The sequence below is a fragment of the Pleurodeles waltl genome, chromosome 2_1 (assembly GCF_031143425.1).
Source record: "Pleurodeles waltl isolate 20211129_DDA chromosome 2_1, aPleWal1.hap1.20221129, whole genome shotgun sequence".
Lineage (NCBI taxonomy): Eukaryota > Metazoa > Chordata > Amphibia > Caudata > Salamandridae > Pleurodeles > Pleurodeles waltl.
Window position 1 is genome coordinate 9,983,166 of NC_090438.1, and position 144,179 is coordinate 10,127,344.

General features: G+C 49.0%; 1 protein-coding gene across 1 annotated transcript; it reads left to right on the forward strand.

Moving 5' to 3' along the window:
- The first annotated feature begins 24,219 nt into the window (after nucleotides 1-24,219).
- On the forward strand, nucleotides 24,220-101,116 carry LOC138270102 (uncharacterized). The gene is made up of 9 exons (XM_069218845.1): nucleotides 24,220-24,640; nucleotides 57,372-57,467; nucleotides 81,595-81,904; nucleotides 89,030-89,052; nucleotides 92,022-93,047; nucleotides 94,767-94,872; nucleotides 96,812-97,050; nucleotides 99,026-99,200; nucleotides 101,100-101,116. Exons 1-9 carry the CDS (start codon nucleotides 24,236-24,238, stop codon nucleotides 101,114-101,116), a joined length of 2,397 nt encoding a protein of 798 aa, XP_069074946.1. The 5' UTR covers nucleotides 24,220-24,235.
- Nucleotides 101,117-144,179: the final 43,063 nt, after the last annotated feature.

Here is a 144,179-nt window from a genome sequence, read left to right on the forward strand (position 1 = left end):
ACTTAGACAATGAAGACTCATCAGGTCATGGCTAGTCTTATTGTCCTTCGTTTGGGGGGGGGTTGTGTAGGAAAGTACTATCTTGCCTGGCATGTTACCCCCATTTTTCACTGTATATATGTTGTTTTAGTTGTATGTGTCACTGGGACCCTGTTCACCAGGGCCCCAGTGCTCATAAGTGTGCCTGAATGTGTTACCTGTGTAGTGACTAACTGTCTCACTGAGGCTCTGCTAATCAGAACCTCAGTGGTTATGCTCTCTCATTTCTTTCTAAATTGTCACTAACAGGCTAGTGACCAATTTTACCAATTCACATTGGCTTACTGGAACACCCTTATAATTCCCTAGTATTTGGTACTGAGGTACCCAGGGTATTGGGGTTCCAGGAGATCCATATGGGCTGCAGCATTTCTTTTGCCACCCATAGGGAGCTCTGACAATTCTTACACAGGCCTGCCACTGCAGCCTGAGTGAAATAACGTCCACGTTATTTCACAGCCATTTTACACTGCACTTAAGTAACTTATAAGTCACCTATATGTCTAACCTTTACCTGGTAAAGGTTAGGTGCAAAGTTACTTAGTGTGAGGGCACCCTGGCACTAGCCAAGGTGCCCCCACATTGTTCAGAGCCAATTCCCTGAACTTTGTGAGTGCGGGGACACCATTACACGCGTGCACTACATATAGGTCAATACCTATATGTAGCTTCACAATGGTAACTCCGAATATGGCCATGTAACATGTCTAAGATCATGGAATTGCCCCCTCTATGCCATCCTGGCATTGTTGGCACAATTCGATGATCCCAGTGGTCTGTAGCACAGACCCTGGTACTGCCAAACTGCCATTCCTGGGGTTTCACTGCAGCTGCTGCTGCTGCCAACCCCTCAGACAGGTTTCTGCCCCCCTGGGGTCAAGCCAGGCTTGTCCCAGGATGGCAGAACAAAGGACTTCCTCTGAGAGAGGGTGTTACACCCTCTCCCTTTGGAAAATGGTGTGAAGGCAGGGGAGGAGTAGCCTCCCCCAGCCTCTGGAAATGCTTTCTTGGGCACATCTGTGCCCAATTCTGCATAAGCCAGTCTACACCGGTTCAGGGACCCCTTAGCCCCTGCTCTGGCGCGAAACTGGACAAAGGAAAGGGAAGTGACCACTCCCCTGACCTGCATCTCCCCTGGGAGGTGTCCAGAGCTCCTCCAGTGTGCTCCAGACCTCTGCCATCTTGGAAACAGAGGTGCTGCTGGCACACTGGACTGCTCTGAGTGGCCAGTGCCACCAGGTGACGTCAGAAACTCCTTGTGATAGGCTCCTTCAGGTGTTGCTAGCCTATCCTCTCTCCTAGGTAGCCAAACCCTCTTTTCTGGCTATTTAGGGTCTCTGTCTCTGGGGAAACTTTAGATAACGAATGCAAGAGCTCATCCGAGTTCCTCTGCATCTCTCTCTTCACCTTCTGATAAGGAATCGACTGCTGACCGCGCTGGAAGCCTGCAAACCTGCAACATAGTAGCAAAGATGACTACTGCAACTCTGTAACGCTGATCCTGCCGCCTTCTCGACTGTTTTCCTGCTTGTGCATGCTGTGGGGGTAGTCTGCCTCCTCTCTGCACTAGAAGCTCCGAAGAAATCTCCCGTGGGTCGACGGAATCTTCCCCCTGCAACCGCAGGCACCAAAAAGCTGTATTACCGGTCTCTTGGGTCTCCTCTCAGTACGACGAGCGAGGTCCCTCGAATCCAGCAACTGTGTCCAAGTGGCCCCCACAGTCCAGTGACTCTTCAGTCCAAGTTTGGTGGAGGTCAGTCCTTGCCTCACCTCGCTAGACTGCATTGCTGGGAACCGCGACTTTTGCAGCTACTCCGGCCCCTGTGCACTTCTGGCGGAAATCCTTTGTGCACAGCTGTAGGAAAGTACCATCTTGCCTGGCATGTTACCCCCATTTTTCACTGTATATATGTTGTTTTAGTTGTATGTGTCACTGGGACCCTGGTAACCCAGGGCCCCAGTGCTCATAAGTGTGCCTGAATGTGTTACCTGTGTAGTGACTAACTGTCTCACTGAGGCTCTGCTAATCAGAACCTCAGTGGTTATGCTCTCTCATTTCTTTCCAAATTGTCACTGACAGGCTAGTGACCATTTTTACCAATTTACATTGGCTTACTGGAACACCCTTATAATTCCCTAGTATATGGTACTGAGGTACCCAGGGTATTGGGGTTCCAGGAGATCCCTATGGGCTGCAGCATTTCTTTTGCCACCCATAGGGAGCTCTGACAATTCTTACACAGGCCTGCCACTGCAGCCTGAGTGAAATAACGTCCACGTTATTTCACAGCCATTTTACACTGCACTTAAGTAACTTATAAGTCACCTATATGTCTAACCTTTACCTGGTAAAGGTTAGGTGCAAAGTTACTTAGTGTGAGGGCACCCTGGCACTAGCCAAGGTGCCCCCACATTGTTCAGAGCCAATTCCCTGAACTTTGTGAGTGCGGGGACACCATTACACGCGTGCACTACATATAGGTCAATACCTATATGTAGCTTCACAATGGTAACTCCGAATATGGCCATGTAACATGTCTAAGATCATGGAATTGCCCCCTCTATGCCATCCTGGCATTGTTGGCACAATTCGATGATCCCAGTGGTCTGTAGCACAGACCCTGGTACTGCCAAACTGCCATTCCTGGGGTTTCACTGCAGCTGCTGCTGCTGCCAACCCCTCAGACAGGTTTCTGCCCCCCTGGGGTCAAGCCAGGCTTGTCCCAGGATGGCAGAACAAAGGACTTCCTCTGAGAGAGGGTGTTACACCCTCTCCTTTTGGAAAATGGTGTGAAGGCAGGGGAGGAGTAGCCTCCCCCAGCCTCTGGAAATGCTTTGTTGGGCACAGATGTGCCCAATTCTGCATAAGCCAGTCTACACCGGTTCAGGGGACCCCTTAGCCCTGCTCTGGCGCGAAACTGGACAAAGGAAAGGGGAGTGACCACTCCCCTGACCTGCACCTCCCCTGGGAGGTGTCCAGAGCTCCTCCAGTGTGCTCCAGACCTCTGCCATCTTGGAAACAGAGGTGCTGCTGGCACACTGGACTGCTCTGAGTGGCCAGTGCCACCAGGTGACGTCAGAGACTCCTTGTGATAGGCTCCTTCAGGTGTTGCTAGCCTATCCTCTCTCCTAGGTAGCCAAACCCTCTTTTCTGGCTAATTAGGGTCTCTGTCTCTGGGGAAACATTAGATAACGAATGCAAGAGCTCATCTGAGTTCCTTTGCATCTCTCTCTTCACCTTCTGATAAGGAATCGACTGCTGACCGCGCTGGAAGCCTGCAAACCTGCAACATAGTAGCAAAGACGACTACTGCAACTCTGTAACGCTGATCCTGCCGCCTTCTCGACTGTTTTTCTGCTTGTGCATGCTGTGGGGGTAGTCTGCCTCCTCTCTGCACCAGAAGCTCCGAAGAAATCTCCCGTGGGTCGACGGAATCTTCCCCCTGCAACCGCAGGCACCAAAAAGCTGCATTACCGGTCCCTTGGGTCTCCTCTCAGCACGACGAGCGAGGTCCCTCGAATCCAGCGACTCTGTCCAAGTGACCCGCACAGTCCAGTGACTCTTCAGTCCAAGTTTGGTGGAGGTAAGTCCTTGCCTCACCTCGCTGGGCTGCATTGCTGGGAACCGCGACTTTGCAGCTACTCCGGCCCCTGTGCACTTCCGGTGGAAATCCTTTGTGCACAGCGAAGCCTGGGTCCACGGCACTCTAACCTGCATTGCACGACTTTCTAAGTTGGTCTCCGGCGACGTGGGACTCCTTTGTGCAACTTCGGCGAGCACCATTTCACGCATCCTTGTAGTGCCTGTTTGTGGCACTTCTCTGGGAGCTACCGGCTTCAGAGAGAGCTCCTTGTCTTGCTCGACATCCCCTCTCTCTGCTGGTCCAATTTGCGACCTCCTGGTCCCTCCTGGGCCTCAGCAGCATCCAAAAACGCTAACCGCATGATTTGCAGCTAGCAAGGCTTGTTGGCGTTCTTTCGGCGGGAAATTACTTTTGCACGACTCTCCACGGCAAGAGGGATCCGTCCACCAAAGGGGAAGTCTCTAGCCCTTTTCGTTCTTGCAGAAACCTCAGCTTCTTCTGACCAGTAGAAGCTTCTTTGCACCCGCAGCTGGCATTTCCTGGGCATTTGCCCATCTCCGACTTGCTTGTGACTTTTGGACTTTGTCCCCTTGTTCCACAGGTACCCTAGATTGGAAATCCACAGTTGTTGCATTGTTGGTTTGTGTCTTTCCTGCATTATTCCTCTAACACGACTTCTTTGTCCTTAGGGGAACTTTAGTGCACTTTGCACTCACTTTTCAGGGTCTTGGGGAGGGCTAATTTTCTAACTCTCACTATTTTCTAATAGTCCCAGCGACCCTCTACAAGGTCACATAGGTTTGGGGTCCATTCGTGGTTCGCATTCCACTTTTGGAGTATATGGTTTGTGTTGCCCCTATCCCTATGTGTCCCCATTGCACCCTATTGTAACTATACATTGTTTGCACTGTTTTCTAAGACTATACTGCATATTTTTAGTACTGTGTACATATAACTTGTGTATATTTGCTATCCTCACTCTGAGGGTACACTCTGAGATACTTTGGCATATTGTCATAAAAATAAAGTACCTTTATTTTTAGTATAACTGTGTATTGTGTTTTCTTATGATATTGTGCAAGTGACACTTGTGGTACTGTAGTAGCTTCACACGTCTCCTAGTTCAGCCTAAGCTGCTCTGCTAAGCTACCATTATCTATCAGCCTAAGCTGCTAGACACCCTATACACTAATAAGGGATACCTGGGCCTGGTGCAAGGTGTAAGTACCCCTTGGTACTCACTACAAGCCAGTCCAGCCTCCTACAGGGGTTGTGTAGAAAAGTACCATCTTGCCTGGCATATTACCCCCATTTTTCACTGTATATATGTTGTTTTAGTTGTATGTGTCACTGGGACCCTGCCAGCCAGGGCCCCAGTGCTCATAAGTGTGCCTGAATGTGTTACCTGTGTTATGACTAACTGTCTCACTGAGGCTCTGCTATCCAGAACCTCAGTGGTTATTGAAGGAGGCTGGACTGGCTTGTAGTGAGTACCAAGGGGTACTTACACCTTGCACCAGGCCCAGGTATCCCTTATTAGTGTATAGGGTGTCTAGCAGCTTATGCTGATAGATAATGGTAGCTTAGCCGAGCAGCTTAGGCTGAACTAGGAGACGAGTGAAGCTCCTACAGTACCACTAGTGTCACTTGCACAATATCATAAGAAAACACAATACACAGATATACTAAAAATAAAGGTACTTTATTTTTATGACAATATGCCAAAGTATCTCAGTGAGTACCCTCAGTATGAGGATAGCAAATATACACAAGATATATGTACACAATACCAAAAATATGCAGTATAGTCTTAGAAAACAGTGCAAACAATGTATAGTTACAATAGGATGCAAAGGGGACACATAGGAATAGGGGCAACACAAACCATATACTCCAAAAGTGGAATGCGAACCACGAATAGACCCCAAACCTATGTGACCTTGTAGAGGGTCACTGGGACTGGAAGAAAACAGTGAGGGTTAGAAAAATAGCCCACCCCAAGACCCTGAAAAGTGAGTGCAAAGTGCACTAAAGTTCCCCAAAGGACATAGAAGTCGTGATAGGGGAATTCTGCAGGAAAGACACAAACTAACAATGCAACAACGATGGATTTCCAGTCGAGGGTAGCTGTGGAACAAGGGGACCAAGTCCAAAAGTCACAAGCAAGTCGGAGATGGGCAGATGCCCAGGAAATGCCAGCTGTGGGTGCAAAGAAGCTGCTACTGGACAGTAGAAGCTGAGGATTCTGCCGGAACGACAAGGGCTAGAGACTTCCCCTTCAGAGGATGGATCCCACACGCCGTGGAGAGTCATGCAAAAGTATTTTCCCGCCGAAAGACTGCCAACAAGCCTTGCTAGCTGCAAATCGTGCGGTTAGGGTTTTTGGATGCTGCTGTGGCCCAGGAGAGACCAGGATGTCGCCAATTGCGTCTGGGGACAGTGGGGGCGTCGATCAAGACAAGGAGCCCTCTCAGAAGCAGGCAGCACCCGCAGAAGTGCCGGAACAGGCACTACGAAGAGGAGTGAAACGGTGCTCACCCGAAGTGGCACAAAGGAGTCCCACTCCGCCAGAGGACAACTTAGGAGGTCGTGCACTGCAGGTTAGAGTGCCGGGGACCCAGGCTTGGCTGTGCACAAAGGAAATCCTGGAAGAGTGCACAGGAGCCGGAGCAGCTGCAAATCACGTGGTGCCCAGCAATGCAGTCTAGCGTGGGGAGGCAAGGAAAACAGTCGAGAAGGCGGCAGGATCAGCGTTACAGAGTTGCAGTAGTCGTCTTTGCTACTTTGTTGCAGTTTTGCAGGCTTCCAGCGCGGTCAGCAGTTGATTCCTTGGCAGAAGGCGAAGAGAGAGATGCAGAAGAACTCTGATGAGCTCTTGCATTCGTTATCTAAGGAAATTCCCAAAGCAGAGACCCTAAATAGCCAGAAAAGAGGGTTTGGCTACTTAGGAGAGAGGATAGGCTAGCAACACCTGAAGGAGCCTATCAGAAGGAGTCTCTGACGTCACCTGCTGGCCCTGGCCACTCAGAGCAGTCCAGTGTGCCAGCGGTACCTCTGTTTCCAAGATGGCAGAGGTCTGGAGCACACTGGAGGAGCTCTGGGCACCTCCCAGGGGAGGTGCAGGTCAGGGGAGTGGTCACTCCCCTTCCCTTTGTCCAGTTTCGCGCCAGAGCAGGGGTGAGGGGTCCCTGAACCGGTGTAGACTGGCTTATGCAGAAATGGGCACCATCTGTGCCCATGAAAGCATTTCCAGAGGCTGGGGGAGGCTACTCCTCCCCTGCCTTAACACCTTTTTCCAAAGGGAGAGGGTGTAACACCCTCTCTCTGAGGAAGTCCTTTGTTCTGCCATCCTGGGCCAAGCCTGGCTGGACCCCAGGAGGGCAGAAACCTGTCTGAGGGGTTGGCAGCAGCAGCAGCTGCAGTGAAACCCCTGAAAAGGCAGTTTGGCAGTACCCGGGTCTGAGCTACAGACCCGTGGGATCATGGGATTGTGCCAACTATGCCAGGATGGCCTAGAGGGGGCAATTCCATTATCATAGACATGTTACATGGCCATATTCGGAGTTATCATTGTGAAGTTACACATAGGTAGTGACCTATGTGTAGTGCACGCGTGTAACGGTGTCCCCGCACTCACAAAGTCCAGGGAATTTGCCCTGAACAATGTGGGGGCACCTTGGCTAGTGCCAGGGTGCCCACACACTAAGTAACTTAGCACCCAACCTTTACCAGGTAAAGGTTAGACATATAGGTGACTTATAAGTTACTTAAGTGCAGTGGTAAATGGCTGTGAAATACCGTGGACGTTATTTCACTCAGGCTGCAGTGGCAGGCCTGTGTAATAATTGTCAGAGCTCCCTATGGGTGGCAAAAGAAATGCTGCAGCCCATAGGGATCTCCTGGAACCCCAATACCCTGGGTACCTCAGTACCATATACTAGGGAATTATAAGGGCGTTCCAGTATGCCAATATGAATTGGTGGAATTGGTCACTAGCCTGTTAGTGACAATTTGTACAGAGAGAGCATAACCACTGAGGTTCTGGTTAGCAGAGCCTCGGTGAGACAGATAGGCATCACACAGGGAACACATACATATAGGTCACAAACTTATGAGCACTGGGGTCCTGGCTAGCAGGGTCCCAGTGACACATAACACACATACTGAAAACATTGGGTTTTCACTATGAGCACCGGGTCCTGGCTAGCAGAATCCCAGTGAGACAGTGAAAACACCCTGACATACACTCACAAACAGGCCAAAAGTGGGGGTAACAAGGCTAGAAAGAGGCTACTTTCTCACAAGGACCAATGAATCAAACACAGAGATCACACAATCACTACTGGTAGCAAATGAAGGACCAGTGATGTAGTCTCAGATCACATAATTGTTACTGGCTGGGGATGTAGGAACAGTGATGAGATCTCAGACATCACAGAATCACTATCAGTGGTCGATGAAGGACCAATGATGCATGTTAGAAATGGGGTTTTTGGTTGGCAGTCAGATTACCCTCTGTCCAAGCAAGAACCCTCACTCTAGTCAGGGTAAGTCACACGCAATCCAAATCATCCTGCGCCCACCCTCTGGTAGCTTGGCACGAGTATTCAGGCTTAACTTAGAAGGCAATGTGTAGAGTATTTGTGCAATAAATCATACAATAACACCATATAGCACCACAAAAATACACCAAACAGTGTTTAGAAAAATATAGAATATTTATCTGGATATTTGTAGATCAACACAATCAAAGATGCAATAAGAATTTGTAGAAATATCACTGAAAAGTGATATAAAGTGTCTTAAGTCTTTAAAAAGCAAACAAAGTCTCTTTCAAGCACAAAGTATCTGGTTTGGAGTGGAAAATCTCCGCAGAGGGTCGCAGAGGAGGAGATGCGTGGAAAAATTGTGTGTGCGTCGGTTTCGCCCCTTCACACACGGACTTGTGTCATTATTTTTCACACGGGGAGACGTGCGTCGTTCTGCGGGAAGAAAAATGGTGTGGGCTTCGGTTTCGCCCCTTCACACGCGGACTTGCGTTGTTATTTTTCACTAGGGGAAGACGTGTGTCTTTTTCCGGCATGCGGGCCGACTCCTTCTATGATTTGCAGGATTACCAGATGTCCCAGGGTCTGTGCGTGGATTCCTCGGCTTGTTTTCCGGCTGCGCGTCATTTCGGGAGTCTGTGCGTGGAATTTTCTTTCTCACGGCAGGCGTCGCGTCGATTTCCTCTCTGGAAGTCAGGCGGCGTTGTCCATGTGAGGCCTTGCGTCGAAGTTCTGGTCACCCCGTAGGCATCGCGTCGAGCAGCATTGTGGTGCAGTGATTTTATCACCGCGGAGCAAGCTGTGCGTCAAATTTTTCAGCGCACGAGGAGTCCAAATGAAAAGGAGAAGTCTTTTTGGTCCTGAGACTTCAGAGAACAGGAGGCAAGCTCTATCTAAGCCCTTGGAGAGCAGTTTTGCGGCCAGACAAAAGTTCAGCAAGGCAGCAGTCCTTTGTAAAAAGCAGACAGGTGAGTCCTTTGAGCAGCCAGGCAGTTCTTCTTGGCAGGGTGCAGGTTCTGGTTCAGGTTTCTTCTCCAGCAAGTGTCTGATGAGGTAGGGCAGAGGCCCTGTTTTATACTAAATGGTGCCTTTGAAGTGGGGGTGACTTCAAAGAGTGGCAAAGAAATGCACCAGGTCCTCTTTCAGTTCAATCCTGTCTGCCAGGGTCCCAGTAGGGGTTGTGGCAGTCCTTTGTGTGAAGGCAGGCCCTCCACCCTCCCAGCCCAGGAAGACCCATTCAAAATGCAGATGTATGCAAGTGAGGCTGAGTACCCTGTGTTTGGGGTGTGTCTGAGTGAATGCACAAGGACGGGTCAACTAAACCTAGCCAGACGTGGATTGTAAGGCACAGAAAGATTTAAGTGCAAAGAAATGCTCACTTTCTAAAAGTGGCATTTCTAGAATAGTAATATTAAATCCGACTTCACCAATCAGCAGGATTTTGTATTACCATTCTGGCCATACTAAATATGAGCTTCCTGCTCCTTTCAGATCAGCAGCTGCCACTTCAACAATGTATGAGGGCAGCCCCAATGTTAGCCTATGAAGGAAGCAGGCCTCACAGTAGTGTAAAAACGAATTTAGGAGCTTTACTCTACCAGGACATATAAACTACACAGGTACATGTCCTGCCTTTTACCCACACAGCACCCATCTCTAGGGGTTACCTGGGTCACACATTAGGGGGGACTTATATGTAGAAAAAGGGGAGTTTTAGGCTTGGCAAGTACTTTTAAATGCCAAGTCGAAGTGGCAGTGAAACTGCGCACACAGGCCTTGGAATGGCAAGCCTGAGACAAGGTTAAGGGGCTACTGAAGTGGGTGGCACAACCAGTTCCCCAGGCCCACTAGTAGCATTTAATCTACAGGCCCTAGGCACATATAGGGCACTCTACTAGGGTCTTACAAGTAAATCAAATAGCCAATCATGGATAAACCAATCAACAGTACAATTTACACAGAGAGCATATGCACTTTAGCACTGGTTAGCAGTGGTAAAGTGCCCAGAGTTCAAAAGCCAAAAACAACAGGTCAGAAAAAATAGGAGGAAGGAGGCAAAACGTTTTTTGGATGACCCTGTCAAAAAAGCCAGGTCCAACAATGCAGATTCAGAGATCACAGAATCACTAACACTACCATTGGGCAGTGAAGGAACAATGCTGGAGACTCAAGATCACAGTATCGCTGCCAGTGGGTGATGAAGGACCAGAGATGCAGACTCAGAGATCACAGGATCACCACCAGTGGTAATGAAAGACCAATGATGCAGACTGAGAGATCAAAGGAACACCACTAGCGGTGATGAAAGACCAATGATGCAGACTGAGAGATCAAAGGAACACCAACAGTGGTGATGAAAAACCAATGATGCAGGCTCATAGATCACAGGATCACTATCTGTGGTCGATGAGGGACCAATGATGCAGATTCAGAGATCACAGAATCACTAACACTACCATTGAAGGAACAATGCTGGAGACTCAAGATCACAGTATCGTTGCCGGTGGGTGATGAAGGACCAGAGATGCAACCTCAGAGATCACAGGATCACCACCAGTGGTAATAAAAGACCAATGATGCAGACTCAGAGATCACAGGAACATCACCAGTTATGATGAAAGACCAATGATGCAGACTCAGAGATCACAGGATCACCAACAGTGGTGGAAGAAGGACCAATGATGCAGACTCAGAAATCCCAGGATCACTATCAGCAGATGATGACGGACCAGTGATGCAAACTCAAAGATCGCAGGATCACTATCAGTAGATGATGACGGACCAATGATGCAGACTCAGAGATCACAGGATCACTACAGCGCCAGAGATCTTTTTTATTGAGTGGCGTGATTCGATATAGAAGTAGATTCAGACCTACGGGTAAAAAGTGAAAAGCTGGAGAGGGTGTATTAAAATTGGCTCTAGACATTACCATCAGCAAGGTTATTTTGAGCGAGGGGGCTAGGTCAAGATCAAAAACAGGGGGAGTGATCCAGGAAATAATGTTCTTCCGCTCTACCAAAAAAGAGAAAAGAAGTGGGGAAAATGAAAATTCATCCTTCAACCCTAATTAATGGTCGACATGTTTCACGCCTATTTTGTCTCAACAGATCGGGCGGCGTTTCTTCAGGACCAAAAAAAAATCAAAAAAACCTCCTAAGCTTCACTAAGGAACTGAAGTGAGTATGTGGTGCTGAAAGAGAATTTCCAGCTTACACAAGCTGAAAAAAAAGAACCTAGATAGGTTTAGACCTGGGGAAAAAAAGTGAAGAGAAGAAAACAGACATATAGGCCCTCATTACAACATTGGGGGTAAGTGCCGCTTACCGCAGTGCTGACTGCCGTCAACATACCCCGACCGCGGTGGTATACCGCTACCTGTATTATGACCCACACATAGAAATCCGCCACTATACACACACACATACAAGTCCGCCAGACCAAAGGTCAGTGATAAACTGGGGGTACCAAAACCCACACAGTTAAGCCAACAGAAATAAACCAAAGCATCAGGGCCCACGAATCACTGCAGCAGTCATTCAACCGCGGTAAACCATTGGCGGTACACACCGCTGCGCTCCAAATACACACACACTAACAGAACAACACCACATTGGACAATTCAAACTACACACACCTGACACACATACACACACCACACCCACACCAATATTAAACACACACACGCACTACCCACAACCCTTTACGACCCAAAGATTTTGGCAAGTGAGAGAGAAACAAGCCACGAGCACCCACTGAATCTGAGCCACAAAACACCATCACCCATATACCATCCACGCACCTCACAGCACACACCCCAACACATCACCCCACACACCCTCATACATACCACTCACACTACACCCATGGCACCATAAAAAGACCCCAGGTTTTCAGAGGAGGAGCTAAGGGTCATGGTGGAGGAAATCATCCGGGTAGAGTCACAGCTATTCGGATCACAGGTGCAGCAGACATCTATTGCAAGGAAGATGGAGCTATAGTGGAGAGTCGTGGACAGGGTCAATGCCGTGGGACAGCACCCAAGAACAAGGGATGGCATCAGGAAGAGGTGGAACGACCTACGGGGGATGGTGCGTTCCATGGTTGCAAGAAACCAGATAGCTGTACAGGGGACTGGCGGTAGACCCCCACCTCCTCCCACACAACTAACAACATGGGAGGAGCAAGTCTTGGCGATCATGCATCCTGAGGGCCTGGCAGGAGTAGCAGGAGGACTGAACTCTGGTAAGTCAACTCTTTACTAATTTATCCCCCACCCGACCTGCATGCCATCACAAACAACAACCTCTACCCACACCCCCATCACTCCAACACCTCACATATACCCCACCATCACAACCCACCCATCCCAATACCAAGCCCTGCATGCAACAACAATGCATGGACACCACTCACAGACCTGCATGGACACCCATCACCACAGCATGCACACTAGTGACAATCACTTAGCCAAACCAATCACAACGCACACAAACCAAAGCTGCCTTGCTAATAACAACCATAGAGGGAAACATACCCATGCACAAGATGGCACATGCAGAAACAATAACACTGCATTTACATCCCCACAGGACCCCCACTCAACGTCACCAACGTCACCAGAGAGGAGGTGCCAGCCACATCCAGTCCCCCCCCAGAAGAGGCCCAGACTGATGACAGCAACTCTGGACGCCTGGATCACGATGACCAATCTGACCCATCAGGGACCTGTGGACAGTTGGTTACCCAGGCACAGTCCCTACACACCACAGAGACTCCACCCTCAGGAAACACCACCACAGCACCCACCCAGCGGGCCCATCCTTCTGTCCCCAGGACACGTCAATCAGCAGTGTGTCCACCACTACAGGGACCCCAGGCAACTCCACAAACACAGGACGATCAGGGACCTTATGTCAGTGGCAGTGGGTACACGGTTCAGGGGATAGAGGCACAGGACAACAGGGAAGCTGGGAGGACTACTGTGCGACAGGGGGAGGGCAGGCCCAGGGAACCCACTCTCTACGAGGTACTCACCAACATCCTGGGAGCATACCACCATTCCCAGGAGACGATGGGACAGGTTCTGGCCAAGTTGTAGGAGACCCAGCGGCTGCAGGAGGGACAGTACCTGGGGATCAGGGAGGACATGAGGGACATCCACACCACCCTGGTCACCATTGTAGGGTGCTGGCAGACATGGCCAACACCATGAGGGAGGCAGTGGCACACCAACGGGCCCCTGACACTGGCCACACCAAAGAACAGCCCTCCACCTCTACCGACGCTAGTGGACAGGAGGCCCCACCACAGGAAAAACAGGCCACTAGCACCCCACCCCCTGCAGAAGGAGAACCACCACGCAAACGGTCCCTGCGATCCAGGCAGAAGCCAGAGAACATTGCCAATACTCCTGCCAGGAAATAAGTCTCTCCTGATTGTCACTCTCTCACCCTGTCCACCTTGAACTGCCATTGCTCCCCTTCCTATGCACCTGTGATGCAAATAGACTGGACTTTACCCTGGACTTTCCTCCATCAGCAACCCAGCCTATTGCAATACCCCCTCCATTTATTAGCACCTAAATAAACACCCTTGGAACAAAATCAAATATGGAGTCTGTCAATTGTTTGACACATGTATTAGTTTGACCAAGGGTAGGTCGCTCCCCCTGCCGCTGCAGCTCCTCCAGGTTCCTGAGTTCCTGAGACCCACCCCACAGTAAGTACCCCCCACCTCCCAGCCCCTCGTTCTGCCCCGCGCTACTCACCCTCTCTCCTGCTCCTGCTTCTTTTCCTCTTTCCTTCTTCTCTGTTCTTCCTCCTCGCTCCTCGTCTGTATTCTTCTTCTGTACTCCTCTTCTCCCCGTCTTCTCTCCTCTTCTCTTCTTCCTCATCTTCTGCTGTGGTATTCTGCACCCTGTTTCTTCGTTTTTTGTATCTCCCTCCGTGTTCTTCTGTGTTCTTCTGTGTTCCTCTGTGTTCTTCTGTCTTCCTCTGTGTTCTTCTGTCTTCCTCTGTCTTCTTCTGTCTTCCTCGGTGTTCTTCTGTCTCCCTCTGTGTTCTTCTGTATTCTTCTCTGTTCTTTTGTCTTCCTCTGTCTTCTTCTGTCTTCCTCTGTGTTCTTCTGTATTCTTCTCTGTTCTTCTGTACTCCTCTCTGTTCTTCTGTGTTCTTCTGTGTGTCTTCTGCTCTTCCGGTCTTCTGCTCTTCCGGTCTTCAGTCCTTCCGGTCTTCTGCTCTTCTGTTCTTCTTTTCTTCTGTTCTTCTTTTCTTCTGTTCTTCTTTTCTTCTTGTCTTCTTGTCTTCTGCCTTCGGCTCTTCTGCCTCCTCCGTCCTCTTCTCCCCGCGCCTGCCCTCCTGCTCCTGCCTCATCCCCCTCCCCCACTCGCATCCCCCCCTCTATCTCCCCTATCTAACCCGTTCACTTTCTACCTCCCTCACTCCTCCTATCTACCTATCTCTCCATCTCTCTATCCCACTATCCAACTCCCTCACTCTCCACCTCCTCCTATCTTCCTATCTTCCTATCTCTCTATCTTTTTCCCTATCTATCGATTTCTCTATCTACCTTTTCTCTCTACCTATTTCTCTATCTCTCCCCCCTCCCGCCACCCCCTCTATTACCTATCTTCCTATCCCCTCACTCTACCTCTCACCCTCACCCACCTCTACAACCCCCCCTCCCCTATCTTCACAACCCTACACCTATCTTTCTCCCTAATCTCCTAAACCTCCTAACACTCTCCCCCCTCCACCCTTAAACCCCCCTCCCCCAGCTCTTCTCACTCTACCTGTCCCCCCCCTCCCTCGCGCTTCCCCGCCGCGACCTCCTGCACGCCCCCGCCCCCCAGCTCCCATTCGCCCCCAGCTGACCCCTCCCGCCCCCCTACCTCATAGGCCGCGCGCAGTGGGTGCGCCGCTGGCGCGCCGGAGGCGCGCCAGAGGCAAGCCCGTCTGCGCCCGTCCGTGCCTGGCCCGCGCCCAGCGCCATGACCCCTGGTCCCCAGCACTCCCAAGCCCCGATGATCCGCTGTGACCCCACCACCCTCCATGCCCTCAACCCAGGACGCTCCAACACCTGCTTCCAAGCTCACCCCAAACGCACCCATGTACCCTTCGCCTGCAACTCCTGCAAACGCATCTTCCACCACGCAACAACTACGACCACAAGCCCACGCACCATCAACCACCTCAAGTGCATCCTAGTCAACGCTCGCTCCGTTCACAAACACGCCGTTGAACTCTGAGACCTCCTAGACTCCACAGCACCGGACGTCGCCTTCATCACGGAGACCTGGATGAACGCCTCCTCTGCTTCAGACATCGCCACTGCCATCCCCGAAGGCTACAAGATCTCCAGGAAAGACCGCACCAACCAAGTAGGAGGAGGCATCGCCATCGTCTTCAAAGACTCCATCAGCGTCACCACCTCCACTGAAGACTCCCCTCTTGCCGCTGAACACCTGCATTTTCAGATTCACACCGACCCGAGGACCACCCTCAGAGGATCCCTCGTCTACCGTCCTCCCGGACCTCGCGCCCCTTTCAGCGACACCATCGCCGACTTCATCTCCCCGCACGCCCTCGCCTCACCGGACTACATCCTCCTAGGCGACCTCAACTTCCATCTGGAACAAAACAACGACCCCAACACCACCACCCTGCTCGACAACCTCGCCAACCTCGGCCTCAAACAACTGGTGAACACTGCCACCCACATCGCCGGACACACACTCGACCCTATCTTCTCCGCCAGCAAACACGTCTTCTTCAGCCACGCCTCCGCCCTTCATTGGACCGACCACAGCTGCGTCCACTTCACATTCCGACGCGAGACCCGCCACCTCCGCACTCAACCCATCCCTCGCCGACAGTGGAACAAGATCCCTGAAGAGCAACTCTTCACCGCACTCGCCGCCAACCAACCCACCCTCACCACCGACCCCAACGTCGCAGCCCTCAACCTCACAAACTGGATCTCCAACTGCGCAGACAACCTTGCTCCCCTCAAATGCTCGCAGCGACAGAACAACACCAAGAAACCCCTCTGGTTCTCTTACACCCTCAAAGAATCAAAGAAAACTTGTCGCGCACTTGAGAAAGCCTGGCGCAAGGACCGCACCGCTGACAACATGACCGCCCTCAAGAACGCTACCCGCAAACACCACCACCTGATCCGCACTGCCAAAAGGAATTTTTTCACCGACAGACTGGACAAAAACAGCCACAACAGCAGAGAACTCTTCAGCATCGTCAAGGAGTTCTCCAACCCCAGCGCCAACGCCAACGCCGTCACGCCCTCACAGGATCTATGCGAATCCCTCGCCACTTTCTTCCATCGCAAGATCAGCGACCTCCACGACAGCTTCGGACACCAGACCCAACCTAACACCACCGAACCCACATCCCCGACCATCACCCTCAACAACTGGACCCACATCAGCACGGAAGAAACCAAATCCATCATGAACTCTATCCACTCCGGCGCCCCTTCGGACCCCTGCCCGCACTTCATCTTTAACAAAGCCGACAACATCATCGCCCCGCACCTCCAGACCGTCATCAACTCTTCTTTTTCTTCTGCTACCTTCCCCGAATGCTGGAAACACGCTGAAGTCAACGCCGTACTAAAGAAACCTACGGCTGACCCGAGCGACCTGAAAAACTTCCGCCCCATCTCCCTTCTGCCTTTCCCAGCCAAAGTAATAGAGAAGACCGTCAACAAACAGCTGACCACCTTCCTGGAAGACAACAACCTGCTCGACCCCTCACAGACCGGATTCCGAACCAACCACAGCACTGAAACCACCCTCATCTCAGTCACAGACGACATCAGAACCCTGATGGACAACGGTGAAACAGTCGCCCTCATTCTTCTCGACCTCTCGGCTGCCTTTGACACCGTCTGTCACCGCACCCTAATCACCTGCCTCTGGTCCACCGGGATCCAAGACCAGGCCCTGGACTGGATCGCCTCGTTTCAGAACCCACTGAGATCATCTGCGGCGTACCTCAAGGCTCATCACTCAGCCCGACACTCTTCAATGTCTACATGAGCCCCCTCGCTAACATCGTACGCAAGCACGACATCATCATCACCTCCTACGCCGACGACACCCAACTTATACTCTCCCTCACCAAGGACCCCGCCAGCGCCAAGACCAACCTACAAGAGGGTATGAAGGACGTCGCAGATTGGATGAGGCTCAGCCGCCTAAAGCTGAACTCTAAAAAAACTGAAGTCCTCATCCTCGGCAACACCCCGTCCGCCTGGGACGACTCCTGGTGGCCCACGGCCCTCGGCACCGCACCGACCCCCGCAGACCATGCCCGCAACCTCGGCTTCATCTTGGACCCCCTTCTCACCATGACCAAGCAAGTCAACGCCGTGTCCTCCGCCTGCTTCCTCACCCTCCGCATGCTCCGCAAGACCTTCCGCTGGATCCCCGCCGACACCAGAAAAACCGTGACCCACGCCCTCATCACGAGCCGCCTGGACTACGGCAACACCCTCTACGCTGGGACCACCGCCAAACTCCAAAATCGCCTGCAAAGCATTCAAAACGCCTCAGCCCGCCTCATCCTCGACGTACCCCGCAACAGCCACATCTCCGCACACCTGAGACACCTGCATTGGCTCCCAGTCAGCAAAAGGATCACCTTCCGACTTCTCACCCACGCACACAAAGCCCTCCACGACAAGGGACCGGAATACCTCAACAGACGACTCAACTTCTACGTCCCCACCCGCCCCCTCCGCTCCTCTGGCCTCGCACTCGCTGCCGTCCCTCGCATCCGACGCTCCACGGCGGGTGGGAGATCTTTCTCCTTCCTGGCGGCCAAGACCTGGAACTCCCTCCCCACCAGCCTCAGGACCACCCAGGACCACTCCGCTTTCCGGAGACTCCTAAAGACCTGGCTGTTCGAGCAGCGATAACCACCCCCTTTGTCCCTAGCGCCTTGAGACCCGCACGGGTGAGTAGCGCGCTTTATAAATGCTAATGATTTGATTTGATTTGAGTTTCACAAACTGTAAACATTGCAATTCAAATGTACTGTAATATTTACATAGGTATGACCTGTAGTGGGCAGCAGTAAACACACCAGGAGCCAGAGTGGGGCACAGAGATCTAAAAATAGAGATGCCAAAGGGTACAGTAAGTGGCCATAGAAATCAGGCTGCCATGTTCAATGTCCAACACAAAACTGCAATGGAAGGTGAAGTTACAGTGTCTTACCTGTGTGTCTCTGGAAGTACTGTTGAATTAGTGTAGTTCTGTTGTCGACCTCCTCTTCCTCTGCCTCCTCTTCATCACTGTCCAGAGGCTCACACGCTGCCACACAACCATCCCCAGGCTCATCCTCCTGCAGAAAAGGCACCTGGCGTCTCAAGGCCAGGTTGTGCAACATGCAACATGCAACGATGATCTGGCACACCTTCTTGGGTGAGTAGTACAGGGATCCACCTGCGCATGTGTTTCAGCAGGGCAGACAACACTCTGGTCTGCACGTTCGAGAACATAGGCTGTGACATCCCTGATGCCATGGCCACTGTCGCTTTGATGGAACCATTTGCCAGGAAATGGAGTACTGCCAGGACCTGCACTAGAAAGGGGATACCTGTGGGGCGCCGGACAGCTGAGATCAGGTCTGGCTCCAATTGAGCACACATTTCTTGGATTCTGGATCTGTAGGTTAGGATAATGTGCCTGTCATTCATTGTCGCCAGGTCCACCAGGGGTCAGTACACGGGGGATGTCTCCATCTCCTATTCATCCTCAGAGGTTGAACTCTAGGATGAAAAACGGTGAGCAGAAGGTCATATTCACACATATTTCAAAATTAATATGCAATTTTTGCTTTACAGAAACAGTATGTCAACTCGTAAGTCATTTGATGTGCCAATGTCTGCTGTGACGCAGTTAGGTGCCATGGCCTGTGCCCCCCAGAAGTGGTGGCTGCCTGTCCTGTGAGGAGGGACAAGTGGAAATGAGGTAATTCCGCTGGTGTTGTGTGCTGTAGCTGTCGGCGGTCGATGACCGCCACGCAACACCACATTGGTTATCATTGTGCCCTATGGGTTCCAGGAGCCAACGGTGATGTACGCCGGTGGTGACGGTAAGCACCGCCGCGGACGTGACCACCATTTTCTATCTGTGCATTCACTTGCTACCTGACCTTCAACAGGAGAGGACCTACACTGCAAGTGCTGCTGTGACCTGTGACTCGAAGCGACAATGGCTCCAGTGTCTGGGGAAAGGGTCCCTGCCTTCACTTCGGAGGAGTTGGGAAGACTGGTGGATGGGGTCCTACCCCATTACCATTTACTCTATGGTCCTCCAGACAAACAGGTGAGTACAGTATGAGCATGATGCGTGGGCCATGAATGTATGGATTACTGTGTGTGTAAGCCTCGTGTAGGGGGGGGTCTGAGGGGTCCTGGGCAGAGTGCTGCATTTATGGTAGTCAATGTATGTGCGTAAGTGGATGGGGGATATGTTGGGCCATGAGTATAACTGTCCGGACGGTATGACTAATACCTTTTCTGCAGGTTTTTTTTCTGCAGGTCAGCGACCATCAGAAAAAGGGTATTTGGCGTGCCATTGCCAAGGAGGTGCGGACCCTAGGGATCTTTGACAGGCGGAGCACCCACTGCGCAAATGGTGGGAGGACCGGCACCGCTGGGCAAGGAAGACGGCGGAGGCCCAGCTGGGGTTGGCCTCCCAACGAGGAAGGGGTGCCCGTCGTACCCTGACCACCCTGATGTTCCGCATCCTGGTGGTGGCCTATCAGGAGTTGGATGGGCGCTTGAAGGCATCACAGCAGCCACAAGGGGGTAAGTACAGATCCAGAATCACGACTTTGCGCGCGTTAAGGGCAAACATGGCAGGGTATGTTCAATGATCGGCAAGCTCAGGTGCACTCCAACCCCACTAATGTCAGTGGGCATCTACTACTGGGAAGGGTCCTGTGGGTTTCAGGTGTGCAACTAATGGTGTTAGGCATTGTACCCCATGGGCTGGTGACTATCATTGTAACTGGAAGTGCATGGCCTAGTGCATAGGGCTCTTCCCTGTGAGTTGTGTACGCCAACTGTAGCGTTGTTGCTGGCACTGACCAAGTGTATCCTCTGTCTCTCCCCCCCTTTTTGTTTTGTCACCCTGTCCTTATGGCATCATCTGGCGGAGGAGCAGAGGCACCGGTGATGGAGGGAGCTGCATCTCACATGGACCTGGAGGCTAAATCCACTGACGGTGAGGGCACCAGTGGGACGGAGGGCGAGGGGAGCACCACGACGGAGACATCTCCTCTGATGGCAGCTCCCTGGCGGTGGCAGACACCTCTGTGCCCACCCCAACTACAGGTACAGCCGCCAGCCCCATCCCAGCACCACCCTCCCAGCAGCCCCTCAGCATGTTTCCCGTACCCACTCACCCAAGAAGGTGGGCATCTTCTTCGCCCCAGGCACCTCAGGCCCTGCCCCAGTTAGCCCTGCTGCTCTCAGTGAGGAGGCTATTGACCTCCTGAGATCACTCTCTGTTAGGCAGTCAACCATACTGAATGCCATCCAGGGTGTAGCAGGGCATTTGCAACAAACAAATGCATACCTGTAGGGCATTCACTCTGGTGTGGCGGCCCAACAGAGAGCATTCCAGGCTCTGGCCAACTCACTGATGGCAGCCATTGTCCCTGTCTCCAGCCTCTCCCCTCCAACTATCCAGTCCCAATCCCCTCAACCCCAGCCTATCCCAAGAACACCTTCAGACGAGCAATCACCCAAATCAACACACAGAAGTGGCTCAGGCAAACACAAGCACCACACTTCATCTCACAGGCACTCACACAAGCACCATCCACATGCAGACACACCAACATCCACTGCCTCTACTGTGTCCCCCTCCTCCTCATCGTCCACCTCCCTCCCAGTAGCCTCTCCACTCACACCTGCATGCACTACATCCTCATCCACTACCTCCATCACCAGCACTCTTATCACTATACGCCCCTCACTGGCAGTCGCCCCCCCCATCCATGCACATGTCCCCTGTGTCCTCTCCCACTGTGTCTGTGACCCCTCCTCCCAAAGTACACAAATGCAAGCACTCAGACACCCAACAGCCATCCACCTCACAACAGCATCCAGCCCATGCACCTGCACCCAAACACGGCAGACTGACACATCCTACAACCACTCCCTCTTACTCCGCACCCAAACCTTCACCCTCTTCCCACCCCAGTGTCCCTAAGAATTTTTTCCTCGCCAACATTGACCTATTCCCTCCCCCTCCCCCGTCCTTGACCTAGGGCCAGGGTGGCCAGAACCCAGCCCAGCACCCCAACCACTTGTCCACGGCCACTGTGGTTTCTGCAGCAACTGCAGGTGTGAGATGCTCCAAGGAGTTACCCGTCAGCCCAGCCAGTGTGCCAGCACCACCTGCCAAGGCCAAGAATGGTCCGCGACCTAGCAAGGGCAAGAAGGGGACACCAGCCAGCAAGGGAAAGGAGGCTCCACCAGCCAGAAAGGGCAAGAAAAAGACACCAGCTGGCAGAAGCAAAGAGGCACCACCATCTGCCAAGGGCAGGAAGAGGCACATAACTCCAGCCATGGCACTTCAGCTGTCCGAGGCTGCAGGTGAAGGCCTGGAGGCTACCACCACCACTGCCAGCACCACCACATGCACTGTGGCCAGAACCACCACCTGCACCACAGCAAGCACCACCACGTGCACCGCCGGCAGCAGCACCACTGCCAGCAGCAGCAGACCCAGTGGGCAGCTGTCCGAGGCTGCAGGTGAAGGCCTGGAGGCTACCACCACCACTGCCAGCACAGCCACCTGCAGCGCAACTGGCATCCACTGAGCAGCCGTCACTGCCGGCGAGCAGTGTGTAGTGGTGACTACATGGGTTGCAGTGCGTCCTGGCCCCTGCAACACCTGTTGGTGTGACACACAGTTGAGAAACTGTGTCCTTGCTCCATCCAGGATGGAGCACACTGGGCACAAGGCCCCCTCCACAACCAGGGGAAGAAGCCATCCACTCAGCCCCTCCTTGCCAGGATGAAGCACACTGGGCACAAGGCCCCTCCAAAACCAATGGAAAAAGCCATCCACTCAGCCCCTCCTTGCCAGGATGAAGCACACTGGGTACAAGGCCCCCTCCAGAACCAGTGGAAAAAGGCATCCACTCAGCCCCTCCTTGCCAAGATGAAGCACACTGGGCACAAGGCCCCCTCCAGAACCAGTAGAAGAAGGCATCCACTAGAGAGACTGTGGCTTTGCACTCCCCAGGACCAAGCAGTAGGCAAACCACCCACTTGAGAGACTGTGGCTTTGTACTCCTCAGGACCAAGCAGTGGGCAAACCACCCACTTGAGAGACTGTGGCTTTGTACTCCGCAGGACCAAGCAGTGGGCAAACCACCCACTTGAGAGACTGTGGCTCTGCACTCCACAGGACCAAGCAGTGGGCATGGAGCCCCCTCCAGGCCAGTGGCCTTGTACCATCTTGCGGCTGAGGTGCCCCCCCATTTCCCGTCCCCCTGAGGTGCCTGTGTGTTTTCGACCTGATGCCCCTGCAGTGTTCTCTCCGTATTGAGGCAGGAGTCAAGTGTGACTTTGGCCTATGTGTTATGGCCAAGTGGGCCACGGACATTTTGGAGTGGGCCTTTTGTATATATTGTATATATTGTACATACTGTTTATTGTTTAAAGACGTATTTATCTAAAATTGTACTATTACACTCATTTTAATCCATTCCTTTTTTCCTTTGGTTATTCCTGAGGGTTACGGGGTGTATATGTAATGTTGTTGCATCTGTTTGTGTGTATGGAGTTGGAGGTGGGGGTGGGGTGTTGCGTGTTGCATGTGTGTGTCACTCTCTCTTTCCTCCCCCCCTTCCTTGTGTGCTAGGTGCAGTACTTACTGTGGTCGTCTTCGCCGGCGTTCGTGTTCCTGTTGTATGAGAAGGTACACCAGCATTAGGAAAAAGTGCAGCTCGGGCTCCATGGCATTGTGGTTCTTCCTTGAGTGTCGAGAGGTGAGTCGTTTCCCTTCAGTGTTCTGTTTCCGCCGTGCTTTTGATGGCGGTGGTACCGCCCTGGAAAAGCTACCAGATAGGCATGTTGTAATGCTGTAGGCAGTACATTGTCTTCTGCCTGGCTGTTGGCGGTTACCGCTGTGGTGTTCGTTTCTACCGCAGTGGTGGTCGGTGTTTTAAACTGGCTGTTTGTGTTGGCAGTTTCTGCCGTGGTCATGATTAACTTCTTTTACCGCCGGCCTGTTGGCACAAGTAACTATGGCCCTCATTACTGTGGTAATGAGGGCCATAGTCATTGTAATGAGGGCCATAGTTACTTGTTTAAACAATATCGACATCCAAGTGATGCAATGATACTCCGTGATAGCACGCACAGATGCTGTGAGCCAAAAATGTTGTTTGGGCTCATGAAAATCGCCAACTCCTTGTGTGAAACAAGCATGAGCAACTATAAGTGATAATCCTGGTATCTTACCCGCCTGTATGCCAGTGCACCTTAACTATTTGATATTTAAGCTTGGGAGGATGTGCACTGAGCCATTTTGAAATCTCCCTGTCCCTCCATTAGACTTTATAAGCCAATGTTGCCATGTTTTAAGGAGTGAACACATGCACTTTAGCACTAGTTAGAGAGATAAAGAGCAGAGAGTCCTCTGACCAGCAAAAACAAGATCAGCAAAAAATGGAGATGGAAGGCAAAATGTCTGGAGAAGGCTGGAAGGTGGTGCAGTTTTCTTAATATAATCGATATTTTGTGTGCCAATGTGTTCTTGTAAGCGTTTGTGTTTTGCAAATGGCTGCTGCTTTATTCCATAGCTAATCATTTTTAAGCCAAGGTGTTCTGATTGTAGCTGTTTTTACACAGGATGTGAGTGAGCAGAGGAGAGAGAGAGGGAGACTTAGCAAGGGAGCAAGGCAGTGACAACAAGGAAGTAGAGCCGAGGACACTCCCTTCCCTGAAGCAGTGCACAAGTAAACACACACCTCAGGTAGAGCGCACTGAGGCGGTGAGGCTGCCAGGAGCACCATGGCTACACGCTTCTCTGCTCTGCAGAACGAGGTTACCTGCTGCATCTGCTGGGAGTACTTCACTGACCCGGTGACCATAGAGTGTGGACACAACTTCTGCAGTGTCTGCATCTCCACCTTCTGGAAGAATGCTGCTGGGGGGGCTCCGACATGCCCCCAGTGCAGAAAAGAGTGCACAAGAACAGACCTCTGCAGGAATCTGCAGCTCACCAACCTGGTGGGCATTGCCAAGCAGCTGTCTGTGAATCCAGGGGCCCCAGGGGAGGTGTGTGCGTGGCACGAAGAGAAGCTGAAGCTGTTCTGTGAGGACGACCAGCAGGCGGTGTGCACAGTCTGTGACCGGTCCCGTGAGCACCGGGGCCACATTGTGATCCCCATTGAGGAGGCACTGCAGCAGTACAAGGTATCTCTTCAATGCCCCCTGTGTGTAGTTCCTGACCCCACTACCCCATCACCACCACCCCATAGAGGAAACTGTGCAAGGCCGCAGCCAGGGGAGCGCCTGTGAGCTGCAGCTGAGGCAGGGCAGGCTGCACCCCCGCCCCACACCACTGAGAGCGACACCCCTATATGCATCCTGTTTACACATATACATGCTTCTTGTAAACATTGTTCCATTTATACTCTGCAAGAGGTGGAGCTGTGGACCCTCAGCTCTGTCAGGTTAAGTGAAGGTCGACTCTGCACCTGAAGTCCATGTAATCTGATTCATTCTATATTCGCTTCCTATCTACAGATACAAACTCATAACAAGCATTGGCAATGCCAATATGTCTGGCTTAAAGGAAGGTTGTGTGGTAAAGTGAAGCATTATAAGTAAATTGTTTATGTAATTTTGACCAAGCAAAGAGCAGTGTTGGTTGTGGTTTAAGGGCTGTGTGAAGTTTGCACTGCTGAACCAGACCAACACCTCTATGTAGGTTAATGACTGCCCTCCTCCCATCTGTGCGGCTGCCAGAGAAAGACAAATACAATACATTATCTAGTTACCTAAGACACTTTTACAGCATTACAATGTCATGTGCGCCCCTGAAAGTTCAAGCTCAGGCAGCTGGATCAATAAAAAGCTTCTCTCCCCTGGTGGAGGGACGCAGCACTTTGTGGAGGCAGAACACGCAGAACAACTTCTGTCCAATCAAAACATGTGCTCCTGGCTCCTTAGGTGTGGGCGGATCCAAAACCCCTCTCCAGTGATTCTCGCATAATTGTCTGGCGACCGCGGCGCTGTCCGACCGACCACAGAAACGCTCTAAGGGGGCAGTAGAAGTATGGGGCTGGTGGGGGCGGACAATGGCTGCTAGGTGACCCAAGTTCAGTGAGGGACAAAGGAGTGATGACAACGTCTGAAAGGGACAGGGGGTGTCAGGTAGGATGTATAGGGAAGAAGAACGTAAGAAAGAATGATGGTGGACAGACACTGGAAAAGGAAGAGAGACTGGAATTAAACGCAGGTTGGAGGACATCTTCCCCTGGGCATGGCCAATGGGGTGGTGGGCATGGCTCCTGTCTTTACTAAGACAGGAGCCATGTCCATGGGGGTTGTGCGCCAGAAAATTGTGCTACACTGCTTAGATGCGATTTTTTTGCCTCTAAACAGTGTAGCGCCATATTATGGCGCACAAGCCCCGCTTTCCCCTACGCCTCCCTGGCCCTGTTAGCATCCTTTACAAGGACACTAACAGGGCCTTAGAGCTGGCTAGCGCCATTCCATACATATGGTGCACGTCCGGTGTCTTGGAATGCCGCTAGCTGGCGCTGTACTTTTTGATGCAAAACTGTGCGAATGCGGATTTGTGTCAAAAAGTATAAATATGGGCCCATGTGACATTGTGACATTAGAAGTTTGGTTCAAGGATGGACATTCTACTAGGCGACACTACTTACAGCTCTCTTGCACAGTTCCCTTATCATGTTGCACAGTCCTTACACCTCTCTTGCACAGCTCCCCTTGCTCTGTTACACACTCCTTATAGCTCTCTTGCACAGATCCCCTTGCCCTGCAACACATTCCTTACAGCTCTCTTGCACAGCTCCCTTATCATGTTGCACAGTCCTTACAGCTCTCTTGCACAGCTCCCCTTGCTGTGTTTTACATTCCTTACAGCTCTCTTGTACAGCTCCCCTTGCAATGTGGCACACCCATACAGCTCTTTTTCACAACTGCCCTTGCAATGATTTCCACTCCTTACAGCTCTCTTGCACAGCTCCCCTTGCCATGTTGCATATTCCTTACAGCTCTCTTTATTATGCGTCTCCTCTCTCCATCTCCACCACAGCTCTCTGTGGCCTGCTTGAGCCCATCTGCCCTCTCCTTTTAATGTCTGCTTTTCAGTGTTGTTCATTTTTGGCGCTAAACCCTGTGTACTACTGTTGGTGGATAGGGTTTAGTGTCAAAAAGGCATGGGTGGTTGCATGAGAACGCCCATGTACCACCCATATAACGCCTTCTTGGCGCTAAGGAACACAAAGCAGTGCTTTGCAACATGCAGTGTTTTGCAGCGCTTTGTAATGTGCAACATTTTTTACATCAGTTTTGCGCTTTGCAGGATTAGCTTCAAAATGTTTTACTCTAATCCTGCAAAGCGCATTGAGACCCATTATAGACAATGACATGCATCCGTTTAATGCCTGCTCTGAGCAGGCGTTAAAAGTGCGGAAAAAACATCATGCAAAGAAATCTTTTAGCTTCCTTTGCAACGTTTTTTCGGCCCCCCCCTTAATGGGGGAGCGCCTCCTTTGCATACATTATGCTTGGTGCAGGCATAAGGAAGCGCAGAGGGTTAGAAAGTGTCACAATGCGTTCATTGCGCCACTTTGTCAAACTGGCGCTGTGATTCTGACCTTGTTGGACCACATTAGCATAAAGAAAATGACACTAATGTGACTCAAAGGTGCGCCAGGAGCTTTTAAATCATATACCCCCGAGTTCAACATTTATATCACGGATCAGCGAACCTAGATTGGCAGCTGAGTCTGACCTTCCTGCGGTGTTTGCGCACCGAAGTCACTCCTCATGCTGCAAGGAGCTACATATCTCCCTCCCTCCCTCAGGGTAGCGGGTGAGCCGGACCAGTGAAGGGCTGTTGCGCTGTTGTAACCGGATTGAATGTTTTACCAGTTTGCATCGCGCGTTGGTCTCATTTTATTGATGCTCTGCTTTTGTGGCGTTGTCGTCTTTTATGGCTTTGCTGCCGAATGAAGTTTATTGACTGACTGAGCACAACAGCACCAGGCCAAATGTCATCGAAGTCTGGCAGACGACTGTCTAGTGGGGAAAGGAACCACTGGAAGACCCCCTCACAGACCCAAGTCTGAGGGGGCAGCACCGCTGCAGCACTGCCCCACTGCACCACTGAACCACTGCAGCACTGTCCCACTGCCCCTGTACCGCTGCAGCACTGCCCCACTGCCCCACTGCACCGCTGCAGCGCTCTCCCACTGCCCCTGTACCGCTGCAGCACTGTCCCACTGCCCCGTGTACCGCTGCAGCGCTGTCCCACTGCCCCTGTACCGCTGCAGCACTGTCCCACTGCCCCGTGTACCGCTGCAGCACTGTCCCACTGCCCCTGTACCGCTGCAGCACTGTCCCACTGCCCCGTGTACCGCTGCAGCACTGTCCCACTGCCCCACAGCACCACTGCAGCACTGTCCCACTGCCCCTGTACCGCTGCAGCACTGTCCCACTGCCCCGTGTACCGCTGCAGCACTGTCCCACTGCCCCTGTACCGCTGCAGCACTGTCCCACTGCCCAACAGCACCACTGCAGCGCTGTCCCACTGCCCCATACCGCTGCCCCACTGCACCACTGAACCACTGCAGCACTGTCCCACTGCCCCGTGTACCGCTGCAGCACTGTCCCACTGCCCAACAGCACCACTGCAGCACTGTCCCACTGCCCCTGTACCGCTGCAGCACTGTCCCACTGCCCCCTGTACCGCTGCAGCACTGCACGACCTCACCACTGCATTACTGCCCCACAGCACCACTGCCCAACAGCACCACTGCTGCCCTCTCCCACTGCCCCCTGTACCACTGCAGCACTCTCCCACTGCCCCGTGTACCGCTGCAGCACTTTCCCACTGCCCCTGTACCGCTGCAGCACTGTCCCACTGCCCCTCTACCACTGCAGCACTCTCCCACTGAACCCTGTACTGCTGCAACACTGTCCAACTGCCCCCTGTACCGCTGCAGCACTGTCCCACTGCCCCTGTACTGCTGCAGCACTGTCCAACTGCCCCTCTACCGCTGCAGCACTGTCCTACTGCACCACTGAACCGCTGCAGCACTGTCCCACTGCCCCTGTACCGCTGCAGCACTGTCCCACTGCCCCTCTACCACTGCAGCACTGTCCCACTGCCCCCATACCGTTGCAGCACTGTCCCACTGCCCCCTGTACCACTGCAGCACTCTCCCACTGCCCCTGTACCGCAGCAGCACTGTCCTACTGCCCCCATACCGCTGCCCCACTGCACCACCTCACCACTGCAGCACTGTCCCACTGCCCCCTGTACCGCTGCAGACTGTCCCACTGCCCCTCTACCACTGCAGCACTGTCCCACTGCCCCTGTACCGCTGCAGCACTGTCCCACTGCCCCTGTACCGCTGCAGCACTGTCCCACTGCCCCACAGCACCACTGCAGCGCTGTCCCACTGCCCCTGTACCGCTGCAGCACTGTCCCACTGCCGCTGTACCGCTGCAGCACTGTCCCACTGCCCCACAGCACCACTGCAGCGCTGTCCCACTGCCCCTGTACCGCTGCAGCACTGTCCCACTGCCCCTGTACCGCTGCAGCACTGTCCCACTGCCCCACAGCACCACTGCAGCGCTGTCCCACTGCCCCTGTACCGCTGCAGCACTGTCCCACTGCCCCTGTACCGCTGCAGCACTGCCCCACTGCCCCACAGCACCACTGCAGCGCTGTCCCACTGCCCCTGTACCGCTGCAGCACTGTCCCACTGCCCCCTGTACCGCTGCAGCACTGTCCCACTGCCCCACAGCACCACTGCAGCGCTGTCCCACTGCCCCTGTACCGCTGCAGCACTGTCCCACTGCCCCCTGTACCGCTGCAGCACTGCACGACCTCACCACTGCATTACTGCCCCACAGCACCACTGCCCAACAGCACCACTGCCCCCCTCCCCACTGCATCAACGCACAACTGCTGCCCTCTCCCACTGCCCCCTGTACCACTGCAGCACTCTCCCACTGCCCCGTGTACCGCTACAGCACTGTCCCACTGTCCCCTGTACCGCTGCAGCACTGTCCCATTGCCCCTGTACCGCTACAGCACTGTCCCACTGCCCCCTGTACCGCTGCAGCACTGCCCCACTGCCCCACTGCACCGCTGCAGCACTGCACGACCTCACCACTGCATTACTGCCCCACAGCACCACTGCCCAACAGCACCACTGCCCCCCTCCCCACTGCATCAACGCACAACTGCTGCCCTCTCCCACTGCCCCCTGTACCACTGCAGCACTCTCCCACTGCCCCGTGTACCTCTGCAGCACTGTCCCACTGCCCCCTGTACCGCTGCAGCACTGCCCCATTGCCCCCTGTACTGCTGCACCACTGCCCCACTGCGCCCTGTACCGCTGCAGCACTCTCTCACTGCACCTGTACTGCTGCAGAACTATCCCACTGCCCCTATACCGCTGCAGCACTGTCCCACTGTCCCCTGTACTGTTGCAGCACTATCCCACTGCCCCCGTACCACTGCAGCACTGTCCCACTGCCCCTCTACCACTGCAGCACTCTCCCACTGTCCCTCTACCACTGCAGCACTCTCCCACTGCCCCTGTACCGCAGCAGCACTGTCCCACTGCCCCCATACCGCTGCCCCACTGCACCACCTCACCACTGCAGCACTGTCCCACTGCCCCCTGTACCGCTGCAGACTGTCCCACTGCCCCTCTACCACTGCAGCACTGTCCCACTGCCCCTGTACCGCTGCAGCACTGTCCCACTGCCCCTGTACCGCTGCAGCACTGTCCCACTGCCCCACAGCATCACTGCAGCGCTGTCCCACTGCCCCTGTACCGCTGCAGCACTGTCCCACTGCCCCTGTACCGCTGCAGCACTGTCCCACTGCCCCACAGCACCACTGCAGCGCTGTCCCACTGCCCCTGTACCGCTGCAGCACTGTCCCACTGCCCCTGTACCGCTGCAGCACTGTCCCACTGCCCCACAGCACCACTGCAGCGCTGTCCCACTGCCCCTGTACCGCTGCAGCGCTGTCCCACTGCCCCCTGTACCGCTGCAGCACTGTCCCACTGCCCCACAGCACCACTGCAGCGCTGTCCCACTGCCCCTGTACCGCTGCAGCACTGTCCCACTGCCCCATGTACCGCTGCAGCACTGCACGACCTCACCACTGCATTACTGCCCCACAGCACCACTGCCCAACAGCACCACTGCCCCCCTCCCCACTGCATCAACGCACAACTGCTGCCCTCTCCCACTGCCCCCTGTACCACTGCAGCACTCTCCCACTGCCCCGTGTACCGCTACAGCACTGTCCCACTGTCCCCTGTACCGCTGCAGCACTGTCCCATTGCCCCTGTACCGCTACAGCACTGTCCCACTGCCCCCTGTACCGCTGCAGCACTGCCCCACTGCCCCACTGCACCGCTGCAGCACTGCACGACCTCACCACTGCATTACTGCCCCACAGCACCACTGCCCAACAGCACCACTGCCCCCCTCCCCCCTCCCCACTGCATCAACGCACAACTGCTGCCCTCTCCCACTGCCCCCTGTACCACTGCAGCACTCTCCCACTGCCCCGTGTACCGCTGCAGCACTGTCCCACTGCCCCCTGTACCGCTGCAGCACTGCCCCATTGCCCCCTGTACTGCTGCAGCACTGCCCCACTGCGCCCTGTACCGCTGCAGCACTCTCTCACTGCACCTGTACTGCTGCAGAACTATCCCACTGCCCCTATACCGCTGCAGCACTGTCCCACTGTCCCCTGTACTGTTGCAGCACTATCCCACTGCCCCCGTACCGCTGCAGCACTGTCCCACTGCCCCTCTACCACTGCAGCACTCTCCCACTGCCCCTCTACCACTGCAACACTCTCCCACTGCCCCCTATACCACTGCAGCACTGCCCCACTGCCCCCTGTACCGCTGCAGCACTCTCCCACTGCCCTGTACCGCTGCAGCACTGTCCCACTGCCCCTGTACCGCTGCAGCACTGTCCAACTGCCCCCTGTACCGCTGCAGCACTGTCCCACTGCCCCTGTACCGCTGCAGCACGGTCCAACTGCCCCTCTACCGCTGCAGCACTGTCCTACTGCACCACTGAACCACTGCAGCACTCTCCCACTGTCCCCGTACCACTGCAGCACTGTCCCACTGCCCCCGTACCGTTGAGGCACTGTCCCACTGCCCCTGTACCGCTGCAACACTGTCCCACTGCCCCTGTACGGCTGCAGCACTGTCCAACTGCCCCCTGTACCGCTGCAGCACTGTCCCACTGCCCCTATACCGCTGCAGCACTGTCCAACTGCCCCTCTACCGCTGCAGCACTGTCCTACTGCACCACTGAACCACTGCAGCACTCTCCCACTGTCCCTGTACCACTGCAGCACTGTCCCACTGCCCCGTACCATTGCAGCACTGTCCCACTGACCCCTGTACCGCTGCAGCACTGTCCCACTGCCCCTGTACCACTGCAACACTGTCCAACTGCCCCTGTACCGCTGCGGCACTGTCCAACTGCCCCCTGTACCGCTGCGGCACTGTCCCACTGCCCCTGTACTGCTGCAGCACTGTCCAACTGCCCCTCTACCGCTGCAGCACTGTCCTACTGCACCACTGAACCGCTGCAGCACTGTCCCACTGTCCCTGTACCGCTGCAGCACTGTCCCACTGCCCCTCTACCACTGCAGCACTGTCCCACTGCCCCCGTACCGTTGCAGCACTGTCCCACTGCCCCTGTACCGCTGCAGCACTGTCCCACTGCCCCCTATACCGCTGCCCCACTGCACCACCTCACCACTGCAGCACTGTCCCACTGCCCCCTGTACCGCTGCAGCACTGTCCCACTGCCCCTGTACCGCTGCAGCACTGTCCCACTGCCCCTGTACCACTGCAGCACTGTCCAACTGCCCCCTGTACCGCTGCAGCACTGTCCCACTGCCCCTGTACCGCTGCAGCACTGTCCCACTGCCCCCTGTACCACTGCAGCACTCTCCCACTGCCCCTGTACCGCTGCAGCACTGTCCCACTGCCCCCTATACCGCTGCCCCACTGCACCACCTCACCACTGCAGCACTGTCCCACTGCCCCCTGTACCGCTGCAGCACTGTCCCACTGCCCCTCTACCACTTCAGCACTGTCCCACTGCCCCTGTACCATTGCAGCACTGCCCCACTGCCCCCTGTACCTTTGCAGCACTTTCCCACTGCCCCTGTACCGCTGCAGCACTGTCCCACTGCCCCTCTACCACTGCAGCACTCTCCCACTGCCCCCTGTACTGCTGCAGCACTGTCCAACTGCCCCCTGTACCGCTGCAGCACTGTCCCACTGCCCCTGTACTGCTGCAGCACTGTCCAACTGCCCCTCTACCGCTGCAGCACTGTCCTACTGCACCACTGAACTGCTGCAGCACTGTCCCACTGCCCCTCTACCGCAGCAGCACTGTCCCACTGCCCCCTATACCGCTGCCCCACTGCACCACCTCACCACTGCAGCACTGTCCCACTGCCCCCTGTACCGCTGCAGACTGTCCCACTGCCCCTCTACCACTGCAGCACTGTCCCACTGCCCCTGTACCGTTGCAGCACTGCCCCACTGCCCCCTGTACATTTGCAGCACTTTCCCACTGCCCCTGTACCGCTGCAGCACTGACCCACTGCCCCTCTACCGCTGCAGCACTCTCCCACTGCCCCCTGTACTGCTGCAGCACTGTCCCACTGCCCCTGTACCGCTGCAGCACTGTCCCACTGCCCCCTGTACCGCTGCAGCACTGCCCCACTGCCCCCTGTACCGCTGCCTGTACGAGGATGGCCTGGCTTATAGTGGGTACCTTGTGGTACTTACACCCTGTGCCAGGTCCAGTTATCCCTTATTAGTAGATTAGTAGTGTTCTAGCAGCTTAGGCTGATAGAGGTAGCTATAGCAGAGCAGCTGAGGCTGAACTAGGAGACATGCAAAGCTCCTACTATATCACTTACATCATATAGCACTATATCATAAGAAAACACAATACTCGGAGTCACTTTATTTTAGTAACAATGTGCCAAAAGTATTTCAGAGGATATACTCCCTTAGGAGGTAAGTAATATTCACAAAATATACACACAAACCAAAATCAGGTAAGTAAACAGTTAGAAAAGTAGTGCAAACACTGTAGAACACAATAGGATGCAATAGGCCTAGGGGCAACACAAACCATATTCTCCTAAGGTGAAATGCGAACCACGAATGGGCCCGAGGCCTAGTGTAGTGTGTAGAAGGTCGCTGGGAGTGAAAGAAAACACTAAGGGTGTCCAAGATACCCCACCCCAAGACCCTGAAAAGTAGGAGTAAAGTTACCCTACTACCCCAGAAAGACAGTAAAGTCGTGATAGGGGATTCTGCACGGACAACAACTGACTGCAAAGCACTGAAGACGGATTCCTGGACCTGAGGACCTGTAAAGGAAGGGGACCAAGTCCAAGAGTCACGCAAGTGTCCAGGGAGCGCAGGAGCCCACTAAAGCCCAGATGAAGGTGCAAAAGGGCTGCCTCCGGGTGGAAGAAGCTGAAGATTCTGCAACAACGGAAGGTGCCAGGAACTTCTCCTTTACACAGAAGATGTACCATGGCGTGCTGGAGGATGTTTTCACGCAGAAAGATCACAAACAAGCCTTGCTAGCTGCAAGAGTCATGGTTGAACAAAATGGGTGCTGCCCGGGCCCAGGAAGGACCAGGAGGTCACCCATTGGAGGAGGAGACAGATGTGGCGCTCAGCAGTACAGAGAGCCCACGCAGAAGCAGGCAGAACCTTGCAGAAGCACTTGAACAGGCATTCAAAACATCAGAGCATGGCGGTCATCTCAACACTACAAAGGAGGTTCCCACGGAGTCGGTGGTCAACTCAGCAAGTTGAGCAATGCAGGACGGAGTGCTGGGGACCTGGGCTATGCTGTGCACGTAGGATTCCTTGCAAGAGTGCACAGAAGACCTAGCAGCTACAGTTCATGCAGTACAAAGGATTACTGTCTGGCGTGGGGAGGCAAGGACTTACCTCCACCATATTTGGACAGGAGGACCACTGGACTGTCGGGGTCACTTGGATCCAGCTCCTGTGTTCCAGGGACCACACTTGTCAATATGAGAGGGCACCCAGAGGAACGGTGGAGCCGAAGTTTGGTGCCTACGTTAGCAGGGTGAAGATTCCGTTGACCCACGGGAGATTTCTTCTTGGCTTCCAGTGCAGGGTGGAGGCAGACAGCCCTCAGAGCATGCACCATCAGGAAACAGTCAAGAAAGCCAGCAGTATTAGGCACTACAATGTTGCTGGTAGTCGTCTTGCTACTTTATTGCAGTTTGTCAGGCGTCCTGGAGCAGTCAGCGGTCGATCCTTGGCAGAAGTCAAAGAGGGAGATGCAGAGGAACTCTGGTGAGCTCTTGCATTCGTTATCTGGAGAGAAATCCACAGGAGAGACCCTAAAGAGCTCTCAGAGGAGGATTGGCCACCTAACCAGGTATGCACCTATCAGGAGGGGTCTCTGACGTCACCTGCCGGGCACTGGCCACTCAGAGGCCTCCATTGTGCCCTCACACCTCTGCATTCAAAATGGCAGAGGTCTGGGACAGACTGGAGGATCTCTGGGCACCACCCCTGGGGTGGTGATGGACAAGGGAGTGGTCACTCCCTTTTCCTTTGTCCAGTTTCATGCCACAGCAGGAACTGGGGGTTCCCTGAACCGGAGTAGACTGGCTTCTGCAAGGAGAGCACCATCTGTGCCCTTCAAAGCATTTCCAGAGCAAAGAAAAAGGGAATTTGTTCCAAAAAATACACACCTTTTCACAGGAAATACATTTTGGACTGGGAACTAGCAACGTGCATCCTTTTTTGTGACGTTGTGTTACTTTACAACAGTGCACAGCTCAAGTAAATTAGGGCCATAGTCTGTGGTTAGCAGAGTGGGAGGCTTGCCTCAAAATGGGAGTCAAAGATGGTACCCAGTAGAACTGAGATCAGCTCTCAGTGAGATATGTACTTGACCCAAGGGTAGGTCGCTCCCCCTGCCGCTGCAGCCCCTCCAGGTTCCTGAGTTCCTGAGACCCACCTCACAGTAAGTACCCCCCCCTCCCAGCCCCTCGCTCTGCCCCGCGCTACTCACCCTCTCTCCTGCTTCTTTTCTTCTTTTCTTCTTCTCTGTTCTTCTGTTCTTCCTCCTCGCCCCTCGTCTGTAATCTTCTTCTGTACTCTTCTTTCCCCCGTCTTCACTCTTCTTCTCTTCTTCCTCATCTTCTTCTGTGGTCTTCTGCCCTCTGTTCTTCGTTTTCTGTATCTTCTTCTGTGTTCTTCTGTGTTCTTCTGTGTTCTTCTGTGTTCTTCCGGTCTTCCTTTCTTCTCTCCTTCCGGTCTTCTGATCTTCCTTTCTTCTCTCCTTCCGGTCTTCTGTTCTTCTGTTCTTCTGTTCTTCTGTTCTTCTGTTCTTCTTGTCTTCTGTTCTTCTTGTCTTCTGCCTTCGGCTCTTCTGCCTCCTCCGTCCTCTTCTCCCCGCGCCTGCCCTCCTGCTCCTGCCTCATCCCATTTGCATCCCCCTCTCTATCTCCCCTATCTAACCCGTTCACTATCTCCCTCCCTCACTCCTCCTATCTACCTATCTCTCTATCTCTCTATCCCACTATCTAACTCCCTCACTCTCCACCTCCTCCTATCTTCCTATCTCTCTATCTATTTCCCTATCTATCTATTTTCTCTATCTATTTCTCTATCTCTCCCCCCCTCCCTCACCCCCTCTATTACCTATCTTCCTATCCTCTCACTCTACCTCTCACCCTCACCCACCTCTACAACCCCCCTCCCCTATCTTCTCAACCCTACTCCTATCTTTCTCCCTTATCTCCTAAGCCTCCTAACACTCACCCCCCTCCACCCTTAAACGCCCCTCCCCCAGCTCTTCTCACTCTACCTGTCCCCCCCCCTCCCTCGCGGTTTCCCGCCGCGACCTCCTGCACGCCCCGCCCCCCAGCTCCCATTCGCCCCCACCTGACCCCTCCCCCCCCACCTCATATGGCGGTCGCTGCGCGACAGTGGTAGCGACCCTTGACCCTCGACCCTTGCCGCTGCAGCTCCTCCAGGTTCCTGAGTTCCTGAGACCCACCTCACAGTAAGTACCCCCCCCTCCCAGCCCCTCGCTCTGCCCCGCGCTACTCACCCTCTCTCCTGCTCCTGCTTCTTTTCTTCTTTTCTTCTTCTCTGTTCTTCTGTTCTTCCTCCTCGCTCCTCGTCTGTAATCTTCTTCTGTACTCTTCTTTCCCCCGTCTTCAGTCTTCTTCTCTTCTTCCTCATCTTCTTCTGTGGTCTTCTGCCCTCTGTTCTTCATTTTCTGTATCTTCTTCTGTGTTCTTCTGTGTTCTTCTGTGTTCTTCCGGTCTTCCTTTCTTCTCTCCTTCCGGTCTTCTGATCTTCCTTTCTTCTCTCCTTCCGGTCTTCTGTTCTTCTGTTCTTCTGTTCTTCTGTTCTTCTTGTCTTCTGTTCTTCTTGTCTTCTGCCTTCGGCTCTTCTGCCTCCTCCGTCCTCTTCTCCCTGCGCCTGCCCTCCTGCTCCTGCCTCATCCCCCTCCCCCACTCGCATCCCCCTCTCTATCTCCCCTATCTAACCCGTTCACTATCTACCTCCCTCACTCCTCCTATCTACCTATCTCTCTATCTCTCTATCCCACTATCTAACTCCCTCACTCTCCACCTCCTCCTATCTTCCTATCTCTCTATCTATTTCCCTATCTATCTATTTTCTCTATCTATTTCTCTATCTCTCCCCCCCTCCCTCACCCCCTCTATTACCTAACTTCCTATCCTCTCACTCTCACTCTACCTCTCACCCTCACCCACCTCTACAACCCCCCCTCCCCTATCTTCTCAACCCTACTCCTATCTTTCTCCCTTATCTCCTAAACCTCCTAACACTCACCCCCCTCCACCCTTAAACCCCCCTCCCCCAGCTCTTCTCACTCTACCTGTCCCCCCCCTCCCTCGCGGTTTCCCGCCGCGACCTCTTGCACTCCACCGCCCCCCAGCTCCCATTCGCCCCCACCTGACCCCTCCCCCCCCCCACCTCATATGGCGGTCGCTGCGCGACAGTGGTAGCGACCCTTGACCCTCGACCCTTGCCGCTGCAGCTCCTCCAGGTTCCTGAGTTCCTGAGATCCACCTCACAGTAAGTACCCACCCCTCCCAGCACCTTGCTCTGCCCCGCGCTACTCACCCTCTCTCCTGCTCCTGCTTCTTTTCTTCTTTTCTTCTTCTCTGTTCTTCTGTTCTTCCTCCTCGCTCCTCGTCTGTAATCTTCTTCTGTACTCTTCTTTCCCCCGTCTTCACTCTTCGTCTCTTCTTCCTCATCTTCTTCTGTGGTCTTCTGCCCTCTGTTCTTCGTTTTCTGTATGTTCTTCTGTGTTCTTCTGTGTTCTTCTGTGTTCTTCCGGTCTTCCTTTCTTCTCTCCTTCCGGTCTTCTGATCTTCCTTTCCTCTCTCCTTCCGGTCTTCTGTTCTTCTGTTCTTCTGTTCTTCTTGTCTTCTGTTCTTCTTGTCTTCTGCCTTCGGCTCTTCTGCCTCCTCCGTCCTCTTCTCCCCGCACCTGCCCTCCTGCTCCTGCCTCAACCCCTCCCCCACTCGCATCCCCCTCTCTATCTCCCCTATCTAACCCGTTCACTATCTACCTCCCTCACTCCTCCTACCTACCTATCTCTCTATCTCTCTGTCCCACTATCTAACTCCCTCACTCTCCACCTCCTCCTATCTTCCTATCTCTCTATCTATTTCCCTATCTATCGATTTCCCTATCTATCTATTTTCTCTATCTATTTCTCTATCTCTCCCCCCCTCCCTCACCCCCTCTATTACCTATCTTCCTATCCTCTCACTCTACCTCTCACCCTCACCCACCTCTACAACCCCCCCTCCCCTATCTTCTCAACCCTACTCCTATCTTTCTCCCTTATCTCCTACACCTCCTAACACTCACCCCCTCCACCCTTAAACCCCCCTCCCCCAGCTCTTCTCACTCTACCTGTCCCCCCTCCCTTGCGCTTTCCCGCCGTGACCTCCTGCACGCCCCCGCCCCCCAGCTCCCATTCGCCCCCACCTGACCCCTCCCCCCCTCCTCCCTCATATGGCGGCCGCTGTGCGACCGTGCAGCGGGCGCGCCACTGTCGCGCCGGAGGCGCACCAGAGGCAAGCCCGTCTGCGCCCGTCCGCGCCTGTCCCGCGCCCAGCGCCACGACCCCTGGTCCCCAGCTCTCCCAAGCCCAGCTGACCCGCTACGACCCCACCACCCTCCACGCCCTCAACCCAGGACGCTCCAACACTTGCTTCCAAGCTCACCCCAAACGCACCCATGGACCCTTCGCCTGCAACTCCTGCAAACGCACCTTCCACCACGCAACAACCACGACCACAAGCCCACGCGCCATCAACCACCTTAAGTGCATCCTAGTCAACGCTCGCTCCGTCCACAAACACGCCGTTGAACTCTGGGACCTCCTGGACTCCATAGCACCGGACGTCGCCTTCATCACGGAGACCTGGATGAACGCCTCCTCGGCTCCTGACATCGCCACTGCCATCCCCGAAGGCTACAAGATCTCCAGAAAAGACCGCACCAACCAGGTAGGAGGAGGTATCGCCATCGTCTTCAAAGACTCCATCAGCGTCACCACCTCCACCGAAGACACCCCTCTCGCCGCTGAACACCTGCATTTTCAGATTCGCACCGATCCGAGGACCACCCTCAGAGGATCCCTCGTCTACCGTCCTCCCGGGCCACGCGCCCCTTTCAGCGACGCCATCGCCGACTTCATCTCCCCGCACGCCCTCGCCTCGCCGGACTACATCCTCCTAGGTGACCTCAACTTCCATCTGGAACAAAACAACGACCCCAACACCACCACCCTGCTCGACAACCTCGCCAACCTCGGCCTCAAACAACTGGTGAACACCGCCACCCACATCGTCGAACACTCGCTTGACCCCATCTTCTCCGCCAGCAAACACGTCTTCTTCAGCCACGCCTCCGCCCTACACTGGACCGACCACAGCTGCGTCCACTTCACATTCCGACGCGAGACCCGCCACCTCCGCACCCAACCCATCCCTCGTCGACAGTGGAACAAGATCCCCGAAGAGCAACTCTTCTCCGCACTCGCCGCCAACCAACCCACCCTCACCACCGACCCCAACAACGCAGCCCTCAACCTCACAAACTGGATCTCCAACTGCGCAGACATCCTTGCTCCCCTCAAACGCTCGCATCGACAGACCAACACCAAAAAACCTCTCTGGTTCTCTGACACCCTCAAAGAATCAAAGAAAACTTGTTGCGCCCTTGAGAAAGCCTGGCGCAAGGACCACACCGCTGACAACATGACCGCCCTCAAGAACGCTACCCGCGAACACCACCACCTGATTCGCGCTGCCAAAAGGAACCTTTTCACCGACAGACTGGACAAAAACAGACACAACAGCAGAGAACTCTTCAGCATCGTCAAGGAGTTCTCCAATCCCAGCGCCAATGCCAGCGCCGTCACGCCCTCACAGGATCTGTGCGAATCCCTCGCAACTTTCTTCCATCGCAAGATTAGCGACCTCCACGACAGCTTCGGACACCAGACCCAACCAAACACCACCGAACCGGCATCCACGGCCATCACCCTCAACAACTGGTCCCACATCAACACGGAAGAAACCAAATCCATCATGAACTCTATCCACTCCGGCGCCCCTTCGGACCCCTGCCCGCACTTCATCTTTAACAAAGCCGACGACATCATTGCCCCGCACCTCCAGACCGTCATCAACTCTTCTTTTTCTTCTGCTACCTTCCCCAAATGCTGGAAACACGCCGAAGTCAACGCCCTACTAAAGAAACCTACGGCTGACCCGAGCGACCTAAAAAACTTCCGCCCCATCTATCTCTCTTCTGCCTTTCCCAGCCAAAGTAATAGAGAAGACCGTCAACAAACAGCTGACCACCTTCCTGGAAGACAACAACCTGCTCGACCCCTCACAAACCGGATTCCGAACCAACCACAGCACTGAAACCGCCCTCATCTCAGTCACTGACGACATCAGAACCCTGATGGACAACGGTGAAACAGTCGCCCTCATTCTGCTCGACCTCTCGGCTGCCTTTGACACCGTCTGTCACCGCACCCTAATCACCTGCCTCCGCTCCACCGGAATCCAAGGCCAGGCCCTGGACTGGATCGCCTCCTTTCTCTCAAACCGTTCCCAAAGAGTTTACCTCCCTCCGTTTCGCTCAGAACCCACCGAGATCATCTGCGGCGTTCCCCAAGGCTCATCACTCAGCCCGACACTCTTCAATGTCTACATGAGCCCCCTCGCCAATATCGTACGCAAGCACGACATCATCATCACCTCCTACGCCGACGACACCCAACTTATACTCTCCCTCACCAAGGACCCCGCCAGCGCCAAGACCAACCTACAAGAGGGTATGAAGGACGTCGCAGATTGGATGAGGCTCAGCCGCCTAAAGCTGAACTCTGAAAAAACGGAAGTCCTCATCCTCGGCAACACCCCGTCCGCCTGGGACGACTCCTGGTGGCCCACGGCCCTCGGCACCGCACAGACCTCCACAGACCACGCCCGCAACCTCTGCTTCATCTTGGACCCTCTTCTCACCATGACCAAGCAAGTCAACGCCGTGTCTTCCGCCTGCTTCCTCACCCTCCGCATGCTCCGCAAGATCTTCCGCTGGATCCCCGCCGACACCAGAAAAAACGGGACCCACGCCCTCGTCACGAGCCGCCTGGACCACGGCAACACCCTCTACGCCGGGACCACAGCCAAACTCCAAAATCGCCTGCAACGCATTCAGAACGCCTCGGCCCGCCTCATCCTCGACATACCCCGCAGCAGCCACATCTCCGCACACCTGAGACACCTGCATTGGCTCCCAGTCAGCAAAAGGATCACCTTCCGACTTCTCACCCACTCACACAAAGCCCTCCACGACAAGGGTCCGGAATACCTCAACAGACGCCTCAGCTTCTACGTCCCCACCCGCCTCCTCCGCTCCTCTGGCCTCGCACTCGCTGCTGTCCCTCGCATCCGCCGCTCCACGGCGGGTGGGAGATCGTTCTCCTTCCTGGCGGCCAAGACCTGGAACTCCCTCCCCACCAGCCTCAGGACCACCCAGGACCACTCCGCTTTCCGGAGACTCCTAAAGACCTGGCTGTTCGAGCAGCGATAACCCCCCTTTTTCCCCTAGCGCTTTGAGACCTGCACGGGTGAGTAGCGCGCTTTATAAATGTTAATGATTTGATTTTGATTTGATTTGAGGCCAGTGGATGGGAGCCATGCTGGTCACACAAAACCCATCAACAAAATAATTTTTTCTCGTGTTCAGAATTAGGGCCTAATTTAGAGATGGAGGATGGACACTCGTCTCGCCCAGCATCCCATTATGTCCCAATGCATTAGCAATGAGATATTTACAATTGTTTTACAAGTCATTATATTCGAATGCATTAGTAATAAGGCGTTTACAATTGTATTACAAGTCATTATATTGTAATGCATTAGTAATAAGGTGTTTACAATTGTATTGCAAGTCATATATCCCAATGCATTAGTTTTAAGGCATTTACAAATTAAAACTAATTATGCTTTAATACAGTAGTAATAAGGCGTTTACAGTTGTGTTACAACTCATTATATCCTAACGCATTAGGCGGAAGGTAGACAGGAGTATGTGTCACGTTTGTGAAGGAGTACCCATCCGCCAATCTCTGAGTCAGACCTGAGTCTGTTCCACTGAACACATGGAGCACTGTCACTGCGAGACCTGTCCCACCCGGCTATGAGAGCGGTGGTCTCAGAAAGAAGCAGTGAGAACCTGCTCGAGAAGTGCCCAACAAGGGTGTCACTACCTTCAGCCTTGACTTTCTTAGACTGTGTAACTTTTGAATCCTTGGAGACTACTTGGAAAGAGCAGGCAGTGAACATCAACAGAAGAGAAATGTAGATGTTTAGAATGAATATCCATAATATTTAAATCGTCTGCACAAGCTATTATTTTTAGGGGTTCTTGAGGAAAGTCTACCATAAAATGTACAGAATAATCAAATGTCTTGGCGCTCCTACCATGCCCCAGGGGTGAAGCACGCTCTAAGAAGCGCCCCCATGGCATAAGCAGGCACCTACTTGGGTGCCTGCCGTCGGTGTGCAACTTGAAGTCGGGCAGGGAGGGACGCCTTATCCGAGGCTCCCTGCCCCTCCAAAACCCTTGTGTGGGCCGCGCCCAGATCACTGGCCTCAGGAGGGGCCCGGTCAACCTCATTAGCAGAGCGGGTGGAAGCCTCATAGGAGGCTCTCCGCACCACCGGGCCTAGTGTTTGGTGCTCTGGGCTTTTGTGGTGCCCCCCCTGCGTGGAAGGGTCAGTGGAGGCCCGGGGGGGGCCCTAGCAACTGCAGGCCCAAGGAGGGGTCCGCCCTGAAAACGGAGGGGGTGCGTGGCGCCCCCCTCCTTCACTGAAAAACATTTCCCTGATTTTGTCCCCCCTCGTGAGGGCCGGTTGAGGCCCGGTTGAGGCCCGGGGGAGCCCCTAGTGGTCACAGGTCCCCGGAGGGGCCTGTCCACAAAAGAGAGGAGGTGCGTACTGCCCTCCTCTGGCCAAGGGATAAGAGAGGCCCCCGTTTTGCGCAGAGGAGCGCCAGAGGCCCCATTTTTCTTCATCTTCTAGGCGCTGGAGGTGCCTTCATCTTTCACAGGTATACCCTAAAGGACCAATATATATATAATCTAAGTTCTTTCTAAAGACTTTGCTAATTTATATGTTGCCTACCTGTTTATGATGCCTTCATATGTGTATGCAAATGTTTGTTTTATGGGCATGACATGCTAATATGTTTTTCTAACTTGCCATATGTTTTCTAATGTTCCTACTATGGGCGTTTATGATATTCTTATGACAAGTGTTTTGGTGTAATAACATGTTTCCTGACTACTGCTTATGTTGCAGAATACTGAGTAACCTGTGTGCTATATGTGACTACTGCTAGTTTGCAGAGTAAGTAATGTGTAACGTTCTGACAACTGCTAAGGTAGCAGGATAGTACTGATATGTGATGTGTGGTCTAATAATGGTTTTGTGTACAATACAGTATATTTTCATATAATCTGGTATTGTGTTTCCTTTGTGGTGAGGATAGTGCGTCACGTATGTTGTGTGTGTTGTGCAAACGCTTTGCACATTGCCTCTGGGATAGGCCTGACTGCTCGTGCCAAGCTACCAAGGGGGTGAGCAGGGGTTATCTTGGACGTGTAACTCCCTTGCCCTGACTAGAGGGGGTAAGTTCTGCCTGGCTGAGGTGCATACCCTAGCCAACCTGAAATCCCACTTCTAACACTGGTTTGTTTTTTTTAGTCCAGAAGAGAGAACGTATACAGCACATGCAAGGACAGTCAAACCTTAATGTACCTTACAACAGGTTCTCAAGGTACCTTATAGTATAAGCACACACACAGCAAGCGGCCTTATTCTTTATGCACACACATAGCAAGGGACCTTATTCTATATGCACACACACAGCAAGGGACCTTATTCTATATGCACATACACAACACGGGGCCTTATTGTATATGCACACACATAGCAAGGGACCTTATTCTATATGCACACACAGCAAGGGGCCCTATTGTATATGCACACACATATCAAGGGACCTTATTCTATGTGCACACAGAACAAGGGGCCTTATTCTATATACAAAAAAGCAACACAGGGCCTTATTGTATATGCACACACACATGACATGGGGCCTTATTGTATATGCACACACATAGCAAGGGACCTTATTCTATATACACACACACAGCAAGGGGCCTTATTGTATATGCACACACACAGCAAAGGACCTTATTCTATATGCACACACATAGCAAGGGACATCATTCTAGGTGCACACACACACATAGCAAGGGACCTTATTCTATATGCACACACATAGCAAGGGACCTTATTCTATATGCACACACATAGGGAAGGAACCTTATTGTATTTGCACACATATAGCAAGGGATCTTAAAATATATGCACACACACAGCAAGGGACCTTATTGTAGATGCACACACAGCAAGGGACCTTATTGTATATGCAAACACATAGCACAAGTATCTGCACACCCACAGCAAGGTACCTTATTGTATAAGCACACAGAGAGCAAGGGACCTTATTGTATATGCACACACACAACATGGCGCCTTATTGTATATGCACACACACAGCAAGGGACCTTATTCTATATGCACACACATAGAAAGAGACCTTATTTTATATTCACACAGACAGTAGGGGACCTAATTGTATATTCTCACAAAGAAAGGGGACCTTATGGTATCTGAACACACATAGCAAGGGACCTTATTATGCATGAACACACAAAGCACACATATATGCACACACACAGCAAGGGACCTCATTGTATATTGTATAGACACACACACAGAAAGAGACCTTTTGTATATGCACACACACATAGCAAAGCTATGTGTGTGCATGTAGAATAAGGTCCCTTGCTATGTGTGTGAGCACATACTTCAAGGTCCTTTCTATGAGTGTGTCTATACAATAAGGTCTCTTGCTATGTATGTGGATATAGAATAAGGCCCCTTGCTATGTGTGTTTTCATTTACAACAAGACTGTGTGCCCTGTGTGTACAAGGGACCTTATTGTATATGCACGCAGACAGCATGGGACCTTATTGCATATGCACACACACAGCAAGGGTCCTTATTGTATATGCACACCCAGAAAGGGGACGTTATTGTATCTGAACACACATAGCAAGGGACCTTATTATATATGCACACACAAAGCACACATATATGCACACACGCAGCAAGGGACATTATTGTATTTTGTATAGACACTCACAAAGCAAGGTACCTTATTGTATATGCACACACGCACACATACCAAGGCTTTGTGTGTGTGCATATAGAATAAGGTCCCTTCCCATGTGTGAGCACATACATTAAGGTCCTTTCTGTGTGTGTGTCTATACAATAAGGTCTCATGCTACCTGTGCGCATATACAATACAGACCCTTGCTGTGTGTGTTTGCATATTCAATAAAACTGTGTGCCCTGTGTGTGCAAGGGACCTTATTGTATTTGCACACACTCATAGCAAGGGACCTTATTGTATATGCACACTCACAGCAAGTTCCCTTATTGTATATATACACACACACAGCAAGGGACCTTATTGTATTTGCACACACACAACATGGGGCCTCATTGTATATATACACACAGCAAAGGACCTTATTGTATATGCACACACACACAGCAAGGGACCTTATTGTATATGTACACACACAGCAAGGGACCTTAGTCTATGTGCACACACACACAGCAAGGGACCTTATTATATATGCACACACACAACATGGGGCCGTATTGTATATGTATACACACAGCAAGGGACCTTACTGTATATGCACACACATAGCAAGGGACCTTATTGTATAAACATACACATAGCACAAGTATATGCACACACACACAGCAAGAAACCATATTGTATATGCACATACATAGCACACAGTATAGGCACACACAGGGCAAAGGAACTTATTGTATTGCACACACAGGAAGGGGTCTTATTGTATATGCACACACACACAGCAAGACACCTTATTGTATATGCACACACAGCAAGGGACCTCATTGTATATGCACACACACAACATGGGACATTATTCTATATTCAAACACATAGCAAGGGACCTTATTGTATAAGCATACACATAGCAAGGTACCTTATTGTATATTCATACAGACAGCCTGGGACCTTATTGTATATGCACATAGATAGCAAGGGACCTTTTTGTATATGCACACACACAGCAAAGGACCTTATTGTATATGCACACACAGAAAGGGGACCTTATTGTATCTGAACACATATGGCAAGGGACCTTATTATATATGCACACACAAAGCACACGTATATGCACACACACAGCAAGGGACCTTATTGTACATTGTATAGACACACACACCTCAAGGGACCTTATTGTATATGCACACACACACATAGGAAGGCTTTGTGTGTGTGCATATAGAATAAGGTCCCTTGTTATGTGTGTGATCACATGCATTAAGGTCCTTTCTGTGTGTGTGTTTATACAATAACGTCTCATGCTACGTGTGTGCATATACAATAAGGCCCCTTGCTTTGTGTGTTTGCATATACGATAAGACTGCGTGCCCTGTGTGTGCAAGGGACCTTATTGTATATGCACACACTCATAGCAGGGAACCGTATTCTATATGCACACACAGCAAGGGACATTATTCTATATGCACACACATAGGAAAGGAACCTTATTGTATATGCACACTCACAGCAAGGGACCTTATTGTATATGTACACACATATCAAGGGACCTTATTGTATATGCACACAGAGAGCAAGGGACCTTATTGTATATGCAGACACACAGCAAGGGACCTTATTGTATATGCACAGACAGAAAGGGGACCTTATTGTATCTGAACACACATAGCAAGCGACCTTATTATATATGCACACACAAAGCACACGTATATGCACACATACAGCAAGTGACCTTAAAGTATATTGTATAGACACACACACATAAAGGGACCTTATTGTATGTGCACACACATAGCAAGGCTATGTGTGTGCATATAGAATAAGGTCCCTTGCTATGTGTGTAAGCACATACTTCAAGGTCCTTTCTGTGTGTGTGTCTCTACAATAAGGTTTCAAGCTATGTGTGTGCATATACAATAAGGCCCCTTGCTGTGTGTGTTTGCAAATACAATAAGACTGTGTGCCCTGTGTGTGCAAGAGACCTTATTGTATAAGCACACACTCATAGCAAGGGACCGTATTGTATATGCACAAACAGCAAGGGACCTTAATCTACATGCACACACACAACATGGGAGCTTATTCTATATGCACACACATAGCATTGGACCTTATTGTATAACCAAACACAAAGCAAGGTGCCTTATTGTATATACACACAGAGGGCAAGGGACCTTATTTTATATGCACACACACATAGCAAGGGACCTTCTTGTATATGCACACACCCAGCAAGGGACCTTATTGTATATGCACACACAGAAAGGGGACCTTATTTTATCTGAACACACGTAGCAAGGGACCTTATTATATAAGAACATGTATATGCAAACACACAGCAAGGGACCTTATTGTACATGCACACACACACACATAGCAAGGCACACATAAGCACACGTATATGCACACACTCAGAAAGGGACCTTCTTGTATATTGTATAGACACAAACACATAAAGGGACCTTATTGTATATGCACACACACACATAGCAAGGCTATGTGTGTGCATATAGAAGAAGGACCCTTGCTATGTGTGTGAGCACATACTTCAAGGACCTTTCTGTGTGTGTGTTTATACAATAAGGTCTCATGCTATGTGTATGCATATACAATAAGGCCCCTTGCTGTGTGTGTTTGCAGATACAATAAAACTGCGTGCCCTGTGTGTGCAAAAGACCTTATTGTATATGCACACACTCATAGCAAGGGACCTTATTGTATATGCACACACAGCAAGGAACCTTATTCTATAGGCACACACATAGGAAAGGATCCTTATTGTATAAGCACACACATAGCAAGGGACCTTATTGTATATGCACACACATAACAAGGGACCTTATTGTATATGCATGCACATAGCACAAGTATATGCACACACATAGCAAGGTACCTTATTGTATATGCACACAAACAGCACGGGACCTTATTGTATATGCACACACATAGCAAAGTACCTTATTGTATATGCACACACACAGCAAGGGACCTTACTGTATATGCACACACATAGCAAGGGACCTTATTGTATATGCACACCCACAGCAAGTAACCTTATTGTATATGTACACACACAGCAAGGGACTTTAGTCTATATGCACACACACAGCAAGGGACCTTATTTTATATGTGCACACACAACATGGGGCCTTATTGTATATACACACACAGCAAGGGGCCTTATTGTATATGCACACACATAGCAAGGGACCGTATTGTATATACACACACATAGCACAAGTAAATGGACACACACACAGCAAGAGACCATATTGTATGTGCACACACACAGCAAGGGACCTTATTGTATATGCACACACATAGCAAGGTACCTTATTGTATATGCACACACACAGCAAGGGACCTTACTGTATATGCACACACATAGCAAGGGACCTTATTGTATATGCACACACACAGCAAGGGACCTTATTGTATATGTACACACACAGCAAGGGACCTTAGTCTATATACGCACACACAGCAAGGGACCTTATTTTATATGCGAACGCACAACATGGGGCCTTATTGTGTATATACACACACAGCAAGGGGCCTTATTGTATATGAACACAGATAGCAAGGGGCTGTATTGTATATACACACACATAGTACAAGTAAATGGACACACACACAGCAAGAGACCATATTGTATGTGCACACACGTAGCACACCTAGATGCACACATTTAGCACAAGTATATAAACAGACAAAGCACAAGTGCAGAGTACGCAATTACATGGAAAGCTTACACACACAAAGGCAGTACACACACGCAGGCAGCACACACACACATGCACTCACAAACACACTCACACGCATACACATGTAGCACAAACATCAGTGAAAGCTTCCATCGCACAATTTCACAGTCTATTCTGTAATTTCACTCAGCACTGTAACTTTGCAGGACAGGATGTGGGTGTTCACTTTAACCCCCAGTGAGTGTGAGCCTCTGAGAAAGCCATTGTGGCCACACATACCTGTCGATTGTGGAAATCATTGTTGTGTCCTTTATGGATGGCTATGCAGGCCCTGCATGCCCTCTTCAGAAAGTGTTGATGTAGATATGTCAGACCATGTTCAGGGGCCCAGGGCGCGTAGGGCTACTCCTATGGTGATAGTTTGCCTCTGGTTCCCTGTAGCCTATCCTTCTGTGTCTCTTCCGAGTGAGCCAGGGTCATCTTTTCTGAATTTGACTTCCAGGGTAAAAAGGAAAATCAGTCAAAGGCTTCTCAGGGAGGCAATGTTGGGGAGGAGGGGGCAAGAGCTCAGAATGTGTCAACCACCAGACATAATAATGCAATGTCCAGCCCAATGGTTATCCCTAGTTATAAACAAGTACTTGCAGGGTGTATTCTCTTCTGCGCTCCCAGTAAGACGCAACATGCCCTCTGATGCCTAAGTCCTCCTCTAGAAGCTGTACTGTCCAGCCAGGTGTTGTTCGCTCTGGATTATCAGCTAGTTAATGTGTAGAGCATTTTATTGGCATTTGTCACAAAGAGTTCACATGTGTAAAAAGCCCATTGTTCACAGGGCAGATTCCTCTGCAGTGTGGCTCTGGTTACAGTCCAGCTGCACCTTTCCTGCCCGCTGGACCTGCAGCTCTGGTGGTGCTAAGTGGATCTGCTCCTGTAGCACTGACTTCAATAGCATGGACTAGTGGCTGTAGCCTCACTTGGGTCACAGACTACAGGCCAGCGGTCAGTGAGGGTAGTCAGGGGTCACTGTGGCAGACCAGGGGTCAGTGTTTGTGACCAGTGGTCAGTGTGTCAGGCTAGGAGTCAGAGTGGGTGGCCAGTAGTCAGTGTGGCAGGCCAGGCATCAGCACAGCAGGCCTGGGGTCAGTGTGGGTGGCAAGAGGTCAGTGTGGCAGGGAAGGGGTCAGTGTGGCAGTCCAGGAGTAAGTGAAGCAGGCCAGGGGTCAGTGTGGCAGGCCGGGGGTCAGTGATGGTGGTCAGGGTTCAGCGCAAAAGGCCAGGGGTCAGTGTTGGCAGCTGGGGGGTCATTGTGTGTAGCCAGGGATCATTGTGGGTGGCCAGGGGTAAGTGTGGGAGGTCAGTGTGGCAGGCCAGGGGTCAGTGTGGCAAGTGAGGTGTCAGTGTGTCAGGACAGAGGTCAGTGTGGCAGACCAGGGGTCAGTGTGGCAGGCCAGAGGTCAATGTGGGTGGCCAGGGGTCAATATTAGTTGTCAGGGATAAAGGGCATAACCTGGAGCCTGCACCTCAGGTATTGCCAAATCGCAACAAATGGTTGCTGTTGTAAAGGGATTATCAAATTGCATGTACCTTGTGGCACTGAGCATCTTCTTGGGAGATAACAGCCCAGACACATAGATTTGGCTTCAATGTGCCAAGAGATGCAGATGGAATTCCTCCACGCCTGTGTTTACAACTTCTTCAATACTAAAGTCAGATGTACTGGGATTACAAATGCTTATTTTAAAATGTTCTCACTCTGGGAACACTTGTGCTTCATCTCCTGGGAAATCTGGGCCTCATACCGTTATCAGTTTATGCAGAAAAGGTGCCCCCAGCCTGGAGGCTTACAGCTGCCTGTGTAGTCGATGGGGAGCAGCCCTCAGCTGCCTGTGTTGCCCACCGCCACCAGGCTGGATGGCAGACTTGCCCTTATAATGGTGCCTTTTTATGTAATGGGGTATGGCCACATCTGTACTGGGGCACATCCTAAGAGGGTGCGCCCAGAGCAGACTGAGGCTGCGGCTTAAGTTACACAAATAATGCAAACTCACCTGTGCTGGGGCGAGTGCTGCAGTGAAAGGTGAACAGTGGTTTAAAAGCCCCTTCTCCATCTTCTAATGAAGGTTGAGGGCTGTCCTGATTTGGAGAGGGGGCGGAGAGTGCAGTGTCCCCTGTGAGTGGTACTTGGGGGTTCTTCGGGATCACTCTCAGGAGGAGCACTGACTGTGCACCACTTCCCACGTGGCGGTGTAAGAGCCTGTGTGCCCCATCCACCACAACACATGTGCAGGACAAAGGTATCCCTTATTAACAGGGGGCACATGTTGTAACGTGAATCACAGTCACGTTGTTCACGAGCCAGCACGTCTCTTGGATTCCACAGCGCATGAGGAAACATAGACTGTTGTGGGTTGAGGATTCGGGGATTTGACAGTTGAGGAAAAGATGTGGAGTGGATCCAGAGGTATTACGTGTCTGGGGCTGTTAATAAAGAACCTAATTTAAGCTGTCCTGACTCGATTACTACAGAAATTGGCGACGAGGATGGGATAGCCCTGGACATGCAGGGCTGTCAGTGGAGATTCATTCACCAGTTGTGAGGAAATGACGGAGATTCGTTCACCAGTTGTGAGGAAACGACAGAGGGTTATGTAAGAATTGTCATGTCATGATTAATTGTTCAAAAGTCATGTGCGTTGACCTGCGTTGATACCGCATTACGGTTTGAAATACAAGGTGCGCACATTCCTATGATCAAGGAATCAGTGTGGAGACGGGCTGTTATTGACAGACTTATTCACTAATGCGCACAGCTGCTGATATTATACATTTATGCAGATCAATTAATTGGAACCATTAATTTTGTGAGCGCAGAACGACTAATTGTTTCATGGTGCTGTGATCATTCAAGGAACACTGCTACATTGTTAATACGCGTGTGCCATCTACTGGCACAAATCATTATGTGCTCACACATGCTTTGAATAAATTACAGGCCAACGATCCTACAGTGAATGCTTCTGTATATTTCACATCCATTTTGTACTTTTGAAGACGTCAAACACAATTTTGGGATTAAGTAAATTGCAGGAAGTACATTATATTTAACCTTTTGTTCTCAAGCTTCTCAACAAACATGTGTGCATTAAATACATTAAATGTAACTCATCCACAACAATTTTTACCTGCAAATGGTGAACCCACTATGCCTTGGAAGGAATGGAAAGAATACTTTTGCAATTATATTGACACTTTTGAAGAAGAAGATTTCTCTCTTGAGAAAAAGAAGAAGGTATTACTATATTGCTTAGGTCCAGGAGGGCTTAAGACGTACAACCAAGTAGAAAAGAAACCACGAGAGGGTGGAGATGTATTTATGCATGCATTAGAAGACCTTGATTCACATTTTTCACCTATCGTGTGTGTTGCTGTGGATAGGTACACGTTTTTCCGGAGAAAGCAGGGTAAATCTGAAAGCGTTGATGACTATGTGGCAGCACTTCGTAATCTAGCATTAACATGTTGTTTTGGATCTCTGCATGAAGAACTCATTTGTGACCAAATCATTATGCATTCAAGCAATCCAAATATTCAGGATAAATTGTGGGTCAACGGCGAAGCACCCTTAAAGGAGGTAATAGCTCTGGTAAAGAAAGCGGAACTCACAGGAAGATTTGCCAAAGCAGTTATGGATGACAAACAGGAAGTAAAAGAAGTTAGCAAAATTTCAAGTACAAAATACTGGAAAGGGGATGAAGATAAGAAAGGTCTACAAGAAGACACGAACACCAGACGTAAAGTTGTTGGAGATTTTAAAACTATGAATGTGGGTCAAAAAAGGTATTACAGGTATGGGAGCACTGACCATTTAGCATTCTTTAAGGAATGTCCTGCAAGAAATCAAAAGTGTTCCCATTGTCATGTGGTAGGTCACTATGCAAAGGTTTGCAGAAGGAAAAACAGAAACAACAAAATGAACGTTAAATGTATCAGGGAGGACAGTGACTCCGATTCTGATGATTATGAGAACACCAATGTACACCATGTTTTTTGCATTGAATATGACATCTTAGATGTAGAGCAAGTTAAGAGGAGGAAACCTATGTGTGAATTGAATATTGGGGGGGTGATGATTAATGTAATTGTGGATTCTGGATCACCCTTTACCATACGAGGATGTGTGGAAAAACAAAATTGCGGGAGAATTAGGCACACATCTTAACAAATCTGATGTAGTAGCCAAGAGTTATACAGGAAACAGAATTGAATTTTTGGGTTTACGTGAACTAGAATTTCAATTCAAGGATAGAAAGGCCTAGTGCAAATTGTACGTATCTAAAAAGGGACCGTCAGTCTTAGGTTGGGCTGACCAGGGTGATCTAGGAATAATATTAGATACTAACAACCCTGAACCAGTGTTGTCGGTTCAGAGTAATATCAATATAAAGAAAGAAGAATGGTTTGAGGCATATCCGGAAGTATTTTCTGGGAAGATAGGGAGGCTTAATGATTTTGTACACAAAATAAAATTAAAGTCTTCAGTGATTCCTTGTGTTCATAAAGTCAGGCACATACCTTTGTCCATTAAAGAGGAGGTCCGCCAAGAATTGGCGAAACTGGAGGAGGATGGCATTATTGAGCAAGTTGAATCAGCTGAATGGGTGTCTCCGTTAGAGGTAGTTAGGCGAGCCAATGGGAAGGTAAGATTGCGTGTGTACCTTAGAGAATTAAATAAAAACATTCTTTCTAGTTGATCAGTATCCATTACCCCGTATTAATGAAATGTTTGCTGCAACAAAAGATGTGGGCTGGTTTTCAACTATTGATTTAAAATCGGCTTATCATCAGGTGCCCTTACACCAGGGTAGTAAAAAATACACAACTTTCATAACACCTTTTGGATGTTATCGATTTACCAGGGTACCTTTTGGTTTGGCATCAGCTGCTGCGATGTTCCAGAGGATTGTGAGTAACCTCTTTGGTGGAATCGATGAAGTGATGTTTTTTCAAGATGATATCCTGATTATGGGGAAAAATAAGGAGGAGCATGACAACTAGTTGAAATTAGTTTTGGAAACTATTAAGGAAAAGGGGTTAACAATAGAATATAATAAGTGCAAATTTGCTCAAAATGAAGTGGAATACTTGGGCCATAGTATCAGCAAACATAGCATTAAACCAAACAAGCTCTAGTGGAAGCCATCAAACATTCTCCATGTCCAACTGGGAAAGATGATGTAAGAGCTTTTCTGGGTTTAATCGAATTTTATTCTAAGTTCATTATGGACTTAAAAAAAAAAAACGTACCATATACGACAACTACTTAAAAACAAAACAAAATTTCTTTGGTCAAAAGATTGTCAAAATGCATTTCAAAATTTGAAAGAGGATATTTGTAATGCACCGGTTCTAAAACGGTTTGACCCAAAATGCAAGACCATTGTTACAACTGATGCAAGCAATAAAGGGTTGGGTGCGGTATTGACCCAGTGTGACGATGTGAACAAAGAATGGGTTGTTGCCTTTGCATCACTCTCGTTGATTCCAGCTGAAGAAAAATATTCGGTTATAGAACGGGAAACACTGGCTTGTGTTTGGGCATTGAATCATTTTGAACAATTTGTGTGGGGACTCCATGTATTGTTAAGATCGGATCATAAACCTTTGACAAAAGTGTTAACAACTGCAGGCTTGCTAAATGCCGCCACAAGATTGAGCAGAATGTCAGTAAAATTGTTAGACTTTACTTATGATGTTCAGTATTGGCCGGGGGTCAGTAGCAGATTTTTTAAGTAGAATGTCATTACCTGTAAGTGATACAGATGAAGTGTTGGATGATGAAAGCTGCATGGCTGGATTATTTGATGATGGAATGGAAGGCATTGACATTACAGAATGGAAAAAGGGCTGGAATAAGGATGAGAAATTAAAAGAAATAGCATGTTACATAAACAAGGGTTGGTCTAACAAAAAAGAACTAGGGACAGATGAAAAAACATTCTGGGAAATAAGAAATGAACTTATTTTAGAGAATGACATAATGTTCAGATGTGGGAGAGCAGTACCTCAAGTATCTCTTAGGAGGAAAATATTAGATTTATGTCATGAAGGGCATCTTGGAATATCAAAAACTAAACAAAGAGTTAAAAACAAGTCTTGGTGGCCGTGTATTGATACACAAATTGAAAGGAAAATATGAGACTGTATGGAGTGTAATAAGTCTGATAAATGCCAGAAAACATTTAAATCACCTCTATCACCCATTATATGCCCTGAGATGTCCTGGGAGAAAATTGGTTTGGATGTAGTATGTCTGGTGGAATTTAATGAATGTGAATGTAAATACATTCTGGTTGCAGTAGACCATTTTTCAAAATGGCCAGAGATTGAAATTGTGCATAAGGCAGAATGTGTAAGGATCATTTCATTTTTAGATGGAATTTTTATGAGAGAAGGTCTACCTATGATATTAATTACTGACAATGGACCTCAATTTATTGCTGAGAAATTCAAGACATTTTTAAAAAGAAATGGTATCATTCAAAAAACAACCTCTTTGTACCATCCATAGGGAAATGGTTTAGTGGAACGCTTCAACAGGGTCATCAAAGGTAGCATCCAACTGGCTAAAAGCAATGGTTTGAACTGGGAAAGTGAATTGTATAAGTTAATTTGGGCTTATAGAATTACTCCTAGTAGTGTCACTGAAGAAAGCCCATTCTCTTTGATGAGGGGTTGTGAAGCTATTGGCAAAGATCTTGGTTAGTTATCTTCAGTAAAAAAAGGCTGAGTGGTCACCAGAGATAGTGAGAAAGAACATTAATTTGGCCCATCAAGCATATAAGGAATGGTATGACAGGAAAATAGGAACCAGAGAATCTAATGTGAAATGGGGAGATTGGGTTAGAGTTAGGAAAGAAAGGAAAGTTTGGAAGGGAGAAAGTAGATTTTCTGAGCCTCTCAGAGTGTGGGAAGTGTTCCGTAACTCAGTTAAGTTAAGCGATGGGAAAGTGTTGCATTTGGGCAGAATCGCAAAGTGTAGGAATGACATACATGCTGAGAGAGAGACAGTCAAGAATTATGATTGGTTAGAAACTGATGTTGAAGTAGATAAGGAAGTGCCTAATTCAGATGCACAAACTGATAAGAGGGATCAGACTTCATTTCAGGACGATGCAACTTCTGGTGCTCAAAACTTGCAGAATAATACAAACAAGAACAGCCAAACCAATACTGGAAGATTTGGTAGAATCATTTCCAAACCAAAAAGGTTTGATGATTTTGTATGTGTTCATACTACTTAACACCACACAGGCTAGATGAGTTGTTAGTCTGAAGAGTCAGTATTCATTCATCCATTGTGTTGTGTTTATAAAAATGTATTTGTTTGTTAGTTCATGTATGTAAAAAGATATCAGTTATTAAGTGTATGTTTATTTCAATTGAATGTAAAAGAGGAAGATGTGTTGTAACGTGAATCAAAGTCACGTTGTTCACGAGCCAGCACGTCTCTTGGATTCCACAGCGCATGAGGAAACATAGAATGTTGTGGGTTGAGGATTCGGGGGTTTGACAGTTGAGGAGAAGATACGGAGTGGATCCAGAGGTATTACGTGTCTGGGGCTGTAAATAAAGAACCTAATTTAAGCTGTCCTGACTCGATTACTACTGAAATCACCTGGTGGGGGTGCTGCCCATACAGTATTGTTGCTGTGCAATGAGTATTACTCAAGTGTCATCAGGTCTCTGCCCTGAAGAAGAGAAGGTGCAATCTCTTCCTTCTGATGAGCTGAGAAACAAGTGAAATACATGTCCAGCCTGGACTATTGCAATGGCCTTTACCAGGCATCGCAGAGCACTTTCCAATTAAACTCCAGCTTCAAACTTCTAAGAAAAAGAGCTGAACCTCATTCAGTCTCTCAGTCTTTGATGACCTTCACCATCTCCTGTCAGGGAAGAAGAGGCCTTTAAGGCTCTTTGTTGGTCACATAAATCACTTCACGGGACTGGTGCCGAATACCTGAGAAGACAGCTCAGGGGGTCAAGGCCAAGGAGCCCTCTGCACTCAGCTGCAGTGAGAGCAGTTTTAATCCTAGATGCAAGACGGGGGGCAGGAGTCTTGTTCCCTCCACAGGTAAGGTGTGGAATAAACTCCCCTTAGCCTGAAGAACCAGCAGATTCTCCCTAGTTGTAAATTGCTCAATGTCTGGATTTTCTCGTCTTCTCTTTGGGTGCTTCTTATCTGGTAGCTGTCAGCGTCAATGCGCTTGAGGGCACTTTTTTATCAATATTAATGAACATATACGCTACTTATAACACATGTCATTACCACTCTTTCAGCTGAAGATACACAACACTCTGGACATCCTGAAGAGAGAACTGGCAGAGATGTCCAGCCTGGAAGCCCAGGAGCAGCAGAACCTCGCAGAGTTTAAGGTGAGGCTTGGGTCTGGGCTTTTCTTTGGGTTTATTGGTGTCTGAAGAAGAAGGACGTCTTCTGAGGCCTCTTTGGCTGTTTGTTCCTGCACCACACACAGGCGATGGAACAACATATGCTGTCACTGCTCTTTCTATCCCCTCTGCAGAATGAAAGGCTGAGGCAGCTCCATCAGAATCTAAACTTATTACTGATGCCATAGACCTTCTTTCTAGTCGTGAAATCCCCTGTACATGCTGCAAAGTCCAGCTTCCATACTGAAATGTGATATTCTGGTATCTAGCGTCATCTTGAATGAAGGGCACCTTGTGTAAAAAACTCTACTGAGATACCTTTAGGAGTCTCTCAAGATATCTGTCAAGTAGAAAAAATCTCTCTTGAGACATGTTCTGTGCTAAAAAGTCGAGCACTGGTAACTGATGTGACTTCTAAATGTGAGATAAAAAAAAAATATGCAAACTAGTGCAATATGTAATGTACTCTACACAACTGCACTCTGGGTCACTGTACTCTCCACCACTGAACTTTACGCCACTCTACTCTCACTACTAGACTCTGTGTCACTGCACTCAACTCTGCAACACTGCACTCTCCACCACTGAACTCTATGTTACTGCACTCTACACCACTAACACTCAACTCTCACTACTACAATCCATGCCACTGCACTCAATTGCACTATACTCTACTCTGCACCACACTTTACAGCTCTGTCTTTTAGCTGTAGATTATACCACAGTTCCATGTTTTATGGGCTAATAGTCTACAAACACCTGCTCATAGAATTAATGGCCTAATTACCAGGCTGGCGGTTCAAGAAGTGGTGTTAGGACGGCTGTGGCGGTCTGACCTCCGCATTGCATGACCATGAGCGAACCCGCCTAAAGACCAGCCATGGCAGCTCTAAAGTCAACTCCGCTTTGCTGATTACAACCCCTCTTTCCATTAGCCTATTTATGATGGGGAGCCCACCAGCAAAAAGGCTGGGAGGAAGCTAGTGCAGGAGGCCACAGGGGGCCCCTGCACTGGCCATGCCCAGGGCACGGGCAGTGCAAGGCCCCCCCTGCCCAGGACTGTCGGTTTTGCTGACAGTGCACAGTCTGGGGAAGCTGGAGTGTTAGGATATTAAGGTTGCCAAGGCCAATATCCTAACCTCTTTCCCATTGTCAGTCTGCTGGGAACATTGTAATATGCTTGGAGGAAACATCCCCACCATGGCGGTGGCGTTCTCCCAGTGAGTATGGTGGTTCCACGGTGGGACTGCCAAACTCATAATGAGACCCTTAATTCTTAGAAGCCCTTAGTGACTTCCTCAAAGGGAGCTTGCAATCTGAAAACTTTCCCGTATTAGAGGATTTTACTTTGCATTGAGAATATCTGCATTATAAAGACTCTAAAGCACATATTGACACTTTAATGGGATTTGATCTTAAATAATTGGTGAATTCACTGTCACATACTGGGCGGCATTTACTCAAATCACCCAGAGCTACAGCTGAAGGATTCCCTCCCAGTCACATGATCTGATCACATGGCGGTGCGGTTAAGTATTAATGTCAAACTTAACAAATCTCTGACACACAATACCACCAAGGTAATGCTGGTTAGGCCCGGGAGTAAAACAGAAGTGAGTTGTCTGGAATTCTAGAGGTCTCTCAACCGACATTCACTGGTGACACAAACTAAGAGGCTTCTAGCTGTTTCAATTTGATATATGAAGCAGTAAACAAACTGCCCTGATCAAGAAGGATAATAACCACAGATCTCAGCCCCCCTTTCAAGTTTAGGGACTTCAAGAATAGATGCTGATGACAGGAAAGTGCCTTGATGAGCTATTATGCCTGAGAAGAAAAAACTAAAGAGAAGGCAGCAGAATCAGCATTACAGAGTTGCAGTAGTCGTCTTCGCACCCCCTCCACTCCTCTTTATCTCAGTCACAGGGTCACCCTGTGTAGGAAAGTACCAGCTTGCCTGTCATGTTACCTCCATATTTCACTGTATATATGTTGTTTTAGTCTATGTGTCACTGGGACCCTGCCAGGCAAGGCCCCAGTGCTCATATGTATGTTCCCTGTATGTGTTCCTTGTGTGATGCCTAACTGTCTCACTGAGGCTCTGCTAACCAGAACCTCAGTGGTTATGCTCTCTCTGCTTTCCAAATTTGTCACTAACAGGCTAGTGACCAATTTCACCAATTCACATTTGCATAAAGGAACACCCTTATAATTCCCTAGTATATGGTACTGAGGTACCCAGGGTATTGGGGTTCCAGGAGATCCCTATGGGCTGCAGCATTTCTTTTTCCACCCATAGGGAGCTCTGAAAATTCTTACACAGGCCTTCCACTGCAGCCTGAGTGAAATAACGTCCACGTTATTTCACAGCCATTTACCACTGCACTTAAGTAACTTATAAGTCACCTATATGTCTAACCTTTACCTGGTAAAGGTTAGGTGCAAATTAACTTAGTGTGTGGGCACCCTGGCACTAGCCAAGGTGCCCCCACATTGTTCAGGGCAAATTCCCCGGCTTTGTGAGTGAGGGGACACCATTACACGCGTGCACTACACATAGGTCACTACCTATGTGTAGCTTCACAATGGTAACTCCGAATATGGTCATGTAACATGTCTATGATCATGGAATTGCCCCCTCTATGCCATCCTGGCATAGTTGGCACAATCCCATGATCGCACTGGTCTGTAGCACAGACCCTGGTACTGCCAAACTGCCTTTTCAGGGGTTTCACTGCAGCTGCTGCTGCTGCCAAACCCTCAGACAGGTTTCTGCCCTCCTGGGGTCCAGCCAGGCTTGGCCCAGGATGGCAGAACAAAGGACTTCCTCAGAGAGAGGGTGTTACACCCTCTCCCTTTGGAAAAAGGTGTTAAGGCAAGGGAGGAGTAGCCTCCCCCAGCCTTTGGAAATTCTTTCATGGGCACATATGGTGCCCATTTCTGCATAAGCCAGTCTACACCGGTTCAGGGACCCCTCAGCCCTGCTCTGGCGCGAAACTGGACAAAGGAAAGGGGAGTGACCACTCCCCTGACCTGCACCTCCCCTGGGAGGTGCCCAGAGCTCCTCCAGTGTGCTCCAGACCTCTGCCATCTTGGAAACAGAGGTGCTGCTGGCACACTGGACTGCTCTGAGTGGCCAGGGCCAGCAGATGACATCAGAGACTCCTTCTGATAGACTCCTTCAGGTGTTGCTAGCCTATCCTCTCTCCTAAGTAGCCAAACCCTCTTTTCTGGCTATTTAGGGTCTCTGCTTTGGGGAATTCCTTAGATAACGAATGCAAGAGCTCATCAGAGTTCCTCTGCATCTCTCTCTTCACCTTCTGCCAAGGAATCGACTGCTGACCGCGCTGGAAGCCTGCAAAACTGCAACAAAGTAGCGAAGACGACTACTGCAACTCTGTAACGCTGATCCTGCCGCCTTCTCAACTGTTTTCCTGGTGGTGCATGCTGTGGGGGTAGTCTGCCTCCTCTCTGCACTAGAAGCTCCAAAGAAATCTCCCGTGGGTCGACGGAATCTTCCCCCTGCTACCGCAGGCACCAAAGAACTGCATCACCGATCCCCTGGGTCTCCTCTCAGCACGACGAGCGAGGTCACTTGAATACAGCAACTCTGTCCAAGTGACTCACACAGTCCAGTGACTCTTTAGTCCAAGTTTGGTGGAGGTAAGTCCTTGCCTCCCCACGTCAGACTGCATTGCTGGGAACCATGTCTTTTGCAGCTACTCCGGCCTCTGTGCACTTCCGGTGGAAATCCTTTGTGCACAGCCAAGCCTGGTTCCACGGCACTCTAACCTGCATTGCATGACTTTCTAAGTTGTCCTCTTGCGGCGTGGGACTCCTTTGTGCAACTTCTGGTGAGCACTATTTCACTCCTCTTTGAAGTGCCTGTTTTGGCACTTCTGTGGGTGCTGCCTGCTTCTGAGAGGACTCCTTGTCTTGCTGGATGCCCCCTCTATCCCCTGACGCAATTGGCGATATCCTGGTCCTTCCTGGGCCACAGCAGCATCCAAAAACCCTAACTGCATGATTTGCAGCTAGAAAGGCTTGTTGGCGGTCTTTCGGCGGGAAAACACTTCTGCATGACTTTTCTTGACGTGGGACATCCATCCTCCAAAGGGAAAGTTTCTAGCCCTTGTCGTTCCTGCAGAATCCTCAGCTTCCACTGCCTAGTAGCAGCTTCTTTGCACCCACAGCTGGCATTTCCTGGGCATCTGCCCATCTCCGACTTGCTTGTGACTTTTGGACTTGGTCCCCTTGTTCCACAGGTACCCTCGTTTGGAAATCCATTGTTGTTGCATTGCTTGTTTGTGTCTTTCCTGCAGAATTCCCCTATCACGACTTCTGTGCTCTTTGGGGAACTTTAGTGCACTTTGCACTCACTTTTCAGGGTCTTGGGGTGGGTTATTTTTTTAACCCTCACTGTTTTCTTACAGTCCCAGCGACCCTCTACAAGGTCACATAGGTTTGGGGTCCATTCGTGGTTCGCATTCCACTTTTGGAGTATATGGTTTGTGTTGCCCCTATCCCTATGTGTCCCCATTGCATCCTATTGTAACTACATATTGTTTGCACTGTTTTCTAAGACTATACTGCATATTTTTGGTATTGTGTACATATATCTTGTGTATATTTGCTATCCTCATACTGAGGGTACTCACTGAGATACTTTGGCATATTGTCATAAAAATAAAGTACCTTTATTTTTAGTATATCTGTGTATTGTGTTTTCTTATGATATTGTGCAAGTGACACTAGTGGTACTGTAGGAGCTTCACTCGTCTCCTAGTTCAGCCTAAGCTGCTCTGCTAAGCTACCATTATCTATCAGCCTAAGCTGCTAGACACCCTATACACTAATAAGGGATACCTGGGCCTGGTGCAAGGTGTAAGTACCCCTTGGTACTCACTACAAGCCAGTCCAGCCTCCTACACCCTGTATGTGTGTGAGCTTCAAACAATCACTGTATGGATGAGATCTGGGTGCCTCTGCCTAGATTCAGCATCACAGAGTTGTGACACGAACATCTGCAGGGAGGGTGATTATGAATGGGGTGCGGGTACATATAGAGGAGACTCTTCAAGATAATCCAGCGGGAGGACCCTCCCACCGCACCCCTCGTGAAGTACTGCATTACTGGTCTATTTTTCTGTTCTATTTCCTGCTTCCAACCTGTTAGACACCTCACAAGCCATGTTTGGGAGTGGTACCTACATGTTTATTTTTGGCAGCAGCTCTTCCTGCCCTGTGATTGTCAGCATTGATTCTCACCTGTTTGTCTACCTGTCTACTCTGCAGGTCTTTCTTTTCACCCAAGACAGACCCTCTTTGTCTGACCTGGATAGGACAACATTCCCCATGACCACTCCTTGAATTCTAACACCTATGAGCGTCCTTTGTGTCTCACACTAACTACTGCTTACTTTGTCGTACACATGTTGAGGCTTTGACCATAGCACACCTGTGCATGATACAAGGTGCTTTGGGTCCCTCCTTTATATGTTCAGTCAGGTTGGTTGACTTAGAGCACCAGAGAGGTGTTCACATTTCCTGAAACCAAGCCATGTCCTCTCTTCTCCATCCAATGCCCCTTGTAATCTCATAAATCCCCTTAAAAAAAAAAAAAAAAAAATCTGAGACCTGTGGTACATGAAAGTCCTTGCAGGGGGCACATGATTAAAATAGCTTGTTAGCATTGTTTGTAGGCAAAGAGAGTGTATAAATAATGGCTTTTCTACTCACAGCTCTGCCCTTCTTCATGATCCTGCCCCCACTCCTCTTGTGAGTATTGTTAGAAATGGGGTTTCTGGGTGGCCACTGTCTTCACCTCAGCCAGACAGAATCCACCACTCTGGTCAGGGTGAGTGAGTTACACTCGAAAGATAACCTGCACTCAACCCCGTAACTTGGCACAGAGCAGTCAGGCTTATCCCCAGAGGTCACGTGTAAAGCGTTTGTGCAACACACTCACAGCAGTGACACAATAGATATACCACAAACAAGACTCCACACCAAGAGGTATGACAATATAAAGTATATTGTACATAAATCATATACCAAGAAACGTTATTGATAAGCACCGGGCATACGGTCACAACCCTGTACATATCTCTTAGATCAAAGCGGCATTTACACCATATGCACTCTAGAAGCACCACCGTGCTTGCATAACATTTCCCAAGTGACATAAACCAATTATGTTTGTGCACACGAAGCAACCCCTGAGGGCACACTCATTATCATGACACAGTAAGACCATACCATCAGGTGAAAGCAGCAAAGCACTCAGTAGGCACTGGTGTAAATTGTCAAACAATTGTAGACACTCCTCATACACTAAGAGGAGGATACAACATACCTCCTGCACTGTTTGGAGAAAATGCCAAGGAGCTGTAAACAGCTCTTCTTCACAGGTTGTCTCCTTGAAAGGCACTTGCGGGGCATGAAGGTGTCAGGCAGGCCAGCTCAATAAAGTAATTGGCTATTTAGCAATGCTTCCTGGAAGCCCAATAGTGTTGAGTGAACCTCAAAGGTAGGGAGCAGCTAACAGCAGGGCAACAAGCAGAAAAACAATCCAGGACGTCCTAAAGGCAGCATGTAGCAGGGCAACCACAGAAGAGTAGTCCAGATGATTCCTTTGTGCAGTCAAGCAGTCCTTCCAGCAGAGGTGCAGCCCCAGTCCCAAATGTACTCTAAAAATCACGGGGTGAGAGCCACTGTACTTATACTCTAGGTGCCCAGGTTCTAGAAGGTGGGAGAAGTTTCCAGCCATCTCTGACCAGTTCCAAGAATGTCCCTTCTCCCCTACTCTGGCTGCAGACATCAGTAGGGGGTAAACAATCCCTTTGTGTAGGGGAGGACATAACCTATTCAAGTGTGTAGTGCACCCGCCTCCCTCTCTCCCAGCGCAGGAAGACCACTGGTATGTAGACCATGTCACACCTAACCCTTCCTGATGGATGGCTGTCTGGGGACTATGCACAAAGTGAAGCTGTCACTCTGCCCAGATGTGGATTGGAGTCAGGCTGCAAAGCCCCTGAGTTGTAAGCATAGAGAAATGCCTACTTTTTAAAAGTGACATTTCCAGAATAGTAATGTAAAATCCATCTACAGCCGTAAGCAGGATTTCTCACTACTACTCCAAACATACTAAACATGCCCACACTACTCCTCACGGATCAGAAATTACCGCTTAGACACATATAAGGTGTTAGAAATAGGGTCTCTAGTTGGCAGACAGCTTATGCCCTGTCTAAGTAGAGACTGTCACTCTAGTCAGGGTAACGGGGGTCACACTCCTAAGATAACCCCTGCTCACCCCCTTTGTTGCTTTGTGTAGGAGGCTGGACTGGCTTGTAGTGAGTACCAAGGGGTACTTGCACCTTGCACCAGGCCCAGTTATCCCTTATTAGTGTATAGGGTGTCTAGCAGCTTAGGCTGATAGATAATGGTAGCTTAGCAGAGCAGCTCAGGCTGAACTAGGAGACGTGTGAAGCTACTACAGTACCACCTAGTGTCATATGCACAATATCATAAGAAAACACAATACACAGTTATACTAAAAATAAAGGTACTTTATTTTTATGACAATATGCCAAAGTATCTTAGAGTGTACCCTCAGTGAGAGGATAGGAAATATACACAAGATATATATACACAATAGCAAAAATATGCAGTATAGTCTTAGAAAACAGTGCAAACAATGTATAGTTACAATAGGATGCAATGGGGAAACATAGGGATAGGGGCAACACAAACCATATACTCCAAAAGTGGAATGTAAACCACGAATGGACCCCAAACCTATGTGACCTTGTAGAGGGTCGCTGGGACTATTAGAAAATAGTGAGAGTTAGAAAAATAACCCTCCCCAAGACCCTGAAAAGTGAGTGCAAAGTGCACCAAAGTTCCCCTAAGGACAAAATAGTCGTGTTAGAGGGAAAATGCAAGGAAAACACAAATCAGCAATGCAACCACGATGGATTCCTGACTGAGGGTACCTGTGGAACAAGGGGACCAAGTCCAAAAGTCACAAGCAACTCGGAGATGGGCAGATGCCCAAGAAATGCCAGCGGTTGGTGCAAAGAAGCTCTTACTAGGCTGAAGAACTGTGAATACTGCAAGAACGACAAGGGCTAGAGACTTCCCCTTTGGAGGATGGATCCCCCACGCCTTGGAGAGTCGTGCAGAAGTGTTTTCCCGCCGGATGGACGCCAACAAGCCTTGCTACACGCAAATCGTGCGTTTGGCGTTTTTGGACGCTGCTGGGGCCCAGGAGGGACCAGGAGGTCGCAAAGTGGACCTGCAGAGAGAGGGGACGTCGAGCAAGACAAAGAGCCCTCACTGAAGCAGGTGGCACCCGGAGAAGTGCCAGAAACAGGCACTACGAGGATGCGTGAAACGGTGCTCGCCGAAGATGCACAAAGGAGTCCCACGTCGCCGGAGACCAACTTAGAAAGTCGTGCAATGCAGGTTAGAGTGCCGTGGACCCAGGCTTGGCTGTGCACGAAGGATTTCCGCCGGAAGTGCACAGGGGCCGGAGTAGCTTGCAAAGTCGCGGTTCCCAGCAATGCAGCCCAGCGAGGTGAGGCAAGGACTTACCTCCACCAAACTTGGGCTGAAGAGTCACTGGACTGTGGGGGTCACTTGGACGGTGTCGCTGGATTCGAGGGACCTCGCTCGTCGTGCTGAGAGGAGACCCAAGGGACCGGTAATGCAGCTTTTTGGTGCCTGCGGTTGCAGGGGGAAGATTCCGTCGACCCACAGGAGATTTCTTCGGAGCTTCTGGTGCAGAGAGGAGGCAGGCTACCCCCACAGCATGCACAAGCAGGAAAACAGTCGAGAAGGCGGCAGGATCAGCGTTACAGAGTTGCAGTAGTCGTCTTTGCTACTATGTTGCAGGTTTGCAGGCTTCCAGCGCGGTCAGCGGTCGATTCCTTATCAGAAGGTGAAGAGGGAGATGCAGAGGAACTCGGCTGAGCTCATGCATTCGTTATCTAAAGTTTCCCCAGAGACAGAGACCCTAAATAGCCAGAAAAGAGGGTTTGGCTACCTAGGAGAGAGGAAAGGCTACTAACACCTGAAGGAGCCTATCACAAGGAGTCTCTGACGTCACCTGGTGGCACTGGCCACTCAGAGCAGTCCAGTGTGCCAGCAGCACCTCTGTTTCCAAGATGGCAGAGGTCTGGAGCACACTGGAGGAGCTCTGGACACCTCCCAGGGGAGGTGCAGGTCAGGGGAGTGGTCACTCCCCTTTCCTTTGTCCAGTTTCGCGCCAGAGCAGGAGCTAAGGGGTCCCTGAACCGGTGTAGACTGGCTTATGCAGAATTGGGCACATCTGTGCCCAACAAAGCATTTCCAGAGGCTGGGGGAGGCTACTCCTCCCCTGCCTTCACACCATTTTCCAAAGGGAGAGGGTGTCACACCCTCTCTCAGAGGAAGTTCTTTGTTCTGCCATCCTGGGCCAGGCCTGGCTGGACCCCAGGAGGGCAGCTGCCTGTCTGAGGGGTTGGCAGCAGCAGCAGCTGCAGAGAAACCCCAGGAAGGGCAGTCTGGCAGTACCAGGGTCTGTGCTACAGACCACTGGGATCATGGAATTGTACCAATAATGCCAGGATGGCATAGAGGGGGCAATTCCATGATCATAGACATGTTACATGGCCATATTCGGAGTTACCATGGTGAAGCTACATATAGGTAGTGACCTATATGTAGTGCACGCGTGTAATGGTGTCCCCGCACTCACAAAGTTCAGTGAATTGGCTCTGAACAATGTGGGGGCACCTTGGCTAGTGCCAGGGTGCCCTCACACTAAGTAACTTTGCACCTAACCTTTACCAGGTAAAGGTTAGACATATAGGTGACTTATAAGTTACTTAAGTGCAGTGTAAAATGGCTGTGAAATAACGTGGACGTTATTTCACTCATGCTGTAGTGGCAGGCCTGTGTAAGAATTGTCAGAGCTCCCTATGGGTGGCAAAAGAAATGCTGCAGCCCATAGGGATCTCCTGGAACCCCAATACCCTGGGTACCTCAGTACCATATACTAGGGAATTATAAGGGTGTTCCAGTAAGCCAATGTAAATTGGTAAAAGTGGTCACTAGCCTGTTAGTGACAATTTAGAAAGAAATGAGAGAGCATAACCACTGAGGTTCTGATTAGCAGAGCCTCAGTGAGACAGTTAGTCACTACACAGGTAACACATTCAGGCACACTTATGAGCACTGGGGCCCTGGGTTACCAGGGTCCCAGTGACACATACAACTAAAACAACATATATACAGTGAAAAATGGGGGTAACATGCCAGGCAAGATGGTACTTTCCTACACAACCCCCCCCCAAACGAAGGACAATAAGACTAGCCATTACCTGATGAGTCTTCATTGTCTAAGTGGAAATATCTGGAGAGTCCATCTGCATTGGAGTGGCTACTCCCAGGTCTATGTTCCACTGTATAGTCCATTCCCTGTAGGGATATGGACCACCTCAACAATTTAGGATTTTCACCTTTCATTTGTTTTAGCCAAAGTAGAGGTTTGTGGTCTGTCTGAACAATGAAGTGAGTGCCAAACAGGTATGGCCTCAACTTCTTCAGAGCCCAGACCACAGCAAAGGCCTCCCTCTCAATGGCAGACCAACGCTTTTCTCTAGGGGTCAACCTCCTACTAATAAAAGCAACAGGTTGATCCTGGCCCTCAGAATTAAGTTGTGATAGGACTGCCCCTACTCCTAATTCAGATGCATCAGTTTGGACATAGAATTTTTTAGAGTAACAAGGGCTTTTCAGGACAGGTGCAGAGCACATGGCCTGCTTCAGCTCCTCAAAAGCTTTCTGACAGCTTGCTGTCCATAATACCTTTTTAAGCATTTTCTTGGATGTGAGGTCATTAAGAGGGGCTGCAATGGAGCCATAGTTCTTAATGAACCTCCTGTAATACCCAGTGAGGCCTAGGAAGGCTCTCACCTGAGTCTGAGTGGTAGGGGGAACCCAATCAATAATAGTTTGGATTTTCCCCTGAAGTGGTGCAATCTGTTCCCCACCAACAAGGTGTCCCAGATAAACCACCTTACCCTGCCCTATCTGGCACTTTGAAGCCTTGATAGTGAGGCCTGCCTTTTGCAGGGCCTCCAAAACTTTCCAAAGGTGGACCAGGTGATCATCCCAGCTGGAGCTAAAGACAGCTATATCATCCAAATATGCTGCACTGAAAGCTTCCAGCCCTTGCAGGACTGTGTTCACCAACCTCTGAAAAGTGGCAGGTGCATTTTTCAAACCAAAAGGCATTACAGTAAACTGGTAATGTCCTCCAATGGTAGAAAATGCAGTCTTAGGTTTAGCATCTTCTGACAATTTGATCTGCCAATACCCTGCAGTCAAATCAAAAGTGCTTAGATACTTGGCAGATGCCAGTGTATCTATGAGCTCATCTGCCCTGGGTATAGGGTGAGCATCAGTTTTGGTTACCAAGTTGAGACCTCTATAGTCTACACAAAACCTCATTTCCTTCTTTCCATCTTTAGAATTGGGTTTTGGTACCAGTACCACAGGAGAAGCCCATGGACTGTCAGAGTGCTCAACCACTCCTAGTTCCAACATTTTCTGAACTTCTTGCTTTATGCAGTCCCTGACATGGTCAGGCTGCCTATAGATCTTACTTTTGACAGGTAAACTGTCTCCAGTATCTATAGTGTGCTCACACCAAGAAGTGGTGCCTGGCACAATGGAGAAGAGTTCTGAAAATTGTCCTAGGAGATTTATGCAATTATCTTTCTGCTCAGCAGTAAGACAATCAGCCAAAACTACACCTTCCACAAGAGCATCTTGTTCTGTGGAAGAGAAGAGATCAGGTAGAGGATCACTGTCTTCTTCCTGTCCCTCATCTGTTGCCATGAGCAGGGTGAGATCAGCCCTGTCATAGTAGGGTTTCAGGCGGTTGACATGGAGCACCCTAAGGGGACTCCTGGCAGTGCCTAAGTCAACCAAGTAGGTGACTTCACCCTTCTTTTCAACAATTGTGTGGGGTCCACTCCATTTATCTTGGAGTGCTCTTGGGGCCACAGGCTCCAAGACCCACACTTTCTGCCCTGGTTGGTACTGAACCAAAACAGCCTTCTGATCATGCCATTGCTTCTGGAGCTCTTGGCTGGCCTGAAGGTTTTTACTGGCCTTTTTCATGTACTCAGCCATCCTTGATCTGAGGCCAAGTACATAATCCACAATATCCTGCTTAGGAGCTTTTAAAGGTTGTTCCCAACCCTCCTTTACAAGTGTGAGTGGACCCCTAACAGGGTGTCCAAAAAGAAGTTCAAAGGGGCTGAAGCCCACTCCTTTCTGGGGTACCTCCCTGTAGGCAAAAAGGAGGCATGGTAGAAGGATATCCCATCTCCTGCGGAGTTTTTCAGGGAGTCCCATAATCATGCCTTTGAGAGTTTTATTAAATCTCTCCACCAGTCCATTTGTTTGTGGATGATAGGGTGTTGTGAACTTGTAAGTTACACCACACTCCTTCCACATGGCCTTTAAGTATGCAGACATGAAATTGCTTCCTCTGTCTGATACTACTTCCTTTGGGAAGCCCACCCTGGAAAATATACCCAGGAGGGCCTTTGCCACTGCAGGAGCTGTAGTGGTCCTTAAAGGAATAGCTTCAGGATATCTTGTGGCATGGTCCACTACCACCAAGATAAACCTATTGCCTGAAGCAGTAGGAGGGTCAAGGGGGCCAACTATGTCAACCCCTACCCTTTCAAAGGGAACCCCAACCACAGGCAGTGGGATAAGGGGTGCCTTTGGAGTGCCACCTGTCTTGCCACTGGCTTGACAGGTTTCACAGGACTTACAAAATTCCTTTGTGTCCTCAGACATCCTAGGCCAATGAAACAATGGTACCAATCTGTCCCAAGTTTTCATTTGACCCAGGTGCCCAGCTAAGGGAATGTCATGTGCCAGTGTTAGGAGGAACTTTCTGTACTCCTGAGGAATCACTAATCTCCTGGCAGCTCCAGGTTTAGGATCCCTATGCTCAGTGTACAAGAGGTTGTCCTCCCAGTAAACTCTGTGAGAGTCACTGACATCCCCATTAGCCTGTTTGACAGCTTGCTGTCTGAGACCCTCTAATGTGGGACAGGTTTGCTGTGCCACACTCAGCTCCTCCCTGGCAGGCCCCCCTTCACCCAAAAGCTCAGCAGTGTCTGCTTCCAGCTCCTCTGGTGTAGGTTCTGCACAGGGAGGGAATTCTTCTTCCTCAGAAGTAGAATCCACTGTAGAGGGAGGGATAGTAGGAAGTGGTTTGCTTCTACTAGCCCTAGCTTTAGGGAGCACTTGGTCCATTGTTCCAGGATCCAAGCTTCCCTGTCCTTTTTGCTTTTTGGCCTGAGCCCTTGTCAAAGCAAAAATATGCCCTGGGATGCCCAGCATTGCTGCATGGGCCTCCAACTCCACATCTGACCAAGCTGATGTCTCCAAATCATTCCCTAATAGACAGTCTACAGGTAAATCTGAAGCTACCACAACTTTCTTTGGACCAGTTACCCCCCCCCCCAGTTGAGATTTACAACAGCCATGGGGTGGCTTTGTGTTATGTTGTGAGCATCGGTTACTTGGTACTGGTGTCCAAGTATGTGTTGTTCAGGGTGCACCAGTTTCTCAATCACCATTGTGACACTGGCACCTGTGTCCCTGTAGGCCTGGACCTCAACACCATTTATTAGGGTTAGTTGCTTGTACTTCTCCAAGTTATGGGGGCAAGCAACCAAAGTGGCTAAATCAATAGCCCCTTCAGAGACTAAAGTAGCCTCTGTGGTCTCCCTAATCAGACCAACCCCAACTAAATTACCAAAAGTGAGCCCAGCTACTCCCTTGGATTGGCTATTAGTAGGTTTGCTTCCACCAGCACTGCTATTAGTAGGGACACTAGGTGTAGCAGTAGGGGTTGTAGTGGTAGGAGCTGTGGTGCCTTTCTTTGGACAACTGGGATCTGTTGTCCAATGGCCTTTTATTTTACATAAATAGCACCATGGTTTCTTTTCCTTGTTCTGATTAAAGGAGGATTTGGACCCACCACCCCCACCAGAGTGTTTTTGTGGGCCTGATGAAGACTCATTTTTAGATTTGTCCCCACCCTTGTCAGAAGACTTACCATCCTTCTTTTTGTTGCCATCTTTGTCACCCCCTGTATGAACTTTTCTGTTCACTCTTGTTCTGACCCATTTGTCTGCCTTCTTTTCCAATTCTTGGGGAGAGGTCAGATCAGAGTCCACCAAGTACTGGTGCAACAAATCAGACACACAATTATTAAGAATATGCTCTCTCAGGATCAAGTTATACAGGCTGTCATAATCAGTAACTTTACTGCCATGTAACCACCCCTCCAAGGCCTTCACTGCCTGGTCAATGAAATCAACCCAGTCTTGTGAAGACTCCTTTTTGGTCTCTCTGAACTTTATCCTGTATTGTTCAGTGGTTAAGCCATAACCATCCAGGAGTGCATTCTTCTTCTTAAGAACTTGGAAATTATTGGCATCATTTTCTTTCACTGTAAGGAGCCTATCCCTACCTTTTCCACTAAATGATAGCCATAGGATAGCAGCCCACTGCTTTTGAGGGACATCCTGTACAGCACAGGCCCTCTCAAGTGCAGCAAACCACTTGTTAATGTCATCCCCCTCCTTATAAGGGGGAACTATCTTGTGCAGATTCCTGTAATCATGCTCTTTTGCAGGATGACTATGGGGAATACTGCTGCTGCCACCATGGGTATCTAAACCCAACTTCTGTCTTTCCCTCTCTTTTTCTAAAGACTGTCTATCCAAATCCAGCTGTTGCTTCTTGAGCTTCAGTCTGGTTTGTTCCACTCTCAATCTATTGAGCTCCCTTTCTAACAATCTGTCATCAGGGTGGGTGGGAGGGACATTTCTAGATACAGAGGTATGATGGGAATGAACAGAAGGAGACCTGTCCCTTACAGAGGGCACCCTAACAGCTTGGCTACCAGCATAATGTGAGAGCACATCATCAGTATGATGTGATTCAACCTCTGTACCAACTATGCTAGACTGTCTAGTAATGGGCAGGCTGAGAAGTTTCTTTCCTGAACCTTTTCCTGGGGGAGTCCCTGGATCAGATTGAGAACCATTAGCTACTTTTTCTACAGATTGGGCACTTATGGCCTTATCCTGTACTCTAAGCATATTAATTAACAGTTCTAAGGAAGGATTCTTCCCTACACTCAAACCTCTCTCTATGCAGAGACTCCTTGCTCCTTTCCAGCTAAGGTGATCATATGCAAGTTTGGACAGTTCAACATTTTTTCCTGTGCCAGACATTTTTTAGAGAGAGTTAAAGTGATAGAAAAAGAGAAAAAAGTTTTCAGAACTTTTTGGAAAGACAGAAAAAAACTTTTTAAACTTTTAAGAACTTTTTGAAAGTTTAGAAGTACTTTTCAGCACTTAGAAAAGAGTGAAAAGAGGAAATGCAAAACTTTTTGGCTATGTGTATATACACTGACCTTGTTTTGTATATTTTTCTCTTATGAAAAGTACAATGACAAGAGTGGTAAGTAGTCTCAAGCACTTATCCCACCACTGCACAACCAATGTAGGAGGCTGGACTGGCTTGTAGTGAGTACCAAGGGGTACTTGCACCTTGCACCAGGCCCAGTTATCCCTTATTAGTGTATAGGGTGTCTAGCAGCTTAGGCTGATAGATAATGGTAGCTTAGCAGAGCAGCTCAGGCTGAACTAGGAGACGTGTGAAGCTACTACAGTACCACCTAGTGTCATATGCACAATATCATAAGAAAACACAATACACAGTTATACTAAAAATAAAGGTACTTTATTTTTATGACAATATGCCAAAGTATCTTAGAGTGTACCCTCAGTGAGAGGATAGGAAATATACACAAGATATATATACACAATAGCAAAAATATGCAGTATAGTCTTAGAAAACAGTGCAAACAATGTATAGTTACAATAGGATGCAATGGGGAAACATAGGGATAGGGGCAACACAAACCATATACTCCAAAAGTGGAATGTGAACCACGAATGGACCCCAAACCTATGTGACCTTGTAGAGGGTCGCTGGGACTATTAGAAAATAGTGAGAGTTAGAAAAATAACCCTCCCCAAGACCCTGAAAAGTGAGTGCAAAGTGCACCAAAGTTCCCCTAAGGACAAAATAGTCGTGTTAGAGGGAAAATGCAAGGAAAACACAAATCAGCAATGCAACCACGATGGATTCCTGACTGAGGGTACCTGTGGAACAAGGGGACCAAGTCCAAAAGTCACAAGCAACTCGGAGATGGGCAGATGCCCAAGAAATGCCAGCGGTTGGTGCAAAGAAGCTCTTACTAGGCTGAAGAACTGTGAATACTGCAAGAACGACAAGGGCTAGAGACTTCCCCTTTGGAGGATGGATCCCCCACGCCTTGGAGAGTCGTGCAGAAGTGTTTTCCCGCCGGATGGACGCCAACAAGCTTTGCTACACGCAAATCGTGCGTTTGGCGTTTTTGGACGCTGCTGGGGCCCAGGAGGGACCAGGAGGTCGCAAAGTGGACCTGCAGAGAGAGGGGACGTCGAGCAAGACAAAGAGCCCTCACTAAAGCATGTGGCACCCGGAGAAGTGCCAGAAACAGGCACTACGAGGATGCGTGAAACAGTGCTCGCCGAAGTTGCACAAAGGAGTCCCACGTCGCCGGAGACCAACTTAGAAAGTCGTGCAATGCAGGTTAGAGTGCCGTGGACCCAGGCTTGGCTGTGCACGAAGGATTTCCGCCGGAAGTGCACAGGGGCCGGAGTAGCTTGCAAAGTCGCGGTTCCCAGCAATGCAGCCCAGCGAGGTGAGGCAAGGACTTACCTCCACCAAACTTGGGCTGAAGAGTCACTGGACTGTGGGGGTCACTTGGACGGTGTCGCTGGATTCGAGGGACCTCGCTCGTTGTGCTGAGAGGAGACCCAAGGGACCGGTAATGCAGCTTTTTGGTGCCTGCGGTTGCAGGGGGAAGATTCCGTCGACCCACGGGAGATTTCTTCGGAGCTTCTGGTGCAGAGAGGAGGCAGGCTACCCCCACAGCATGCACAAGCACGAAAACAGTCGAGAAGGCGGCAGGATCAGCGTTACAGAGTTGCAGTAGTCGTCTTTGCTACTATGTTGCAGGTTTGCAGGCTTCCAGCGCGGTCAGCGGTCGATTCCTTATCAGAAGGTGAAGAGGGAGATGCAGAGGAACTCGGCTGAGCTCATGCATTCGTTATCTAAAGTTTCCCCAGAGACAGAGACCCTAAATAGCCAGAAAAGAGGGTTTGGCTACCTAGGAGAGAGGAAAGGCTACTAACACCTGAAGGAGCCTATCACAAGGAGTCTCTGACGTCACCTGGTGGCACTGGCCACTCAGAGCAGTCCAGTGTGCCAGCAGCACCTCTGTTTCCAAGATGGCAGAGCTCTGGAGCACACTGGAGGAGCTCTGGACACCTCCTAGGGGAGGTGCAGGTCAGGGGAGTGGTCACTCCCCTTTCCTTTGTCCAGTTTCGCGCCAGAGCAGGGGCTAAGGGGTCCCTGAACCGGTGTAGACTGGCTTATGCAGAATTGGGCACATCTGTGCCCAACAAAGCATTTCCAGAGGCTGGGGGAGGCTACTCCTCCCCTGCCTTCACACCATTTTCCAAAGGGAGAGGGTGTCACACCCTCTCTCAGAGGAAGTTCTTTGTTCTGCCATCCTGGGCCAGGCCTGGCTGGACCCCAGGAGGGCAGCTGCCTGTCTGAGGGGTTGGCAGCAGCAGCAGCTGCAGAGAAACCCCAGGAAGGGCAGTCTGGCAGTACCAGGGTCTGTGCTACAGACCACTGGGATCATGGAATTGTACCAATAATGCCAGGATGGCATAGAGGGGGCAATTCCATGATCATAGACATGTTACATGGCCATATTCGGAGTTACCATGGTGAAGCTACATATAGGTAGTGACCTATATGTAGTGCACGCGTGTAATGGTGTCCCCGCACTCACAAAGTTCAGTGAATTGGCTCTGAACAATGTGGGGGCACCTTGGCTAGTGCCAGGGTGCCCTCACACTAAGTAACTTTGCACCTAACCTTTACCAGGTAAAGGTTAGACATATAGGTGACTTATAAGTTACTTAAGTGCAGTGTAAAATGGCTGTGAAATAACGTGGACGTTATTTCACTCAGGCTGCAGTGGCAGGCCTGTGTAAGAATTGTCAGAGCTCCCTATGGGTGGCAAAAGAAATGCTGCAGCCCATAGGGATCTCCTGGAACCCCAATACCCTGGGTACCTCAGTACCATATACTAGGGAATTATAAGGGTGTTCCAGTAAGCCAATGTAAATTGGTAAAAGTGGTCACTAGCCTGTTAGTGACAATTTAGAAAGAAATGAGAGAGCATAACCACTGAGGTTCTGATTAGCAGAGCCTCAGTGAGTCAGTTAGTCACTACACAGGTAACACATTCAGGCACACTTATGAGCACTGGGGCCCTGGGTTACCAGGGTCCCAGTGACACATACAACTAAAACAACATATATACAGTGAAAAATGGGGGTAACATGCCAGGCAAGATGGTACTTTCCTACACTTTGCACAAGCAGTCAGGCTTATCTCAGAGGCAATGTGTTAAATATTTGTACCCACACACAAATACACAGTGAACACACTACAGATGGACACCACACCAGTTTAGAAAAATGGTCAATATTTATCTAAGTAAAAGAAGACAAAAATGACAACTATCCAATATACTCAAACAAAGATATGAATTTTTAAAGATTAAATCCCAATAAAGCTCTTAGAAACACAAGCGATAACTGGTGCTATCACTGCGTTATGACTGAGTTGTTCCAAACAGTCTGACGCCACTTGTGAGGGAGTGTGATGCACTGTCACAGAGTTGCATGGACCCCAGGTACAGTATCTTCGGAAATAGGGATAGTCAAAGACGTAGCATGGAGTCAGGGAGGTGAGACGACTCTAGAGCCAGTGTGGCGCTGGTTCCATGCTGCTACGCAGGAGGTGAGGAGTCAGTTCCTCACAGAAGTGAGGCGTTGGTTCCTGATGGAAGCAATGGAGGTGATGCAGCATCTGTGGCGAGGCATTGGTTCCTTATGATCCAGCAGGGTTGATGAGTCAAGGGTCAAGATGCGTTGAGGTGACCTCTTGGGGTCGGGATCGCGGTCACACCACAGGGCCTCAGGCACTGCAGCAGAGTCGGGTGTCACGGCACTTTGGACTCACGATGTCACAGAACTTCAGTGGCCCTGCGGCAGCATAGGGCTGTGGTATTGGTCGCAGTCTTCGCACTTCAGTGGGTCCACGGTTTGGCTGCAGGCAGCAGTGCAGAGTCCTTCAGCAGAGGTCCGGTCTGGAGTCATCCAGAGTCAATGTGCCTGTTTTTTCTTGGTTTTAGGCCACCTTTCACTCCCAAGGGCCCAGGAATTGGAGTGGGCACCATCTGGTGAGTCAAGGTCCTCAGCAAGCAAACCCTGAGGCTGGTAGGTGAAGTCTTTGATTTCCCTGAGAATTCTTAACAGAAGGCAAGGTCAGTCCAACCTCTTGGAGAAAATTCACAAGCAGGATACACAGCAAAGTCCAGCCTTTGCCCTCTCCAAAGCAGAAGCAGCAACTGCAGGCCCACCCAGCAAAGCACGCACAGCAAAGGTGCAGTACTCCTTCTCACAGCTCTTCAGCTTATCTCCCTGGCAGAGGCTCATCTTGATCTAGAAGTGTTCTAAAGTTGTGGCATCAGCAGTCCAATACTTATGCTCATTTACACCTGTGAAGTAGGCACATTTCAAAGGAAAGTCTTTGTAGTGCACAAGACCCTGCCTCTCCCTGTCCTGGCCCCAGACACACTCCAGGGGGTTGTAGACTGTATAAGGACAGGCACAATCTTACTCAGGTACAAGTGTCAGCTCCTTCCTCCACTCTAGCCCAGGAAGACCCATCAGGATGTGCATGATACACCTCAGCTTTCTTTGTGTGACTGCCTAGAGTGAATTCACAAACAGCCCATCTGTCAGTCTGACCCAGATGAGTATTCCACAGCTAGACGGAGGCACAGAATGGTTAAGCAGGAATATGCCCAATTTCTAAAAGTGGCATTTTCCAACTTGCAGTTTAAAAAACAACTTTACCACAAGATGTATTTTAAATTGTGAGTTCAGAGACACTAAACTCTGAATGTCTATCTGCTCCCAATGGTAAATTACACTTTAAAGATATTTCAAGACAATCCTCCATGTTCCCCTAAGGGAGAGATAGGCCTTTCAATAATGAAAACTTAATTTGGCAGTATTTCACTATCAAGACATGTAAAACACAGCAATACAGGTCCTACCTTTTAAATACACTGCACCCTGCCAATGGGGCTGCCTTGGCCCTAACTTAGGGGCAACGTACAGGTTGTAAAAGGGAAGGTTTGGTCCTGGCAAATGGGTAGATTTGTCAGGTCGACATGGATGTTTAAACCTGCACACACAGACACTGCAGTGGCAGGTCTGAGACATGTTTACAGGGCTACTCATGTGGGTGGCACAATCAGTACCACAGGCCGACTAGTAGCATTTGATTTACAGGCCCTGGGCACCTCTAGTGCATGCTACTAGGGATTTACTAGTACATCAAATATGCCAGGGATGACTAATCATAATCACAATTTACAAAGGGAGAACTTGCAATTTAGCACTGATCATCAGTAGTAAAGTACACAGAGTACCTAAACCAGCAAACTCGAAATCCAGAACACAGTCACAAATCCAGGAGACAGAGGCAAAAAGAAAGGGTAAACCACACCAAGGATGCCAGGTCTATCATAAGGGAATTTCCAATGCAAACCTAGGAGTGGAGCAGCACTCACAGTAGTGAAAAACAAAATAGGCTTTCTTTCGCTACAAAGACATGTAACACATAAAAATATATATCCTGCCTTTTGCATACATAGCACTCTGCTAATAGGACTATCTAGGGCCTACCTTAGGAGTGACCCGTGTAGTAAAGAGGGAGTTCAGGCCTTGGCAAGCAGTTTGACTTGTCAAGTCAATGTGGCTGTAAACTGCGCACTCAGGCACAAGCTGGCAAAGGCTACTTCTGTCGGTGGAGCATTCTGCACTGCAGACCCTCAAGTGGTATTTTATTTACAGGTGTAAGCCAATTAAACCACGTTTTAGGGAAGAGAGCACATGCACTTTAGCACTGGTTAGCAGTGGCAAAGTGCCCAGATTCCTAAAGAGGAATGCACAATATCTATGGCACATGGCTCATTCCTATCCTTTCCTCCTGCACTGGCACAGTTTTAGCAACCTTGCGCCAATGCAATCACCCTTGTACTGAAGAAAACAGGGGAAAGGGAAGAACCTTGAAGGGCACCCTGAGGGAATAGATCAGAAGCAGAAGTAAATGATCCAAGCTATACCCTCGGAACAATATCAGACAAAAAAGGAAAACTCCAGCAGTGCATCAAATGGACATGTCCACAATGCAGTTGTGGAGGATCTGGTAGCTTATGGGGCTGAAGGCAACAGAAAGATTTAGAAACGTCAGGGCTTAACATGGGGCCTGCTTTAACCTTTAAGGCTGCTGTCCATCAAGGTGGCAGTGGCCATTACCTCTGTCACCTTGGCTGGACTCCCACCAGTCATGTTTGGAGATCACTGACAGCCCTGCAGTAATCTTTGCCAAGGTGGCAGGTCCTGTAAAGGCACAATCAATCAATCATTGCATCAATCAGAATTCATAAAGCGCACTACTCACCCACAAGGGTCTTAGAAAGCTGTGGGGGGTCGGTCCTCAGTGCTTCTGGCGAAGAGCCAGGTCTTAAGGTCCTTCCTGAATTGAGGTAACAATGGTGACTGTCTGCAGTGAAGAGGCAAGGTGTTCCAGCTCTTTGCCGCAAGATAGGCAAAGGATCTTCCTCCAGCCGAGGTCTTCCGTATGCAGGGTATGGTGGCTAGTGCCCATTGAGCGGACCAGAAAGGTCTAGTGGGGGAATGAAAGGTGATACGGTGGGTGAGGTAGGTAGGTCCTAGGTCATGGAGAGCCTTGTATGCATGGATGAGGAGTTTGAAGTTGATCCTTTTCTCGACGGGGAGCCAGTGGAGGTCTTTCAGGTGTTTGGTGATGTGTTCGCAGGGGGGATGATTAGGATGAGTCTGGAGGAGGTAATCTGGATGTGCTGTAGTTTCTCCAAATTCTTCTGTGTGGTCCCAGCGTAAAGGGTGTTGCCATAGTCGAGACTGCTGGTGACCACAGCTTGGGTTATGGTCTCCATTTGAAGATTTTTAGGAGACATCAGTGTGTGGAAACAGGAGAATGCAACATAGTTGACCTGGTGAGTCATGGTGAGACATGATTCCAGGATGAAGCTGAGATTGCATGCGTGGTTCATTGGGGCAGAGGGGTGCCGAGTGTCGCAGGACACCAGGAGTCATCCCAGGTGGATGTGGATGGTCCCAGAATGAGGATCACGGTCTTGTCTGAGTTGAGCTTGAAGCAGCTCTCTTTCATCCAGATGGCGACGGCTTCCATCCTGTTGTGGAATTTTCTCTTGACAGTCATAGGGTTTTTGGTCACTGAGATGATCAGCTGGGTGTCGTCGGCATACAAGACAATGTTTAGTCTGTGCTTCTGATGATGGATGCAAGCGAGGCTACGTAGATGTTGAAGAGTGTGGGGCTAAGGGAGGAGCCCTGGGACACTCCACAACTGATATCTGTAGTTTCCAACAGGTATGGTGGGAGTCTGACTCGCTGTGTTCTGTCAGAAAGAGCGTATCCACTGTAGGGCATTGCCAGGGATGCCAGGTGCCTGTAATCTGGAAAAGAGGGAGTGATGGGAGACCGTGTCAAAGGTGGCCAATAGGTCCAGTAGGATGAGGGCTGCTGTTTTGCCATTGTCAAGGAGCGAGCGCATGTCATCTGTTGTGGCGAGGAGGGTGGCCTCGTGCTTTGGTTGTTCCAAAAACCTGATTGGCAGAATTCAAGGATGTTGTTATACTTGATGTGTTTGCGGAGATTTGCTTTGATGACCTTCTCAATGACTTTGTCTGGGAAAGGCAGCAGAGACATGGGGTGGTAGTTCTTGAGATCCAGGGGGTCAGCCATGGGTTTCCTCAGGAGTGTCCGGATTTCGGCATGCTTCCAGTCCTCGGGGAAGGTAGCCGTCTTCATGGAGCAGTTGAGAGTGTGGCAGAGCTCAGGTGCAATGGTGGTGTTGGCTTTGTTAACAATGTGGTGGGGACAGGGATCATTAGGGGCACTGGAGGGAATGCTGCTCATGATGGAGCAGGTCTGGTCAGTGGTGAGGGTGGTCCAGCATTCCAGGATCTGTAAAGGTTGAGAAGATTCAAGCTGGTGGGTTCTTGGTGGGCTTGGAGGGTCTTGTTGTCCAAAGCTATCATAGATGTCCTTGATTTTTCAATGGAAGAAGGTGGCTAGTCTCTTGCAGAGACCCTGAAAAGAAGGATTTTTTGCAGCTTGTGATTGGGGTTTTGTGAACCCTTTAACCACAGTGAAAAGCTATTTGGCACTGTATGCGGTGGCACTGATGAGGTCCTGCAGGGCGGCTCTCCTAGAGGATATGATGAGGTGGTGGTGAGATTTGATAGCGGATTTGAAGGCCGCAAGGTCCTAAGGGGACTTGCTGTTTCTCCTTCTTTTTTCTAGTCCTCTGCAGATGTGCCTGGAGTCCTGAAGTGTAGGGGAGAAACAGCTGGCCTCCTTAAGGTTGTGTTAACCTGAGGTAATTCGGAGTGGCGCTAAGGTGTTGGCCATTCAGAGATCCATTGGTGGAAGTTACTTGCTGAGATGTTTGCTTCTGTTGCAGAGGGACACAAGCAATCTGGTGCACATATGCCATGTCTTCTTTGTGATGCATCGTTCCTTCAAGAGGTGTGTTTTCGGCTCTTTCGTAAACTGATGCAGGGTACAGACATGTCCTGAGAAATAGAAAAAAACATGAAATTAGACAATTTTTGTTAGCTGAGAACATCATAAATAGACCAGTTGTTTCTTGAATGAGAGTGTGATAGCACCTGAGATCTGTGGTGGTGAAAGATCTGCATGACCTCTGGTTAATGGCTTCCTTCTTTATCTGTGTCTCGTTGAAGGCTACTGTGGAACGAGAAAGGCAAAAGATTGCATCTGAGTTTGAAGAGATGCACAAATTCCTAGATGAACAGATGCAGCTCTTTCTGAGTCAACTTGAGCAGGAAGAGAAGGCGATCACCAAGAAGCTGGAAGAGAGCATCGCTAAACTGACCGAACAGAGTGCCTCCCTGACCCATGTCATCACAGAGAAGGAGGAGATGTGCAAGCAGTCCTCGGTCCACTTGCTGAAGGTGAGGAGACCTGATGGTAAAAGTTGGCCATGTCAGAGGTGTGCCTTATTCTTTGACACCTGTGCTAGGAAGTGTTATAGCAAGTGTTAAACTGGGGTAATAGAAAAGCGTAATATGATGTAACATTCCAATCAGCAAAAGTTTTTGATGAAGTATGATGTGAAGGGAAAAAAAGCTTTACTTTGCAACCAAAGGATTTTCTGCTTGTCCGTCTGCAGCATAGAAACAGTCCTCCTTGGATATTGCATTAGATCTAGGGAATAATGCAGTGGAGAGCCCAGACATATTTTTTGGTAAATGGCCCCTTCAGCTTAAGGGCGGAGCACCAGCAATCCAAGTACATCAATTGCTTCTGGGTGCTAGTCATGTGCTGGTGCAGACCTGTCCTTGCTGTTTGGGTACATTTCAATAGCATTGCCAGAATATTTGTCATGTAGTTTTAGAAATGCTTTTATTTGTATTTATGCAAAGCACCTTTTAGTTTATAACACTTGTGTGTTTAATGTTTCTATAGGTTAATGCCCCACAACAGTTTTTTTGTCCCAATTCCGTTTATAGATGTAAGAATAAATACCTTTCAGCACCTTTCTTCTGCTACATCATTAGTCTCTAGCTGGTGTCTGTTTATCAGTGTGGTTGGCTACCTGTAACATGTAAACTCTCACCCTAACGTAACGTCACCTAGTGTATTCCTGGCTCCCGATTATGACATTTCCGCTGGGCCAGCGGACGGTAACAGTGTTACCGTCTGCTGGCCCAGCGGAAATGTCACATCAACATTTCTGCTGGCTCGTAATCGAGCAGGCGGCAATGCTGATGAGCAGCGGGTGCAGTAGCACCCATTGCGCATTTCACTGCCTGAAATTCGGGCAGTGAAATGCGCGATGGGGCTATGCCTGGGGGCCCCTGCACTGCCCATGCCAAGTGCATGGGCAGTGCAGGGGCCCCCAAGGGCACCCCAAGTCCCCTTTCCGCCAGCCTTTCAATGGCGGTGTTTACCGCCACGGACAGGCTGGCGGTGGGGGACTCATAATCCCCAGGGCAGCGATGCTTGCACCGCTGGCCCTGGGGTTTATGACCGCCAGGCGGAATCCTGGCGGTCAATTGGAGGGGCCGGCGGTATGGCTGTGGCAATTCCGCCACGGTCATAATTGCTGGCGGAACACCGCCAGCCTGTTGGCGGTGTTACCGCCACCTTACCGCCGGCCGCCAGGGTCGTAATGACCCCCTCAAAGACAATTCCAGGCCAATAGGTTTTTATATAGAAAAATATTTTTTCTTAGTTTATTTTAAGAACCACAGGTTCAAGATTTACAAACAATACTTTAAATGAAAGGTATTTCACTTAGGAACTTTAGGAACTTTGAATTAGCAAAATAGCATATACAGTTTTCACAGAAATGGCAATAAGCTATTTTAAAACTGGACACACTGCAATTTTCAACAGTTCCTGGGGGAGGTAAGTGTTTGTTAGTTTTGCAGGTAAGTAAACGACCTACAGGGTTCAAAGTTGGGTCCAAGGTAGCCCACCGTTGGGGGTTCAGGGCAACCCCAAAGTTACCACACCAGCAGCTCAGGGCCGGTCAGGTGCAGAGGTCAAAGTGATGCCCAAAACACATAGGCTTCAATGGAGAAGGGGGTGCCCCGGTTCCAGTCTGCCAGCTGGTAAGTACCCGCGTCTTCGGAGGGCAGACCCGGGGGGGTTTTGTAGGGCACCGGGGGACACACAAGTCAGCACAAAAAGTACACCCTCAACGGCACGGCGGCGGCCGGGTACAGTGTGCAAACAGGCGTCGGGTTTGCAATGGAGTCCAATGGGAGACCTAGGGATCTCTTCAGCGATGCAGGCAGGCAAGGGGGGGGGGCTCCTCGGGTAGCCATCACCTGGGCAAGGGAGAGGACCACCTGGGGGTCGCTCCTGCACTGGAGGTCGGATCCATCAGGTCCTGGGGGCTGCGGGTGCAGTGTCCTTACCAGGTGTCGGGTCTTTGAAGCAGGCAGTTGCGGTCAGGGGGAGCCTCTGGATTCCCTCTGCAGGCGTCGCTGTGGGGGCTCAGGAGGGTCAACTCTGGCTACTCACGGGCTCGCAGTCACCGGGGAGTCCTCCCTGTAGTGTTTGTTCTCCACAAGTCGAGCCGGGGGCGTCGGGTGCAGAGTACAAAGTCTCACGCTTCCGGCGGGAAAAGTGTGTTCTTTCAAAGTTGCTTCTTTGTTGCAAATATGCTTCTTTCTTGGAGCAGAGCCGCTGTCCTCTGGAGTTCTTGGTTCTTTTAGATGCAGGGTAGTCCTCTGAGGCTTCAGAGGTCGCTGGACCCTGTGGAACGCGTCGCTGGAGCAGTTCTTTTGAAGTGGGGAGACAGGCCGGTAGAGCTGGGGCCAAAGCAGTTGGTGTCTCCGTCTTCTCTGCAGGTTTTTCAGCTCAGCAGTCCTTCTTCGTCTTAGGTTGCAGGAATCTGATTTCCTAGGTTCTGGGAAGCCCCTAAATACTGAATTTAGGGGTGTGTTTAGGTCGGGGAGGGCAGTAGCCAATGGCTACTGTCCTTGAGGGTGGCTACACCCTCTTTGTGTCTCCTCCTTGAGGGGAGGGGGGCACATCCCTATTCCTATTGGGGGAATCCTCCAAAATCAAGATGGAGAATTTCTAAAGGCAGGGTTCACCTCAGCTCAGGACACCTTAGGGGCTGTCCTGACTGGTGGGTGACTCCTCCTTTTTTTTCTCATAATCTCCCCTGGACTTGCCACCAAAAGTGGGGGCTGGGTCCAGGGGGCGGTCATCTCTACTGGCTGGAGTGCCCTGGGGCATTGTAACACGAAGCCTGAGCCTTTGAGGCTCACTGCTAGGTGTTACAGTTCCAGCAGGGGGGAGGTGTAAAGCACCTCCACCCAGAGCAGGCTTTTGTTTCTCTCCTCAGAGAGCACAAAGGCCCTCACCACATGGGGTCAGAAACGCGTCTCTCAGCAGCAGGCTGGCACAGACCAGTCAGTCCTGCACTGAACAATTGGGTAAAATACAGGGGGCATCTCTAAGATGCCCTCTGTGTGCATTTTTTACTAAGTCCAACACTGGCATCAGTGTGGGTTTATTATTGTGAGAAGTTTGATACCAAACTTCCCAGTATTCAGTGTAGCCATTATGGAGCTGTGTAGTTAGTTTTCAACAGACTCCCAGACCATATACTCTTATGGCTACCCTGCACTTACAATGTCTAAGGTTTTGTTTAGACACTTTAGGGGCATAGTGCTCATGCACCTATGCCCTCACCTGTGGTATAGTGCACCCTGCCTTAGGGCTGTAAGGCCTGCTAGAGGGGTGACTTACCTATGCCACAGGCAGTTTGAGGTTGGCATGGCACCCTGAGGGGAGTGCCATGTCCACTTAGTCATTTTCTCCCCACCAGCACACACAAGCTGGCAAGCAGTGTGTCTGTGCGGAGTGAGGGGTCCCTAGGGTGGCATAAGGCATGCTGCAGCCCTTAGAGACCTTCCCTGGCATCAGGGCCCTTGGTACCAGGGGTACCAGTTACAAGGGACTTACCTGGGTGCCAGGGTTGTGCCAATTGTGGAGACAATGGTACATTTTAGGTGAAAGAACACTGGTGCTGGGGCCTGGTTAGCAGGGTCCCAGCACACTTCTCAGTCAAGTCAGCATCAGTATCAGGCAAAAAGTGGGGGGTAATTGCAACAGGGAGCCATTTCCTTACAAAAGGCTTTTTCCTATTCTGTGTCAATGGGAAAATGTGTTCGTACATATGGCCCCTGGTGCTATAGAAGCTTCATAAGTGAGGGGACCTTTGAGTAAAGTCACCTCTTGCTTTAGAAGGTTCAAAGGTGAAGGGACCTCAAGTAACGTCACCTGGTGCTATAGAAGGTTCATAGGTGAAGTGACCTCAAGTAAAGGCACCTGCTGCTATTGAAGGTTTATAAGGTTTGAGAAGTGAGTGGACTTCAAGTAACGTCACCTGGTGCTATAGAAGGCTTGAAAGGTGAGGGGACTTCAAGTGAAGTTACCTGATGCTACAGAAGCTTCATGAGTGAGGGGACCTCCGACTAAAGTAATATTATCTTGTGCTTTAGAAGGTTTGAGAGGTGAGTGAACTTCAACTAAAGTCACCTGGTGGTATAGAGGGTTTGAGAGATGAGGGGACTTCAAGTAAAGTCACTTTGGTGCTATTAAAGGTTTGATAGAAGAGGGTATCTCAAGTGAAGTCACCTGGTGCTATAGAAGCTTCATAAGTGAGAGGACCTCTGACTAAAGTTACCTGGTTCAATAGAAGGTTCATAGGTGAAGGGACCTCAAGTAAAGTCACCTGGTGCTATAGAAGGTTCATAAGTGAGGGAATCTTCGAGTAAAGACGCCTGGTGCTATAGAAAATTTGAGAGTTGAGAGGACCTCAAATAATGTCAGCTGGTGCTATAGAAAGTTCATAGGTGAGGGGATCTCAAGTAGAGTCAGCTGGCACTGATGCTATAGAAGTTTCATTGATGAGGGGACTTCAAGTAAAGACACCTTGTGCTATTGAAGGTTCATAGGTGAGGGGACTTCAAGTAAAGTCACCTGGTGGTATAGAAGATTTGATAGAAGAGAGGATCTAAAGTAACGTCACCTGGTGTTATAGATTTGAGAGGTGAAGGGACCTTAAGTGAAGTCACCTGGTGCTATAGAAGGTTCATAGGTGAGGGGACCTCAAGTGAAGTCACCTGGAACTATAGAAGGTTTAAGAGGTGATGGGACCTCAGTGAAAGTCACTGGTGCTATTGAAGGTTTGAGAGGTGAGGGGACTTCTAGTAAAGTCACCTGGTGCTACAGAAGGTTCATAAGTGAGGGGACCCTCAAACAAAGTCACCTAGTGCTTTAGAACGTCCATAAGTCGGGACCGCTGACTAAAGTCACCTGATGCTATAGAAGGTTTGAGACGTGGGGGACTTCAAATGAAGTGACCTAGTTCTATAGAAGGTTCATAGGTGAGGCGACCTCAAGTAGAGGTACCTGGTGCTATAGAATGTTTGATACAAGAGGGGTTCTCAAGTAATGTTAGCTGGTGCTATAGAAGGTTTGATAGAAGAGAAGACCTCATGTGAAGTCACCTGGTGCTATAGAAGGTTTGAGAGATGAGAGAACCTCAAGTAAAGTCACCTGGTGCTATAGAAGGTTCCTAGTTGACGGGACCTCAAGTAATGGTACCTGGTGCTGTAGAAGGTTTGATAGAAGAGGGGACCTCAAGTAATGTTACCTACTGCTGTATAAGGTTTGATAGAAAAGGGAACCTCAAGTAAAGTCACCTGGTGCTATAGAAGATTCATAATTGAGGGGACCTTCGAGTAAAGACACCTGGTGCTACTGAACGTTTGAGAGGTGAGGGGACTTCAAGTAATGTTACCTGGTGCTAGTGAAGGTTCATAAATGAAAGAACACAAAGTAACATCCCTTGTGTTATAGAAGGTTTGATAGGTTAGAGGACAAAACCACTGAAAACAGACCTATAGAGCTGAAAAAGGAAGATTATTGCTCATAGAACCATTTTTTAAAATTTCTATCTGAACCTCAAATGGCTTCATTAGCCTGATAGGGAGGCTCCCAGGCCACCTTGTGATGTGACCCCCTCTCATGCCCTAGTCGTTGCATCTGTGTTTGGGGACTGGAGACAATGCTTTTGAAGTGTTAACATTCATTTTGTGTTTTAATAATGTGTCCGTCTAAAAGGAGTAGAAGTTTGGTAGATGTGGTGCATGAAACAAGTCATTTTAAAGGGCAGCCTTCAGGGCTGGGAAGACAGTGGACATTCCTAAGTTGGCTGAGGTGCCTTTCTGACTGTGCTGTAATCTGGGCATTACCAGTGGTGGCCAAGACATTCTGTGAGCAGACAGAAGCATGATATGGCCAGTGGGTGAAACTAGGTTGAATATGTTTTTTTGAGGAATGCCAGTTCATTTGCCTGACAATGGTTACGAGGCAATCCATTCATTGAGACTCCTATTCCCTCTCTTGAGGCCCATGACAATGATTTATTGCCAGGGCTGATTATCTGCAATCAATAAAACAGGAACACATTTGATAGGACGGGCATTGCTAAGTCTGCTAGGAGATGGTCAGGTGGAGGCTCAGGGGTCAGGGCGGTGTGAGGCATCATGAGAATATACAGGCCTTGATGGAGAGAGGGAGTTTAAATAGACAGAGGGAGCTTCAGGGAATCCATATGGACTCGTTGGGAAACATGGGAGTAACAGAACAGAAGTGGAGGCATGAGGACTTGCAAATAACATTCTTCTGACAGCCTCCAGAGTGGAAAAGGATGACAGTTCCCTTAATGGATCAACAATATCAATGTTCAGCTGGTATCATAGACAGTACTAGGAATATTCATGTCTATTTATGAAAATGGGGGGTGCTGAGCGAGTGGTTAAACGTGACCTGTGGGAGTCTCATGAAGGGGGGGGGGGGGTTTCCAGATGGGAGGACAGATATATATGACAGTCTGGTCCAGTATTTAATGGCATTATGATCACAGCTCCTAACCTGGGGATGATATGTCTGTTTGGTTTCATGGAGTTGGAATTATACATACTAAAGGATTAAGCTTCACTTTTGCAGTAAGATGGTACTCGCCATCTTCTGCACCACATCTGTCTCGGGATGGTTGCTCCTTGGCGCGGGGGTACTGGTCGTGCAGCGCACAAAGATGCTCCTCCACTCAGCTTTGGACTTTGAAGTACATTTTTCTGCTTGAGTAAAATGCTGTAGCTGCAGAGTTAATGAGTTTGTGATGAACTGCCATAACATCAATCCTTTTCACATCAGTGAGACCAAAGTATGTGTGGTGCTGCTCCCTGGTATGTATTGATGGCCAGAGGCCATGTAATGTAATTCCCCCAGAAACAGATTTTGTTGAACGTATGTACGTACATATGTGGTATTCCTGTAGAGTGAAAGAAGGACGGATGTAAGGAGCCCCTCTACTTCCTATGGGGGAGGAGGGGACCTTCAGTCTACTCTACATTTTAAATGGTCCCATCAAAGGGGATTAATATCACTTCTGCTACCTTATGATTTGGGGTAGACGACTGGTGAATATAGACCTGTGGGGATCTTGCAACTGTTACGTTGTCTCTATAAACATTTAAACTATCATCTTTAAAAGTATTTTTATTTTTATTTTACTTTGTAACAAAACTGAACCTGTTTTTTAATTATTTTCTTTTGTTCTAGGATGCAAAAAACTTCTTAAACAGGTGAGGTCTGATTTGTGCACAGCAGGTCATTCTGAATGAGTAAAGAGCCTGAAGTAATGATGCTCCTAACATTTCAGGCCTGGAAGCGAGAAGCCTGCAGCGTTGCTACAAGAATGATGAAAAGGTTCAGAGGTGAAGATCTTTTCATATTTTTATATGAAAAGCCCCATCTGTAGAAATCGTGCCATAGTCTACTGAGAGCACAGGTTTGAACTTGTCCAACCTTCCCTCAAACCTGGGCCATCACAAAGCCTACCTTCCTGGGTTTCACAGAGGAGGTTGCCTAAGCATGTACCCTAGCACACGTTAGGCGGTTCACCTGCATGGTTCTATGTCTTTTCTCAGCCTCTGTGGCTTCTTCTTAGTTGGGGTTGGAGGAGGGAGACACCAGTCAAGCCACAGCATGTGGGGCAGTACAGTAATATGCATCTCATTAATGTGACAATGTCCAGTCCTAGTCACCAGCATCAGTGGTCCAGCTAGTAGCGTGCAGAACTGATCCATGGCAGTACCTGCATTTGTAGACCTAGGGGATGAAGAGATCAGTTTTCTGAGGCATTACATGACTCAGTAGCCCTGGCCAGTAAAGTAATGAGTAGTTCCAAGCAGGAAATGTGCGTCAACTGCCTGACATGGCAACACGCTTTAATGCATCTACACATTGGCACCTTCACTAGGCCACTGTTGAGGTTCAGGAGTATCTTTTCCTATCAATTGTTGCAAAGACTTGGCCATCGTGGCATAACCAAAAATCCACTCTGTGTAGTAGCCCACCCTTCCCAGAAAGGGACGCACCTGGGAGGAAGTTACAAAGTGGGACAGCTTACGAATGGCTTCAACTCTTTCAGAGGACTAGTGGTGCTTCCAGCAGAAGTTTCATAGCCAAGGTATCTCGTTGGGGGGAAGCGAACACTCAGTTTTTCTCTTGACACCTCACGGCTGTTCTTAGCCAATTTGGTGAATAGACAGACTGAATCCTCTTTTCATGGCTCTGCAGCAATAGATGACAAAACTACATCAACATATTGTCCTTACAGTAGCCCCCCGGGGAACGAATCCTTCTTGAGGTCTTGTGAACAGATTGAGGAAGACAGTGTAAATCTTTGAAGGAGATGAGTCCTCAAAGGTAGGCCCTTGCTCAGGGCTTATTTAGTACTTTTTGACGTAGGGCAGCAATACTTTGCTGTACTGCCCTGCTCAAAAGAAAGGGCTGGAATGCACCCCAGCTATGAGACACTGTGCATTCCTGTCCTCTTCCACTGTGCTTTTGCACAATTTCCTGCCTTGTGTCAACTCAGGCACCCTTGCACCACAGTGCAAGGGTGTCTGCGTTGTAGGAATGATAGTTTTTGTACAGGAAGGCACAACTTCCTGTACAAAAACAATCAATGGAGACATGTTCCTCCTTCTATTTGGGCTACATTCTGCAAAGAGAAAAAACAGAAGGAGAAATAAAGTTCTTTCTCCTTGCTACGCCTCCCCTGGGGAGGTTTAGGCCTTTGACGCACTCCCAGGTTTACAAATCCTTGTAAATCTGGAAATGCATCACAGTCCATGGGTGTTGCATGTGAACACCCCCTGCAATTCTACCTCTCAAGCTCAGTCAGACCGCATCACTAAAGCAGTTCAGGAAGGACCTCAAGACCTGAGCAGCACGCCCACAAACGGCGTGTTGGAACCACACGGGTGATTAGCTGCACTTCACAAATCTCTGATTGATTGATTGATTGAACGCCCATGGAACACCTCTTTGACACAGAGTAAGGATACACACAGCTCAGAAAAAGAGATACACTGGTGGCGCACTCCACTTGTAAATATGGCCCGGAATCTCCTCATTTATGGGGTTGGAAAAGAAAGCCAAACAAAGGTCAACCACAGGGAGCTAATGGGTATTGGCAGTAATACCGGAGAGAATGGTAGGTGGCCTGGGAACCACAGGGAAACTCAGAGGAAGAAGTGTGGACGGGAAGCACATGCATCATCAGCATCACATTGGTGGAGAAAGGCTGTTTAGACTCCAAACTCACCAGTCCTTACATCCTAGGGCAGACTGTACATGTGCTATTGACCCATCCACAATGCGAGATCAGCCTTTGACCTAGTACCTTTGCTGACTGGCAATCGCAATACTCTAGTCAATGGTGGTCCAGGAGGCTGGTTTGAACACCAGCTGCCCTCCAGCCCCATCCCTAAGGTGGCACGTTTGGCATTCCAACTTCTCCTGAGTACCTTTCATACTCCGGACCTGATTCATGTTTTTACCTGTGCTTCGTCTGTATGAAGAGGGGCCGCAGTTCAGTATCTGTTCTATTTTGGGGTCTTTCAATCTCTTCTGGAAACTAACTAATCTCTCTGTGTCAAATATAGCATGTCCTGGAAAGGACTTTTCTTCCTCATTATTCAGTCACACCCACTCTTGCATGTGTCTTCGCATGTGTTTACCATATTGTTGGTATGTACATGAGTCCTATTTCTGTGGGGGCTCACTACATTTAGGCTATCTGGCCCCCATTGTGATTCCATATAATAGTGCCAAAATCAGAGTAATTTCAGTCATTCTGCGCTACTCTCTAATGTGCAGGTGGCAGGATTTCTCCCCAGAGGAAGTACTGGACAGCTTGAAGAGAATATATAATTCATGTGTACGAGCTAGCCTCAGTGTGCTTACAAAATCCTGCTTCTACTTCTACAAGGCAACATCACCTGGGAAATGTGCAAATTACTGCCCTGAGCCAGAAGACATCTGGGCCTACTAGAGACTTGGAAATAAGCATGCATATTCAGAGTTACAGGAAACCTAGCCCTAATATACAACAATATCTATATTTGATTCAAATTCTTGATACCTTCCGGGCTATATGTGCAGTTATTCAGACTACATTATATGAGAGTATATTAGCTTATTACAGACAAGATTGTAAGTATGTTTTCACAGTATTGTGACTTACTTCTTGAATAGGTTTTAGGTACTGATTGATTTCTTTTATCCCTGTCTAAATAAAATATACATTTATTGTTTATTTGCTCCCTCCATATCTCCTTATGTCTCCATTGCAGATTCTCAACATGAAGACCTGAGGATTGTTCTGATTGGTGAAACAGGTGTGGGCAAACGTGTGCTGGAATGCATCGGCAGCGAAGGGGCAGTACTAAAGAGTGCAGCCGTCTCCCGGTCTGTGGCCACACTGTGTGAAAAGAAGACCTGCAGTCGTGGTGGGAGGACATTGACTCTTGTTGATGCTCCAGGCCTGTTAGGGAGTACCCGGTCTCGCGAGGAGTTAGCTGAAGAAATCGGTCAGTGTGTTGTAATGTCCTCACGTGGTCCTCATGCTATACTCGTTGTACTCTCAGTTGGGCAGTTCACCAAAGCTCAGGGGGAGGCAGTGAGAATTGTGCAAGATCTGTTTGGAGAGGAGACAGGAAAGTACACAATTGTCATCTTCGCTACAGAATATGGCTTTAAGAAGGATGAAATGCATGCAATCATACAAGAATCCAAGGGGAACATCAAGGAGATGATTGCAAAATGTGGCAATCGCGTTTGCACAATTGACATGAGCGCCACAGGAGAGAGAAATGACTGGCAGGTGTCCAAGCTGCTGACCATGATTGACCAGATGGTGCTGGAGAGTGGAGGAAGCTGCTACTCAAACACCATGTGGCAGGAGGCAGAAAAGGAGCTTCAGAAGAGAATAGAGGACATTAGTAAGAAGTACAAGGAGCAGCACCAGAAAGAAGAGGCAGAGGTGAAGCACCAGCATGATAAACTGTTTGAGATCCTCAAGAAGGAGCCGGAGAGCCCAGACAAAAGTAAGCGCCTGGAGGAACTTACCTTGGAAGTGAAAGCCAGGTTAGAGGAGATGGAGAAACACAATCAAATAAGGCAGAGGGGGGTCCAGGACAAGGCAGAGGAAGACGTCTTACAATCTATGCAAGGAAAAATGGAAGTCGGGGGGCCTTTGGGGATGGTGATTGGTGCAGCTATGGGGAAGGTAGTAGGTGGGCCTCTGGGGATGTTTGTGGGTGGGCCGGTGGGAATCCTTGTTGGAGGGGCTTTGGGAGGAGCTGTAGGGGGGACTGTGGGAGGTGCGATGGGAGATGCAGTAGGGGCTACTGTTAAAATGTTCAAGGGTCTGTTGGACATGTAAATAACAGAAAACAAGACGTTTGTTACATTTGAGGAAACCTATCAAGATTTCCTGCCCTGGATATCTACTTACATTTGAAGTGTGTGGGATGACAGGAACTATACAATATTACCATAATCACCACTTAAAAAGCTAAATGAATCATGTTCTTATTCATTGTATGCACCTTTATTTCATGTGGATGGCCTCAAATCTGGTTTGGATCCTTCTCTTTCCCATCAACATGTTCTAATAAATAAAATGTGAAAAAGGGTGAAAGGAAGAAAAACATGGCGAAGAAGTAACAAAATTAAATAGCGAGGGAAAAAGGGAGGGACAGAGATAGAAAGCAGCTAGGGAATATATAAACAAGATTATAGGAAGGAATAACTATAACAAATTAATCCATTCTGATTCAATCTAATGCTTATATTTTTTGCATTTTTAAAATGCGCTCCTCTTTCTCATCACATTCATCAAGTTGCTTCAGTTTGGGGTGAAGCCATATGACACTTCATTTGCTCCATCTGCTTCACGGCTGCACTGAAATATTTGATTCATTAAGTTCAAAAGAGGCAGGATGTGGTTATAGTTTTTAATGCCCAACTGAATTTAAGATATTGTCGCCATGAATATCTCATGTACTTAACCACTTCCCCCAACAACATTTTCCAAAAATTCCTTTAAGAAGTCACTGAATTCAGCCTAAAGAAACAGAAATGTGATTCATGTAGTGATTCACTTGAGCACTGTTTGAAGTGGAGGATTCCCTGGACAAAATAGCTGATATATTCTGCTTGCAGCTATAGTACATGGAAGGGTAATTCAATGTTTTCTCTTTGCCTGTGGGGGTGTCAGCAAATAAATTCTCCCATCAAAGGGTTGTAGACAACACAAATGTTCTCCTTTAACCCACCACCTCTACACTATGGCTGATCCCTAAAGTGAGAAGAAAGATCACAGATGGCAGTAGCAGGGTTCAGACTGTGTGTAGACAAGGACAGAAATGGTGCCTATACCAGACTCTATTATGTAGTACAGCCCCTCATTGAATATAGTCGAGAGCAGCTCACCTGTGCTCCATGGTAATGTGGCCTTTATGAAAGGCCGGTGTGGCCTTACGCCCAGCTGTAGACAACCATAAGGCATCTCATACAATAAATTACGCATCTTGGCCTGGCCAATCTTGCTAATGATTAAAGTGGTTGTGTCTCTCTGGCTTGTTCCTTCTCCTTTACTTTGCTGTTTTGTTTTTTGGCAAGTTGTTTTGGTATGTTTTGTTTTAGATTATTGTACTCCAGTCTCAGCCTTAGCTAATGTGTACAAGGGTTGAGGTTTCATCTTTCTGAATTGTTGCTTTTTTCAGTCCTAGTGCCTAGTATTTCTATGTGTTTGATTAGGATTTCTTTTCCATTTACACCCTCACAAATAAGTACCTGGTATCTGACTATCAATAAAGACATTTTTGCTTACAAATTCTGCCTGTTCGATTTCACTTTGTGCATTTTAAGAGAGGACGTGTCCATTGGTAGGAAATAGTTTTCTCAGATGTAATTGATTTGTATTATTTAATTTCTGTTTTAGAATTTCTATTTAATATACTTTAACATATATTTAAACAAAACTAGGACAATGAGTGTTAAAGCAAGTGAAATGGACCCTGGAGTAAACAGATACATCAACCAAGCAGGTAAAGAAACAGACTTTCTAGAAGTGAATAGATGAATGAATAAAAAGTATAAATGTATCCTAAAAATAGCGCACTGTCCCTCAAAGCAGAAATTACAAAATAATTAGTCACAGAGGAGACAAATTCCCTACTTTAACATGTCTAAGGCTAACTCTTGCTTCTCAATCACCCTCAAAGGATCAAAACCCTTGTAATCACAAAAGGGGACTATTCACCAGTGTGGAAATGTATCCACTTCTAGTTAAATACATTTTACTGTGGCTCCCTCTTTCGAGCATTTCCCTACAAAAGTGACGGTGTTCTATACCATCACAAAAAAAACCTCTTGCGAACTCCAGCCTTACCATGGAGGCAAAGGGCACTCAAAACACCCCTCAAAGCCCACATACCTAACTCCAACCTTACCTGAAAGGTGAGTGGCCCTCAATACCCACTTCACACCACCCCATGTCTACCTCAAGCCTTACTTAGGAGGCGAATATCAATCAAAACAAACCTCAAAACTCCCCATGTCTAACTCCCCCCCCAACCTGGGAGTGAATAGCATTCAATAGCCCCCTCATACTCCTCTGTCTAAGTCAAGCCTTACCTGGGAGGTGAACAACAATCAATAAGCCCCTCATCCCCCCATGTCTAACTCCTCCCTTACCTGAGAGGCGAACAGCACTCAATACCCATCTCACACCTCCCATGTCAAATTCTATGTCAGGACCAGAGGCTCCGATTATGCTTCTTTTTCTATGCTTTAATATTTCAGCAGCCAATAGTTAAAGTAAACAAACAGTCACATGATAACTATAAAGATGGGCCATATAAAGTCTTGCCAACATAACACTGCCTCTGTCTTTGCTGCTCCGCAGCCAGTAAAGAGCATTCTCACTTTCCTATCCTACTCAATATTGTGCTCTTTGCTTAAGCGATTGTATTTGTTTTGCACTGCGCGTCAACAACGTGTTCTATTCTATTGTTTTTAAGGCTGTTTGACCCCTCGAGGCGATCACCGATAGCACCAACCTCTTTTTATTGCCTTTAGAGGGAGTGACGCATGCTTGCGCTTTCTGACTCCCAATCAATGCGATTCATCTGGGGAACGCGTGGAAGTGTGCTCTCAGTCTTGGACGACTCGCAGTGCTTCTACTGGCTCCTGTGGATGCCCTGCCTCGACAGAGTTCAGCAGGGCTGTAAAATTCTTGCAGAGGCCCTGCCCAGAGCTTGTTTCAGTCCTTGTTTCCCTCCACTCTTTAATCTGCGCACTGTGCTGGCCTTGATTTGCTGGGGTATATTAAAAGTTTGACTTTTGTCTGCGGTGCCCCCCCCCCGAATAACCCCTTTGGGGCTCTGAGTTTTTTCCTGAATCAAAAAACTTTGTGGAATTCTAATATATTCTCCTAAAAAAGGTATAATAATGGCAGATGAATACTGGGATACAGATGATAATTACTTTTATGAGGAAGACCCCGCTAGGTCATTTCAACAGAACCTGGTCCATGCCCTGGATGCGGGAGTGCGTCAGATGGTGAAAGCCATTGCTCCCTTGAAGCATCCTCTATATGGGATTGCGCAACAGTAGGAATGGCTTACCCCTCCCCCTTCCGATGCACCAAAAGGTCTAGGAAAAAAGGATCTATAGTCCAAAGTGCCTCATGCAGTGGCCTTTGAGAAATTGGCAGTGTCTCTGTCCTCTGACCACGCTTATAGCGTACCCTTTACCTTCCATGATGAAACGGGGTCAGATGATTTAGACTCCCCAGGCTCACAGAGTTCGGATCAAGAAGTAATCCCAGAATCTGGCAAACGGAAGAAAAATAGCGGCATACAGAACCACCTAAACAGCCCAAGGTTCTTACATACGAACTCAGGGATGTCATACATCCCAGATCCACTTCCAGGGTTCCTACGTTAAAGGTAGCAGATTACGTTGCTTGCCCTATCCATCAAGACTTTGACAAAGATGTACGGGCACAACTACGGTCGGAATGTCCCAGACCAGACCTATCTGATAAGGTGAAAGACACCCCGGAGGTGGACCCCACCATTGGTACCTACCTTAAAAAGTTCACCAAGGACCCTAAGAAGGGTTTAGACTGGGCATGGAAATCATGCCAGGGCAAGTTATTGGACATGTCGGGTCCATTAACAAAGATTTTGGAGATGGCTTTCCACTTCAAGGAGTCTCAGGTACCTATTGATGCAGAGGTTTTGGTGGTGTGGGCCCACCGTGCCACATGCTAGCTGGGCAATGTGAACTGCACTATTTCTATCGGACGCCGCAGATCTATCTTAATGAAATGGATGCTAAACTAGCTGATTTAACCTCCTCAGAGGCTGGCCCTTTGTCCCAAGGTCTCCTCTTTGGAGAGCCCTTTTTGAAGGAGCTGCCTAAATGTGTCGCAACATATTCCAAACTGAACAAAGCCCAGGGATCTATCCAAAATGTCATTTGCCCACTTTTCAACAGGGCTGGATGCTTAAGGGGGCAAGTGTTCAACCACGGATACAAACAAGGCCCGCAGAGAGAAGACTATTAAAGAGGTAGTAGTGGCTATCAGGAGCATTCCGCCACCTTCTACCCTTCCACAGTGGCGGCCCATCCTTTAGGGCGGAGGGGCCAAGCCCCCCCACCTTTTGCCCCTCATGAAGAGTGTCTATCAGGCTGAACAAAGGTCAGCCTGACAGACACTCTCCATGTTCAGCTCAGGCAGCCAGGAGCAGACATGCACGATTTGTGCAGACTCCTGGCTGACTGAGCTGAACTTTGCTGGGCTGAGGAGGTCACAGCTCCTATGGGCGTGACCTCTTTGGCTCAGCAAAGGTGCCTTGAGGCCCTCCCCTGGGTGACGAGGAAAGCGTCACCAATTGACACTCTCCCTGGGCGCTTCAGGTTTAAGCCCTGAAGTGCCCAGGGCGAGTGTCAATCAGTGACACTTCGTCACAGAGTGGGGTGGGGTCAGCAGTCTCACTGACCCCATCCCACTCTGTAACGAGGCTGGGACTGCTGCTTTCCCTCATTGGCTGACCTCAGGTCAGCCAATGAGGGAAGGCAGCAGTCCCAACCCTCCTGGGACCTGGAGGCTGAAGGTAAGTGTATGTGTGTATGTGTGTGATGTTTTAAATTGAATGTTTGGTGCGCGCGTGCATGTTTGAGTGTTATGAGTGTTGTTAATGGATGTGCATGCATGTGTGTGTGTGTGAAAGAATGAGTGTGTGCGATCTTTTAAAATGAATGTTTGGTGTGTGCGTGCATGTTTGAATGGTATGAGTGTTGTTAATGGATGTGCGTGCGTGTCTGTGTGTGAAAGAATGTGTGTATGTGTGTGTGTGTGTCCCGCCCCCTCCCTCCTAAAGCTGCTGGCCACCACTGCCCTTTCAGAAACCCGCTGCAACTGAGGGCATTTCAGAAAAGGGCAAGTTAGGGGCAGCCAGAGCAACTTCGAAGAGGCTAGAACCACAGGTAAGAATTCTTCATTTATCAGAGGTTTCTCTGGTGGGAGGAACACAAATATTTATCCACAACTGGTACAAAATTTCACAAGACCCATGGGTTCTAGAGATAATACGAGGTTTCTAAATGGAATTCCACGAGATACCAGTATAAACTCTATCCTCTCACACAATGTATTTTTCCCAACTCGAGCAGAGCTTCATAAATGCAGAGATTCAGTCTCTGTTAGAGAAAGAGGCCATTCAGAAGTACACCTGAGAGGGTTTCTCAGCTCTATCTTTCCAGTCGAAAAGATAGGAGGAGGATCAAGATTGGTTCTCAACCTTCAAGATTTTAATTATTGGAAACTGTACCATAATTTCAAAATGGATAGTATCCATCTTTTAAGGGACATCCTCCAAGAGGGAGATGGGATGGTGCTCCTAGACCTGAAGGATGCTTATTTGACCATCCCTGTTTTTCCCCCGCACTGTCATTTCCTTTAGTTTCTATGCAACAACGTGTGCTAAGAGTTCAAAGTACTTCTCTTTGGTCTTTCTTCCTCACCTTGGTGCTTCACGAAGGTGATGAAACCGGTAGTAGTCTCTGAGGTCTCGAGGGGTTCGGTTCATCATATACCTGGACGATATTATTAACATGTCCCAGTGCCGGCACATGACTTTAACTCAGTTAGAGTGGACTCATCTAGATTGGACTATTGTTCTTCTCCAGGATGTGGGATTTATTGTCAACGACCAGAAATCGGTCCTGACCCCGTTCCAGAAGTTAGAATTTCTGGGGTTCCAGATAGACTCTATCTCTTCCCAGATGATGCCGGATCACACGGGAGGTCGATGGTCCTTGATGGAACTGGACTTCCATATCAACTGCCTGGAGCTGTTGACAGGTTTGTTTACAATTTTTAGTTTCTCAGCAGGGAAAGCAAATTGCTGCATTTTCATCTGTATGGAAAACATTTCAGCGCTTCGTTATGTGAACAAGCTGGGCGGGACCAGGTCCAAGATGCTCTCAGAGATAGCCAAGGATTTTTGGCATTTTTGTCTGCAGAATTGCATTTCGGTGACAGCGGAATAACTTCCAGGTCAGTGCAGTGTGATAGCCGATTGGCACTCTCATCACCTCTGAGATTTCAGCGATTGGAGGCTTCTCCCACAAGCCTTCCGTGTGCTGATTCGCAGATGGGGTCATGCAGTGTAGACCTCTTTGCTTGTCACCTGAACTGTCAACTTCCAATATTTTTAAGTTGACATCCGGACCCGGAAGCCCAGGCAACGGATGCGTTTCTCCAAGTTTGGAGCCCATTTTGGAATTATGCATTTCGCCCTTTTGGTATGAGTCCCAGAGTGTTAGCTCAAATGAGACGTCAGACAGCGGAGACCATTTTAGTGACCCCACTGTGGAGAGTTCAACCTTTGTTCCCAAATGTGTTGGAGCTTGCGTGTGCCCCCTGGTTCTTCTTCTATGGCATTGGAACCTTTTGTTAGATCAGGGGGCCCTTCCACATCCTTTGATACACACAGGTCAACTCTCTTTAGTGGGCTGGCTGGTTTCAGGGAAAGATGGTATATCCCAGGCCTTTCAAAAGACGCTCAGCAGTTCATTAGTCTCCCTTGTTCAGCAGGTACTCATAAGAGATATGCCTCCGCATGGAGTTGTTGTGATTGGTGCAATTCACGGAGTGCAGATCCCATTAGAGCAGATTGCCATTTGATTGACAATTTTCTTTCCTCATTAGCTGCAAGCAGAATCGCTTAACAGTCTGTGAAAAACTTCAGATCAGCCATTTCAGCCAGCCACTCCTTTGTATAATGGACTCCGGTAGGTCAATTACCCATTGTTTGCTAGTTACTTAGTGTTATTCGGATATTCAAACCCCTCAACCACATTTCTTTTTTTTTTTTGGGATGTGAACACAGTCCTCAGGTACTTAGATTCTTTAACAAAGTAATTAATATCTATTGTGGAAACAGTTGTCAGCCAAGTTGACCATGTTGCTCTGTCTTATCTCTTGCAAGAGAGTTTCTGATGTGAAGGCTTTAGACTTAGCAGGTAGGCAATTTTCTCCTGAAGGAGTTTTTTTCTAATATCTAGGAGGACAAAGGGAAGTTCCAGAATGGTATCATATCCAGCTTTCCCAGGTAATACTAAGTTATGTGTAGTTCAATGTCTGAAGACATATGAGGCCAGTACAGCTGAATTTCTATCTGATATGCAGGGTAAATTATTGATTACAGAAATCGTTTCATCCAGTAACTACTGCAATGCTGGCTAGATGGGTGAAAAGGCTTCTTAGTGAAGCAGGTATTGATACTTCAATTGTTGGAGCGCATTCCGCAAGGGGTGCTATGGCTTCTAAATCATTTGCTTTAGGGTCTTGTTTAGAAGACACCTTAAATGCTGCAGATTGGTCCTCTGAGTCTACGTTTAAGAGCTTTTACTATAAACCAATACTAGATGTGGTCTCAGTTGTGATGGATCAGCTTTAAACTACCATAATCGGAGCCTGCGGTCCTGACATAGAATACAAAAATGTCTAGCGTTCCCGATAAAGAATTTTCAATTCTATTAAGGACAATGAGGCGAGAATTATCCCACTCAGTCAGTTTGCATATGACAGTATAACTATTTTGTTTCTTACTTTGATATTTCAGTGTTATGCATTATGTTTCTGTATTCTGATGCTATAAATTGTTCCCTCCCTCTGTGTATATTATTGCACAATGATTCTTCTCACAGTGGGTAGAACGTGAAGATTACGACTTTTGTTTTCTTGTTTCCTTTTTAGGACAGGAGGATAAATGATCTAGCATATGTCCCGGATGTCTGGATGCCATTGGAGTGTTTGGTGCACTGATTGTTACTTAGCAGGAACAGTCGGAGGACAGTTCTTCCCAGTTTTGGATGACTTTAGGTCCCTTGGGAAGTGGTTTTGGTTTCTGTGTTGAATATGACTTCATTGGAAACGTTTTGAATGCTATTGCTTTGAATTGCAAAGAAAGAGGAAGTGTTATGTTGGCAATAGTATTTATATGGTCCATCTCTATGGTTATCATGTGACTGTTTGTTTACTTTTACTATTGGCTGCTGAAATATTAAAGGATAGAAAGAGAAGGATAATCCTCACCTCTGTGTCCTTAACAGAATTGAAAATTCTTTGTTGCGAAAGCTAGACTTTTTTTCACTCTAGTTCAACCTGTTAGGTGAACAGAACTCCATCTTTAGAAGGGGAGCTAAATTACAGCCACCTGCTTTTGTTGTGAAAGAACGTTACTGCATACAGCAGCACTGGCACACAGATGACCACCCAAAACGTGGTGAAAATAAACATGCTGGCTTTCAGAAAAAACGGTGTCTGCAGTATACTAACTGAGCATGGTTGGGGACAGCACAAACCCTGCATCAATCCTGTAATTGGTCGCACAAGTGGGGCATCTGCTACTCTATCCCTCTGTGCAGGTGTGGGGACCCTGGTCCTGAGATCACATGGAGACTTGATCCTCTGAAGCTCTATAATGGGGGCCTATGTCCTGAGATCACATGGAGACTCGATCCTCAGTGGCACAGCAGTGAACACATACGTCCTGGGTTCACATGGAGGCTCATTCCTAAGAAGTGCTTCAGTGGGGACCCTGGTCATGGAATCACATGGAGACCTGATCCTCAGAAACACCTCCGTGGGGAACCTGGTCCTGAGATCACATGTAGACTCAATCCTGAGAAGCAATAGGGTTTAAATCTGGGACCAGCAACTGTGGAGCTAATAATTCAAGTAGAAATGGCAAGGAGGAGAAAGCTAGACATAAAAGGTAAGAAAACCCTATTGAAGAGGTGTGGTAAATGGAAGGAACAGAAGTAAAAGAGAATGTACATATGTGCCAGTGGAAGCTCAGAAGAAGAGCAAAGAGAATACAATGGACTGTTAAAGTAAAGGAACACCAGGTGGCCGAGGAAGGTGCAGGACTCTACAAAGAGTTCCTGGTAGCTGAAGGAGGTGCAGGATTCTAGAAGGAGGTTTCGTGGCTGAAGAAAGGGCAGGATTCTTGAAAGAGTTCCTTGCTGCTTAAGAAGGTGCAGGATTGTGGAAAGATTTTCCTGTGTCTGAAGAAGATGCAGAATTATAGAAAGGCTGCCTGGTGGCTGAAGAAGATGCAGAGTTCCAGGTGGGAAAGAAGGGAGAGGATTCTAGACAGAGCGGTTTGTGGCTGGAGAAGATGAAGGATCCCCAAAGTCTGGCTGAAGAAGGTGTGGGGTTCTAGAAAGAGTTCCTGGTGGCTGAAGAAGGTGCAGGATTGTAGAAAGTGTGTCTGGCATCTGAAGAAGGTGGAGAATTATAAAAAGAGTGCCTGGTGTCTAAAGAAGGTGCAGGATCATAGAAAATGTTTTCTGTGACTGAAGAAGATGCAATATTATAAAAAGGCTGCCTGGTGGCTGACAAATGTACAGGGTTCCAGGTGGGAACAAAGGGACAGGATTCTAGAAAGAGAGCTTTGTGGCTGGAGAAGATGTAGGATTCCACAAGTATGTCTTGTGACCGAAGAAGGTGCGAGGTTCGGGATGATAAAGAACAATGTAAAGAGGATCCACTGGAGATGGAAAGCAAACACTGTTGAGAGAGAACTGAAGATATTAAAATTATATGAGGGAAGTTGTAGATGAAGGGGCCTTTAGCCTTCCGGACCACTTCATATACAGCAATACGAAGTAGAGAATTACAGCTTCTGGGCTAAGAAAGGAAAAGGCTAGAGAGAGCAACTTGTCAGACAAGAAAGTCAGGAAAGGATGAATGCATTGAGAGGGGAACAGGGTCTGATTTAAAGGTGGGTGGTAATGGGACATCCTGCCTCTGAGTTTCCCCCCTCGTTTAGAGAGTGTGACACTTTGTGCTCCCATCCCTCACCGCATCAGGCAGTGGTGATAAAGCCACAGGTGGTGTTAGACTGCTGTACTAGGGTTGCTGGTCGTTTACCCTAGAATGGCCATTTTGTTGCTATCTAAAAGTTATAGGTGCAGCACTAGTACAGTAACAGATGCACTATCACAGTGACCACGGCCATGGCATTACTGGGCTTCTATAGGGCTGGATCAGTCGACAGCTTTAGAATAAATTAATTGTAGGAAAGTACCATCTTGCCTGGCATGTTACCCCCATTTTATATGTATGTAAGTTTGTTTTTGCCTGTCTGACTGGGATCCTGCTAGCCAGGACCCCAGTGCTCATAGTTTGTGGCTTGAATGTGTGTACCTGTGTAGTGACTAACTGTGTCACTGAGGCTCTGCTAACCAGAACCTCAGTGCTCATGCTCTCTCTGCCTTCGAAATTGTCACTATAGGCTAGTGACCATTTTCACCAATTCTAATTGGCACACTGGAACACCCTTATAATTCCCCAGGATATGGTACCTAGGTACCCAGGGTATTGGGGTTCCAGGAGATCCCCATGGGCTGCAGCATTTCTTGTGCCACCCATAGGGAGCTCAAACAATTCTTACACAGGCCTGCCACTACAGCCTGAGTGAAATAACGCCCAAGTTATTTCACAGCCATTTTACACTGCACTTAAGTAACTTATAAGTCACCTATATGTCTAACCCTCACTTAGTGAAGGTTAGGTGCAAAGTTACTAAGTGTGAGGGCACCCTTGCACTAGCAAAGGTGCCCCCACATAGTTCAGGGCAATTTCCCCGGACTTTATGAGTGCGCGGACACCATTAACGTGTGCACCACATATAGGTCAAAACCTATATGTAGCTTCACAATGGTAACTCCGAAAATGGCCAGGTAACATGTCTAAGATCATGGAATTGTCCCCCCATGCCAAATCTGGTATTGGGGTGCCAATCCCAAGCATCCCCAGGGCTCCACTATGGACCCCGGGTACTACCAAATCAGCTCTCTGGGGTTTTTTCTGCAGCTACCGCTGCTGCCACCCCACTGACAGGGTTCTTCCCTCCTGGGGTCTGGGCAGCCCAGTCCCATGAAGGCAGAACAAAGAATTTCCTCTGAGAGAGGGTGTTACACCCTCTCCCTTTGGAAATAGGTGTTGAGGGCTGGGGAGGAGTAGCCTCCCCCAGCCTCTGGAAATGCTTTGAAGGGCACAGATGGTGCCTTCCTTGCATAAGCCAGTCTGCACCAGTTCAGGGAACCCCCAGTCCTTGCTCTGGCGCGAAACTGGACAAAGGAAAGGGGGGTGACCACTCCCCTGTCCATCACCTGCCCAGTGGTAGTGCCCAGAGCTCCTCCAGTGTGTCTCAGACCTCTGCCATCTTGAATCCAGAGGTGTGAGGGCACACTGGAGGCCTCTGAGTGGCCAGTGCCAGCAGGTGATGTCAGATACCCCTCATGATAGGTGCTTACCTGACTAGGTGGCCAATCCTCCTCTGAGGGCTACTTAGGGTCTGTGGGCTTTTCCTCAGATAACGACTTGCAAGAATTGACCAGAGTTCCTCTGCATCTCCCTCTTCGACTTCTGCCAAGGATCAACGGCTGACTGTTCCAGGATGCCTGCAAAACTGAAACAAAGTAGCAAGAAGACTACCAGCAACATTGTAGCGCCTAATCCTGCCGGCTTTCTCGACTGTTTCCTGGTGGTCCATTCTTTGGGGGCTACCTGCCATCATCCTGCACTGGAGGCCTCAAAGAAATCTTCCATTGGTGGATGGAATCTTCCCCCTGATCCAGCAGGCATCAAACTTCAGAGTCACGAGTACTCTGGGACCCCTCTCATAATGACGAGCGTGGCCCCTGGACCCAAGTGACCCAGACTGTCCAGTGGTCCAACTGTCCACAGTTGGAGGAGGTAAGTCATTGCCTCATCTCTCCAGACAGTAATCCTGTGTACCAATTGGACTGAAGCTGCTAGTGCTTCAGTGCACATTTCCAAGGAATCCTTCATGCACAGCTAAGCCAAGGTCCCCAGCACTCCATCCTGCATTGCTCAACTTCCTGAGTTGACCTCTGGCTTCGTGGGACCCTCTGTCTCCTCTCCTAAGTGGCGCCATCCTGGTCCTCCCTAGGCCCGGGCAGCATCCTTTTTCTTCAACTGTGTCTCTTGCAGCTAGCAAGACTTGTTTGTGGTCTTTTACCAAACAAACAACTCTGCATCCTCCAGCACTCCGTGGGACATCTTCTGCATAAAGGAGAAATTCCTAGCTCCTTTCGTTGTTGCAGAATCTTCAGCTTCTTCCGTCCATTTTGTACCTTCATCCGGGGTTTAGTGGGCTCCTGCCCCTCCTGGACACTTTCACAACTGGCCTTGGCGCCCATCTCTGCATAAGCCAGTCTACACCAGTTTAGGGATCCCCCAGCCCTGCTCTGGCGTGAAACTGGACAAAGGAAAGGGGAGTGACCACTCCCCTGACCTGCACCTCCCAGGGGAGATGCCCAGAGCTCCTCAAGTGTGTCCCAGACTTCTGCCATCTTGGATATAGAGGTGCTGGGGGCACACTGGACTGCTCTGAGTGGCCAGTGCCAGCAGGTGAAGTCAGAGACTCCTTCTGATAGGCTCTTACCTGTCTTGGTAGCCAATCCTCCTTTGTTGGTAGCCAAACCAACTTTTCTGGCTATTTAGGTTCTCTGCTTTGGGGAATTCTTCAGATAACAAATGCAAGAGCTCACCAGAGTTCCTCTACATCTCCCTCTTCACCTTCTACCAAAGGATCGACCGTTGACTGCTCAGGACGCCTGCAAAACCGCAACAAAGTAGCAAGATGACTACTAGCAACCTTGTATCGCTTCATCCTGCTGGCTTTCTCGACTGTTTCCAGGTGGTGCATGCTTTGGGGGTTGCCTGCCTCCTCTCTGCACCAGGAGCTCTGAAGAAATCTCCCTTGGGTCAACGGAATCTTCCCCCTGCAACCGCAGGCACCAAAAGACTGCATCCCTTGTCCTCTGGGTCCCCTTTCAGCACAACGAGCGTGGTCCCTGGAACTCAGCAACTCTGTCCAAGTGACTCCCACAGTCCACTGACTCTTCAGACCAAGTTTGGTGGAGGTAAGTCCTTGCCTCCCCACGCTAGACTGCATTGCTGGGTACCACGTTATTTGCAGCTGCTCCGGCTCCTGTGCACTCTTCCAGGATTTCCTTCATGCACAGCCAAGCCTGGGTCCTCGACACTCCTTCCTGCAGTGCACAACCTTCTGTGTTGTCCTCTGGCGTCGTGGGACTCCCTTTTGTGACTTCGCATGGACTCCGGTTCACTTTTCTTCTAAGTGCCTGTTCAGCTAGTTCTGCGGGTGCTGCCTGCTTTTGTGAGTGCTCCCTGACTTGCTGGGTGCCCCCTCTGTCTCCTCCTCCAAGTGGCATAATCCTGGTCCCTCCTGGGCCACAGCAGCAACCAAAAACCTCCATTGCGACCCTTGCAGCTAGCAAGGCTTGTTTGCTGTCATTCTGCATTGGAACACCTCTGCAAGCTTCATCGCAACGTGCTACATCCATCCTCCAAATGAGAAGTTCCCAGTCCTCTTCTTTCTTGCAGAACTCCAAGCTTCTTCAAACAGGTGGCAGCTTCCTTGCACCCTCAGCTGGCATTTCCTGGGCTTCTGCCCACTCTTGACACTGTCGCTACTATTGGACTTGGTCCCCTTGTCTTATAGATACTCAGGTCCGGAAATCCACTGTTGTTGCATTGCTGGTATTTGTTCTTCCGGCAGAAACCCCCTATCACGACTGCTGTGCTCTCTGGGGGTAAGAGGTGCACTTTACACCTACCTTTCAGGGTCTTGGGGTGGGCTATTTTTCTAACCCTCACTGTTTTCTTACAGTCCCAGCGACCCTCTACAAGCTCACATAGGTTTGGGGTCCATTCGTGGTTCGCATTCCACTTTTGGAGTATATGGTTTGTGTTGCCCCTATACCTAAGTGCTCCTATTGCAATCTACTGTAACTTTACACTGCTTGCATTACTTTTCTTGCTATTACTTATCTAATTTTGGTTTGTGTACATATATCTTGTGTATATAACTTATCCTCATACTGAGGGTACTCACTGAGATACTTTTGGCATATTGTCATAAAAATAAAGTACCTTTATTTTTAGTACTTCTGTGTATTGTGTTTTCTTATGATATTGTGCATATGACACCAGTGGTACAGTAGGAGCTTTACCTGTCTCCTAGTTCAGCCTTAGCTTCTTTGCCATAGCTACCTTCTATCAGCCTAAGCTGCTAGAAACACCTCTTCTACACTAATAAGGGATAACTGGACCTGGCACAAGATGTAAGTACCTCTGGTACCCACTACAAGTGAGGCCAGCCTCCTACACCACTCCCAAGCCAAATAACACCTATTTTCAAAGGAAGAGGGTGTAACACCCTTCTCCCAAAGGAAATCCTTTATTTTGTCTTTCTGGACAACAGGAGGGCAGACACCTTTCCTGGGCAACAGGAGGACAGAACCCTTCTGAGGTTTTCCAGGCAGCAGCTGGGGTCCTCGAAGGAGTGCATGGAACCATACAACCAATACGGCGTTGGGGTATGATTCCAACATATTTTATATGAAACATGCCTCGGTTCACAGTTGCCATTATGCAGCTGGGCATAGATAGCGACCTATATCCAGCACACGTGTAAAATGGTGTCCCGCACTCACAATGTCCAGTAAAGGGGGTTCTTGAGTTTGTGGTGGCACCTCTGCTAGTGCAGGGGTGCCCTCACACACAAGTACCTGCACCCTGCCCTCTGAGCCATAGGGGTGACTTATAGTGACCTGGTGCAGTGACCTATGATGAAAACAGGTGCATGCACCCTGTTCATGCAGTCTGCAATGGCAGGCCTGCAGAACCCTTTGCATGGGCTCCCTATGGCTGGCAGAATAATTGCTGCTGCAGCCCATAGGGATCCCTGGAACCCCAATGCCCTGGGTAACTAGGGACCATATACTAGGAACTTATATCTGGGCACCAGTGTGACAATTGTGGATGAAATACAGACTTTTATGAAAGAGAGCATAATCGCTAGGGTCCTGGTTAGTAGGATCTCAGTGAACACAGTCAACCACAGTAGCATCAGGCAGAAAAGGGGGTAAACATGCCAAGAAAGAGGGTGTTTCCCTACACACACACACCCAAACGAAGGACAAGAAGGCTAACCTTGCCCAGATGAGTCTTCATTGTCTAAGTGGAAATATCTGGAGAGTCCATCTGCATTGGAGTTGTTACTCCCAGGTCTATGTTCCACTATATAGTCCTTTCCCTGTAGGGAATTGGTCCACCTCAACAATTTGGGGTGTTCTCCATTCATCTGTTTAAACCATAAGAGAGGTTTGTGGTCTGACTGAACAATGAAGTGAGTACCAAAAGCCTCCCTCTCTGTGGTTGACCAACACTTTTCTCTGGGGGTCAACCTTCTGCTTATAAAAGCTACTGGTGATCCTGGCCCTCTGTAGTAAGTTGTGAGATAACTGCCCCTACCCCTACCTCTGAAGCATCAGTATGAACTATGAATTTCTTGGAGTAGTTAGAGCTTTTTAGAACAAGTGCAGAGTGCATGGCCTGTCTGAGCTCCTCAAATGCTTTTTGACAGCTGGAATCTATAATACCTTTTTAGGTATCTTATTAAATGTGAGGTCATTAAGAGGGGTGAGACAGCATAATCACTGGGGTCCAGGTTAGCAGAATCCCTGTGAACACAGTCAAGCACACTGACATCAGACATAAAAAGGGGGTAACCATGCGAAGAAAGAGGGCACTTTGCTACAGTCAGCTGATGGACAAGTGTAGGTGGTGTCAGCTGATGGATGGACAGGGTGGGGTGAAGACCAAGTGTTGTCGGCTGATGAAGGAGTCTAAAGATACTTCAGCCTAAAAAAGAGTGAAGAGGGGTTTCGGTGGCTATGGAAAAGAGTATGTGGTTTCACCTGATGGATGAGACCGAATGGGGTCAGCTGGTGGATGAGCCCGTGTGGTGTCAGCTGATGGATGAGACCGGGTGTTGTCAGCTGATGGATGAGACCAGTTGGTGTCAGTTGATGGAGAAGATCTGGTGGTGTCAGCTGATGGATGAGACCAGGTGGTGTCAGCTGATGGAGAAGACTGGGTGGTGTCAGCTGATGGATGAGACTGCATGGTGTCAGCTGATAAATGAGGTGGGTGGTGTCAGCTGATGGATGAGACCGGGTGGGTTTAGCTGATAGATGAGATGCATAGTGTCAGCTGATGGAAGAGACTGGGTGGTGTCAGCTGATGGATGAGAACGGGTGGTGTCAGATGATGGATGAGACCGGTAGGTGTCAGCTGATGAATGAGACCGGTTGGTGTCAGCTGATGGAGAAGATTGGGTGGTGTCAGTTGATGGATGAGACCGAGTGGTGTCAGCTGATGGATCAGACCGAGTGGTGTCAGCTGATGGATGAGACCAGGTGGTGTCAGCTGATGGATCAGACCGGGTGTTGTCAGCTGATGGATGAGACCAGTTGGTGTCAGCTGATGGAGCAGATCGAGTGGTGTCAGCTCATGGAGAAGATTGGGAGGTGTCAGCTGTTGGATGTGACCGGTTGCTGTCAGCTGATGGAGAAGATTGAGTGGTGTCAGCTGATGGATGAGACCACATGGTGTCAGATGATGGATGAGATGGGTGGTGTCAGCTGATGGATGAGACCGGGTGGGGTCAGCTGATGGATGAGACCGGGTGGTGTCAGCTGATGGATGAGATTGGTGGTGTCAGCTGATGGATGAAACTGAGTGGTGTCAGCTGATGGATGAGACCGGGTGCTTTCAGCTCATGGAGAAGATTGGGAGGTGTCAGCTGATGGATGAGAATGTGTGGTGTCAGCTGTGGAGAAGATTGGAAGGTGTCAGCTGATGGATGAGACCGCATGGTGTCAGCTGATGGATGAGACCGGGTGCTTTCAGCTCATGGAGAAGATTGGGAGGTGTCAGCTGATGGATGAGAATGTGTGGTGTCAGCTGTGGAGAAGATTGGAAGGTGTCAGCTGATGGATGAGACCGCATGGTGTCAGCTGATGGATGAGACCGGGTGCTTTCAGCTCATGGAGAAGATTGGGAGGTGTCAGCTGATGGATGAGAATGGGTGGTGTCAGCTGATGGAGAAGATTGGGTGGTGTCAGCTGATGGATGAGACTGGGTGGGGTCAGCTGATGGATGAGATCGCGCGGTGTCAGCTGATGGATGAGACCAGGTGGTGTCAGATGATGGATGAGACCGGGTGGTGTCAGCTGATGGATGAGACCGGGTGTTGTCGGCTGATGGATGAGACTGCATGGTGTCAGCTGATGGATGAGACTGGGTGGGGTCAGCTGATGGATGAGATCGCGCGGTGTGAGCTGATGGATGAGACTGGGTGGTGTCAGCTGATGGAGAAGATTGGGTGGTGTCAGCTGATGCATGAGACCGGGTGATGTTAGCTGATGGATGAGACCGGGTGTTGTCAGCTGATGGATGAGATGGGTGGTGTCAGCTGATGGATGAGATGGGTGGTGTCAGGTGATGGATGATATCGCGCGGTGTGAGCTGATGGATGAGAACAGGTGGTGTCAGTTGATGGATGAGACCGGGTGTTGTCACCTGATGGATGAGACCGGGTGGCCATCAGTCGTTGGAGAAGCCAATGGGGATCACTAGGGGGAGGAGCCTGTGGGCGATCTAAAGGGTGACACTCAGTGATTGGCTGATGAGGGGCTTTGGAGAGTTCCCGAATTGGATACCTTCGCATTTCACATGCTTTTGTAATGTGAGCCTGTCTGCTGGTGTCAGAACTGCTTTCAAGCAATGGTTGTGATCTTATTATGAGCTCCAAGTATTTGTCTATTAATGAGAGAAGTCTATTCCTCTATGTGCCTAATACCTTTCCTGACCGCTAGACGGCGGCGTTGTGCAGGATACATTGAATCACGCTGCTGCCTTTACCACTGGCCACTTACAAGGCGTTTAAATGCAATTATGTCGTTAAAAGGAGTCACATTAACAACGTATTTACGTGTCTTCAACCTGAGCCCAGTCGCCTCGCGGTTTTCACTGAGTGCATTATAATGAGGGACGGGGCGCCACGGAGTTGCTTGAGGTTGAGGTGCAGGCAGCAGACTGAGGGGCGCTGGGGTGTTGGGGAGGGATGAGCATCTCACTGACCTCACAGCAAGAGACCCTCCGCTCGAGCCTGTGGCACTGACTGACCAAAAGTGCAAGCAAAGCACCGCGGGAGTCAGTCTTCAAGGTTTAACTCAGTTAATATGGAATAGAACACACATAGGATCAGTGTTTAATCAGTCATCCTCCAATGTACAAAAACACACCAGTGGTGTATGTAACGGTGCCATGGAAGGCCGATGCTGCCCAGTGTCTGCACACTGACACATGTCCACCCCCAAACCTGCAGCCTCCTTTCTGGATCCAGAGGTGTTCTCACCAAAGTGCATTAAAATACCTCGATGGAGCTGTCTGCCGTGTAAAACACGTGCGTGACTGATATTCTCAGACTATTGTTTGAAAACCTACTGGGTCCTGAAGGACTGAGTCAAGGGTCAGGCTCGGTCACCCCACCTCCTGGCACCGTCCTAGGACCGAGGATGTGGGGCCCCTCCCATGGATGTGTCAGTGTTTGTGGTGGGGCTGTGCCCCCCAGGAGACAGGCAGATGTCTATGTCACTCCCAGAGCCTTGACTCTCACATAAAGCGCCTGCTACCCTTACTGGTATGTCAGGACATGTTCGTATGTAGATCATGAGGGGCCTCACAGAATACACAGAGCCCTTCATGTGGTGGCAGCAGGAGCCTCGGAGTCCCCCTGGGACCGGTCCCAGGTCCGGGGATGGGGGCCTCCTCCCCATGGATGTGTCAGTGTTTCTCTGGAGTCCCCCGAGGAAGCCTTCACGGGGTGGACCTCATGGGCCTCGGGGTCTCCCTGACTCCCCCTGCCCAGCCCAGTATTTATTATCTGCGCCCGACTTAGGGGCGGGGGTACACTTTACACACCCCTGGATCAACTACCCACGGTCTCAACTAACACTCCCAAGTTACCTCAGTGGGGCCACAGTACACACCCCTTCCCTCCCAGACCACCTTCAGGATCTGTGGATCAAGGCCCTCCTGTAGGAGGCTGGCCTGGCTTGTAGTGGGTACCTGGTGGTACTTACACCTTGTGCCAGGTCCAGTTATCCCTTATTAGTAGATTAGTAGTGTTCTAGCAGCTTAGGCTGATAGAGGTAGCTATAGCAGAGCAGCTTAGGCTGAACTAGGAGACATGCAAAGCTCCTACTATACCACTTATACCATATAGCACTATATCACAAGAAACACAATACTCAGAGTTACAAAAAATAAAGGTACTTTATTTTAGTGACAATATGCCAAAAATATCTCAGGGGATATTCTCCCTTAGGAGGTAAGTAACATACAAAAAATATACACAATTAACCAAATCAGGTAAGTAAAACAGTTAGAAATAGTGCAAACACTGTCAAATACAATAGGATGCAATAGGCCTAGGGGCAACACAAACCATATACTAAGAAAGTGGAATGCGACCCACAATGCACCCCTACGCTAGTGTAATGTGTAGAGGGTCACTGGGAGTGTGAGAAAATACTAAAGCCCGTATTTATACTTTTTTAGCGCCGCATTTGCGCCGCTTTTTGACGCAAAAGCGGTGCAAACTTACAAAATACAATTGTATTTTGTAAGTTTGCGCCGCTATTGCGTCAAAAACTGATGCAAATGCGGCGCTAACAAAGTATAAATATGGGTCTAAGGGTGTAAATGAGACCCCATCCCAACACCCTGGAAAGTAGGAGTAAAGTACTACTATTTCCCCAAGAACACACTAAAGTCGTGATAAAGGATTGTGCAAGGACCACAACTGACTGCAAAGCACTGAAGACGGATTCCTGGACCTGAAGACATGTAAAGGAAGGGGACCAAGTCCAACAGCCGCTAAAGTGTCCGGGGGGCAGGAGCCCACTAAACCCCTGCTAAGGAAGAGTTTAGTATGGCACAGCAGACCTGTCCACACAAGAGGGTCTTAGACAGCAAGCTGTCAAACAGCAAAAGGGAGATATCACTGATAGCCATAAAGTTTATTGGGAAGATAATCTCCTCTGTACTGAGGCAAGGGACCCTAAACCTGGTACTTCCAGAAGATTGGTCATCTCCCTGCAGTACAGGGAATTTATTCGAACTTTAGCACATAATATCCCCTTAGCTGGATATCTGGGCCAGAGCAAAACATGGGACAGACTTGTTTCACATTTCACTGGCCTCATATGTCACAGGACACAAAGGAGTTCTGTCGCTCCTGTGTGACCTGCCAAGCCAGTGGCAAGACTGGTGGCACACCTAAGGCCCCTTTAATTCCACTTCCAGTTGTTGGGGTGGCCTTTGTCAATTTCCTTAAACTTTACTATGATAGGGCTGACATAACCCTGCTTATGGCCAGAGATGAGGGGCAGGAAGAAGAGAGTTGCCCTCTCCCTGACCTCTTCTCCACCACTGAAGCTGATGGCTTAGTGGAGTGAGTTGTACTGGCAGATTGCCTTACTGCTGAGCAGACGGACAACTGCATAAATCTCCTTGGACAATTGTCTGACCTCTTCTCACTAGTCCCCGGAACAACTACCTGATGTGACTGGAGACAGTCTACCTGTCAAAAGTAAAATTTATAGACAGCCTGACCATGTCAGAGACTGTATCAAACAAGAAGTACAGAAAATGTTAGACCTTGGAGTGATTGAGCCCGCTGAAAGTTCCTGGGCCAGCCCAGTGGTGCTTGTCCCCAAACCACATAGTAAAAAGGAAAGAAAGAAATTTGGTTTTGTGTGGACTATAGGGGTCTCAATCAAGTAACAAAAACTGATGCTCACCCTATACCCAGGGCAGATGAGCTAATAGATACACTGGCATCTGCCACGTATCTAAGCACTTTTGATTTAACTGTAGGGTATTAACAGATTCAGATTAAATTATCAGAAGATGCAAAATCAAAGACAGCATTTTCAACCATTGGAGGGCACTATCAGTTCACAGTTATGCCTTTTGGACTGAAAAATGCACCTGCCACTGGTGCCCATCTCTGCATAAGCCAGTCTACACTGGTTCAGGGATCCCCCAGTCCTGCTCTGGCGCGAAACTGGACAAAGGAAAGAAGAGTGCCCAGAGCTCCTCCAGTGTGCTCCAGACCTCTGCCATCTTGGAAACAGAGGTGCTGCTGGCACACTGGACTGCTCTGAGTGGCCAGGGCCAGCAGGTGACGTCAGAGACTCCTTCTGATAGGCTCCTTCAGGTGTTGCTAGCCTATCCTCTCTCCTAAGTAGCCAAACCCTCTTTTCTGGCTATTTAGGGTCTCTGCTTTGGGGAATTCCTTAGATAACGAATGCAAGAGCTCATCAGAGTTCCTCTGCATCTCTCTCTTCACCTTCTGCCAAGGAATCGACTGCTGACCGTGCTGGAAGCCTGCAAAACTGCAACAAAGTAGCGAAGACGACTACTGCAACTCTGTAACACTGATCCTGCCGCCTTCTCGACTGTTTTCCTGGTGGTGCATGCTGTGGGGGTAGTCTGCTTCCTCTCTGCACTAGAAGCTCCGAAGAAATCTCCCGTGGGTCGACGGAATCTTCCCCCTGCAACCACAGGCACCACAGAACTGCATCACCGGTCCTCTGGGTCTCCTCTCAGCACAACGCCTGAGTGAGGTCCCTTGAACTCAGCAACTCTGTCCAAGTGACTCCCACAGTCCAGTGACTCTTCAGTCCAAGTTTGGTGGAGGTAAGTCCTTGCCTCCCCACGCTAGACTGTATTGCTGGGAACCGCGTGTTTTGCAGCTACTCCGGCTCCTGTGCACTCTTCTAGGATTTCCTTTGTGCACAGCCAAGCCTGGGTCCCCGACACTCTAACCTGCAGTGCACGACCTCCTGAGTTGTCCTCTGGCGTCGTGGGACCCTCCTTTGTGACTTCGGGTGAGCTCCGGTTGACTCCACTTTGTAGTGCCTGTTCCTGCACTTCTGCGGGTGCTGCTTGCTTCTGAGTGGGCTCTTTGTCTTGCTGGACGCCCCCTCTGTCTCCTCACGCAATTGGCGACATCCTGGTCCCTCCTGGGCCACAGCAGCATCCAAAAACCCTAACTTCAACCCTTGCAGCTAGCAAGGCTTGTTTGCGGTCTTTCTGCACGGAAACACCTCTGCACGACTCTTCACGATGTGGGACATCCATCCTCCTAAGGGGAAGTTTCTAGCCCTTGTCGTTCTTGCAGAAACCATAGCTTCTACCATCCAGTGGCAGCTTCTTTGCACCCACAGCTGGCATTTCCTTGGCATCTGCCCACTCCCGACTTGATCGTGACTCTTGGACTTGGTCCCCTTGTTCCACAGGTACTCTCGTCAGGAAATCCATCGTTGTTGCATTGCTGGTGTTGGTCTTCCTTGCAGAATTCCCCTATCACGACTTCTGTGCTCTTTCGGGAACTTAGGTGCACTTTGCACCCACTTTTCAGGGTCTTGGGGGGGGGGCTATTTTTCTATCCCTCACTGTTTCCTTACAGTCCTAGCGACCCTCTACAAGGTCACATAGGTTTGGGGTCCATTCGTGGTTCGCATTCCACTTCTAGAGTATATGGTTTGTGTTGCCCCTATCCCTATGTGCCCCCATTGCATTCTATTGTGACTATACATTGTTTGCACAGTTTTCTATTGCTATTACTGCATATTTTGGTATTGTGTACATATATCTTGTGTATATTTGCTATCCTCATACTGAGGGTACTCACTGAGATACTTTTGGCATATTGTCATAAAAATAAAGTAGCTTTATTTTTAGTATATCTGTGTATTGTGTTTTCTTATGATATTGTGCATGTGACACTAGTGGTACTGTAGGAGCTTCACTCGTCTCCTAGTTCAGCCTAAGCTGCTCTGCTAAGCTTCCTTTTCTATCAGCCTAAGCTGCTAGACACCCCTCTACACTAATAAAATGTGGGCCTGGTGCAAAGTGTAAGTACCCCTTGGTACCCACTACAAGCCAGTCCAGCCTCCTACACTGAGGAGGTAGCCACAAACTTCCCAAGCTCCTTCACGAAGGGTTCCCCGAAAAAGTTGCTTTGCGATATTGGGACTGCTTTGGAAGATAAGAGTATCCCAAGTTTGGGGTCAATCTATATCAAGAGAGATCATATTTTTGTGAAAATGGCACAATTGTGGTTTCTTGCCAGACAGACCACCTGTTGTGCCCAGTTTGCCACAATGTCGGTGGGCATTGGTGACCCTGATTGCTTGGATAGTTCTGCCAGCACTATTATCTTGGTTAGGGATCCTAAAACGTCCAGGAGTGATCAATCCCTTTTTAGGGTCCTCCATATACTTAGAAAAGAAAGTACAAAGTTTTGGGTCAATAGAGGGAATGACTGCCACTTTACCCTCCAGTGCTGGTCTAGGGCACTCTGCACGTAGGTGGGCTCTCACCTCCTTATCGAAGGGGTGGCGGATTTTCCTGTCCACCTTAGATTCTGGGACCCACTCCAAAGACCTAGGGTGGTAGATGTCTTCAGGGTCTAACATAAGAGTGTCCTCTTGATCCCCTTCACCATAGCCGGTGGTCGCAGTCGGGTGGCAAGGCCTGCCCAAGTCGTACCTCTCATCTGATAAACCCTCTTCAGCAATATCACCCCCCAAAATCGGGGAGACCCCTCTAATTCCAGGGTGACTTTGTTGCCAGGCTCTCCGGGCAATACATCATCCCAGCAGGGTAAATTATTTAGCTTGCACGCACTCTTGCAGAAGGCTTACCATAATCGGTCGAAGCCCTCAAGGTGCCCCGTCACATTTTAGGGGCCTGGAAGAGGTAGTGCTAGTTGAGGCACTATTGCCTACCCCTGTGTCGCCCAGGATTCCTGAAGAGTTTGAGACCTGTTCCATACGTCTGTCCATCCTGTCCTGCTGGGGTACCAGTACTTTGGCAATCACCTGTGAGAGGAGCCTGTCCACCCCTGCAGGAAGGTGGCGCTGAGGGGGCCATTCCTCCTCTGGTGTCAGGTTAGGGGAATAAGAGTGGTCCTCAAAGGAGTCAATTTTTATTGGGGTGAGAGCATTTGTGGTCAAAAAGCCATGTAATCTGTACACTAGGGTGTCATTATGAACATGGCGGTAAACACCACCCCTCCGGCGGTAACTACCGCCAACAGACTGGCGGTCCAAATCACCAAATAATGAAGCCAATGAGATGCAAGTACTGGTCCATCCGCACACTGCCATATTTGTAGTCCCGACTATGACGGAGGAGACTGCCCACATGCTGGCGAAAAGGCCCTACCTGCCCACCAGATAATAAAACACAAGACCGCCATCAGTTCCGGGGCGGGAACCACCGCCAAGCAAAGCGTGGCAGAAACAAACAATGTAAAAGGACACACTCACCAGAGGTACACAGAAAAGGCCGATGCAGACATGGAGAGATGGTTGGAAATAATGCCAGTGCAGCTCCTTGCCATATACCTCCAGGACTGTGACTGCCGACGAAGACGACAACGGTAATTACTGCAACCTAATACACATGGGCACAGTTACACACCCACCCCACCCACACCGCAACACACTCCCAACCCCTCCCACATCCCAAACCAAACATACCATAAAAAAATGTACTTACCAGACACAAGCCAACAAAGACCAGCACCAAAGTACACACATGTGCACATCACCCCTCCACAGTGAAACGCTGCACAACATCACCATATTGTGCCAACAGCACTACTGGGCACTGAAACTTTATTTACAAAAACATTACGTCAAGTCCAAATAAGGCCATTTGCCAGTCCATAACAAATAGCCAGAAGGGCCAAAAGAGGGCGAACTTGACTCCTCAGGGAATAGGGGCAGGGGGTGGCGGGGATGGGGACTTACGTCTGGAAGAAAGGGGCTTGGGCTTAGGTTTGGGAGGTGAAGGGGGTTTTGGCTTGCCCTTGGAAGGAGGGGGAGTGGGTTGGACCAGGAGAAGGCAGAGGGACCTGGGGCAACACGGGGCCTCTTCCTCCCTGGGGAAGAGGCACAGGAATGGGAAGGGCGGATTGGGACAGACTTGGACGTGGAAGTAGTGGACTCGGCAAGTAGACGGGCATGTTTAGGGACGAGACGGGATGGGCCTGTGAATTCGAACAGGTCGCAGTTGGAGGGGATTTGGAGGCAGGTCTGGGAGTGGAGGTTGAGGGAGTGCTTGTACAAGGTGTAGGTGTGCCGGACGTGGATGTAGTTGCCTGTAAAGTATGCTGATGTGTGGTGGATGTGTGTGGTGTGGATGTCTGCGATTGTTTGAGTGTTTTGGAGGGAAGGGGGCGGACACAGTGGGACAAGACAGGCTGCCATGTAGGAGGCTGGCCTGGCTTATAGTGGGCACCTTGTGGTACTTACACTCTGTGCCAGGTCCAGTTATCCCTTATTAGTAGAATAGAGGTGTTTCTAGCAGCTGAGGCTGATAGAAGGTAGCTATGGCAAAGCAGCTTAGGCTGAACTAGGAGATATGGAAAGCTCCTACTATACCATTTATATCATATTGCACAATATCATTAGAAAACACAATACTCAGAGTTACTAAAAATAAAGGTACTTTATTTTAGTGACAATATGCCAAAAGTATCTCAGAGAATACTGTCACTTAGGAGGTAAGTAATATACACAAGTTATATGTACACAAACCCAAAACATGTAAGTAACAGTAAGAAAGGTAGTGCAAACAATGTTGAATCACAATAGGATGCAATAGGTAAATATAGGTCTAGGGGCAACACAAACCATATACTCCAAAAGTGGAATGCGAATCACGAATGGACCCCAGACCTATGGGAGATTGTAGAGGGTCGCTGGGACTGTGAGAAAACAGTAAGGGTGTCCAAAATACCCCACCCCAAGACCCTAGAAAGTAGGAGCAAAGTAACCCTACTACCCCAGAAAGACACAATAGTTGTGATAGGGGGATTCTGCAAGAACCACAAGCACCAGCAAAACACTGAAGATGGATACCTGGACTTGAGGACCTGAAAAGGAAGGGGACCAAGTCCAAGAGTCGCAATAGTGTCGAGGGGGGGCAGGAGCCAAGGAAACCCCGGATGAAGGTGCAAAAGGGCTGCCTCTGGGTGGAAGAAGCTGAAGATTCTGCTACAACGAAAAGGGCTAGGAACTTCTCCTTTGGATGGCAGATTCCCTACGGTGTGCTGGATGTTGCAGAAGTTTTCCACGCAGAAATACTGCAAACAAGGTTTGCTAGCTGCAAGGGTCGCAGAGGAGGTTTTTGGGTGCTGCTGGGGACCAGGTAGGACCAGGATGTCGCCCCTTGGAGGAGGAGCCAGGGGGGGCGCTCAGCAACTCAGAGAGCCCCCCGCAGAAGCAGACAGCACCCGCAGAAGTACCGGAGCAGGCACTTGGAATTTCTGTGAACTCAGAGTCACAAAAGGAGGGTCCCACGACGTCTGAGTCCTACTCAGCGGGTTGAGCACTGCAAGATGGAGTGCTGGGGGCCCAGGCTAGGCTGTGCACAAAGGAATCCTTAGAGAAGTGCACAGAAGCCGGAACAGCTGCAAATCATGCAGTACACAGGTTTGCTGTCTGGCGTGGGGAGGCAAGGACTCACCAAATTTGGACAGAAGGGCCACTGGACTGTGGCAGACACTTGGACCAAGCTCCTGTGTTCCAGGGACCACACTCGTCAGGATGAGAGGGGACCCAGAGGACCAGTGATGCAGTCTTTTGGTGCTTGCGTTAGCAGCGGGAAGATTCCGTGGACCCACAGGAGATTTCTTCTTGTCTTCCAGTGCAGGATGAAGGCAGACAGCCCTCAGAGCATGCACCACCAGTAAACAGTTGAGAAAGCCGGCAGGATGAGGCACTACAATGTTCCTGGTAGTCGTCGTGCTACTTTGTTGCGGTTTTGCAGGCGTCCTGGAGCAGTCAGCGGTTGATCCTTGGTAGAAGTCGAAGAGGGAAGTGCAGAGGAACTCTGGTGAGCTCTTGCATTAATTATCTGAGGAATAGCCCAGAGGAGAGACCCTAAATAGCCAGAAAAGGAGGTTTGGCTACCAAGAAAGGAGGTTTGGCTACAAAGAGAGGTAAGAACCAGTAGGGGTCTCTGACGTCACCTGCTGGCACTGGCCACTCAGAGCAGTCCAGTGTGCCCCCAACACCTCTGAATCCAAGATGGCAGAGGTCTGGGGCCTCCCCTGAGAGGCACTGGTCAGGGGAGTGCTCACTCCCCTTTCCTTTGTCCAGTTTCGTGCCAGAGCAGGGCTGGGGAATCCCTGAACCAGTGGAGACTGGCTTATGCAGAGATGGGCACCATCTGTGCCCATCAAAGCATTTCCAGAGGCTGGGGCAGGCTACTCCTCCCCAGCCCTTCACACCTATTTCCAAAGGGAGAGGGTGCATCACCCTCTCTCAGAAGAAATCCTTTGTTCTGACTTCCTGGGCTGCCTAGACCCCAGTAGGGCAGAATCCTGTCTGAGGGGTTGGCAGCAGCTGCAGTGGAAACCCCGGAAAGGCAGTTTGGCAGTATCCGGGTTCTGTGCAAGAGACCCAGGGGATCATGGAATTGTCCCCCCAATACCAGAATGGTATTGGGGTGACAATTCAATGATCTTAGACATGTTACATGGCCATGTTCGGAGTTACCATTGTGACGGTACACATAGGTAGTGACCTTGTAGTGCACGTGTTTAATGGTGTCCCCGCACTCACAACGTTTGGGGGATTTGCCCTGAACGATGTGGGGGCACCTTGGCTAGTGCCAGGGTGCCCACACACTAAGTAACTTGGCACCCAACCTTCACCAAGTGCGGGTTAGACATATAGGTGACTTATAAGTTACTTGTGTGCAGTGAAAATTGGCTGTGAAATAACGTGGATGTTATTTCACTCAGGCTGCAGTGGCAGTCCTGTGTAAGGATTGTCTGAGCTCCCTATGGGTGGCAAAAGAAATATTGCAGCCCATAGGGATCTCCTGGAACCCCAATACCCTGGGTATCTAAGTACTATGTACAAGGGAATTATATGGGTGTACCAGTGTGCCAATGAGAATTGGTAAAATGAGTCACTAGCCTGCAGTGACAATTTTAGAAAGCAGGGAGAGCATAAACACTGAGGTTCTGGTTAGCAGAGCCTCAGTGATACAGTTAGGCACCACACAGGGAACACATATAGGGCATACACTATAATCACTGGGGTCCTGCCTAGCAGGATCCCAGTGACACAAGGGCAAAAACAAACATGCATACAGTGAAAGTGGGGGTAAAATGCAAGGCAAGATGGTACTTTCCTACACAACCCCCCCCCCCCCAAACGATGGACAATAAGGCTAACCTTGCCCAGATGAGTCTTCGTTGTCTAAGTGGAAATATCTGGAGAGTCCATCTGCATTGGAGTGGGTACTCCCAGGTCTATGTTCCACTGTATAGTCCATTCCCTGTAGGCATATGGATCACCTCAACAATTTAGGGTTTTCACCTTTCATTTGTTTGAGCCAAAGTAGAGGTTTGTGGTCTGTCTGAACAATAAAGTGAGTACCAAACAGGTATGGTCTCAACTTTTTCAGTGCCCAGACCACAGAAAAGCCCCCCCCCTCTCTATGGCAGACCAACGCTTTTCTCTAGGGTTCAACCTTCTGCTGATAAAAGCAACTAGTTGATCCTGGCCCTCAGAATTCAGTTGTGATAGGACTGCCCCTACCCCTAATTCAGATGCATCAGTTTGAACAATGAATTTCTTGGAGTAACAAGGGCTTTTTAGGACAGGTGCACAGCACATGGCCAGTTTGAGCTCCTCAAAAGCTTTCTGACAGCTGGCTGTCCACAATTCCTTCTTGTTGCTAGTGAGATCATTAAGAGGGGCTGCTATGGAGACCCGCACGGGTGAGTAGCGTGCTTTATAAATGTTAATGATTTGATTTGATTTATGGAGTCATAATTCTTTATGAATCTCCTATAGTACCCTGTGAGGCCTAAAAAGGCTCTCACTTGGGCCAGAGTTGTAGGGGGAACCCAATCTATGACACTTTGGATTTTCCCCTGTAGTGGTGCAATCTGTTCTCCACCAACCCGGTGGCCCAGATAAACCACTTTCCCCTGCCCTATCTGGCACTTTGATGCCTTGATAGTGAGGCCTGCCTTTTGCAGGGCCTCCAAAACTTTTCATAGGTGGACCAGGTGATCATCCCAGGTTGAGCTAAAGACATCAATATCATCTAGATATGCTGCACTGAAAGCTTCTAACCCTTGAAGGACTGTGTTCACCAACCTCTGAAAAGTGGCAGGTGCATTTTTCAAACCAAAGGGCATTACTGTGAATTGGTAGTGCCCTCCAAAATGCAGTCTTGGGTTTAGCATCTTTTGCTAATCTAATCTGCCAATACCCTGCAGTTAGATCAAAGGTGCTAAGATACTTGGCAGAAGCCAGTGTATCAATGAACTAATCTGCCCTGGGTATAGGGTGAGCATCAGTTTTGGTTACCTGATTGAGCCCTCTGTAACTACACAAAACCTCATCTCCCTCTTTCCATCTTTGGTGTGAGGTTTTGGTACAAGCACAACTGGGCTAGCCCAGGGGGTTTCAGAAGGTTCAATCGCCCCTAAGTCCAATATTTTCTGCACCTCTTGTTTAATGCAGTCCCTGACATGGTCAGGCTGCCTATAAATTTTACTTTTGACAGGCAGGCTGCCTCTGGTGTCAATTGTATGTTCACACCAGGATGTTGTGCCTGGTATAAGTGAAAAGAGGTCTGAAAACTGACTTAAGAGATTGATGTAGTTGTCTTTCTGTTCTGCAGTCAGACAATCTGCTAACACTACTCCCTCCACTAAGGCATCAGCTTCAGTGGTGGAGAAGAGATCAGGGAGAGGGTCACTCTCTTCCTCCTGTCCCTCATCTGTTGCTATGAGCAGGGTGAAATCAGCCCTGTCATAGTAGGGTTTTAGGCGGTTTACATGAATCACCATAAGGGGACTCCTGGCAGTGCCCAGGTCTACCAAATAGGTAACCTCACCCTTCTTTTCAACAATTAGATGGGGTCCACTCCATTTGTCCTGGAGTGCTCTTGGGGCCACAGGCTCCAATACCCACACCTTCTGTCCTGGTTGGTACTGAATCAGGACAGCCTTCTGGTCATGCCATTGCTTTTGCAGCTCCTGGCTAGCCTGAAGGTTTTTACTGGCTTTTTTTCATATACTCATCCTTTCTGGATCTTAGGCCAAGTATATAGTCTACTCTATCGTGTTTAAGAGCTTTTAAAGGTTGTTCCCAACCCTCCTTCACAAGAGCAAGTGGACCTCTTACAGGGTGCCCAAAGAAGAGTTCAAAGGGGCTGAAGCCCACTCCTTTCTCGGGTACCTTCCTGTAAGCAAAAAGGAGGCGAGGTAACATCTCCTCCTGAGTTTTTCAGGGAGTCCCATTATCATACCTTTGAGAGTTTTATTAAACCTCTCAACCAGACCATTGTTTGTGGATCATAAAGGGTGGTGAACTTGTAGGTAACACCACACTCCTTCCACATTGCTTTTGGGTATGCAGACATGAAGTTGCTACCTCTGTCTGACACCACTTCCTTAGGAAAACCCACCCTGGAAAAAATTCCCAGGAGGGCTTTTGCCACTGCAGGAGCTGTAGTGGTCCTTAAGGGGGTGGCTTCAGGATATCTTGTGGCATGGTCCACTACCACCAAGATAAATCTATTGCCTGAAGCTGTTGGATGGTCACGGAGGCCAACTATGTCAACCCCTACCCTTTCAAAGCGCACCCCAACCACTGGAAGTGGAATTAGAGGGGCCTTTGGAGTGCCACCAGTCTTGCCACTGGCTTGGAAGGTCATACAAGATTTACAAAAGTCTTTTGTGTCCTCTGACATATGAGGCCAGTGAAACAAGGGCACAAGTCTTTCCCAAGTTTTCGTCTGGCCCAAATGCCCAGCCAAAGGAATGTCATGAGCCAGGGTGAGAAGAAACTCTCTGTACTGCAAAGGAAAGAGCAATCTTCTGGCAGCTCCAGGTTTTGCCTCTGTGTACAAGAGGTTGTCTTCCCAGTACACCCTATGGCTATCACTGACATCCCCATTCTGCTGTTTGACAGCTTGTTGTCTCAAACCCTGTAATGTGGGACAGTTTTGCTGTGCCACACTCAGCTCTTCCCTGGCAGGACCCCCTGCACCCAAAAGCTCAGCAGTGTCTGCTGCCAGCTCCTCTGGTGTAGGTTCAGCACGGGGAGAGGATTCCTCTTCCTCAAAAGGGGAATCATCTGTAGAGGGAGGGATAGGGGGCAGGGATTTACCCCTTCAACCCTAGTTTTTGGGAGCACTTCGCCCATTGTTCCAGGATCCAAGTTTCCCTGTCCTTTTTGCTTCTTGGCCTGTGCCCTTGCCAAAGCAAAAATATGCCCAGGAATGCCCAGCATTGCTGCATGAGCCTCCAACTCCACTTCTGCCCAAGCTGATGTTTCCAAATTGTTCCCTAATAGGCAATCTACAGGTAATTCAGTGGCTACCACAACTTTCTTTGGACCAGTAACCCCCACCCTCTCAGTTGAGATTCACAACAACCATGTGGTGGCTAACAGTGTTGTTATGAGCATCAGTCACTTGGTTCTGCTGACCAAGTAGGTATTGATCAAGGTGGACCAGTTTTTTATCACCATAGTTACATTGGCTCCTGTGTCCCTGTAGGCCTCAACCTCAACACCATTGATTAGGGGTAGTTGCTTGTACTTACTCATATTAATGGGACAAGCAACCAAGGTGGCAAAGTCAATGCCACCATCAGAGCCTAAAACAGCCTCTGTGGTCTCCCTAACAAGACCAACCCCAACTACATTGCCAATAGTGAGCCCAGCTACGCCCTTGGATTGGCTATTTGTAGAGCTTTCCTAGCCCCACTGTTATTACTAGGGGCACTAGAGGTTGCAGCAGGGGTTGTGGTGGTGGGAGGTTTGGTGTTTTTCTTTGGACAAGTGGCATCACTTGCCCAATGGCCTTTGACTTTACACAAATAACACCAAGGCTTTTTTCTGATTGTTTGAAGAGGATTTGGACCACCCCCAGAGGATTTTTGTGGGCCTGGTGAAGACTCAGAATGTTTACTTTTATCCCCACCCTTCTCAGAAGACTTACCATCCTTCTTCTTGCCATCCTTGTCACCCCTGTATGAACGTTTCTGTTCACCCTTGTTCTGACCCGTTTGTCTGCCTTCTTTCCCAATTCTTGTGGAGAGGTCAGATCAGAGTCCACTAAGTATCAGTGCAACAAGTCAGACTCACAATTGTTAAGAATATGCTCTCTCAGAATAAGATTATACAGGCTTTCATAGTCAGAAACTTTACTGCCATGCAACCAACCTTCCAAGGCCTTCACTGAACAGTCAACAAAATCTGTCCAGTCTTGAGAGGACTCTTTTCTGGTGTCTCTGAACTTAATCCTGTATTGTTCAGTGATTAAGCCAAATCCATCCAAGAGTGCTTCTTTCAAAACTTTGTAATTATTGACTTCACTTTCTCTGACAGTAAGGAGCCTATCCCTACCCTTTCCAGTGAAAGAAAGCCACAAAATAGCAGCCCATTGCCTTTGAGGGATCAACTGTACCATACAGGCCCTCTCAAGTGCAGCAAACCACTTGTTAATGTCATCCCCATCCTTGTAAGAGGAGACTATCTTATGCAGATTCCTGGAATCTTGCTCTCTAACAGGATTGCTATCAGAAATACTGCTCCTGCCACCATGGAGAACTAACCCCAATCTCTGTCTTTCCCTCGCTATGTCTAGGGATTACCTGTCTAAGGCCAGCTGCTGCTGTTTAAGCTTCATTCTGGTCTCTTCTACCCTCAGCTTTCTGAGTTACCTTTCCATTAAGTTATCCTCAGGGTGGGAGAGTTGGGAGTGTTTGGACACAGAGGAAATGCAGGACTTTTCAGAGAGAGACCTGTCCCTAACTGGCTGGACCCTAGTAACCTGGCCTTTAGGAGTGAAAGATGTCCTACTGATGTGTGACCTTCTAACACTACCAGTGTCACTCGGTGGCCTGCTAGGGGGAAGTACTTTGTAAAACCCTCCCCAGCATCTTCAAGGAACTCCTCTGAGTCTGACTGGGAAGCCTCCCCTTTTTCAACCCTCTCCTGAGATGGGCCTGACTGGTTCTGGTCATCCTTGAAGAGCAGATTAAAGAGAAACTATTTTGTCGGATTCTTACCTATACTCAAACCTCTATCCAGGCAGAGACCCCTCAAATGTTTGAGGTTTAAACTTTCATAAGTTTCCTGAACAACCTTGGAAGTAGCCTCTACTGTAGACATGATAGAAAAAGGTCTAAGGATAGTAAGAGAAAAAGTTTTAGAACTTTAGAAAGCACAGAGAAAAAACTTTTTCAAACTTTGGAAAAACTTTTAGAAGTTTTCAGAACTTTTCAGAAACTTTGTTAAAAGTTTTAGAGTAGAAAAGTAAACTGTTTTGGTTCAATGTACATATACTGAACTATTTGGTAAATGATTTTCTTATGAAAAGCACCAAATGACAAAGTGGTAAAGCAGTTGCAAGTACTTATCCTACCGCTGCACCACCAATGCAGGAGGCTGGCCTGGCTTATAGTGGGTACCTTGTGGTACTTACACCCTGTGCCAGGTCCAGTTATCCCTTATTAGTAGAATAGAGGTGTTTCTAGCAGCTTAGGCTGATAGAAGGTAGCTATGGCAAAGCAGCTTAGGTTGAACTAGGTGACATGCAAAGCTCCTACTATACCACTTATATCATATAGCACAATATCATAAGAAAACACAATACTCAGAGTTACTAAAAATAAAGGTACTTTATTTTAGTGACAATATGCCAAAAATATCTCAGAGAATGCCCTCACTTAGGAGGTAGGTAATATACACAAGTTATATGTACACAAACCCAAAACAGGTAAGTAACAGTAAGAAAAGTAGTGCAAACAATGTAGAATCACAATAGGATGCAATAGGTGAATATAGGTCTAGGGGCAACACAAACCATATACTCCAAAAGTGGAATACAAATCACAAATGGACCCCAGACCTATGGGAGGTTGTAGAGGGTCGCTGGGACTTTGAGAAAACAGTAAAAGGTAATGTATCTCTGTTATCCACAGGATGTTATTGAGTGGTTCTGGTCACTTGTTCTTGCCAGGAAAAGGTTTTAAATGTGTTCTATATACTTACGAAGAGTTTAGAATTCTCAGAAGAGGGTGGCGTGGCTGGATCGCGAACGAAGATGGCCACTTAACCCCGGAGCTCCGTGTTGAAGCGGACACAAGGGGGTGGCGGGGGCCGTGCGGCGGCCGCCAAGCATGCCGAAAACCCACCGGAGGCTCTCTGAACCATTGGAGCTCTAAACCCCCCGCCACATGCATAAAAACAATGGCGGGAAAGACCGCAGCGTGCCTGGTGAAACAGGGCCTGCATTGGGGGAGGAGTCACGTCTACCGAGACCAGCGAATATCGGCCCGGCGGGAGGACTCCCTGTGCCACCTGAGCTCCAGCTTGAGAGATACAGAGCGGAAAAAAATGTGAGTAGGCCCTCCGTGTGCCTTATTAGGCGGGCCTGCCATGAGGGAGGAGACGCATCTCCAGGGGCTGGAGAGCACGGCCCGGCGGGAGGGAGACAGTGACCCCTCCCTTGTCCTCCCACAACCGGCTAACTGCACACTCAGTGCCGCACGACCCCCTGGACGCCGCATTTCTCTCCTTTCCTCCCCCTGACCACCCCTTCTTACCAGCATCACTCCCTGAGGGACTACCAGTCGCCTCTGGCCGGAGGGGAGAAAGTGCACACAAAGCAGCCACAACAAACAGTATTGCAACACCCCTGGAGCTCCCTCACTCAAGCAAACAAAAAGAAAACTCTGAAGGAAGGAGAAAAATAAAAAATAAAAAAAGAGAAAGAAGGACTTTGACTACCTGTAACCTAAGAAGCCCTGATTTCAAGAGAGAAGGCCCAGAGACAAGCCAGAAGGGGCCACTGCGCCTTGAGAGGACAAGCTGGGACAGGGGGTAAAGTAACAACCCCAGAGACCTGAACGAACTGGAGAAACGAGGATCATTGCCCTTTTCCAGCATCAATAAAGAAGCAGAGCAAGGCTGCATACCCAGGCACAGCTGTCTCCTCCTCTGGATCCCCCCCATCATCAGTGAATCATAACAGGCGAGCAGCGGGGGAAGGACACCCATCCTCACAGAGACCCAAAGGAGCAACGGAAACATAAAAATGGACCAACACTGGTCATCCCTCCCAACACCCCAACCAACCGCACAACTACAAGGGCACGAACACTAACTCCATAGCCTGTGCCCTCCTTTCTACTACGAGGCGAACAAATCATCGGCCCTATGGTCAACTAAGGGCAAGACGAGAACTCCGCCGAACGTCCCCACGTGGCACTGAAAATTAGGACAAGGAAGCAACCCAAAGTAAGTGCAGCCCTGCTGCAGAGAACATACTCCTGTAATGCCAACAGGGGGGCTGAGCACAGACCAGCCCACGCTCTCTAACCCCCACCAGCTCTTCAGAGAGGCAGGAGAGAAAGGACAAGGGCCTCAGAACTCATAAGGCCTCCTTCACAGACTGGCACTGAGATACCCGGAGGCAAATCAGGCCACAACCCCATAGGCAAACCGGCACGACAATTACTATTTTCAGAGGTGCTCCAACATAAACGTACCACGTCTACGATGGCAGGACAAAACATAGCCCCAATGTCAACCCGACCTTCGCGATGGCAGACGGAGACCAACCTGCAACTATGGAACAGATACTGCAGGAGATTACCGCTGTCAGCCATCGGATAGAGGGGATGGACACTTCTATCTCCTCTTTAACACTGGAGACCAAATCCATACGGACAGACAACGCAAGCTTCCACTCATGGGTGATGGGGCTGGAACACCGCTTGGGGACCCTAGAAACCCACATGTCCACTATCCAGGATAGAGACCAAGACCTTTCTTACCTACGGATCAAAGTGACGGACTTGGAAGACAGAAGCATGAGAGATAACATCTGCTTTCTCGGGATTCCGGAAAATGAAGAGGGTCCAGAATGAGCACACAGTGTGGGCCCGAAGCGCTCTGACGGGGCCTCAAGACCCCGTCTGCCTGCTACGTCACACCCAGACCCGTCAAATTCTTCAAGCAGCACGAACTCACGGAACCTTCCGGATAAATAAATTTGAGGTCCGTATAACAGCCGACTACTCCAAGGATACCAACGAACGCAGGAAGGCCTTTCTGACCTTAAGACCCCGACTCCACCAACTGGAGATGAAATACAGTCTTTTCGACCCACAAGAATGTGGGTCACCAAAAACGGTGTTTCCAGAGACTTCTACAATCCCGAGGACCTAAGTCTTTTTCTGGACTCCTTTCAAAATCAGACCAAAGACCCTGCTACCCCGAACCGGTCACAGGATACCATGGAAGACGACGGACACACCCCTTCCTCTGGTTTTGAGAAGGGAAGCACGGACCAGCACAATCCAGATACTTGTCCCAGAAGCAGAGACTTGGAGAGACTAACTAGGGCATATGATGATAGGGGACAAGTTCTACATGCCATGGTAGCACACACCCAGCTCTCGGAAAGAGACAAATCCCGTTCACCACTGAAACCGACGCTTGCACCCCCGTGAGCTGCCGTTTAGCCTCAGGGGCAATAGAGGGGACTCACCAAGACAACAATGACAGCCATGGAGCAAGATGGCCACCAACCCGATGGACAGATGAGTATCTGTTTGGACTCTGCATTTATGTTCAATATATCCTCTATTGCCTTTGATAAAAATGCTATCATAACGCTAATAAGCCCTGCCCTCTTCACTGTACTATGAGACTTTATAGGGCAATGTTAGAATGTAGTTTACACACAGTTCGACACAGCGAACTCACTACCTGTACTTAGACTAGACCCTGCTGCTATCCACTGCTCAAGTGCAGGACGGGCATCCGCCATAAACTGAGGCTATGAAGGCATAGTCAGTTTGTTTGCTTATACCTTCTCGAATAGGAAACAGGATGCAGTGGCCTTAAGCTGGGTCTATACTGTTCATATTAAAGTTACAAAATATTTATTTCCATAGACTATATATAGGCTAGGGATTAACATTAAAATATAAACTAAAATGCTCTTCAGATATTGTTATGAGGCTAATCCAGAGAGACATTATCTGTGTAGGATGAGACATATGTGAACAATCTGGCCTCAAAAGAGTACACACTTCTTTAGTATCTAAGCCAGATCTTATCGATATCCGCTGTTCACATAAAGGACAGGCTTACGTTTTATACCCTATGCAGATATCGAGATATCATTGCTCGCTCGCCTCTACTTTTCTCTACAACGTAGTATGAAGCAATACTATAATAGAAGCTACCTCTGTCCCATTGTTGAGTTTACATTGTTTACATTGTTTATATTGCTTATATCAAGATTCAGAATTTTTACTATTTACTCATAGACCTCGGATAGGTCCCAAAACTTAACCCAACACCATCCATGCAAAACTATGATACAAAGCAACAAAAACTAAATGTTATTAATGTGGGATGTAATGCAATGTACGCACATTTGAAAGCTTCTATATCCTGCAACCCCTCCCCTGACCTATTGCTGATCTGATTTGCCCTCACCACACTGACCCTTCCCTCCCCTTTACTTCTCTCCCCCTTCCCCATCCGTCATACTGCCCCTACAACATAGACCCTTGCACAGTAACAACATACAGACAGGAAGGTCCCCCACTACAATACCAGGACAACATAAATGTACATAGTAGTAAGAGTTCTCCCTTGTCAATAGAATGATCCCCCTTCTAAGTCCACACCTAGATGTCTCCCCTCCACTACTAACATAATGAGGTTCTAATTTGACGATAACCATACATACGCATACCCCTCCCCTTCACCACTCCCCCCTTCCCACTCCCATTACCCTCGCCAAAAAGACAACAACAACCCCAGTATGGCCATTCCTCCACATGATCCTTCCGCAATACACTTATGATACTCCTTCTTCCTCCCCCTGGAGCCAGATAGAAAGCCTCTCAATAAAAGACGATGGTGGCCGTTCCTCTCCTTCCATGCTCCCCCCGACAGATGCCCGACCGACAGCACCAGGAGCCCCTACAGGAAAAGGACCCGTAGCCTACAGATCCACCTCCCCAGGGGAATTCTTTTTTCTTCCCCTAACCCTTCTCTTTCCTAACTTCTTACCTATATCCTCAATCCCATCCTCTCCTATCCCTTTTTCTTCTTCTTCTCTCTTCCCTTTCTCTTTTTCTGCCTGTCTCTCTCTCTTTCTCTCTTTCTCTCTACTTTTTCATCTCTCTTCCTTGCCCCTGCCCCCCCTCCTCATTTGCCCTCCCTCTCTTGGGACCACACCTTTCCTTTCCTCTCTACCCTCTCTTCACCCCAACGCACCTCTAAGCCCACAGCTCCCTCCTCCCTCTATCCTCCTTCCTATCCCCCCTCCTCTTCCTCTTAGCACTCTCCATCCCCTCCTCCCTTCCCCCCTGAAATATTTTCCGGCGTCCACCGGCTATGCCCCTCCCATCCCCACAACACCGTAGAGCCATCCTCCCCGCCTCAACACAAAACAACAGTCCCCCAACACTACCCTCTGCATCAGCGAGCTCTAATAGATATATCCAATATGTCGAGAGCTTCCCCCGGTGCGATACCCTCACTGCATCATCTTGTGGAATGTGCATGGCATGAGAAATTACACAAAGAGGAAAAAAGTGTTGTCCTTTCTCCAATCTAAAAGAGCGGACATAGCCCTGATACAGGAGACCCATTTGGACAACGAGGAAAGCAGCAAGCTCCGTCAGGATTGGGTGGGAAGGGTTTCCTTCAGCTGCTGTTTAGCAGAGCGTGAGCCCGGAGGAGGCACCCCCCGCAAATACGGAGTAGCGATTCTGGTACGTAAAACCCTCCCGGTTACAATCATTAAAACATGGAACGACCCGGAGGGGACATATATATTTGCACAACTGAAGGTAGGAGACTGGCTCTAAACAATTTTTTTTCTACAGCTAAACCATCTCCTGACGGAAATAGGGGCCACCCGCTACATTATAGGAGGGGACTGGAACCTAGCCCGCGACGCCATATTAGACAGAACGGGGCCTATTGACACGGGCAATAATCATGACAGAGCGTTTCTGACGGATCTCATCATGGATGCAGGCCTGGCTGACTACTGGAGATTATTGCACCCAAAAGATAAAGAATATACATTCCTGTCGCCAGTCCACGGTACCCAATCCCATCTGGACTATTTTTTAGTGTGGCGTACCATTGTCCCCCAACTCCACGATTCCAGTATACTTGAAAGCAGACTCTCAGATCATTCTCCTGTCTTGCTCCAGATCCAGATAGGCTTTGCCTCTCCTGGTCATAAACCATGGCGATTTGCAGTACATAGGTTCCGCTCCCCCCAAGGGAAAGAACAACTAAGGACCCACATATCCACATACATGGGCGACAACGCTGGCACTGTGTCCTCCAAACGAGTCCTATGGGCTGCGGCAAAAGCAACCCTAAGAGGTAACATGATGCACGACGCAGCATTAGCCAATAAGGAGAGGCAGTCACGCCAACGAACCCTCGAAGATGACATCCGGAGTCTCACCAGACAATACACCGCACAACCATCCCTAGTGTTACGCCGCTCTCTCGAACAAGCCCGCATTAACCACAATGAGATTTATACCTTACAGGCAGAATATGCACTGCAAAGATTGTGCGGCCGTCATTATGAGCAGGGCGAGAAGGCGGGTCGACTTCTGGCGGCACAACTTCGGCAGCAAGAGGCTGCTTCTGCCATCCCAGCCATTACGTCCCCATCAGGAACAGTAATAACCTGACCGCAAGACATAGTAAACAAATTTGCGGCCTTTTACTGTCATCTTTACACCCCCGAGACAGTAACCACCACAGAGCAAACAGAGGCCTTCCTCGCTTCGGCCAATCTGCCTTACCTTTTAGAGGCGGTCCGGGCTCTCTTAGAGGATGATATAAGCAGGGAGGAAATAGTACAAGCCATCAAAAACCTCCCCTACCACAAATCCCCAGGCGAGGATGGCTTCCAGGCTGAATTCTATAGATGGGCGGGGGAGGAGGCGACCACTGCGGTGCACGAGGCTCTCATGGAGGCATGCGAGGAGGGCTCCTTTTGCGCCCTATCCAACAAGGCCACTATCGTTGTCCTGCCTAAACCAGGCAAGGACCCCCTACTATGCGGCAGCTATCGCACTATCTCCCTCCTAAACGGGGACTTCAAACTCAAACCGTCCTTGATCCATAACACCCAAGTGGGATTTGTACCGGACCGCACTTTCAGAAACCATATGCGTACCCTCTGCCATGCTCTCCATGAATCTCTCAGCATGCCGGTTGAGGACCTGGCCCTGTCCCTTGACGCAGAGTATGCGTTCGACCGTATCAAATGGCCTTACCTCTTTGCTACCATGAAACACTTCCGCCTCGGGGAACAGTTCATTTCCAAAGTCTGCTTATTATATGATCATCCCACAGCACAAGTTAACTGTGGGGGGTTCATATCGGACCCATTCCCCATTGGTGGAGGCACAAGGCAGGGCTGCCCTCTGTCACCGTTATTGTTTTTACTAGCGATGGAGCCCCTAGCGGCCACCATACGAAACTTCCAACAGATACAAGGCATCCCTCTAACAGGAGGGACCTCCAAAATCTATCTCTATGCGGATGATATCTTGCTCACCCTATCGGATTTGGAAAGGTCTCTCCCAGCACTATTCTCGATTATAGAGGACTTTGCATCCCTGTCAGGTTACCGAGTGAACTGGCATTAGAGCGAATCATTACCCCTCGCCCGAATGACAACGAGGGTCTCAATTCATGGGCCCCCATTTAAATGGACACCGACACGTCTCAAATACCTGGGCACACTTGTCAACCGAGGTTTGGAGCATATGATCAAGGACAACCTAGACCCTCTTATATATCAGATGAAACAGGACTTTGTCAAGTGGTCACAGCTTGGACTCTCCATGTGGGGCAGGACACAGGCGATCAGGATGGTCACCCTTTCCCGTTTCACGAACATACTAGGTATGCTCCCTCTACATGTGCCTCTGACCCTGCTCTGCGGGATAGACGCCTCAATAAGAATCTTCGTGTGGGGCTCTACACGCCCGAGGCTGACACCAGAAAAAATACTGGCAAGGCGATCCCATGGAGGTTTAGGCCTCCCCTCAGTGGAGCACTACTCATTGGCCCTCCAACTGTCACAACTGGCACACCTACTCCACGGGAATACTGACTCCCCACAATGGGTAGCCACAGAGAATCTCCTACGAGGGTATTGCAAAGGATTAGGAGGGGTATATGCAGACCGCCCCCAACGGCCAAACCCGGTCCTCACGGCAATAAATGCGACGTGGAGTAGGGCTCATCGCCTTTTTGGGAATACACCACTTCTTACACTCACAAGCCCCTATAGAGGGGAACAAAACCATTAAAATAGGGGGTAATACCCTAAAATGGCCCCAATAGAGTAATGCTGGCATCAGCACTATAGCCCAAATCGTAGATGGCGAACAGCTTCGGCCCTTTGCCACCTTAAGAGACAAATTTGACATACACAGGAGTCAGAAATGGCGATACCTGCAGCCCAAACATTCTCTACACAAAATATTAGGAACCCTCTTGTGGGAAGTCAAAACCTCACCAATTGTCGCCTATCTGCAGATGTGGGGTCATCACAAAGGCGAAATGGCAGGTTTGTACAGAGTACTAGTCAATCCCTTCTTGACAGCCTACGCCGCAGGTGGCAAGACCGGCTCGAAACGACATACACCAAGGAAAATTGGTCAGATATCCTGGAAGCACTCGACAGAGGCACTCGAGAAGCTCGGCTGAAGTTCTGTCTATTCAAAATCCTCCAAGACTGGTATTGGACCCTCATGTGCCTGTTCAGGGCGGGTCTCATACCGCATACAAACTGCTGGAGATGTACAGACCCTCACTGTGACCTATTACACATCCTATGTCTCTGCCCCTCGATACAACCCTTGTGGGATACCGTGCACCACGCTCTAAAGGACACCCTCCAGATACCATGCCCGTTCCCGTCGTCGCTCATCCTCCTCCACGACATGCACCCACGACAGAGACTACTGCACACTGCACTAGCCACAGCTAAAATCTGCATACTACGGCATTGGAGATCCAGCGTCGCCCCCACTCCGACAGAATGGATGACGGCTATGATACAAACTGCCACGCATGAACGAGTAATCTATAACCTACAAGATCAAGCAGCTCTATTCATGGAAGTCTGGAGCCCTTTTCTATCAGGACCGTAGGGGTCCCCATTACCCACACCACCTCTTCCTTCACTCCCATCCCACCCATGGGCATCAGATGGTGGATAGCTGGAGGAAGCCAACATGATTCTTCCCCTCATCCCCTCCCGCCTCTCTACCTGCCTCCTCCCCCTATATATAATACGTCACACAGTTTGGATTCTTGCTCTAATCTACCTCCCCCTTTTTCACCTAGGATAATCTCTCCACCTCCCTCTCTTTCAGATACCCAACTCTCACACACCGGACAACATCCCCCCATCTCTGAGATGCCTCAAGCTGCAACCAACAACCTTGTTACCCTTTCTCCTGCCTTTGGACCGCAGTGTCTCCGTCCCCCCCCCTCCGTAACTCCCTCCCGCTCAATATCTAATTCATTTCCAGATATATCAGCACTGACCCATAGGACTAGCCCACAAGAAAACCTGTGCCCCACACGGTTCGAAGATACACATGAAGGCTTCACCTAACCTGCCCCCCAATTATCCTGCTCTTTTATTCTGGATCCTATCTTTTGCACCATAGGCAAATACGTTCACATCCACACAATACCCAATATGATGGCCCACACCACAAAAAAAACCATCACCGCACTCTTTGAGCCACCCCGATGCATGGACCCATTTCCTTCTGCCTTACTTCCCCCCTCTCTATCTCCCTCCCATATTCCCCTCTCCCCCCTTCACATCACTCCCCCTAACCCCCCTTCCCACTCCCCCATACCCATCTTTTCTTCTCCTCCCCCTTACCCCTCCCTTCTATCCCTTCTCTATCTTATGTGTCATTCCCCAATGTATGTATTCTACCTCTGTTAAAATAATATGTTTGTCAACTGAGAATCCAACCTATGTCATAATCATATGGGCGCTGCCCTATACCGTATTTTGTATCATTCTGGGCCATTTCTCAATTTCCAATAAAAAACGTAAAAAAAGAACTCTCGGAAGAGATCAAGGATGCTAGGGGTTCAGTAGACTGCATTTTCTAGTGGGGCTCAACAAGCACAAGCTTTGTGATTTTTTGATCACCAATGTGTCTATTTTACTTGAAAGACACAAACCCTGTTGGTTTAACCTGATTACAAATTAATTGAATTTGCAAGCTCAGAGACCGGTCCAGCAGATCTGTGGTTCCTTTTACAGTGGTCAATTTCCAAAGAAAATTTGGATATTTTTTTAGCTTTTATCTCACTAAACAAAGAACGACCTTCGCATGCTCCGCAAAATGTTCGGGTGGCTCCCAGTTAACACCAGAAGGACCGTCAGGCAGGCCCTCACCACCAGCAGACTGGACAACAGAAACATCCTCTAGATAGAAATCACAGGACGCCTCCTAAACAGACTCCAGACAATGGTGACTCAGCGGCAATATGCATAGTCGACTTTCCCAGAAGGACCCACATCACACCACATCTCAAAAAACAACACTGGCTCCTGATTCAGAAGAGATGCCAGTTCAAGATGCTGACCCAGGACTACAAGGCACAGCACAATTAAGGACCGGCATACATCAACAAACGCCTGAACTTCCACCAACCGATCAGACACTTGCAATCTTCTTCTCTCTCTCTTGCAGACACCACACGATTCCATTGAGCCAACAGAGGAGGATGTTCCTTCTACTCCTGGCAGCTCAGGCTTGGGAAAACCTCCCTCTGCACCTCAGGACCGCACTGTCAGTCCAGCAATTCAGTCGAGAACTAAAGACCTGGGTGTTTGAATGATTATTCCTCCACTTAGTAGTATTTTATGAAGAAAATGTTTATTACGTTTGTTTTTTCACAAAACAGGTACATTATAGGAATTGTTGTGTCATCCATTTCCACTTTAGCAGAGGGTTACCACAGTTTTGGCAATAACAATAAGTGTGTTAGCACAGTTAACTATCAACAAACCAAAAATTACTACATTTGTCATTGGATGCCGACCTGCTGGCTTTGCCAATGTGTTTTTCCCCGAAATTGCAATCGACATTTGTACACGTGTGTGGTGACGAAATGTGTAAAGGTCTTTCACAAAACATAAGAAAACTATTATAAGATGGCGGCTGCATATGCACATGGCATGAACTTCAAATTGTTTTTCACTCGTTGATTTCAAACATTTTTCAAAGAACAATTCAGATATGAGTAGACAAATCAAATCAGAATTTGTTTAGAATATTGCAAAACTCATTTCCAAGGGAGCCATGAAAGAACGTTCATTCCATCTAAGGGTTTTTGTGACCAAATGTGACTGAGAAATGGAAAAAAGAAAAGTCACATCAAAAAAGGGTAATTGTTCACCTCAGTGATGTGTTTCATGAGGATGGATAGTGAGATGTGAGATGGATGGTGTGAGAAAGTAGCCTCTTTCTAGCATGGCTACCCCCATTTTGGCCTGTTTGTGAGTGTGTGACAGTGTGTTTTGTCTGTCTCACTGGGATCCTGCTAGCCAGGACCCCAGTGCTCATAGTTTATGGCCTAATGTATACCTGTGTGGTGCCTAACTGTGTCACTGAGGCTCTGCTAGCCAGAACCTCAGTGCTTATGCTCTCTCTGCTTTTAAACGTGTCACTGTAGGCCAGTGACTTCACTTACCAATTCCAATTGGGACACTGGACCCCCCTTATAAGTCCCTATTATATGGTACCTAGGTATCCAGGGCATTGGGGTTCCAGGAGATCCTTATGGGCTGCAGCATTTCTTTTGCTACCCATAAGGAGCTCAGACAAACCCTTTCACAGGATTGCCACTGCAGCCTGCGTGAAATAGTGCATCATATAAGTCACCTATATGTCTAACCTTCATTTACTGAAGGCTAGGTGCAAAGTTACTAAGTGCGAGGGCACCCTAACACTAGCAAGGGTGCCCCCACGCCGTCCAGGGCCAATTCCCGGGACTTTGAGAGTGCAGGGATACCATTACATGCATACACTATATATAGGTCAATACAAAAATGTAGTTTCACAGTGGTAACTCCAAATATGGCCATGTGAGGTGTCCAAGATCATGGAATTGTTGCCCCATTCCAAATCTGGTATTGGGGGGCCAATCCCATGCATCCTGGGCGCTCCACCATGGACCCCCAGTACTGCCAAACCAGCTCTCTGAGGCTTGCACTGCAGCTACAGCTGTTGCCACCTCACAGACAGGGTTCTGCCCCCCTGGGGTCTGAGCAGCTCAGTCCCAGGAAAGCAGAACACAGCATTTTCTTTCAGAGGAGGGTGTTACACCCTCTACCTTTGGAAATAGGTGTTACAGGCTTGGGAGGGGTAGCCTCCCAGAGCCTCTGGAAATGCTTTGAAGGGCACAGAGGGTGCCTTCTTTGCATAGACCAGTCTACATCGGTTCAGGGACCCCCAGTCCCTGCTCTGGTGTGAAACTGGACAAAGAAAAGGGGAGTGACCACTCCCCTGCCCATCACCACCCCAGGGGTGGTGCCCAGAGCTCCTGCAGTGTGTCCCTGGCATTAGCAATTTTGTTTTCCAAGGTGTGGGGACACCCTGGAGATCTCTGAGTGGCCAGTGCCAGCAGGTGACGTTAGAGACACCTTCTGATAGGTGCATACCTGGGTAGGTAGCCAATTCCCCTCTCAGGGCTATTTAGGGTCTCTCCTCTGGGTGCTTCCTCAGATTCAGTTTGCAAGACTCCTCCCAGATTCCTCTGCATCTTCTGCTTCAGCTTCTGACCATCGGATCAACCTCAGAATGCTCCAGGAACCGCTGTAACTGCAACAAAGTAGCCAGGAAGGCTACTGTGACTTGCAACTTCAGCTGCAGCCATCAACTGCAAAAGTTTCCAGGTTGTGCATGCTCTGAGGACTGCCTATCTTCAGCCTGCACCAGAAGAACCGAAGGAATCTCCTGTGGAGTGACGGGGTCACTTCCTTCTTCAGCAGGCACCTCTCTGCGATGACAACCAGTACTCTGGGACTCCTCTCCTGTCGACGAGCGTGATCCCTAGAACACAGGTGTGGACCTAAGTGATCCTTACTGTCCAAAGGTCCAGCTGTCCAAATTTGGTGGAGGTAAGAGCTTGGCTCCCCATGCCACAATAGTACCCCTGTGCACCACGTCTTCTGCAGCTCCTTGGGCTTCTGTGTACTTCTTCCAAAAGTCCTTCATGAACAGCGTAGCCCAGGTCCCCTGCACTCTATCTTGCGATGCTCAGCTCCCTGAGTTGTTCTCTGGCGGTGTGGGATCCCTTTGTGTAGTGCTGCAACAACCGCAATTTGCAACTCCTTTGTCCCCATGTCCTGGGAATCCTGTGGATGCTGCCTGGTCTTCTGAGGGCTCTCTGAAGTGCTGAGATTTATCTCTGTCTCCCCAGTCTGAGTTGAGATCCCCAGGTCCTTCCTGGGTCCAAGCAGCTCCTTTTTGATGCTAAACACATTCTTGCACCAACCAAGGCTTGTTGGCCGAATCCAGCGACGCAAACAGCCTGCCTTCAAAGACTCGATGTGGGACATCTCTTGCACCAAGCAGGAACCTGCAGCTGTCTTCTTTGGTGAATTTTTGTACTTTTCTTCCAACCAGAGAATCCACTTTTGCACCTTCGTCCAGGTTGGCAGAGGCTCCTGTTCTTCCTGGACTCTTCATCGACTTCTGGACTTGGTCTTCTCTCTCCACAGGTCTTCAGGTCTAGAAATCCATCGTTGGTTTCCAGCAGTCTTGCTTGGTTCTTACATACTCCTTTACCACCACTTCTGGTGTGTTCTAAGGAAACTTGCTGTACTTTACTCCTGTTTTCCTGGTCTCTGGGGTGGGGTACTTTACTTATCTTTGGTGTTTTCTAATAATCCCAGCACCCCTCTACACACTACACTTAGGGGGGAAACCGACTTTCGCATTCCACTATTTTAGTATATGGTACTGTGTGACTACAGTGCTATTGCATGCGCTTTGCATGTTTCCTAGTTAGACCTTGACTGCTCATCCACAGTTACTTCTAGAGAGCATGGCTTCTAGACACTGACTACATTTCGCTAATAAGGGATAACTGGACCTGGCATAAGGTGTATGTACCTTAGGTGCCCACTGCAAACCAGGCCATCTTCCTACACTCATCTCAACAGTAAAGACATGAAGCTCAAGCATCGAGGCATCTGGATGCGCCTAATGAGTCATCTAGGGTTTTAAAATAGATTGTTTTAGTGCTTCTGTTGGATGCCTTCCAATGTTGTTCTGCTTCTTTTATGGAGTTTAATTTACCTTAATATCAACAATAGAGACGCTTTTACCTCATGATGTGTAGATGTAGATTAAGGGCATATTTAAGAGCCCCGTTGCAAAGTTCTTGCAGCACGCACTCTGGTGCAAGACCAACACAAGGCCAAAAGGAGATTTATGAAGTCACGCAGAGCCATCTTGCTTGGTCCTGAGTGGCTTCATGAATCTCAAGTAAATCAATGCAGCACAAATCTCTGTGTGGCCTTCCTCTGCCCCAGGGAGGCATGCCATGGGTGTAGCGTGGATGTTCCCACACAACATCAATGGATTTTGACCTGGGAATTTTCCAAAATAACATCAACCTCACATTCACCTTACCAGGAGAGGTATAACAAGAAGAAATATCTTAATTTTGCCTATTAGGGTCGAGCACAAATCGCTCTGATCCTGCTGTAATATCCCTTTGAGCTTCTAACCATGCCCATGTTATGTCAGCCTTTTTCATTGGTTCGTTGGATTGCCTTTTAAAGTCTGCTTACTTTCATTAGTGAAAAGCATGCATATGTCATGCCTTTTCTGGTGTTTAGCCCTCCTCGAGTGCACCGACCAACCACTGAAAACATACGATGCTCTGTGTTGTGCGTATGGTTTCTTGACTACCTTTTCTCTTTCGCAGCATGATCGCACTCGATTTCACACAGTGCTATCGCACTGTTCTTTTTTTTCAATTAACGTGGCAAGAAAAGTCCGGTTAGGAGTTTACAACACTAATAGCTCTAACTTGACGAAATGCGAGACCCGTTGCATTGCAAACGCTTGTTTTTTTCCTGTTTATGCATCCTGCAGCACACATAGAAAGAGAAAAAAAAACATCAGGAGATCATGTTTGTAGAAGAAGAATGAGCGTATCTACCCTTATACCCTTAAATTAAATTATTAAATTAAGTTATATATGTACATTGTTGGTGCGCTGTGGGCAGCCCCAAGTGATTCAACCTTAAAATAAACCAAAAAATTAGAAACAACAACAACTTTGAGTTTCTTTATAATTAAAAGTGTAGATACACTCCATCTTCGTCTGCACGTTTGGTAATACAGTGGTCAAATAAGTTCAAACCTCTAGAAGTGGACTACCCCCGGATTATGGGTAATTTTTAACAGGATGTACACAGTAACAGAGATTGTTTTTGTTCAGGAAGGTGCCCTTTCCTGCAGAAAAACAATCCTACATGCAATGGAGGCACCCTTGCACTGTGCTGCAAGAGTGCCTGTGTTGGCACTAGGCAGGTAATCATGTGCCAGCACAGGGACAAAGGACAGGAATGCACCATACTGGGATAAATACGGTGCATTCCTGCCTTTTCCCTGTGATGCAGTGCAGTGCAACAAGGTGACTTGCTGCTCTGCGTGTCTTGGCCATAAATATTGCCCTAAGTTCATGACTGGTTGCTGGTTTCACTTTCCCCCAACGTGTAAGTTGTGACCAAGACTTTCTGGGAAGTGTAGTCTTTTGTGATTGGTGGCTACTATAATAAGCGTAACAACTTAAGAAAGCATAATATTTGCCTCTTTGTCTTTAATAAAGTCGGGACTTTCCTCACTGTTCATGCATTGGAAGTCTGCACTCCACCTCATACAATTTTGTTCCCTGTAATGTAGACGTATTTCCTTGATGTACCTGCACTCCACCTCAGGCATCTTTCTTCCCTGGAACGTAGACGTATTTCCTTGATGTACCTGCACTCCACCTCAGGCATCTTTCTTCCCTGGAACATAGCGTTTTGCCTTGATGTACCTGCACTCCACCTCAGGCATCTTTCTTCCCTGGAAGGTAGACGTATTGCCTTATTGTACCTGCACTCCACCTCAGACATCTTTCTGCCCTGGAAGGTAGACGTATTGCCTTATTGTACCTGCACTCCACCTCATGCATCTTTCTTCCCTGGAATGTGAGATGTATTGACTTGGTGTACCTGTAAGAGTGAAGACATTTTTTCGTTGAGAGTTGAAACCAAGTTGCGCCTGTCTCTGACTGGTAAAGTCTCACCCTCATGTCTGGCATTGTAGGCAAGAGCTCTTGAATAGCTTGCTCAACTCTGAAAAGGTCACATTTTTGGATAGTTTGAAAGTTGATTGTGTACTATCCAACAATTCCAGTGTTTGCACCTGTGCAGCTGTTTGTTTCAACCTCGTCACATGACCTCCATTTGTAGTACATGTATGAAGACATATGAATTTGTGTTCTGTGCGTGTGTGCTTCGATTGTTATGCTTACATAGTGCTACTCGATTCCCTTGTCACCTAGCTCTTTGATTAATTTAATTTTTGCTCATAAACATTTTCAGACTTCTAGTGAGGCATGACTGCAATTTTACTGGACTCTTCCACCACATTGTGTGCCCTCTCTCTTGATTCCACCTCATGCGTCTTTCTTCCACAACCCTACATTTCTTGTCTCTTTATCTCATCTTTGCAGGCTCTTTTTCATCTGTGTTCTCCCACTGTCAGGATTATTTCATGGTTTTCTCCCTCCTTTCTACTTTTTCTGTATTTTTCTCTGTTGCTCAGTGTCACAGTCTGATGATGAAAAGTAAGTGTTTCTCGCTAGAGAACAGTACCAGTGGCCACCTACAACCTGCAGCACTGTTCAGGAACCTGTAGAGGTTGGACCGTGGTTTCTACAGTACAGGACATTCATTGAGTGAACATCACCCATGGAATGTGTGCACTGGGGCAGCTGAGGTCCAGCCAGGGTATAAATGAGTGGGTGGCAGCTTTCAAGGACTTTTGAAAAAGCAAAGACCAAAGGCACCGGGTTGATGATCAGAAGTTGGTCTTTTTGCACAGACTGAAGGTGACTCGCATCTTGTCCTCTAACCTTTGGAAGGACTCTAAAGAGAAAGTCTAAGACCTCACAAACAGAAGTGATGACTAACTCTAGCCAGGGCCTGAGAGTGAAGGGGAAGGTTCCATGTTTCAGTGCCTCGCAAACTTGCTTTACACTGATATTTATCTGATCTTGCATAAAAGATCCTACAGTTTATAAACCTTAAGAAACAGCATTGTCCCTGAAACCTTCAAAGATTGATGCATGGGAATAAAGACACCTCTAATGCTTTCATTCTGATGATACCCTCCAAGCTCCCAACCAGTAAATGTAAGGCATGTTGCAGTGTGGTGTTTGCAAAGCCTCACACATCCTTATCTGCCAATAGGGAGCAGCCTATGGCCTGACTCTGAGTCACAAACAATCCTTACTCTGGGAACCTCTTGTTGGCAGGGGTGTGGCCCAGGGCCTGTCTCTGGAAGTTCTCTATAATGATTGTGTCAATGAAGGGGACTCTACTTGGAAAATGGGGGTGCCTTGGTGTCGCTTCTGAAGGCTTTTCCCTGAACACAGCTAGGCTCAGGCTGCTAAA

Excerpts from the sequence above, each read along its gene's own strand:
- LOC138270102 (XM_069218845.1), top strand. The coding sequence starts at position 24,236 with ATGGCTACACGCTTCTCTGCTCTGCAGAACGAGGTTACCTGCTGCATC. Across the intron at positions 89,053-92,021 it reads GCAAAAAACTTCTTAAACAG|GTACTGATTGATTTCTTTTA; the intron begins GTGAGGTCTGAT and ends AATAGGTTTTAG. Across the intron at positions 97,051-99,025 it reads TCCACTTCAAGGAGTCTCAG|GATGTGGGATTTATTGTCAA; the intron begins GTACCTATTGAT and ends GTTCTTCTCCAG.